The sequence below is a fragment of the Sinohyriopsis cumingii genome, chromosome 11 (assembly GCF_028554795.1).
Source record: "Sinohyriopsis cumingii isolate HCF-2022 chromosome 11, ASM2855479v2, whole genome shotgun sequence".
Lineage (NCBI taxonomy): Eukaryota > Metazoa > Mollusca > Bivalvia > Unionida > Unionidae > Sinohyriopsis > Sinohyriopsis cumingii.
In genome coordinates this window covers 111349203-111490042 of record NC_142971.1, presented here as the reverse complement: position 1 = coordinate 111490042, position 140840 = coordinate 111349203, and the positions used below count along the sequence as shown (strand labels likewise).

General features: G+C 38.5%; 1 protein-coding gene and 2 long non-coding RNA genes across 7 annotated transcripts; 1 reads left to right on the top strand and 2 right to left on the bottom strand.

Moving 5' to 3' along the window:
• The first annotated feature begins 11132 nt into the window (after nucleotides 1-11132).
• Nucleotides 11133-16991, top strand: LOC149789300 (uncharacterized). 3 transcript variants are annotated; one of them, XR_016424345.1, is made up of 4 exons: nucleotides 11151-11178; nucleotides 11501-11579; nucleotides 12058-12212; nucleotides 16677-16991. It is a non-coding gene; the product is annotated as an uncharacterized LOC149789300 (long non-coding RNA). The 3 variants fall into 3 exon arrangements; XR_016424347.1 differs by lacking the exon at nucleotides 11501-11579 and having other exon boundaries at nucleotides 11133-11178; XR_016424346.1 differs by lacking the exon at nucleotides 11151-11178 and having other exon boundaries at nucleotides 11230-11579.
• Nucleotides 16992-17904: 913 nt separating this feature from the next.
• On the bottom strand, nucleotides 17905-21379 carry LOC149789299 (uncharacterized). 2 transcript variants are annotated; one of them, XR_016424348.1, is made up of 4 exons: nucleotides 21115-21379; nucleotides 20143-20307; nucleotides 18661-19344; nucleotides 17905-18280 (listed from the first exon to the last, which is right to left on the bottom strand). It is a non-coding gene; the product is annotated as an uncharacterized LOC149789299 (long non-coding RNA). The 2 variants fall into 2 exon arrangements; XR_016424349.1 differs by having other exon boundaries at nucleotides 18661-18893.
• Nucleotides 21380-64620: 43241 nt separating this feature from the next.
• On the bottom strand, nucleotides 64621-139498 carry LOC149789298 (uncharacterized). 2 transcript variants are annotated; one of them, XM_089975502.1, is made up of 12 exons: nucleotides 139255-139498; nucleotides 133449-133603; nucleotides 132458-132590; nucleotides 131538-131686; nucleotides 128894-129027; nucleotides 127897-128019; nucleotides 107175-107399; nucleotides 105593-106240; nucleotides 103844-104006; nucleotides 103074-103251; nucleotides 101830-101933; nucleotides 64621-66706 (listed from the first exon to the last, which is right to left on the bottom strand). In XM_089975502.1, exons 1-12 carry the CDS (start codon nucleotides 139306-139308, stop codon nucleotides 66535-66537), a joined length of 2238 nt encoding a protein of 745 aa, XP_089831628.1. In that variant the 5' UTR covers nucleotides 139309-139498; the 3' UTR covers nucleotides 64621-66534. The 2 variants fall into 2 exon arrangements, with proteins under 2 accessions (XP_089831628.1, XP_089831629.1); XM_089975503.1 differs by having other exon boundaries at nucleotides 105983-106240; nucleotides 139255-139497.
• Between the last annotated feature and the right edge of the window lie 1342 nt (nucleotides 139499-140840).

The window sequence follows — 140840 nt, the reverse complement described above, 5'->3', positions numbered from 1 at the left end:
AGAGAAGCCAGGGCCACATAGGGAGTTTTAGGCTCCGGGCCCCTGGTTATATTGAAATTGGGAAATAAATCCAATGCTAAAACAAACCCATATAATTTATTATTTACAGAATATAAGAAAAACAATTAATTACACAACAAAATTATATTTAATATGTTCAAAATTATTTATTTGAAAGATGCTTTCTGACGCCCGGGCCATATGCTGCTCACCCCACCCCCAGTGAGCATGTCTTTTTATAATGTTCAAACATTTTTCACAGTATGTCAATTGATTTTTATTCAGGTTTGATCACCAATAATCAAGCTTTAGAAAACCTGCCTCCATCATACTCCACTTTCAGAAGATGTACCAAAATTCCCAAATAAGAAACAGTATCTTTTTTATATTCCACCGTAAACATCCCTGACACAGATTAATGCAAAGGGTATTTCTGAACAGAGGATACATCTTTGGTTGGTGTTAAATTTATAATTTAATATTGCAAAATAGGAACTTTTGCACTGGTCACAAATGTTCCTACAACTGACTATTTAAAAGCAGTGTTATTATTTTATGAACATTTGTTTGCATATTAAATTTTTAACAGGAAACACACAGCTAAAGCAATCAATTAAGCATGATATAAATGATTTTCATACCCTTCATGAAGTTAACTTTTTATACAACTCTGAGTCTGACAAAGTATTTCTGATAATTTGTAAAGCAAATAGACTCTAATTTTTTTACAAATGTTTAGGGACAGCAAAGGGGGTATATTTGCATCAACTTCATCTGTTTCAGTGTGTACACAAACATCAGAGTTCAGGAGGGAAGTTATGCCAACAATATCTGTAACTGTAACACAGGTTCTGTTTTTATACATTTCCAGTCCTTCAGTATAACCATCATGTCTTCCCATGCTTAGTTTAAATAATTTTGACTATGTACTGTATGCTTTCATTAATAAGTGACATGTTTCTTGACTAACAGGTGATTATCTTCATCGAATGACTTCTTTGACCACTATTCAGAAAAGGCAGTTGTTACTTCTGTTGATTCGGTTAACTTGTTGGTGCCACAAGCAACCGATCGTGGTTGTTGGAGGAACATCAAACAATCAAAACGCTTGATAGAGGAACATGGAAAATGCTTTGTTCCACTAGAACTCCTTGATCTTTTAATTAGGGCAGAAACTCAGTTCTAGTGAGTTTATACAATTTGAGCTGATACAGTTTACACCATTCTCTCATTAGAATTTTTCATTGTGAACACTCAGTGACATCATTGTCTTAGAACACTTAGCATTGTGAGATCACTCTAATAAAATGTACATCATTCTCTTAGAACACTTTGCATTGTGAGTGCACACTAATAAAATGTACATCATTCTCTTAGAACACTTTGCATTGTGAGTGCACTAATAAAATGTACATCATTCTCTTAGAACACTTTGCATTGTGAGTGCACACTAATAAAATGTACATCATTCTCTTAGAACACTTCGCATTGTGAGTGCACACTGATACAAATTACATCTTTCTCGTAGAGCACTTTCTATTGTGTATGTACACTGATAAAATAAACATCATTCTCAATGAACACTTTGCATTGTGAGTGTACACTGATAAAATGTACATCACTTAAAACACTTTCTATTGTGTGTGCACACTGATAAAATATCCATCATTCTCTAGAACACTTTACATTGTGCATCCACACTGATAAAATATACATCATTGTCTTAGAACACTTTGCATTGTGAATGCACACCGATGAAATGAACATCATTCTCTAAAACACTTTGCATTGTGAGTGTACACTGAAAAATGAACACCATTCTCAGAACACTTTGCATTATGCATGCACACTGATAAAATGTACATCATTGTCTTAGAACACTTTGATTTGTGAGTGCACACTGATAAAATGAACACAATTCTCTCATAACACTTTGCATTGTACATGCACACTGATAAAATGAACATCATTGTCTTAGATCACTTTGCATTGTGTAAACACTGATAAATGAACATCATTCTCTAGAACACTTTGCATTGTGTGTCCACTCTGATAAATGAACATCATTCTCTTAAAACACTTTCTATTGTGTAAACACTGATAAATGAACATCATTCTCTTAAAACACTTTCTATTGTTTAAACACTGATAAACAGGGATGGTCCTGGCTTTTAAAAAGCTGTCGCCAAAAAAATCGCCAACCTCAATATTTTGTCGCCAATTTTCAAAAAGTGTCGCCAGAACAAGTAGTGTACATTTTTTCAAGTGTTAATTTAGTCTATTAATGTAACAGGCAATGAAAATTACAAAAGATGGGTTAGTTAATACTCTAATTACAACAAGCATTAACAAAATGTCACAAAGTGTTACATGAAGATCCGTCGCGATTTTAGGGCTGCCCACTTGTTGAATGCAGTTTCAAAGTCTAATTTTTCACATCTGTACATGCTGATTCTCATTAAATTCTCAAGAGATGAGATGCAGAGTTTATTTCTGATGTCAGTTTTTATGAGGTTCATCTTACTGAATCCACATTCACAGTCTACAGTGCTGACAGGTGACACCAGTAGTCTCTCAGCAGCCCCCCCACCCCCCTTATGGCTAAGTTCACAAAGCTTGTAGTGATTTGCTTCCTAAATTCCAAGAATGATCACTGAATGCTGTATAAATTTTCTCGACAAACAAAATAGGATCTCCATTCCCACGAATGAAACTTACACGAGTCAACACCTGGCAATACTGGACCGTATATATAAGCATAAATTCACACCCAGTTTAGGTATTCTTTCACTCCTGTATTTTAAGAAATAAATAATTATTATTAATTATGCAAAACTGTTTTTTTTTTGCTATTTTTTGTTGCGGAGTTTAAGTCTCTGCAGCCGTAACACGGGATTGATGGCAAAAGGAAAAGATCAATGAGTAAAATGCTGCACTGGCGACATATATAATTGTGATTGAGATTTTTTCCATTTGCTTTGTATTTATACGCAGTAGTCGGTGCTTCAAAGGTTATCTGTTTTCTATGAAGGTTCAACAAAACTATTGTATTGGTATATGTAAAAAAAAAAAAAAAATAACAGAAGGATTAGCCATTCAATTAATTGTATCTGTTCTATTCGCGTCTTCAGAAGTCGGTCAGTTGTAGGTAGAGTTCAGTAGCATGATTGACTGTAACACAGCATACAGTACTCAGCCCAGATGTCAGCATAAGCAGATTATGATGTAACAATGTACTGTAAAGATGGGGTTGTCAATACGAACAAAGGATCGTTTGTGTAACAGATTGATTCCAATGCATTGCTTAGTCAAGATTGTGGCTTCCTTTCATTCTCCCTTTTAATTTATCCAGTCCAAATCCATGATTGTATGTACAAATTAAATAACCAAAAAGTCTGTCGCCAAAAAAATCGCCAGATGGGATATTTTTGTCGCCAATAAGGAAAAAAAATCGCAATTTGTGACATTGGCGAAGCCCAGGACGATCCCTGGATAAATGAACATCATTCTCTAGAACACTTTGCATTGTGCATCCACTCTGATAAAATGTACATCATTGTCTTAGAACACTTTGCATTGTGAGTGCACACTGATGAAATGAACATCATTCTCTAGAACAATGTGCATTGTGATTACACTGATGAAATGTACATCATTCTCAATGAACACTTTGCATTGTGATTACACTGATGAAATGTACATCATTCTCAATGAACACTTTGCATTGTGAGTGCACACTGATGAAATGAACATCATTCTCTAGAACATGTTGCATTGTGAGTGCACTCTGATGAAATGTACATCATTCTCAATGAACACTTTGCATTGTGAGTGCACTCTGATGAAATGTACATCATTCTTGCAGAGTACTTTGCATTATTTCACATTAGTCATATTCTTTTTTCGGTTAGTCAATCCTCATTCTGAAGACTAAGTTTCCATCTCACCGTATCAAAGTTCTTAGCCACTTCTATCATTTATTTATGTATCGTGTGCAGTGCATGCTCAGTCATTTAGCTGTTAAGAGCGTCATCATCAGCAAGATGCAGATCCTGCAGAACTTTGCCAGTGGACAGTTCACAATTTGTGACATGGTCTCTAGAGCACCGCATCTACAGGAAGAGTCAGTGGCCTGTCCCCATTAGACGAGGTTGACTGAACAATGAAATGGTTCAGCTTGGTCATGGAAGATTGAAGCCAGGAGGGCAAACAGATGGGTAAGCTATGAGGGAGTGGTTTACAAGATCTGTTGAAGACCAATCATCACTCCATGCTGAAATAGCTGTCATATCCTTTGGCAATGGACCTAACCAAATTGGACGTCTCGAAGCCAAGCGGACTGCTGGATCTGAGGTCGTGTCCATGAACAGTGGAAATTTCTTACTGGCATAAACTATTGCCAACAGATAATGGTTGCTTCTTGGTGACGGAGATTTAAAGTCTTATATTTAAAATCCTGAACATAACTTGAGTATAGACTTATAGGCTTTGTTTTCTCTCTCTCTCTCTCTCTCTCTCTCAATTGTCTTTGTAATTCATGATTGATACATTATTAGAACTAAAACTTGTAATTGAAATCACTTAGCCTGTACCATTCTGATAATTCCATTAAACATTATACATGCATACTTGCTCTTGTCATTCATCATCATCATCATCATCATCATCTCTCTCTTTCAGTTTGCTTTGTAATTCGTTATTGATACATTTTTAGAACTTAAATTATAACTGAAATCACTTAGCCCGTACCATTCTGATAATGTCATTAAACAATATACATGCATACTTGCTCTTATCATTCATCATCATCATCTCTCTCTCTCTCTTTCTTTCCTTTTCTCTCTCTCTCCCTCTCTCTCTCTATTATTTTTGTAATTCGTTATTGATACATTTTTAGAACTTAAATTATAATTGAAATCACTTAGCCCATACCATTCTGATAATGCTATTAAACAATATACATGCATACTTGCTCTTGTCATTTATCATCTCTCTCTCTCTCTCTATATACAGTGGAACCTGAATTGAAAGACCACCCCTTCTGTCGAAACATAATGGTTTCCCATGACAGGTGGTCTCTCATAACAGGTTATAACACTATATAATCACTAAATCTGTACATGGAGAACCTGGTCTTTCAAGACAGGTGGTCTCTCATAGCAGTGGTCTCCCAAGACAGGTTTTACTGTATATACATACATAGAAAATTCCGTAATGCAAAGTCCCATTAAAATCATTCAATTCAAATTATGTTTTTGTCCACCAGTGTATCATCGTTTAATTTCAATGAGCTTTATTTCAGCAAACTATAATCTCCCTCTTCTCTAAATCTGAAATAAGTGTTTAGTTCCAAATGTTAACCGTAATTTTGAAAAAATAACTGCATATAATGTATTGGATAATCGGAATACATCTGTGACTGTAAAGACTGATGTTATGCAGACAGAAAACAAGATGATAAAGAAAAATGTTAAAAATCGTACGTATAATTATGAAAATGCACCAACTACTATCTCTTTTTTTGTTTTAGAAAATTGACTGGCTGGCGGAATATATTTTCAACTTAAAATTGAAATTTCTCCTGAGGAATTTGAGTCTGTCTGTCTGTCTGTTTCTCTCTCAGTACTAAATTTCAAAAGATAGAATTTTAGAAAATGCCCTGTAAAGAGCAGTTAGTTTATGTATTATCATGTTTGATTTTTGTCTCTAAGTAAAGAAAATTTGTGTACTTGCAGTGAAACAAAATAACGAAACTATTTCCCTCTGTGATCTTCAATTTAAACTAACATATGTAACCACTTAGAGTGTATGCAGTTATTTTATTTCCCAAACATCATCATCATCATTTTTCTTCTTCTTCTTCTTCTTCTTCTTCTTATTCTTCTTATTATTGTTATTGGCAGCTACGACAAAGTCTTATAATGGCGTCCCAGGCAACGGTAATCCTATCTGCACCTTGGCACATTGAGCAGATGAGCTGCGGGTCTGCCCGTACAAAATAATTAGGCGGATTCCACCTGGAACTTAAGCAGACTCCAGGCAGAATCTGCCTAAAATGTTAAATATCTAGTTAATACAAAGGCGGACATGGAAAATTTGAGAAATCAAAGATAAATCCATCTAGAGTCCGTCTAACTCTAAGATGGACTTTTGTCAAATTCCTGCTATAAATACATCTTTAGGCATAATTTTGGACTTGGTTGATTTTCCACCCACCATCTAGGTGGAATTAGGAACTTAGTCACTGGCATCTATTACATGAAAGGAGGAATCTGGACGTTTATTTTCTAACCAACATCTAGGCAGAATGAAGAACTTAGTCATTTACATCAGTTAAATAAGGCATAATTAGGACTTGGCTTTTGTGTGTCTGTAAAGTTAAATGACTGAAAATATAGTGATATTTTGTGATTGTAATATCACTGACAGTTCAATAAAAATATCAATAAGATATAATAACATTTATTGTTTCTTGTACAATTTGAATGATTATCAGCAGCATTTATATTTCCTATTTCTGATGGCTGTAATTTCATTGTTTATTTTTGGCACAATTTATAACTTCTTTCCACAGCTTTCCTTGTTAAATTTCTTTTTCAAATTTGTTGATGTATTTTTGTTTAACTTCAATTGGATTTAACTGCCCTCAAACAAGTTTTCATCTAGTTTTTCGTTTGAAAACATAATTTCGCTTTTCTCCTGACCTGAATTTCCACGATATGGACCCATTTTTTTAAAATCGTCTCCGAAACCTTTTTTTAACGCTCTATCCGGTTCCATTCCACAACGAGCTTTCAAATAAGTACTTGTTCCGTTTATTGTTTAACAGAGGATCATTGTATAAAGCTTTCTGATTGGTCAAAAGTTCGTAATTGCCCAATGAATCGTCGCATAATAGAAACTGATGGAAAAGAGCATGTTTGCAAAACGTGGCGATTCGAAATTTCGAGCGGGACGAGAGATTGAATAACCATTTGAAAAATGTGCGGCAATGAGAATACCCTGAACGCAAATTTGATGGAAACATAATTGGTCAATCTGTATGAAAACTGAACGCCAGGACAAGCATTTTGATTTTTGTGCCATAAAGAGCTTTACAGTAACGGCTAACGTGCTAAAATAGGACAAGGAATTTAATCAGGAATCAGGATGATTTCGACGTTATACGACTCTAAACTGATTAACTTCAGAATTTAAGGAGGGACAGCGTGTATATCACTGGTGGGAATTGTTGCCAGATATCCATGTCTGTCAAAGATAGTATTATCTTTGCGGAATTTTCTTGGCTGAAAAGTAGAATCTACTTTCAATCTCGTGTGGCATTATTGTGTATATTATCAAAATATTCTTGGTGTGTTGGAATTCAGTGTAAAATAACAGTGGTGTGAAGCAGGGCTGCGTGCTGGCACCATCACTTTTTGGGATCTTCTTCTTCCTGTTCCTGTCCTACGCCTTCGACACGTTCACGGATGGCATATATCTACATACCAGGTCCGACGGGAGGCTGTTCAACCTGGCACGACTGCGCTCAAAGACCAAAGTGCGAGTTGTGCTTATCAGGGAGATGCTTTTTGCAGATGACGCAGCTCTTGTGGCCCACACAGAGAAAGCCCTCCAGAGATTGGGAGACCGTTTTGCTGTTGCCTGCATGCAGTTTGGTCTCACCATTAGCTTGGAAAAAACAAATGTCAGTGTGCAAGATACCACCATTGCCCCTTCCATCAAAATCACCGGTGCCACCCTGGAAGCAGTCAGCAACTTTACCTACCTAGGGTCAACCATCATCAACACTCGAGATTGATATGGAGCTGGACAGAAGGCTTGGAAAGGCAAATGCCATCATGTCTCGATTAACGAAGAGGGTGTGGGAAAACAATGCGCTGACAGAGCACACCAAGGTCCGAGTCTACCAGGCCTGCGTTCTCAGTACCCTTCAATATGGAAGTGAGACCTGGAGTACCTACAAGAGGCAAGAACGCCGGCTCAACTCCTTCCATATACGGTGCCTAAAACGCATCCTGAAAATCAGCTGGCAAGACCGTGTTCCACACAGTGAGATCCTGAAGCGTGCAAGTACCCCCAGCATGTACTCCCTGCTGATTAAACGCCGCCTTCGATGGCTGGGTCACGTCCGATGGAGGATGGAAGGCTGCCAAAGGACATCCCATATGGACAGCTGGCCACTGGCATGAGAAGAGTCGGACGCCCCTCACTCCGTTTCAAAGATGTGTGCAAAAGGGACATGAAGGCATGTAACATTTCACCCGATGGCTGGGAAGAGCTGGCCGAGGACTGAGGCACCTGGATACTGACGGTAAACAATGGCATATCAGTCGCTGATGCGAGGAGAGGCCAGTTGGCGGCAGAGAAGGAAGAATGCGGCAGCAACCATAGTAACGCAGACTTCCCAGTATGTCTGCACCAACTGCAATAGGGACTGTCACTCACGTATAGGCCTGCACAGCCACAGCAGACGATGCCAACAGAGACAGACAACACCCCAAGGGCGCTATTCGCATGGTCTTTCGAGACCGAGTCGCCAATGATGATGATGATCAAAATATTCTTGGTGTGTTGGAATTCAGTGTAAAATAAGAGTAATTATATCATGATAAATGTTTGTCGTGGCTGCTTATGGAACAAGGACTAATTCGAGAGACCACAACAGCATCATAGTTTGTGCAATCAAAAATCCAGTCTACAGTACAAGTGACATAAGACAGGCTCCTAGCTTTTCTTCTTCTCAATCAAATTGTCTCAAATGGATGCTTTTCTGTAATTTTGCATTATTTTCACGGCTGAAATTTTCAATGCAGATTAATATTTTATATATGTTTATGTGTTCACAGATGCCTTTGCATATGCTCCAGGCTTGATACTTTGATTTTTAAAACCACTTAATTATTTAGTGTCAGATACTTCATATCATGTTGTATATACTGTATATGTTGTACATCACAGATAGAAGACCTCAAGGTAGACTAGTTCTGTAACTAATTGAATTACCTTCTCTGAATAAAGTCATTATTATTATTATTTTTACTATTATTAACTCCCATTTATCTTGCCTTGGATGTCATATAATTACAACATCAAAATTGTTTTCATGCACACTTAAATATTACCTTGGTTATTAAAGTCCTGTTTAATTCATATCCATTATTTCTTTGAAACCTCCTGAAATGTCTGAAACACTAAAAAAAATCTTCAGTAATATACTATATAATGATCAGAATTTTAGTGATAATCTTACAAAAGTTTTAGTAATTGTTTTTGTGAAACTTCACAAATATTTCAAAGAAATTTGAGTGAGACCTCAAAATAATTTCAATGAAAGTTTTGGTCAAAATATGTGTGAAATCTCACCAAACTTTAAAGTGAAATGAAAAATACTTAAGTGATCCCATGTTGGATTAGATTTTGTATGCAAGAAAGAAAATGGCATTGCCCCTTAGGACAAGAAAAACTTAATCTTATTTGATATTGTCTGTCAAAATAAAATTTATGATCCATTTTAAATATTATTGTGAATATTTATCATTGATTCCCAATAATGTCTAAAAATCAGTGAGTTTAATAGAAATCGGAAGTATATTTTTTATGGTTTAGGCAGAAATTGCTTTTAAAAAAACCGTCTGAAATCCGCCTTGACATTTTCATTCATAGGGTTTCTGCAGGTATTTCCATCTGGCTATTGGACAATTCGGCCCAGCTTGGACCGAAAATAAGACAATTCGGCCCAATTTTTTATAATACAACTGACAATAGTTTTAACAAGTATTTATTTTTAACATATATTTTGACAATTCTTATATAATCTGTTTTTACCGTATAGTTCAAATTCCTTGCATTAGGTAACTTAATTATTCATTCTCATTTTAATTAGTTTGTAAAATAGAATAGGCTGAGAATAAAATTTGAAACAACCGGTGAACTAGATAAATATTTTCCGAAGTTATAATGGTTAGGAGCTTTCTGATATATTTAGGAAAACCGTCCCAAAGACAAATATTACTGTGGTGAAAGGACGTCTGATAAAAAGAAGTATAGTAGAGATGGACGTGATGCTTTGGAAGTTACGTAGACAATAATGAGATGCATCATATCTCCTGTGGAAGAAGGTCAATTTTGTTAGGTACTTGCCCACTTGGTCTCAAAACCTTAATTCTCAGGCAAAATACATACGTTACAAGAGATCTTCTCGTATTTGAACGTATTTGTTATGATTTACAACTAAAATGACAATGGGAAAATGGTTTTAAAATTGCATAATTAGGTATTTTGCAATAATTTCACATTAAATTAATTCAGAACATTATTGTGGTTTGCTATTATGAGTTACGAAATAGATAAATGTGCACAACGTAAGATGCATCTTTACCAAAATTTCTCGTATTTTAAATTTCATTTAAATTAATAATAATGAATATTCAAAACGCCAAGAACATTTTAAGTTGTCAAATTAATACCATTCTAATCATAACAGTTTCCGATTCAAAATATAAGCACGAAAGTTTACAATGTGTATGCCTTTTTAGTCACTCCAAAAATATAACGTATGTATCAGATACATACGACAAAAGAATGTTCATTAAATATGTAATCGTTTTCACTCAGCTTTCTTGGTTCCCTTTTGGTCATGAAAATATGGCATGAAATTATTACAAATATGTTTGATTAACCATATTAAACACGTACATTCGTCATTGTAGTTGTTTCTCCTGTATGTGACAGCTGAACATCATCATTATTCACATGATCATTGATCTGATATAATCATTATGACTTATTTTATATTTTATAAGAAGATAAAATAATAAATATTTATACTTAAAGGCACAATAGTGCAGCTGAGGGTGAATTTTCTTGCAAAAATGTTGGGACATTTATGTATAGCAGCTGATTAAGTACTATTTAAAAAGGCAATTCTGGGGTAATATCAAGTACGTAGGGGTTCTTGTTATGAAATACAAGCTCTTTGAAATTTTCGTACGTAGAGTAACGAATCTATCGTCTCCATGTTGAAATCCCGCTCGGCAGTGATCGGTAGATCCCGAATGAATAACACACATAATTCCCGTGACCGAAATTTCCATAATTATAGGCCACATTGTAAACACTGAAGATGATGTCGTAAAACACAACCACGCTACGAGACCGCCCAAAATGTCAACAACGGTGAGTACGATCTTCTTCTGATCTCGTTCTTTTCTTCTTATCCTTTTCTTTTATAATTTTAATTTTGACAGGAAACAATGAAATGTATGTAGAACTACTTTTATAGCTATATTTCAAAGTTTTGTGGTACGAGAATAATTTAAATCGACGTGTTCTGTACAGTATTGCAAAAACCCACAGGTACTCGCTCTATTTTTTGCTCAGTAGAATTCGTACTCCCTCACGTCCCCACCACTCAATTTTATAAATGAAAAGCATCAGGCATATTTAAAAATGCTCAGAATTGAGTAATTTCATTAATCAATTTATAAATTCTAACCAGATTGTCACCAGTGGACCCCTAACACCCATCTTTCTGACGTTTCAAACAAAGCGGAAAAGAATTTGTGTGCTTCTCCAAGGTAATACTTTACATACACAAAGTTTTAAATAAGCTTTTTTTTTTTTAATCTGTGACTAAGATATGGAATCCAGGTTCAAAACCCAGGGCCAGATCATAAAAAATTACTCACACACAAACGTACAGTCACTTGTCAGTTGAAGTTTGACCACAGCTTTATTCTTGCACATGTTTATTGGGTATTGTGCACTGAGTAAATAGACACATAGACTTTGCTTTGGCGCCAATTCCAGGAAAGTAGGGGCCCTTTTTAAATTCTGGATCCCCACCCCACCCAACACTTGACCTGATTCAGCCCAAAAAAACTTCCATCAAATCACAACCTCTCATGTATTAATTTCTGATCCAAAGTTAGCACTATATTCCTATAAGTTTGATAAGTAATCATAAATATATTAGTTGTCAAATTATGAAATACTTTTACATATTAAAATTCATTACATAAACTTAAATCAGCTCACTTTCAAGCTCATTTCTAGAGTGACATTTAAGAGGAAGAGGGAGAGGAAGGATGAGGTATGGAGCAAGAAGTTGAAAAACCAGATTGGGGAGAGGAGGAAGACATGCTGTGCAGCCTAAAAACTGAGCTGACCACGCTCTACACATAGTTCAGACAAGGCAGACAAGAATGAGGGTAATTGTTTATTTATATCTTGCAAAACAAGTATTGATAGATACTGAAAAATGTTTGGTACTAAGTAACTTGGAAAAGACTTCAATATCTATGTCAGTAGTGTTTTGTACAACTTAGAAAATGCATACTTGTATTAAAGGATTAGTTATTTTACCAACCAATGTATGTTTAAACTGCTTTACTTTTTGTTACTACTCAACACCCCACCCCTATATGATTTGATAAAGGATGATTTGATAAAGGAAGACCATGCACAGGTACCATAGAAAATACAGAGGCCACCTCATTTATGTAGCCACCTTATAAAATGATAAAAGCAGTATGGTGACAGTCTCATAGAGTACCCCATTGCATGATGAAATACATATAACTGATATGAAACTAAATACAAAATGTTTTAACATGGGTCATTTAAATGTACAAGGTATAGTGGAAAAAATAGAACAGATTAAGTTAATGTTGTCTTCCAAGGAAAATAATACGCATGTTTTAGGACTCACTGAAACCAAATTAAATGAATCTATTTCACTGTCAAGGCTACAATAAACCATTACGCAGGGACAGAGAGATGGGGTGTGTGTGTGTATTGTATACATTACAAGATGTAAATGCAGAAAGGCGACCTGACTTGGGATCACATGAAATTGAGAGTATTTGGGTGGAAATTTCTCAAAATAATGCAGAATCATTCCTAGTTGGTTTCATTTATAGGCAATTTGGAATGATAACTTTTTGAAACAAATAGAAAATGTTCTTGCACAGGAGAAAGAAACATATATACTCAGCAGTGTAAATAAGGACCTACTCAATACTCAAATAAGGAGTAACTGGACGGAATTTATTGAACCATTAGGCCTAGTCCAGCTGGTAAATGAGCCCACAGGTGTAACAGAAATATCAAGCACTCTTATTGATCACATTTATACCAACCTACCAAACAATATGGCTTATGTTAATGCACCAAATGTTGGTCTTAGTGACCACTATCCTACTTTTTTGACAACAAAGGTTAAATGCAACAGAAATAGGAAACATACACACAAAACTATCACTTACAGATCTTTCCAAAATTGAAGTAAATAACAATTTCAAGATGACCTATATAAAGTTCCATGGAATATTATCCAAAATTATGATGACATATGTGAAGCTCTAAGGGTGTGGACTGATTTATGGATGTAGTCTTTAAGCATGCACCACTAAAAGTACATTGAGTAAAGTATGAAATCCAACCTAACTGATTTACTACTGAAATCCTAGATACTATGAAGACACGAGACCAACTGAAGGCTATGGGGAACCATGCACAATATCAAGTATGGGGAAATAACAAGTATGATTGAAAAGGCTAAAAAAAACCTTTTTATCAATCAAGGCTTGAAAACACAAAGAACAACACAAACTCCATTTGGAAAGTCTTCAGTGAACTCATTGGGGTAACACACAAAGATCAGACAAATAAAATTCACTCACTTCTGGTAAATGACAAAAGTCACTGATGACACTGACATTGCAAATGTTTTGAGTGATTTTTTTCACTAATGTTACCACTAAGTTAAAAGAACCAGTGATAGAAAACAACTATAATGAACTGAAAAAATTCATCAGGAGGTATGTTTCTCTATCCCACAGGTATAAAAAAAACTGCTAAAAAATGTCCCAGTAAACATGATATTAAGAAAGCTACAGGACTTGATCAGATTGGTCCACCACTCATTAAAACTTCTGCCACAGCTATTTCAGATAGCATAACATTCATAATCAATTTAAATATTGCAACCTCATCTGTACACAAAATACGGAAAACTGCAAGTAATGCCTATGCACAAATCTGGTTCTAAGAATGATGCTGATAACTACCAGCCAATTTCAATACAACCAAAACTTGTCAAAATTGATTGAAAAACATGTCCATGACTCATTCATGTCATATTTAACAAAACAGTTGCTGTTACACCCTATTCAATCAGGCTTTATACAGAAACATTCATGTGAGACTGACTTGATTTCTCTAACTGATAAATGGCTTCAACCACTTGATCAAAGTTGAATAACAGGATCTCTATTCGTAGATTTCAGGAAAGTTTATGGGTTGGTGTACATGAAATTCTTTTGAAGAAACGGAAAATCAACCAGTGTGATGAAGGAACAATTAGATGGTTTGCTTCCTACTTAAGTGAGAAACACAACATGTTTATATAAATAATGTTCTGTCGGAACCTGGTACAATTAGATATGGAGTACCACAAGGTTCAATTTAGGTCCATTACTGTTGATACTATTTATTAGTGGCCTACCACTTTTTACTAAGGGACTCAATTTCATCTACAGATCTCTATGCAGATGACACAACATTGTCAGACATCCAAAACACAAAGCACAAATTAGAAATTTATTTACAGGATGCCCTAAACAAACTGGACAACTGTTGCACATGCAATGGCATAGTGGTAAATACTGGAAGAACTAAAATATTACTTATCTCAACATGGCACAAAAGAACAAATCTTGGTAGTGATGAACTATGTCTGACATGGAAGGATACAAAAGGGTTGTCATGATAGACTACTTGGTGTTTTGGTAGATAATAACCTATCATGGACTGAACATGTCAGTAAAAAAGTTCATTCAAGTTTATGGCTTTTCAGTACGATAAGGTGAAGAAAACTATTTTATAACAGTTACATACAACCCTATTTAGACTACTGTAACACAGTGTGGAGTAATTCAAATGATAAATAGCAAAGCTGGCACATCTTAAAACAAGTGCATTCAGGCTATATCAATCCAAAAAGAAAACAAGGAAAATTTTAGCTGATAAGTTAAATTTATTACCTATTAAAGACTGAATCCGGTTGAGAAAAGCCAAATTAATGTACATGATATCCAATAATAGTGCTCCTGAATATTTACAATCACTATTCCAGTATAGGCTACCTGGTAATACTCCACATCTGTGATCCATGTCTACCAAATAGTATAAAATTCCCAAACCAAATAAGGAATTATTCAAAAAATGTTTCCAGTACTCTGAAACTTTGCACTGGAATAGTATTCCAGTTGACATTAGAAATGCCAACTCTATTTTCTTCTTCCAAACCAATATATACAGCGGCTTCAGACATACACTTAAAATAAATAAATTCCTTTGTATGAGGGCCTAAAGGTAGATTAGCTAAAATCATTTCATATATAGGTATTAGTGATCTACACTAGTGGCATACAAACATTCAACACTATTAAGGTCAACTTGCTCTTTTTTCAATTTAATTAATAAACCAACTTAAGTAATACATTTATTAGTTTTATTTTTTTAAAATACAAAATGGTAACAAAAAGTCTATGCAATCTTACTTTGGAGTTCAGCAATTAGACCTGACTAGATTGCAGTTTTATTAAAACATTAGACATGTATAGAATTCATATAGCCATTTAAGTCTTGTGAAATAAATACTACACTTTACTATCATGATAAACATCAGGACTTAATATTCCTAAATTGTTTTATTTATCCAGAATTTAGACTGACATGAAGGCTTGCAAGAAACTTTTTTTTTTCTTCATATCTGATCTAACATTTTTGGGTAAGAATTTTAATTGCCCAGTCTGCTTGGCATTCAATGTTTCCACCTTTGAACTGGTGATTACTGCAAATGATTTCTGTATAACAAATTTACTCGATTCAATGGCAATTTTGAAACTTCTTTAATTCTTTCAATAACTTATATATATTCCTTGAGCGTGTTATTGCCAAAGCTTAACATTTTTACGTACAAAATGTATATCACAAAAGGTATGAATAACTTGACAGGTATGTTGGCTACATTACAGAAAACCTCTTTCTTTATACAGGATATGTGTAGCACATGCCTATAAATGTACAATTGAAACTTTGATAGTTACTCTTACAATACATTTACAATGAATTCCATTTCCAAGGTGGACTCTCAAAGATTGATAATTGATGTACATACTTGATTGTTGTAAATATTATTTCTTTGCAACCACTGTGAAAGAATTTTAAAATTGTAAGCCGTCCAAAAACAGACATGCATACATATGCAAATGATAAGGACTTTGTTTTAATTTACAATTGATACTCATCGAGTAGATTCTTTTCATTACCTGATTTCAATGTGGGTACCTCACTATACTAAACAAATCTAAGCTGCAATCAGCCATTCCTATTTCATCCCAATGCAGGAGTCTCCGACTTCTAGAAATGCTCCCTAAAAACTTTGAGCTATCCATCTTAACTTAAACTATCAGTTCTAGTTGTGATGGAACTCTCAGTGTTCTTGTCAAAATAAAAACCTTGTGCAGTTTTGATCCTAGTGTATTTTACAGTGGAATTTGCTGATCAAAGATGAATAACATTTGAATAAGTGCATGTTCCTATTATTTCTTAACATATATATGTTTACATTTTAGAAATAGCATATTACAATTGGAATAATTTTTCAGATTTTTCAAGATCTAATCCTTGATGAGGCTGTACTTGCCTTGTCCAGGATGTACATATGGAATGATCTTGTCCTCAGTGATAAAGTTGACTTGATGAGTGCCAACAGACATGCTACCTGTAGCCAGTTCATACTACGGCAACATGGAAGGCTCGGGTCTGGACAGAGACATGTAATTCCCTCTTGCGGTTTCTGGCAGATACATGACAAATATCCAGATGGACAATACACTGGCTTCATCCCCTCTAGGCTTGCATGAACTTAAACACTTTCTTGCATGTATGAGTTTGTATATAAATGAATACAATTGATTTTATTCATTGTTTTCTTATAAATGCACATAATATTGCATCAAACAATAATACTTTCAGATTTTTTTAAACACCAGTCTATTTCTGCCTATAAACAATGTGGGCACGAAGATCATAAATAATCAATATAAAAAGTTTTCAGCAACTGCAGATACAATATTATAAATTATTTTATTTTCAACTACTGATATTTCAGATATTATATAAAGTGTAACCTGCCTTAGCAGACACCTCCATATATCAGACACTGTTTCATATTTTACATAACTAAAATCGAGAGATCTCCTTCACCACACCAAAACTAGAGTTGATGGTGGTTCTTGAGGTGCCAGGTTTCTACAAATTCTACTGGGATTATCTTCCTTTAGTTCTCTTCTCCTCTGCATACCCTGCTTTCCCTCAAGTTGACAGATGAGGGCTTTCTATATAAGCTCAATGACGTGGGGATGTTTTCTTTTCCTTGCAAGGGTAGATGGACCATCTGCCGCTTTTTTTTGTTTTAACATCGATGCCTGTTTTAAAGAAAATTTTATTTTCTTAACATGTGTGACAAGCATCCCCATGCTAACCCATATTAACTTTTTACCCAATATTAGAGCCTCATGATCAGTTCCCAAGAAGGAGTTGTTGAGGGGTTGTTTTTGCTCTTATTTGTTCTATCCACAAAATAATATGTGAGACAGGATGCATTTTGCCCATTCCTTCAGAAAGCAACATGTTTTCATGAACAGGCATTAGCTAGTAATCATCATGATGACAGCTTCTACCCCAAACATCCTGAGGATATTCGATAAACCCCATATCTCCTTAATAAAGTGTCAGTCCCCTGGGAAAGTGCTATACATATCACTGGATCTAATTATATGACTTGCATTGCTCAAATCAAAATAAATATCCACTAGAATGATAACAATACTAATTACAAGATCTGTATGCATGAAAATATTAAGATTCCTTACCACAAATATAAATGTGTGCCGATTGTTGCAAAATAACTTGTATCTGATACAAAGTTTTCATGACTTTTACATGTGAATAATATTCCATTCGTCTTATCTCCAGGCAGGGATGATAATGTACAATCAATATATAAAATTATTTCTAATTTCCTGTAGTGAAACAAGCTTACACTATCTCCCCTTCTTTGTTTCTCATTACACCTCAGCCACTATGGATATTGTGATCCAAAGCAGCTAGCTCATTCCTAATCCTGTACACAGGAGGGATGTATGAAAATTTCTTGGCACTGTACATCATGATCTGCTGATGAAAAACTTCAAGCTCAGCAGTGCTTCTGCAATTATCAAAAACATGTATCTTGTAACATGTGTTATTAGTAATCTGCTAACAGATTAATACAATTATTAAATAATCATTACTGTTGGTAATTTTTGCATACATAAAATCTTTACTGAAGTGTTTATTGATAGAGTGTCATGGAATTATTTATACCTGATGTGCATGTATTATACCTGAAATTACCAAAGACTTGAGAAGGAGAGTCACTATACATGTATCATGTGCACACATCTTATGAATTCTAACTTATTCAGATCTTCAAATAGTAAATATATACAGTAAATTATTATTATGTTGAGAATAAAAACATTTAAAGTGGTCTTCACATTTTTCTTTTAAATACCATGCAATTGTTGCAATCCTGAAATGGCATACCTGAAATTTAAGTAATACTCCACTCTGTTTAGGAACCTTTGGTCCAAGAGCACCTGTGCCAAGGTTTTCAGCACTTTGGCTTCCTTCTTGGGATCAACTTCATCAAGCCAAGGCTTTGTCTGCTCTTCATTCTCCACGTAAGGTTCATGAAGACATTTATTAATGCCTTGGCCATGTGAGAGGATCTACTCATGTGTATTGGTGATGTGATGTAGGACACTCCTCAAGATACTCTGAAAGAATGCCACAATCAATACCTTTAGCACCTAAAGCTGGTCTCTTTTGTCATGGTGATCATAAAGCGAAAGCTACATTGTAGAACTGGCTAATAGTTAATGAAGCAGGATTTAAATTTTGCTCAGATCATTGTTCCTTCAATATTCCACATTACTTTGACATTTCAAATAAATTACTTTTAATAAACTACATACCTAGAAGATTTGGTGATGAATATATATGGATAAAATATACATTTAAAAAAATCAGAAGATAAGGATTATGTACTTTAATTTTGATTTCATACAAAAGTGTACAATAACAAATGTTTACATATATGTTTCAAATAAAAGGACTGAAAACTCACAAAAAATTGTCCATAGCTGCTAGCAGTCTTCATGAAAACCAAAACTGGTTCATGTCTTGGGACCATTGTAATAAAGCCATATTATTCATTTGTTTGGCAACCTTGAAAAGTAGGTAGATAAAATAAAGTTAAAAATGCAGGAAGAGCAATCATCAAAACAGAAACAGCTTTTCAATTCCAAAAGTTTTATAACAGTAATGAGTGAAAACCAACAAGTCATTTAATTCCCAAGAATAAAAAATGAAATTTAAAAAGAACTTACAGTATTGTAAATTAAATCCCAAATAAGTTATATCACCAGTCCTAATGAATAAAGTTCTAATGAACTGCCAGTGGTTTCCAAAAACAAACTTCAACTGTTATCTCAGTATTTTGTTTTTAAATTAAATATGTCTTATGTGCATTCATCATGAGCTATGTGGATAGATGGGAAGAGGGTGTTAGCGAGAACTGCATGTGGGACATAGATACATGTATAAATGGGAAACGGCATAAAGAAAGCATATGAAGCATGTAGACACAATTTCAATGTACAATCACTGGTCCTCTAAGTACTGAGTGGGGAAAAAAACTGGCTGTGATTATTGGGTTAGCCAGCACAGTATACTGGAACTTTTTTGCGTAACCAAAACAATGACAGTTCAAATTATGCCTTTTTCTATGCATCAAGTGGCACAGTTGAAATACCCAACCCCACTTCTGAGAAAGTGAAATTCAAGGGGTTTTTTTCGAACTGAAACTAAGAAAAGCATGAAGTGGGAACTCAACCTGCTGGTAGTTATAATAATGTCCTTTATCAGCATTGCATTTGTTACATCATTGTTTTCAGCAGAATGACAATTGTAAGACAACCCCCACCCACACACACAAAAAATCTTCAAGAAATTTGTCATTTTTACCTTCCTGATTCAATAGAAAATACTTCAGATACTGAAGGTGTCTTCATTCTCTCAGTATGTTGCAAAAGCACTTTGCCAGGTGTTGATGTCAAGCATGAAAATGTACTGGCCATCGGTTCTGTATGCTTGGGTTCAACTTTTTCTATATTCTTTGTAACTTTGCAACTAAAAATATTAATTAAATATTCATTTGTATTATAACTTATGTTTTAAATCTGTTTCTTTGTGCACTGTGTTAAACACTTAGAACTGAAATACTTCATTTAAGCAAGAATACATAATAGATCTATAAAAAAATCACATCAATAAAACTAACTTGACTGCAGCTCAAAACTTTAACTGATAGCAATCTGCCAGCCATATATTCTGGTAGCACTACAACATCCTTTCCTATCATGACTAGAGATCCTTTTGTAATTGTAGTCAATAGAGTGCTTTATAATATATTTACTAGTAGTTGAAAGATGTACAATAAAATCTTATTATTTGTTCCATCACGTTTACATGATACGGTTATTAAACTTTTATGCAAGTAATGTGCATGTCACATTAACCTAAGGTGTGTGTGTGTGTGTGTGTGAGAGAGAGAGGGATAGAGATGATATAAATAATGATAACGCTTGTAAATGTATCTAAGTTCCCTCGCCGAATTTAAAAAACCTGTCTCGCCAAGATAACTGACAGGTGTACAAAATGACCTTTATGAGCACGCTGTTATAAAAAATAACATATATTCCACCCCAACATACAATACAGTCACCGAGTGAAATATTGATCAGCCGATCACATCTATTTTGGGAATATTACAAAGCAAGTCCTTGTGCAAACATTGTATTAATAAAACAGTGTGCTTTCAAACATACAGTAGAAACAAGATATTGAAAAATGGAGAACACTTATACATAGACATCACAGGCACTTGATTCTGGGGAAACTAATGTGTATCACCATATAACAGAGACATTGGCCTACCTGTCCAACAACAACTTCGCCATTTCAGTGTCTGATGCCAGTCCTAACTCTTACATCAATGCTCTCCATCGAACAAACTGGTCCCCAAGACGAATCCTTGATAAGTCCCGTTCGGTTTCTCTGACGTTTCTTCTCGGAAAGCGACAAGCGCGGGCGACCTTTACGTTTTTTACTCTCACGTGTGTCCGCCATTTTTGTTTATAATGGATATTTAAATTACAACCACGTGACTCATAACCCGCCCACTGAACGAAGATGACGTATACATTTTGTGGTCACGTGAGGCTTCCGTAACAGTTCGTGACCTACAAGTTTCAATTAAAGCGGGCCCCCACAAAAATTCATTTTATCTCGTTTATTTATCAATTGCCCAATTTAATCTTCTCAAACTCAAGGTTCTTCTGAATTATTTCAGCTTATAAGTCGACACATTTCACTAGTTACATGATCTGTAACATTCACAAAATTACAAACACTCTGCACTATTGTGCCTTTAAGTGCTTTCACGAAAGTTTTAAACTAAAAAAAAAAATAAGTATCCCTCTCAAAGTAGGATTAGTGTTTTCAAGAGGAATGCATGGCCTCTACTCTCGTCGCTAATTTGTAACAATATATCATTTCTATTTTATAAAGCTATGTACAATCGAGTGTGTCATATATGAAGCAGTGTTACAATCTGAAGCCTAAAAAATCAAATATATTATTATAATATCTCATGTACGGTGTCGCTACTCTTAGAAAAATGTAAACGTATTCTGTAGAATATTATCTGTTAAGTATTATTATTTGATAAATCAATATAGATGGTTTGACCAGACGACTTAAACTGAGAATGTCGCTGTGCAGATGCATATATTTTTTTAGCATACAAAATAAATGCATTTAAGTATTTTAATTAGAAAGCGCAATATATGTTATTTTGTGTTCTCTCTCTCTCTCTCTCACACGCACACACACACACACACACACACACACATACACAGAGAGAGAGAGAGAGTATATACTTGCTGGTATAGAAAAATATTTGTATACAACTATCGCAAAGTTGGGCCGAATTGTCTTTTAAGTTGGGCCGAATTGTCTTATTTTCGGTCCAAGTTGGGCCGAATTGTCTTTGGCCGAATTGTCTGTAAGTCTTTCCATCTAATTATGCGGAAGTAAAGATTCCGCCCCGTAACAGTAATTTGCATATTTCGAGTTATAATCCACCCTGAATCTGCCTAAAAATGATAATAAGGGGAATCTAGGCTAAATAAGCGGAATAAACAGATTCTACAACTAGAAGGAATAAACAAATTCCGCCTAGTAATAGACGAACTAATTTGCATATTTCGGGCTGTATTCCACCCTGAACCCACCTAAAATTTATTAAAAGTGGAATCTAGGCTTTAAGTGAAACCCGCTTTAAAATTCCACCTGGAATCTGGTTAAAGTCGGGGCGGAAGTTTTCGTACAGGCGTGATTTCCTTTTATACAGAGGCAAGCCACCGCACCCAAGTTGTTAAAATTTGAACACTGATCCTTTGTGATCACACAAGGGGAGCACACAACTTGAATGTGCTGATAAATAAGCAATTTTCCAGTGTCGGTCACTGTTTGCACAAATACCTTTCACTCAAATACATCTGTAATGGCTTCCCTCTGGTACACAGAAATTGGTAATTTTTTGGACTAATAGTAGTTTGAGACCTTTCAGTAGCAAAGACGTTAAACAGTGAGTTTATCGCAGAAATATGGAAGAAGAAAACAACATGCCATTTAATATGCAACGGGGGTGGGGGTGGGCGAAATTAAACACATATTTCAAGATCAAGGTAGTAGACCGAGTGCTTCTAGCATTCCACCCCCTGGGGTTTCAAACCTTAGACTTTGGCACTACGTCAAGCGCGTCAAGTCAGGCTGAAATCCTTATCGCCCTCAAAATCTTAGGGGTAGGCATTAAACAAATAGATGGCCTGCAAAATGCAGGCTACAACAAATATGCTCTGTACCCTAAGGAATTTGACACACCTCTTTTAGAGATAAATCAAATGGAAATTAAAGGGAACAACGTCAGTATCTACAAAACTGCGCCCCTGACCAGAAAGTTAGTCAAAAACGATTGACGTTTTGATCTCAGGCCTCCCTCTGGAAATGGAAACAGTAGAACTGACGAACAAGATTGAGAGAAAACCCAAAACTAGTGAAATCCAAAATGGCTACAGTCTGGGGTTTTGGCAATGTAAAAACACGTGCAGCAGCAGGGAGGGCGAATCCTACAAAATATTTTTCCGAGATAACCCTTCCACTGAAACTATTCCCGATAGAGGGCTTATTTCGACGAAATAACCCTTCTATTCAGAATACAGGACAAAAAAAATGTCCTTGAGAAATGCTTCGCATTTCCAGAAATGCTTCGCATTTCCAGAAATGCTTCGTCGCCGCTGACATAGCGCGAGTTACTTCAGCAAATCCGACTCCGCCGACATAATTTTCCACGGTGAGGTATCATTGAAAAATCAGGTGTAGTTTGCGCCCTCCCTGCTGCTACGAGAAAACACTTTTATGTTAACGGAATTAAATCATTGATAAATAAATAATGGCAAATATCGGAGAAGCACTCACAACTAGATTGGCACGACAACGACTAGCCGCGATTAAAAAATTTATTCCTGTCCGTGATTCCGTTAAAGAAAAATTAAAAGCAAGACAAGAAGCGCGAGTTGAGTTTGCAACATCTGCGGAGGAATTATTTAAGCCTATTACAGCAGCTACTGGTGAAGTTAAAACTGCAATTGTAGGAAAACCTGATCCTGCTGACCCTACCAAAACAAAACGAGGGTTACTTCAAGCAATAGAAGAACTTAAACAGCAACAGGCAGATGAAGGTGCTGTAGTTGATCCAGGTGCCGCCGGAGTAGTGACAGTTGCTAAGGAAACATTTATTAATAAATTTACCGAAGATGGTATTACTGATATAAAAAATATTCCACTTACTAGCGTGGATGAGCTTAGGGAGTTTTCTGCTTGGATTGTCTTAAATTATCCTAACCGGCAAGAATTTCTAAAACCAGGAGCTGCCTCGGGTATAACCCTGAATGATTGGAGGGATTATGTTTACAAAGTAAACCGAGGTATTTCTCGAATATCTAGCACTGATGATACCTATAATTTTATAAAAACTGGCGTAATTGGGGTTAATAAGGAACTAAGAGACCAACAAATGAAGGCAAGGGAAAGGGAAAGGCAGGCAAAAATACAGGAAATGGAAATGAAAAAGCAGGAAAGGGAGGAAGAAAAGAAGAAAAAAATACAGGAAAAAGAAATGAAAAAACAGTCAAAACTGCAGGAGAAGAGACCACCAGCTCTAAAAATAGACCCCGCAATGACACTGCCTGATCCAGTGCCTGAATTTTCATCGCGTGAACAAATGGGGGCTAGTGCTCCCGATGATGATTTTACCACTCCTGTTTCGTCCATCCCCCCAAATATATCAGAAAAAAGAAAAAAATTAGAGGGGGAACTAGCCAATTTAAATGATATATTAAGAGAATTAAACGATGAAATAGAAGAACAAAAAACATTGAAGGGTACTTCTGCTAAAATGGTTTTATCAGATAAAATAGCTCAGAAAAATGATGTAATTTCTGATATTAAAAGGGTACAAAAGGAAATAAGGAAAATAGGAAAAGGTTACACTGGTCGCGGATATAACAACCACATCTGTCCTGATAATATCGTCAATGACGTATCACGGTTAGAAGTTCTCATCGGAGGAAGACGTGCCGGAAACAACTCTCCGGAAATTATAAATGAAGCCGCAAATATCTGTCAGAGACTATTTCAGCGTGGCATCATGGATATCGGCGTTTACCGGGGACTCATTGATGAACTCGCGGATGGTTACCACAGCGACTAATAAATTTAGTTAGAGAAACAATAATTAAATAAAATGATACTACACGATTCTTTTCGCAGACCAAGAAGTGTCAGAGTAGTAAACTCACGATTACCAGTATACGAGGTTGTTTACGGAGATGGAGTCGGTGATGTTGTTAGGGATTTAGTCACAAGAATCGCTCCGAAAGCTGGACCGTTAGTAAAACAATTCGCGATGAAAGCCGCTGATGTTGTCAAGGATAAAGCCATTGGCACTGTTGGTAGTCTTGCCGGGAAAGCATTTCAATCAATCAAGGATCGACTAGCACAGCTGATACAAAAAAAAACCCCAATTAAGAGGCCCGCGCCAGTAAAACTACCATCCACTGAAGCTATGCCGGCAAATGTTAGTAGCGTAGTAAATAAGGCCGTAAATCAGAAATTAGCTGAAATCGCAACAGCGGGAATTACCTCCAAAGCGTTGCAAGATAGTGTAACTGCTAATTTGATAGCTGGTAGTGGTTTCCGGTGACGATAACATTTTAATTAGACCATCACAAATAATAATAATGTTTGCACGAAAATCCAATGACGCGTTTGATATGTCCAAACCAGTACTTAAAGATGATTCTGTACGTGATTTTCAATATTATTCTTATGAAGCACGTAATCCTAACCAACGGGGAAGAATTGAACTACAGGTCCAGGATACAAGTAGATACTTCTTGCCCGCTGAGGCCTTCATCGAAGTTGAAGGTAGGCTTTTAAAGAATGATAACACTAACTACGGAATCGGCGACCGAGTTGGATTTGTTAACAACGGCATCATGGCGTTATTTAAATCCGCTATTTATATGATAGATGGAAAAGAAATTGAAACAATTCATGATAACGTCGATGTTGCCACAACAATTCTCGGGTTGGCGAGATACTCGGATGATTACACCAGATCAGCCGGACCATCAATGATGTTTGCAAAGGATGTAACCGACAGCCCCGAGAACAGGAATGTAACAATGAATGGTGCCGGTGACGCAGTTGCATCGATGAACGAAAATTTTAATTTGGGTTTTGCAACACGTAGATCGATGTTAAGTGGAGATGAAGAGTTCTCAGGTGTGATTCCATTGTCTCATATCTTTGGATTTTGCAGAGATGTTCAAAAGGTTATATTCGGTGCCAAACACACAGTTATACTTGTGCGAAAACCTGATGATAATGACGCTATCTGGCGAGATGCTGCTGTTGCCGCTGGTCAGGTAATACTAACTAAACTGTGGTTGTGGATGCCAGTGTTGTCTCCGTCAATCACCGAAGAACAACGACTGTTGTCTTTTATGGACACGGGTGGTAAATCACTGCTATCCTGGAAAACAACAACCACAGACGTTATTCAGGGTGATCACGGCGGGTTGTTTACATGGCATATATCATCGCAACAAGGAGTATCAGCACCACGACATATTTTCATTGCATTTCAATACCGTGCTAGAATAAGTGACCAGACAAGAACTCCAATGGTATTTGATACACTTGGAGTTTCTGAAGTTTCGTTGAGAATAAATGGGCATCAGGAGCCATCTGAGGATATATTAATAGATTTCGAACATCATCGTGTCGCACGCGCGTATCATCGTCTGATGTCATTTATGGGGCGCGACCTTAATGTAGACACTGGCCTGCAAATATCACAGCGAGACTTTATGAGTTTATATCCGATTTATTACTTTTCGCTGGAACATCTTGATCTGGTTAAACAATCTGTTGTCGACCTACATTTCCGAGCTCGTGTAGGTGTTCCCGCTGGTGGTTTTAGAGCTGTCGCTGTCATACTCTCCGATAAAGCCATGCTGCTTGAAGGTGTTGGCGGACGAATGAGAGTTATTGACGCTCCAGTAGAAAACATGTAACAATTAGATTAGTTTCTGAAATATAATGTCATACAGTCATGTTAATGTCACCTTGACTTCCGGTCAAACGAAGAAATTGCAATCAAAACACGCAAGCACGTGCGGGACATCAATAACACTAAAACGAGATCAACTTGGTAGTGGTCCAAACAAATTGTCATTGACGGCCACTCAGATTAAACATTTTAATAAGGCACTAACAGCAAAAACCGGTATCCGCCTTGATTTCTCTGCTGCAGCTATCAAGGACATGACTAAAACCGGTGGAATATTTCCCCTCATCCCAATACTAGCTGCTGCAATTCCAGGATTACTTGGCGCAGCGGCAAAAGCTGCAGCGTTAGGTGCAGTTGGAACTGCAGCTGGAATGGCACTAAAAAAGGCAACGGGAAAAGGATACAAGAAAAAAAAGGGGAGATCCACTCGCGGATCAGGGCTAAGACTACCAGGAACTCCACCATCATGGTATCCAAAAAAATTCTAACGCCGTTGAGCAATTTTGATTTACTCGATGCTGTTAAAAAATTGCGTATAAAACATTTCAGAGGAGTATTTATGCGAGATCAATTACCGACGCGGCCGAATAATCCAGAAACTGGCATTATCAATCTCGACAACAAAGATGGTCCGGGAACTCACTGGGTTGCTTACGCGATCGATCCACGTGGAATTATCTATTTCGATTCGTACGGTTTAGCACCGCCAGTTGAGTTTCTCAAGTATGTCCGCGGAGTGCCTCGCACTCTCAACAGCAGATTTTCTAAGAAATCCAAAGGATTTTCAATTCCAGTGTGGCAGTCGACGCTACCAACACAAACATTAATTGATCCGCCCATTTGTGGAAACGAGGTTTTAAATGTTCTTGATGCAATCTCAAGAAATCCAGCAACGTCTCCGCATCGAGTAGTGTATGAATATACCGCATCGAGAAATGCTAGGCATTTTCATGCTAGCATTTGAAAAACAGCAATAAGAATAATGGTGGATATTTACGGAAGACCTTTCACAAGAAAAGTCAAACCTGGCACAGATGCTGATCTCTCAAAATATGCGACCCGAGATGAAGTCGATAATCTTTTGAATATAGCTGGAGTTGACCCAGATGAAGTTGCTATTTTTCAGGACAAGCAGGGAAAACTAAGAACGAGCAACATTAGGTGGAATGATATAATTCGCAGAGTTCTTGGAGCTACCAAGGATAACTTCGCCGCATTTAGTGATGGCGGCCGGATCAAGGACTCGAATATATCAATCGCAAGCATCAAAGACAGTATTGATAAAGGTGTTGATAAATGTGTGAAAAAAGCCGGTGACACGATGACAGGCGAACTCAGCATGAATGGAAACAAAATAACCGTACTCAGAGATCCAGCCTCGAACGACGATGCAGCAAACAAACAATACGTCGACGCGCAGTACAAACTCGTTGTTGACCTAGTCAGCGATAAAGTAACAAAATCCGGCGACGTAATGACCGGCGGACTTGACATGAGCGGCAACAAAATAACCGCGTTAGCAAATCCCGAATCCGACCAGGATGCGTCAAACAAACAATACGTGGACATCGTCAACGGTAAACTAAATACGCTGCGTGCAGAGTATGATGTTCACGTGGGCGCGTTTACAAGACTTCGAAGAAACTTCTCAAAAACTGATGAGGCCGTGGATAAGTTCTTTGGGGATCCTCCAGTCGTCGACACGAAACTTTCTGAAATCATACCAAATCTTACTAATAACGCCAACGATATCAATAAGATTAATACCCGGTTAGGTGTAGTCAGAACGGAAAAAAGTTTTTCAGATCAAGTTCAGATAATAGAAAATAACATTAACACGATCAAACAAACACAGCAGAATATCGTATCGGGTATTCCTGAGATCGTTAACAAAACCAGTCTGATTAAAGTCCCCACTGGAGTTACTTCCGGGCATATCACCAACATCGTATTCACGGTATCATCGGGATTCGCAACATGGTCACGACAAAATAACAACACTATCAAATATACAGCAACAGCCACCGGTGTTTACAGGTTGTCTGTGTTTTCAGCCGCTAAATTTGAAATCTTCACAACATATCCTTGGAGACATTCCACCGATAAGTATTCCGGGGTTTGCACTGTAATACTAAACAGCGGAACCGAGGAAACATTTATGCTTGAAGCCGCCGACGATACTTTAACAGCAACATCTTACTGGTGGTGTTTGGAATTCGTCGCTGCAACGCCTCAATTGGTTACCGCGTAATTGAAAATCGGCAGCGATTTTTAAATAAATGTCAACGTTGAAATCCGAAGGATTTCCAGATGCTCAACAATATCGATATAATCAAGTCCGTGAGTGGCAATCTGAGTTAAAAACTGTCATCGAAGTAACCAGTCAAAAAGTAAAAAAATACCGCAGACGCATAACAGTGTTAGACGTTATGGTTTATTCAGTATCCGCCGTTGTTGCATCCGCGGGAGTAATACTATCAGCGGTCACTCCAGTGACTGCAGTAGTCGCTGCCACGATCTCTGTTTCCGCTGCTACAGCAACAGCAGGAGTTTTCGGCATCATAGCAAAAAAAATATCCTCGTGTGCTAACACAAAATTACACGATTACACGACAAAATTAAATACAGCCACGACCGCATATCAGAAATTATCATCGCTGATATCATCATCGTTAGACGCGCAATCCAGCGACGCTGCGTTGATATCAGATTCTGAATTCAAACTAATGTCAGATGTGTACAATGACTATTTGAAAACTAAACAAATAAATAATGTCACTGATGGCAACGCCACAGGAACTGCTTCAGCAAATAGTCACAAACACAACACCGGTAAGGACCACAATGATCTCAGTGTCCTCGACGACACCACAATTCAGCATTAATTTTCCAACTCCAATTGCCGTGAACGAAATCGCGTTGTCGAAGCTCAGTGCGTATCACAGCTGGCCTAATGTCAGAGCGGCATCATTTTCCGGTCAGCAGCCAAATAATTCGTTTGTGTTTTCGTGGAAAACCAAAGCCGACTCTGACGAATTCGACTGGGATACAATTACGCTACCCACTGGGAGTTATCAGATCGAAGAAATCAACAATGAGATACAACGCCAAATAAAACGAATCACCGGCAAGGAAGCCAAAATATCTATAGCCGCGCACGAACCAACGCTGTCTGCGGTCATTGAAATCTCAACACCGGGATACGCCGTGGATATTTATAGCAGCTCAATCCGAACAGTATTAGGATGGCCACAAAAACGACCCGAGGTCGAACCGGGTCCACCGCCACCATCGAAGTCGGATTTCGAGACCACGAAGGAAGAACTACACGACCTCGTGCGCGGCGAGTATTTATTATTTTCAGATCAATTACGATCAGGCCAAGCCCGGTTTTCAACATCAGATCAAGTTCCCTTGGATATAATAGGGGCAGCTTTTTTTGAGGGGTATGGAGGCCGGGATTACCGGCCAGAAGATATAGAAGCTCATTTTTTTAATCCGATCAAACAAGCACATAAACAACAGCTAGACCTGTTGCGGGGACATTTCCAAGATTATATCTCTGATATAACAAAACCTGGAACTGGAAACGCTAGCGTTTCTGCAAGCAGTTCTCGGAATGCTTTGCATTCTCGCACGAACATTATCACCACCATAGAAAAACTAAACAAACTCGTATCCACGATGGAATTTATGAATCAAAAAGTAATTCAACATCTACTGGATCTCAAGGGCGATTATGGAAACCGAAAAAGATCGAATTTTGCAACCCTATTTGGTATTCCCGTGAAGGATATTTCAGATTTTAAACTTCCTGGATATAACGTACACACACTAAGAAAATCAGTCTCTGATCTTATCGCGGAATCTTTCAAAGATATTCTTGCCGCGTATGCGAAAATAAAACCACAACCTGTTATTTTAAGACACGACAACAGTACAGCATCCGATGGCAGACACGTATCTCCGGGGATCGTAAATATCACAGATGTTATTGCGGTCAATCTTGTATGTGACGTCATCGATGGCAGTTACAGCGCATCAGATACTACGACGGCGACGCAGGGGTTTATCCTGTATACGTTTACACCAAAAGACCCCCCTGGTTTTCTGATTGTGCAAGAACCAATCAATGTGGTCTATCTGCGGTGTAATAATCCGTGGTTGTCAACGATAAATTTTAAACTCACCGACCAACGGGGGGGGTTGTTGGACCTGCGTGGCGAGACTGTCTCCGTGAACTTACTGGTGAAGTCCTGAAACTCTTCGAGTTTCCACGCTCACGCATTTAAAAAAAAACAGTTGTATATAATGTGTGAATACATTCACGCACGAGTTCATATTCATGATAAGCAAATTCTTCACGAGGCAATAAAAACCGCATTTCAAATACAGACATTCCCAGAACAGTATTTCCCCGTTAAAATAATCGTTGACGTGTACGGCGACGAAGACTTCTTGTTAACGTCGTCACAATTAACACAGCTACAGCAAAATCATATGATCACAGCTTGGTGTCAACGAGAACAGATTATGAACTATTCTCATTGTTGTATTGATGTTGAAACGCTTAAGCAAATCCTGGAAGTCTAAGGACTTCTCTGGAAATGCAAAGCATTTCTCATGTAAAACTCGAAGAGTTTCCACGCTCGGGCAAAAAAAATAATACACTTTTTTTTTACCGTGGAAATGTGCTTTACACTTAAGCGGGGGGGGGCTAGCGTTTCTCAGGTTCTACTTTCACTTTGTGCTGTGAGTCACACGCGGCGGTTTATACTTCCTTGTCGGCCTCGTAGTCACAAATACTAGTATTTTCGTCAGAAATGCAAGGCATTTCCGTGTCTAGATTCTTTATATAACCTTTTAACCGTCTCACTCTGGTGCTAATTAATTTTCGAGTCTCATACTCGCTTGACAATACAAGACGAATCTTCTCAACTGCACGGCACAGTGGAATAAATTCAGATACCTGATTTTCAGTTATCCCGGCAAGTGATCTGTAAATGCGATCTTGCAAACCCTTAATGAACCTATAACACGCGGGGAGATTGTTCTTCCCCGATTGTGATAGCTCATTCAAGGATTCAAAATCTGACATAATTGTTTCAGTGTCTAGTAAAATATTAAAACCTCGCTGTTGTAATTCTTTAATTTCAACAAGTATGGTATTTATATTTTCGTGATTCATATTATTATATATTTTCATATTTTTAAATGCATGAAAAATGCTTTGCATTTCTCGTCCAAGGGACTTCTCGTGCTAGCATCACCAAAAACAAAAATAAACAGATAGATGATGAGCGGTTATCACTTACTGGGTACTCTTCACCGGCCTACGGTTCTTTCATGAGTCCTTTGTTAGGATTTTTTTTTCTTGGTCTTATATTAGACCTTCGTGTTGTGATTTTTCCCTTAGGCACCTCATGTTACCGTTTATTTTTGGCCAACACTCTTTCTGAATGTTTCTATTGGTGGGCACCCAGGTGACGTAGAGCTTTATGCATCCATCTATCTGTTTATTTTTGGGGGTCACTCACCCCATGAGGAACTTCTAGATCGTCAAATAACGGTCTAGAAGCTCGGGAGGGACGATACAACACAGAACAACCTTTACCTCTGATTCGAGTATGACAGCAAGTAAAGGCACAATGAACATGTAATCTTATCCTAACTTATCCTAAGACCTTATCCCGACGACACAAACATGCAGGTGGGTCATTTTCTACGGTCAGCAGCAGAGCAAAACCATCCATTGAATCGACCATTGGATGGTGCACAAAAGACACCCGCCATTGGCGGATTTAATTTATGGTTTTGCTTGCGCTGCTGACTTTCGATCGACCCAAAGGTCTTAGGGAGCGATTTCGTATATAACCCAACTGTTACTTGCGAGTTGGAAATTCGCTCTAGCAGTGGGCGGGACTTGTTTAAAATATTTTAATTGTATGTTTTCTCGAGCGCGGTCATATAACAAGCACAGAAGAGCAAAACAGTCGGATATATTCAGTAAAACGAGGATATTGTTTGTAAAAAAATATATATTCTACGGTAAATAAATGATTACATGTTATGAACTCGATAAAATATTTTATCAAGGTGGCTTTCTCAGGGGAGCAAATCCTCTGACGACGACAACTCTGCAAAGCGTTACACACTCGTGGAGGAGTTATCGTCGTTTGTGTCAGCGATAAGAGTTATATAGCAGAATGAAATCTTCTGTTTGAGCTTCTTTGAAAATGCTGTTTTGCGGATCCCATCTGCGACATGCTGTACAGCAGGTGGACAAATACCGAAATGCTTACTCGCGGCGTATATCGACCGGAATACTATTTCGTCGCCGGTCTGTGTATTACGACCCCGGACAGGTCTTGCAACTTTTTTACTACGTCCTGTTTTACCCGACAGGCAGTTCTTGCTCTGAGTGACCACGCGAAGATTGTTTATAGAGTTATCAAGTATGTTACCGTTAATGTGATCAATGACAAAACCCTTAGGGATCACTCCAAAGAAACATTCGTAAATAAAACGATGACATAAATACCTCTTTGAGCGCGCGGCAGTAAATCTTAAATAACCAGAATTATCAACTGTACCAACTTGTTTCCTCAGCCTGTAGTTTCTCACTATGCCATCTCGGTTTGCCTCATAATTTGGAATAGTTGGATGTGCAACAAATTCTTGTTCGGGAACAAATTCTTGTTCGGGGACGAATTCTTGATTCATTATACTATAAGCAAATCATTTGTCTAATTCATAATTTGTCTGAAAACTTATTTATGTAATCACGCTCCGAGAACGTGTTCGAGGCTGGATTTTTTTTATCGTAATAACGTTTTAGTTCTCGATAGCGTTTCCCCCCACACGCTGAACATAATTGCGTTTTTCCTCGTACTCCAATGCCGCATCTGATACACGGTATCGGTCCTAGACTCCCACCGCGGACCTGTTGAGCATGTTGTCCACAGTATTCGTGTCTGCATGGTTTGCTACACGGCGCTGATGAATTTAGTTTAATCCACTTGCATGAGAAATGCTTTGCATGAGCGATGCTAGCATCGCCGGAGAAACTCTTTGAGTTTTCGTTCATTATATATAATATTTTTGTCTATTTAAATACTTGTCTTAATTATAATAATGAGTTTTGAAAGACTATCCAGAATAAAACCCGCAGGTTCTCGATTCGATCTTGACCGGTTAACCACTGATCGTCGACGAAGAGAGTTAAAGGAACTGCTTGGTGTTATCAAGAATGCCAAGGAAGAGTTTCGTCGTGATGGTGCCGCACATGTGTGGTCGACATATAAAATTATCCCCGAAACTCGAAGAGTTTCTCACGCGAGCGTTATCATTGATGCTACCATGAACGATACAATCGCGCGTAACATAATTGGGTATCTCGACGATAGAAGATATTTCATACAGATAAAATTTATTGTCAAAGTGGTCAACGAAAACGACGATGACACGTGGATTATCCGTGATAAAAATGATCCTATCCTTGACATTAAAAGGAAAACTATTTTGTTGAGCAATAATTCTAGACCAGGAATGTTGACGGGGGTTGATATACCGTATTACGCCAGATCGTATCCAGTAACTGCAGTCGTTTACGGAATATATCCGATAAAGAAACCAAGTGTAGATAAACTCACGCCAATGAAAACATCAGTAATGTTAAATTGTGTAGCTGAGCGAGTAATGGAACATTTTAAAAACGCAGCACGTGGAAATGGTCTAACTGAGATCAGAAAAAATAAAATAACAACATGGGCTAATCGAGTCAAAGATACAGGGGCCACAATTAAGGATGTTGCCGCGCTAGAAAAATTATTAAGATTTCCTATAACGGTATTATCGCTAACAGGCGAGGAATTGTATAAATCGAAATACAACCGTAGTGGAGCTTCAATAACAATTATTGATCATAACAGCCACGCCTGGACGGAATCAGTTAAAATATTTCCACGCGATCGTGTTATAAGGTATTATTCCGCGGGTATGTTTGATTGTATTTATCAAATGAGTAAAACCGATCCGGTATCGGTATGGTTGTTTAGAAGTTCTGAAGTTGGTGATTATGACCAGTTCGTGACCCCGAACGGAGAAATATATAGAACTGCGGAGTTACAAAATGAAATGAAAGCGCTCACAGAAAAATATTCAACTGAGCAAGTTGATCAATTACTAACTAATTGTTTTACTGTTCCAAGTGTTGCCGCACATATAGCACGACAAAAAAATAATTGGAAACCAACCATGAAGAGTTTTCTCGAGAATGTTCAGCAGAGTTGCATCGAATACGGACACGGCGGTTTATGGAATAGTGTATTTGTTAGTGATAATATGGTATCGGTGGATATGATTGCGTGCTATCCAGGAAGTTTTCTTGGCTATGGCGAATGCGCTGAATACTTTAAACGATTTGGACATCCCACAAATTTAATGACAAGAGTAGCTATTAACGGACCTTTACCTGATTTTGACCTGACTGGATTTGCTCGCGTGGAATCGTTCGAATTTGCAACACGGTTACATCCTATTAATTATGCTTGGTTTGGCAGACATTTCCACGAAAGGAAGTGGGTGCCGTTTCCGTTGTTGCGGTTTATGGTTGACAAAACAATACTAACATCTGTTGTTGTCAGTGAGGGGATTATTTGTTACTCAAAACAAACCTCAGTTTGGTTACCAACTCCAACTGATACTGCGTGTTATTCTGACTTAAAATTAAATTATCCTACAGCGTCTGAAGAAGAATTACGCACACTGGCGTATAAACATGATGAGCGCAACTGTAAAGATCTCGGCCGAAGATTGATAGGTAAATTTACTCAAGGTGGAGCATATGATCATAAACGACATCACAGTCGATTAATTATGGATGAAGAAGAATTAAATTTCATTATCGCTGATACTACTGCGAAAGATACATTTTGTAGCCGCGAGGATATAATAATATCATTGCCGGGGATGCCTGGAAAACGATTAGGAACAGTTGTTAGTTATATCGACGGTGATTCAGCTCAGTACACTCATTTGAGATCCTCTATGCTGGCTTATGTTTCTATAAATTTATTGTCGATGGTGAATAGAGTTCCCTTCGCGGTAAGGGTTGCAACAGATTCGTTTTATATTAACGAAGACGATTTAACAGCGTTAGATTTACCAACATCGGATGATCAATGGGGAACATGGCGAGTAAAAAAGGAAGAGTTGCACGCGTACTGTGAATCAGCTGATGTTGAAATTAAAGATGAATATCGTAAATCAACAACCTTGTCGTGGACAACTTTGTCGTTGCCTTCTGTGTACGATCCAATTGCTAGACACAGAACAGTTTATTTGAACGGACCTGGAGGCTGTGGTAAGACAACTCGTGCAATCGAACTATTCCGCGGTTCTGATTTGGTCGTGCTAACACCAACACACAGACTTGCCAGAGAAATGATACAACGCGGAGTAAAGGCCTGCACTTATCACGGCTTTTTCAAATACAGCGGCGGTACATGGACTCCTACGCGAATGGGAACGAAGTATATCCCGGAGAAAATCATCTGGGATGAAATAGACACTGTGCCGCTGGATACATTACAACGGTTCCTGACGTGGTTGTTAACGAAAAATACCGCAGTTGTGATGTGCGGCGATCATGGTCAACCACCACCATTTGTCGGCGAATCTCCCCACGAGTGGTTACGAGGGTTTGTTGATTATTACGAGGAAATGCGTGATGACATCAGAGCGCTTGATGACACATTAAAGGAGTTTAAAAAACTAATTAGGCTACAAACCAATAAAGTCCAATGTGAAATAATGCGTGAAATAATTCCAGAGACTTCATTTGATAACTTTTTAACGGCGTGGAAACCAGATGATTTAATTGTTGCAAGTAGAAAATCAGTCAGAGATACACTTCAGCGGCGACTATTTCAGTTACAGCGGCAGAAATTTCCAACGTTGGAAGTGCCGTTATGTTATAGACCAGATGATACACGATTGCAGAATATTGATGTTGATATTCCCGGAAAACCAGAGAAACAAAATTTAGTATTGAATGATATAGTAACAGTTAACGTCGATGCGGTCGAAGATGCATTAGCAATAAATAAATCACCGTGGACACTAGGATATGCTATGACGATTCATTCAGCACAAGGATTAACTATTTCTGATACAACTGTTTGGATCGTTGATGACCGCATCGAATGGTCAAATTTAGTTTATTTAGCCGTGTCCAGAGTAAGAAAGATGGCTCAGTTACGAAGAATTGTATTAGATACGTCAACGAAGTCAGCCGTTGTTGAGTTAACGCAAAAAGATCAAATAAGAAAAAAATTAGACAGTTACCGACAAAGTGACAAGAAAAATAATAGAGAGTTTAACCTGGATATCAACGCTGTGTTGTCGTTACGTGAGCGTCAGAATAATCACTGTGCGAGTTGTAATTGTTTATTGCTGTGGCAGTATTCGAAAAATAATCCAAGGCAATTCACCGTAGATAGAATAGATAGTAATCGCGGTCATACGCGTGAAAATGTGATGTTGACCTGTCTTGAGTGTAATCGACGCAGAGGTGCTGCTGCAGTTATTTAAGTGATCGAGGTGGTAATTGTGTATCCGCGGGGATCACCTGAAGTTGCTCGCGTGTGAACCCACGCTGAGGAGCAGTTGAATCTAATCTGTAGATTGCGTTTCTCCCAGTTGATCTGGTTATGCTAGATATCTTATGTGTTGTAACGCTCCATATAGGATCAGTTGCCCTTTTTTTTCCTCCTTCGAGTTCGCCGGGTTCGTATAAATACCTAACGGTGACATTACCCAGTAGTGGGGACGCTAGCGTCGTTGGCTGCGTTGAAACACGTTCACTGACGCGGGGTATATATTTTTTTGTGATTGCATTTACAGGTCTCATGTTTGTTGTTCTGGTAATTTCATTATTCAGTGCGGCTATCACGTTTGGCAGTCTTGCAACCCATTCACGAGATCTCGTATCGTAAATGAATTCCCTCGCGTACTGGTATCCGAATAATCTCTCAGCGAGTGTTCTATTAAATCGCTCAACAATTGCCTGATCCCGATGAATTTCAGTATGCCCTCGTCGTATAACAACGTTATGCTGCTTTGTCAGTGATGATACCGCGCCCTGAAATTCCTTGCCAGGATCAACTTGTAATAATCGTGGCCAGTTTAGAGGTCCTCGCTGATAAATTCGCGAAAACGCAGAGGCGACTTCGGACGCTGTTTTAGTCGCTAACGGTTCTGCTTCTTTGTATCTACTAGCAACATCAACTACTGTTAGCGCGTATTTGTATATTTTTCTGCGGACAGTATCATGAGGCAGGAATAGTATGTCAGCCTGATGAACTTCATTGGGGGTACTAACATCAAAATGTGCAAAATTGATTTGTCGAGGTGGTGGTAGGTAGATTTGCCATATTGCTTGTTTTGACAGCCATTTTTTGGCAACCTCGCGTGTTACTGATGCCGCGTTGGCGAGTTTATTAATTGCTGAGTTACCTCTCCAGTATCCGATTGGGGAATAATAAATCGCTTGCATTTTTATTTAATTATCCAGCGCCTAATGCTAATTTAGATTTCATCGCTGATCTTACTAACCAATTAGCGAGTGACTCCTTAAATGATTTATTTTTTATGGCGCTTAGTGCATGAATTAATTTCACATCCGCGATATGCCTGTCTTGTAGATCTTTACTTCGATAAGCAACATCATGCATGTGACACGCTGCGTCGATAGCGTTTATCGGATACTCTCCCGGTTTTGGTTTAGACTGTTCATCAAGTCTGATATCTAGTCGTGTCCCTGGACCGCAGTAATTGTATCCTGGGAGATGCTTTTCTCCGGGATATTTAGCCCAAGGGGTACCTGGAAGTCGTCCGAGGGTTGCTGCGATGTCACCTCCGCTGACTTTGTCAGGCTTTTTTTTTGAAATCTAAATTTTTTTGTGCCACATCGCGCACACTTACCAGAAAGTGCTTGTCTGTTATTTTTTGTTGTAATGGTTGTTAGATCATTCGTAGGGGTTTGTGCCTTACACTTCACACAATATAGATCCATAATTATTATTCCTTATATACAAATGGAGATCACTGATTTTTCTGCGACGCGAAGGAAAGAACCAGTCAAGCATAATTCCGTGCTACCAAATTCTATCAGAATGATCATCATAGGACCGTCAGGATCAGGTAAAACACAGCTGTTGCTGAACATGATAATGAAGTGGATGAAATGGGACAAACTATACTTGATAGCTCCGTCTGTGGATGATCAACGTTGTTATGATGTTATAAAAGATTTTAATGAGAGTGCAAAAGCGCTGAGTGAAGACGGCGAGGAAGTAGTTGAATTTATCACTGATATCGAAGAAGCTCCCAGCGTTGAGGACCTCGACGGGGAAATAAATAACCTAGTAGTGTATGATGATGTGATGCTGGACAAGCAAAAAAATCCTGCAAGAATATTTTCCCGGGGTCGTCATAAAAACACCGATGTCATTTATGTTACTCAACGTTACACACAAATACCAAAAGTAATCAGGGATAACTGTAATCTTCTTGCGGTGTTTAATGGAGTTGATGTTCACACGCTGAGAAATATTCATCAAACCTGGTGTAGCGGCGATATGGATATTAATAAGTTTAAGAATTTCTTTAGTCGCGCTCAAAGAAACCAGCACGGATTTGTGACAATAAATTTACACGACCCGCGTACACGATACCGCGTCGGCCTTGATACACTATTTGCGACATAAAAATGTTTTCTTAGGAATCGAAGATTTCCATGGGAATCTTCGTCTTCGTAGAGCAGCAGGGAGGGCGCAAACTACACCTGATTTTTCAATGATACCTCACCGTGGAAAATTATGTCGGCGGAGTCGGATTTGCTGAAGTAACTCGCGCTATGTCAGCGGCGACGAAGCATTTCTGGAAATGCGAAGCATTTCTGGAAATGCGAAGCATTTCTCAAGGACATTTTTTTTGTCCTGTATTCTGAATAGAAGGGTTATTTCGTCGAAATAAGCCCTCTATCGGGAATAGTTTCAGTGGAAGGGTTATCTCGGAAAAATATTTTGTAGGATTCGCCCTCCCTGCTGCTCGTGCCCAAATCGGCACTTTGGCCAAAGAAGATGCCCCTAAGATTCCAACATTTTTCTACGTAATGGGATTTAGGTTAAAAAGCTGGTACAGAGGGTGTGAAAACCATAGAAAGTGCCCCAAATGCCAACGAACATGGCACGACCCTAGGATGTGCACATACCAGCAGGTACCAATGACAAACACAACGACAATATATGCTAGTAAGGTAGTGGAAAACCAGCACAATAAAACCCCAACAGAAATAGACATCGACACACAAATATGGATGCTATTAACTGAAATAAGAAACGAGGAAAACAAAGGGCGAGACAGCCAAAACCACAACAAACAATGAGCTAATGTCACTCCCAGAATTAGACCTAACTGAAATAAAGAGAAACTCTCTAACCCCGGAGTGGGAGAAAATACTCAGCCCGAATAAAACAGGGAACATCAAAACCCCCTTCAAGGGGCCTCCGATTACTTTGACCAACAGGTTTTCCCTCTTACAAGATGAGGAAAACTCAGTAGTAGAGGACAATGACAAAATGGAAGGTGAGGAGTCAGATGTGAATTTGAACCATCTGACCTCTACTCCCGTGTCAAAAATAAGGATAAATAGAAAGAAAAGCCCACTCAAGGTCAAGCTCGTCACAGGAGAGGGGCAGTAGCGACACAGAACGAGAGAGCCCTGTAACTATATATGAAATTAAACAGGACAAGACGATAGGGACAACAACAACAAAAAACTGAGACAGGGAAATGACAATGAAGACAGCGACATAGACAATGACAATAGTGAAAACAACATTACAGAAAACGAAACGGAAACGCAATTAACGGAAAACGGAACGGAAATGGACACGGAAAACACCAAAGACCAAACGAGCATAGATAAGACAAAAGACAATACATAAGAAGAAACTACTCCAACATCTAAGAATGGGGGGGGGGGGGTCAGTACCCCCTCAAATAAACAATATAAATTATTAAGTAAATAAAAAAAAAACATTCATTTTGAAACTAAGTTAAAAATAACAATGTATAACCGAAATGCGGCAACCTGGAAGGAAGATTAAAAATAGAAGGAAAAAACTATGCAATGAAACCAACAATGATGTCTTGTTTATACAAGAAACAAAATGGTTTAAACAGCAAGTTAAAAGCATAATACGAGGATAAAATGAATAGAGTTTTGATTCTAAATGATTTTAAGGGAGAAGATGTTAGAGGTGGGGTAGCAACTTTCATTAAAAAAAATAAAAAGGGTGTGTATTGGAAAAGTGAAAATGTGGAGGATTATTTTAAAGGGAGATTGATTCACATTGTAATGGAAGAAGTTCATTTTTTAAATGTATATATGCCAGGTAATAAACACCACAAACAACAATTTTTGGAAAACTTATCTAAATACATGGAAACATTCACCATGGAAAATTTAATTTTAGGGGGAGATTTTAATTGGGTGGGGGAAAATATAGAGATGGAGAATTAATCACCAACGACATAAGGTTTAAACCAGAGTTCAAATTCTTTGTTTAAGAAAAACAACATAAAATGGTAGACATATATAGAAAATTTAATTTACTAAGGAGGGAATATACATATAATTACAAAATAAATAAAGGGAACAAATTGGATAATTTTTATTGTACTAATGCTGAAAAAAGATATATATAAAGAAGCAGGCATCAAGGACTTCAAAATTTAAGATCACAACTTAATATATCTAAAATAAACACAAACGGGGCAAAGGGAACTGGATATTAAACAACACAATTCTGGAGGAGAAGGATTTCACTGAAGAAATTAGTCTAGAAATTAAAAACTTTATAGAAAAGGGGAACACAAATATTCTAATTGAATGGGATAAACTAAATACTACTTTTTAAAAAAAGTCATTGCATACTCAAAAAATAGGAAGGAAAAGCAAAATATGGCAAAAGACACGATTATTAGACAGGAAAAGTAAATGCAATAGAAAGAGAAAGAATTTTTAACGATATACCAAACAAGATTTTAGATGAAGAAATCAAAGGGAAGAAAATAAGGGCTGGAAAATTCACTGCTATATACAGGGACTGTACAAAAGAGAGGAGTTAAGGCGGGAGTGGTCAAAAATATGTTGAAACTCTTAACAAATAATGAGGGAAAGGGGGCAACTGAGAGGAAGGAAATTTTAAAATACATCGAAGAGTTTTACATTCATTTGAAAAATTCACAACAAATTAATACCAATATAATAGAGGATTATTTACAAGGGATAGAGTGTGAGACGATATCATCTCAAGCGAAGAAATTCTAAATAGCGTAACAAGTCTGACCAAAGGAAAATGCCCAGGTATAGATGGTCTCACCGTGGATTTTTATATGAAATTCCGCGGCGAGTTGTCGCCCATTCTGGAAGGTTTATACAATACTATTCATTTGGGAAATAATACTATGACGGAAAGCATGAGGGAAGGGATCATAACACTTGAATATAAAGGGAAGGGAGATATGGAAGATCTATAAAAAAAATTGAGGCCCATCTCCCTCCTAAATACTGGTTATAAAATACTAAGTAAAATTTTAGCAGAAAGAATAACAAAGGGAATGAATAGAATTATAAACATAAGCCAAACAGGTGGGGCCAAGGGGAAGGATATACAAAATAACATTTTAAGTATAAAAACAATCAGAGTACACACAAGAATGTGGGCTAGAAGGTGTTATGGTACTTTTTGACCAGGAAAAAGTATTTGATTGGTTATAACACAACTATATGCAAAAAGTCTTGGAAAAATTTGGATTTGAAGAAAATTTTCAAAAATGGACTAAAATCCTGTACAACAAAATAACATCAAGAGTACAGGTAAATGGGGCGAACACGGGATAATTCGACATACAAAGGTAAGTGAGGCAAGAATGCCCACTATCAGTGCTATAGATTATTGCACTAACTTTATAAAAGACCCAAATTTCTTTAAACATCTGGAAAAAGAATGTGATAAATTTGGAAAAGCCTGAGGGTCTAAGATCAACCACGATAAAATAGAAATTCTAAAGATAAGGAACTGGTGGGACAACCACCCCGGGCTCCCCCTCTACACCTCATTAAAGAACGAGTTAAAGTACTGGGAGTCTACTTCGGGAGGAGAGACGAACAGGAAAATTGTAAAAATATGAAAAAGAAAATATAAGAAAATGTGAATATCTGGGCACTAACGCCACTATGTATAATGGAACGGGCCCAGGTGGCCAAAACATACATGAATTCTAACATAAATTATATTTTAAAATCTACAGAAATAGAAAATGCCACGTTAAACAAAACAGACAATAATGTTATTAATTTTATATGGGATTATACAACACACTACATAAGTAAAGACACTTTATATTGAGCGAGGGAAAGAGGTTGATTAGCACTACATAATCCCATTTTAATTAAACATGCTAATATTTTTAATAGGTTTAAAAGACTTAAATCTGAACCCAATCTACCGTGGAAAGGATATACAGATATTGGTACGGTTTTACCATGAGAAATAGGAGAGAGATATACCAAAATAATATTTAAAAATTAAAAACTTGAAATACCTAGAAAATTTAGGCTTATTAGGGAATTGTTAATTAAATACCGTGATAAAACAAAGTTATGGCGAAAAATAGGAGAAAGATACATGCCAATAAATTAGAGAAGAGACATGACACACACACACACACACACACACACACACACACACACACACACCCAAGAGCAAAATAGAACAAGAGAATTTAGGAATTAACTGGGAAAGGGCCTCGGGTCACTATAAAAATTCAAAGCCTTTGCTTCAAATACATGCATAATGCATGGTTGACAGGAGAGGTGGCAGTGAGACGGCACATGATCAGAGTATCGCCAAATTGTCCATTGTGGAAAAATGTCCCCTTCAGTAAGTACCACACTATGACATAATGTGATAAGAAAAAAGAAGATAGAATAAAATTAATTGGGGTAATATGTCAAAAGGGAATATATAAAAGAGAAAGTATTTTATTTTGAGACTGGAATTTCGATAAAACCATACTCTATAAAATTACGGATTATATTATAGGAATAATGAGGGCATGTAGGCAGATAATTGTAATAAGTAGATAACAATGAAACATTTTAATAAAGAAGTGGTACATGGATGGGAGGGAAAATATGGAGGGAAAGGGCGATGGGAGGGGGAGCTCTGGTTAACTACCCACTAGGGGTGTGATACCGCCAGTGAACAGGCCAGAGCGTCCAACTCATCCCTGGACCCGTACATGGAACCTACAAACCCCAGGATCCAATTGAAATTTGAAAATGAAAAATAAATATTAAAAAAATATATAATAATACGCCTATAACCCCCCAACCAAACTAATATTAAATAGGAACCTAAAACCATTTGATTAAAAACTACATTAAACTTAAAATTGTAAATCAGCAATATTTTTTGGGAAATTAAATAAAAATAAAAGTAAAATCTTTACCCAAGATATAAATATGATTTAGAAATAAAATTTTAAAATTTCTTTTTAAATAAATAAAAAAAAATTTAAACCTAAATTTACAAAGTCCTTGGTATAATATTATAATATATTCTAAATAGGAACCCATACTTATTAAATCTTCAATTAACACTTGAAAATTCAAAAGACTTCTATGATGTCATACTTTGGAAAATCAAAAAATACTATCTGAAATAAGGAACTATAGGGAATCCACAGGGAATCTATATGTGGAAAGTACAAGGCGATGACATTATGGGGCTACGTCACAGGGCGCTACGCGAAGTGGACAGGCCCATGAAAGAGTCCTGGAAAAAACACCCCATATAGAACATAAAAAGACCAAACACAAACACAAATACATACAGTAAAACCCCCACTGACTATCTTCCTCTTCTCTAACCATACAGCTCCCGCACTGTATGGCTAACCGACCTACATTCTTGTAGTGTCTTAAACAATTTGAAAATTTCTAAGAAATAGTTTAAATAATTAAAGGAGGCCAAACTCGAATCAGGAGAAATACAAGGAGAATAAAGAAGTTTGGACCTTGAATAGAGCACAGCCTACCTATATATTTAAAGAACATATTACGAGGAACGAGACAGATTAACACTCGAAAAAAACAATAGAATTTTTTCTTTCGTAAACTGATAGAGCATACCGTTCCAATCGCTAAAATTCTAAATTGAAAATAAATTAACGGATAAATAATATAAAATATATTATAATGGATTCTAAATCCAACGAATTAAAATAAGACAACTGGGGAAAAATCCTGACTTATACTTGCTGTTTCAAACATACAGAAAATATAGCATACACACAATATAGCACTAACACAAACAGCAAACTCTGAGACTCAGATCATTCTAGAAAAGGTCACAAAATTTTCAGAGAAGGGATTCCGAACAAGATGAATAAACCAGGCTCGGATTTCCCTAGATAACACTAGGGAAATATAAATACCCCATCAAAAATTAAAACTAATGTTTTTTTATAATAAAATTCTTTTTAAATAAAACATACAACATATATGAGGGGAAACATAAACATAAAATACGTTTTATACATTTTTGGAATGGCGGGGTGGGATCTGTCTGGTGCCCCCCCCCCCCCATACTAAGGGAGGCAACAAATGAAATCCAATAGATGTCGCTAGGACAAACAAAGCACCAATATAGCTGTTCGATCTGCCAAGGTGTAGATAGGGTTATCGGAACCTTGGCTAGCAAAGATATAGGCTTATCCACTGGGAACTTACTACCACGCTTACTTTTTGTGATGGTTAAAGGAAGAAAAGAAAAAAGCATGTTTAAACAACCATTTCCTCCTGGATTTCCATATTTGGAATTGTTAAGTATCAGCCGTTGTCTAATCCAGACTCCGTATGGTGTTACTGACACAAGTATGCATACAGAACCTCAGATTTAGGGATTAAGGTGACTTAATCATTATCTTGATAAGCTACGTTTAGGTACAAAACAGACAATCCGTTACCGTCCAGATGTTTGGAGAAACTATGTTGGAGAGAGAGAGAGAGAGAGAGAGATTTATTTTTGGATCGCAAGTACAGTTGTTATCATGTTGTTGTTTGTTTAAAATCTTTCTATTCATAGTTAATAGTATGCGACAATAAAGATGTTAGCAAATGAGAGTTAAATTTATATGCATCAAAAATATTGCTTACAAATGGCTACTCTGCATTGATTTCAACAAATATACAGTATTGAATTATCGCAAAATTATATAGACACCTACATATCAGAGTTAGAAAACCTAAATCAGACAAATACAACTAACATACATTCTTTCAAACAATTCTGTATGGATTAAATAAGTTTTATTTAACATTTTTTAATGCTATACATGATTTAGGAAGGCCAAACGATTACTAGCAAGTTAAAATCAAGATTTTTTTTTATAGCTAGAAACCACGTTCTTTATTATATCTTTCATCTCCATCACTGGGAAAATAAAATATGATTACTTCATTGTTCAAGTTAAGCCTTGTCATTGTTTTCCAGTAAGTTCGATTACTAGTATCGGTCTACTCGTCAATCGTGCAAATAATGCAAATGACTCGTGCAAGTAATGCATATGACTCGTGCAAGTAATGCATGTGACTCGTGCAAGTAATGCATGTGACTCGTGCAAGCAATGCATATGACTCGTGCAAGTAATGCATATGACTCGTGCAAGCAATGCATATGACTCGTGCAAGTAATGCATGTGACTCGTGCAAGTAATGCATGTGACTCGTGCAAGTAATGCATATGACTCGTGCAAGTAATGCATATGACTCGTGCAAGTAATGCATGTGACTCGTGCAAGCAATGCATATGACTCGTGCAAGTAATGCATGTGACTAGTGCAAGCAATGCATATGACTCGTGCAAGTAATGCATGTGACTAGTGCAAGTAATGCATATGACTCGTGCAAGTAATGCGTGTGACTCGTACAAGTAATGCATATGACTCGTGCAAGTAATGCATGTGACTCGTGCAAGTAATGCATGTAACTCGTGCATGTAATGCACGTGATTCGTGCAAGTAATGCATATGACTCGTCACACAGTGCCCGTGTGCTGTAGGACAACACATTTTCTTCCAATCGTCTCCTTTAATGATCTTTACGTGCTACATCAAGTGTGCACAACTTTACGGTCAAGTAAATTCTCTGTAAATAATATACCCTCATCTTTATCTTTCATTTGTATCTTGAATTTTCTTTACTTCTGTTACGCATATCCTATGTGGATTTGATTCTTTTTTTTATTAGTCATAGATATAATTGTTTTCTTCCAGTGATCGACACCACATTTGCCCGTTTTCTTTTATACAGTTAATATATTAAATTAATTAGATTTCTTTGCCAAGTACTATCGTTAATTAGGTGATCATCATTTTGGCCGCTTCATTCACTCTCATGAAACGATAGCCGGCTAATGATTTAATGAGATGATCCTTAAACAAGGTCCGCATGCTTACATGTATTTTTACCTTCATACATATCTTTCTGTCACCGAAGGAATTCTGTAGTACGGTGGGTCGCTGAATCGCGCGTGTGTGTGTGTGTGTGTGATTTGGATTTTTAACGTAGCTTTAAAAACATTTCAGTCATATCGCTACGATGTCTACAGTGTGACAGTAGAGCTCTGGGGCATCATGCCGCAGACATGTAGCATGATGTCCCACCCAGTCACATTATCCTGACACCAGGGCGACCACTCCTAACACTAACCTCTTAATGCTGAGCGCCAAGCGATGCAGCTGTTAGTACGATTTTTGTAAGTCTTTGGTATGACTCAGCCGGGGACCGAACCCACGACCTCCCGCATCCTCGATGAATCGTTATCTGGTGACTTTCACATATTTCTCTCCGCCCTACTTGACTTCCAATGACGTTGAAAGGTGATAATTTGAATTTAATATAACGTTCAAATTGTGCTTCTTAAAAGTTAGGGTATACAGCGCTTTATGTATTTTGTAATGGTTCAGCTCAATATGCAAGAGCTGTTTCAGTCGAGTTAGACGGTATTGGCTAATCAGCAGCAGAGGGGGCGAATCGGACATTTTGTCCAATCGTTATTTTGCTTAATTATTACTTTCTGCACTCAACGATCCTGTGTCGTCAGCGCCTGGTAAAAAAAAAACGACGACGTCGTTGGGGGATCGTCGCGTCGTCATTTGGTTTAATTAACACCTTCTGCGCGCTGATCCCCAGCGTCGTCAGCGTCCGGTAAGCACATCGACGACCGCGTCGATGTCATTGCCCCCTCTGCTGCTATGATCTTACAAACAGAGTGATCACTAACTCCTCCTCTTGCAGATCAATTAGGTTATTTGACTGATCGGTAAGTCTGAAATTAATTCTCGTTAAAAACCGATCATGGCATCGCATATAGACCGGATTAATCGGACTCTCAATGATCAAAAATCCCGGAGGGGCTGTTGGTGAAAACGAATAAAGGATATACCCCTGTTGAGCTTGATTTGATTGCTTGGTATCTACCTGGTAACTCCCTTCGATAACATCACACACTAGATTGATTGCTATCACCGATGCGATATTTACGTTGTATGGAGCAATATGCCTACCACCATCTCCGTTATCGTGTTTGAGGATAGTTGATGGGGGGGTGTCCGCGGGTGGATTCTCAGGCCATCCTAGTATGGTTCTTATTGAACTGTTATAAATATCAACCATATACCCCGGTGTGCTTATTTCAATCGTCGACGATAACGTCGGTTCATGAACCGTAATAGCGATTTTTGATTCCTTTCCTGTGATCGATTTTATCCTGCGTTGAAATTCTTTATTGATTTGCTCTATTTGGTATGACCCAGTTGGTATTGTAACCTCCTCCCAGTTTGGGGTCCCATCGGGTTTATTTGTCCGTGCAAAAACCAGCGAGTTATTAGGTTGTTGTCCGTTAAATGCGTCCGCTCGGATATTAGGCCAACTGTGATATACTCGCAATTTTGCCAGCGTTATTTCCTTTACTGGAACCGGTGATGGGAAGTTCACACTGAATTCGGGTTTCGTTGATGTTATCGATATCATACTTGTTTGTACCGGAGTGGTGTTCTCCGCGATCCGCTGAAGTAATTGAGACCCTTCGGGGTTCAGCGACATTATTATTATTCGTTGTTTTTAGTGTCTAATTTTAACAACCAGGTGGTTTCGGCTTCCAGTTGAAAATCCTCGATTTTTGACATCGCGGAGCTATATAACTGGACCATCGTGGAGAATTCAACATCGGATACGAACAAATTATCAATCGATAACGAGATTAACCCGGATAATTTCGAGTATGCGTCGGATACTATTTGATGTTTTACTGTATACTCGTTGAGTTTTTTCTGAAAACACGATGATATCTTCCTAGTGATTGCGTTGGCGACTCCAGCAATTGTTGTCATCGCGGAGATAGCGATTGGAACAGCGATCGGGGCTATCGTGGTTACCGTGGATAAAATAACACCGGTGCCAGCTACTATACCCGACACCGAGTACACGACCGCGTCGATGGCGGTTATTTTACGACGGTATTTTTTTATTTTTACACGGTATTGTTCGGAAAGCGTTTTCAAGTTCGCGGAAAATTCTTTTGCGGTATCGAATCGATATTGATGTGACGTCGGTGATACCTCTGATTCAACTTCCTTGGTGGTCATTTTTATTTTAAAAGAGCTAGTGTTTTTAATTACTTAGATTCGCTGCAAATTCCACATACCATGTAATGTTTGCCCGGGCTAGATTTCTATCAACGGCATAAATTGTAAACTGTTCAGTTGCGTTCCTGTCTATAATTGTTGATATTGTATTGTTAAACCCGGATGAACTCGACGATAATATATTAAACTGCATCATTGAAACCAGTGTCAATCGATAAATACCCTTAACAGTTGCGGTAATATTTACTGTATTCTGTGTAGGAGTCCAATCGAATGATCCATGCCGAATTGTGTATACTGTGTTGATGATGTTCTCATGAGGGATTTTTATTTTTTCGAATTGCTCTGCTACTCTCGGTAGTCCGTCTTTAATCGCTTCAACATCAGTTTTAATCGTTCCTATTTCCTGTATATGCGTGTCCACATCTTTTTTGTTCGCTGCAACCCTAGTAATGAGTGTATTTATTTCCTGTATATGCGTGTCTATACTTTTTTTGTTCGCTATAACATTAATTTTGAGTACTTCTATTTCCCCTTCATGCACGTCTATACTTTTTTTGCTCGCTATAGCATTAGTGTTAATTGTTTCTATTCTCTGTCTATGCGCGTCTACATTATTTATGATCGTTACAACATTAGTTTTGATTGTTTCTATTTCCCGTGTATTCTCGGTCATACTTTTTTTGTTCGCCGCAACATCAAGTTTGATTGTTTCTATTTCATATGTATGCACGTCTATACCTTTTTTGTTCGCTGCAACATCAGTTTTGATTAATCCTATTCCCCGCCAATACGCGTCTACATTTTTTTTGTTCGCTTCGACATCAGTTTTGATTGTTCCTATTTCCTGTGTATGCGCGTCCACACCCTTTTTGTTCGCTTCAATATCAGTTTTGATTGTTCCTATTTCCTGTGTATGCGTGTCCATATTATTTATGATCGTTGTAACATCAGTTTTGATTGTTTCTATTTTCCGTCCATGCGAGTCTACATTATTTATGATCGTTGCAACATTAGCGCCGATTATTTCTATTTCCCGTTCATGCGCGTCTACACTCCTTTTGTTTGTTGCAACATCAGTTTTGATTGTTTTTATTTCCTGTCCATACGCAGTGATATCATTTATAGTTATTGTAATCTCATCCGGCTTGGTATTTTTTTTACCAAAGAATTTATCAAAGTTGTCATCGATCCTGTTAACATTTTTTCGCAACGGGGGTAAATTGGCCGACATCTCCATAAGATCCGAAATAGCATTTTTTATTTTTACAAGATTTGGTTCGTCTGCCGTCGGGGGTCCCCGAAAAAATCTTTCGACAATGTCTCGCATTTCGCCGATGTGCGTTATTATCGACCTGAACTGTTCTCCCTGCAAGTTAAATTCACCACGTAAACCCTTTAACGAATCCGACATGGTTACATAATTGTTGCCAAGTGTACTTATTTTTCCATTTATCGTCAAGATGGATTCACCCGGTTTGAGTCGTCCGTCGCTGGTATACAGCGCGATAGTGTCCTCGGCGGCATCACGCTGTCGTATTAAAACGTCATTCAGTGACACATTACCGGATTTCAATTTACCCTGGCGGTCTTGAAATACAACTATTTCGCCCGGGTCAACACTTGTTAGATTCAACATATCAGCGATTTCATCCTCAATTAGTTTTTTTATGTCGGCGGCGGTCGTTTCCGCGGATTGTTTCAGCGCCGAAACCGGTCGCCCCCAGATATCAATCATTATTATTGTAAATGTTATTCTCTAAAATCCGTTGAGCTTCTACAACCCCACTAGTGTATTCGTTTACAACCACATGAGGTGGTTTCCGCGATGATGAAATCGCCGCGAGTACGTTCAATACCTCACGGCCACATATCGGTGGGTCACTTAATCGCTGTGTTGGCAGCGTGGAATAAAAAACCCGGGCTGAACACGCCCGGGCTGAACACGCCCGGACATACCGCATGAACTCTTTCGGCGGGGCTAACCCGTATGAATCAAAATAGACGATTGCACGCGGATCAATCGCGTACGCAACCCAATGAGTTCCCGCTCCGGAGGACCCATCGAGGTTAATTATGCCTGTTTCAGTATTCCTTGGGGCCGCCGGTAATTGATCCCTCATAAAAACACCTCTGAAGTTTTTTATCGCTAGCGCGTTTGCGGCGCCTATTAAATCAAAATTAGACATGGGAGTCATTGACTCCCGAGTCAATAAACGGTTCCTGGTAGTCTTAGACCCTTTCCCGAGTACCATGAATACGGGGTTCCCGGTAGTCTTAGACCCTTTCCGGCCACGGGTCGTTTTTTTTTGTAACCTTTCCCGGTTGCCTTCTTCAATGCCATCCCCGCCGCGGTACCAACGGCTCCTAACGCCGCCGCCTTAGCCACTGCTGGTGCGGCCGCGGCAATCAACGCTGGAATCGCAGCTAACAGTGGAAATATCCCACCGGTCCTTTCCATGTTTTTAATTGCTGCGGCTGAAAAATCTATTTGAACACCCTTTTTATTCTTCATCGCATCATTGAAATGTTTTATTTGACGCGCCGTCAACGATATCTTATGATTACCACCTGCCATCTGTGACGGCTTCAGCGTTATTGTGGTCCCGCATTGTTTAGCCGACTTTGATCGTAATTTCTTGACTTGACCATCAGTCAACTCTACACTGACGACACTATACGACATTTATTGTAAACGCGTTTGTGCTTTCAATTACATGTTTTCCACTGGTGCATCAATGATTCTCATTCGTCCACCAACACCTTCCAACAGCATTGATTTATCGCTGAGAATGACAGCAACCGCTCTGTAATTGGCACCAGCCGGGGCTATACGAGCTCGGAAGTGTATATCAACGACGGATTGTCTCGTTAAATCAAGATGTTCCAGCGAAAAATAATAAATCGGATACAGGTTTTTAAAATCAAGTTGTGATATTTGCAAACCAGTGTCGACGTTTTGATCACGACCCATATACGACAGCAATCGATGATACACACGTGCGATATGGTTGTCGCCGTAATTAAGCTGTATATCCTCGGATGGTTCCTGTTGTCCGTTTATTCTCAGCGAAACATCCCTGACTCCTAATTGATCAAATATCATATGACTGCGTTCTTGACTGCCCAATCGTTCCCTATTCTGTAGCGCTATAAAAATATGACGCGGGGCTGAAACACCCTGTTTTGACGCCAGGTGCCATGTAAACGTATCGGCGACGTTATCCTCTTTAGCATCAGTTGTTACCGCTAGCCAACTCAACAACGATTTCCCTCCCTGTTCCATAAATGCTAACAATCGTGCTTCCGTGGTAACTGATGGAGTCAACACCGGCATCCACAATGCCATTTTAGTTAAAACGACTTTACCGGCAGCGACGCCAGCAGCATGCCATATTGCATTGTTATCATCGCCCCTTCGCGTCAGCGCGATTGTATGCTTAGCCCCATAGATAACTTTTCTAACATTTCTGCAGAATCCAAATATGTGATGGAGTGGAATCGCGCATGAAAACTGCCGGCGTGGTCTTTGCAACATCCCTACTCTTGTTGCGAATCCTAGATTGTAATCATTGTTGATACTCTTTATAATATTGAAATTAGCGCCTGGTCTTGCTCTGCGGTCTGGATTGGCTGCTTCAGCCTGTGGGTCAACTGCGGTATTTCTTTCCGCCAGCACGTTAACGTACTGAAGATGGTCAGCGTTATCGGTGGAGTCCTTTGCGAACATTATAGATGGGCCCGCCGATCTTGTATAATCATCCGAGTATCTCGCCAACCCAATTATCGTTGTTGCAACATCAACCTCGCGTTCTATTGATTCAATTTCTCGCCCGTCAATAAGATATCTGGCGCTCTCAAATAACGCCATGATACCGTTGTTGACGAAGCCAACTCGAACACGATGGTCATCTGCGTATGGTGCATTATCGGCGGCATTTGTCACGAGTTCTCCCTCGATTTCGATAAACGCTTCACACGGCAAAAAATATTTACTGGTATCTTGGACTTGAAGTTCAATTCGCGATCGTAGGTCGGGTTGCGCTGCATAATAAGAATAAAATTGATAATCACGGACAGAATCATCCCTGCGCACTGGGGCGTCCATATCAAACGCGGGATCAGCGGTTCGCGCAAACATTTTATTATTTATCATGTTGACGTTTTCAATTGCGATTTTTTCGTCGTAAATTCTTTGAATTTAAACCACTTCCCGCTATCGCGTTCATGAGCGCGTTGGTTGCCGCATCGGCTGATGGCGAAGTCGCCAACGACGGAGTCGTCGCCGCCAACGACTCTAATTTTTCTTCCACGGCGTTATTTATTACTTTACTGACATTCGCAGGCATCACTGTCGTTGATGGCATCTGTTTTTTTCTTGAAAATCTCTTGGATTTCACCAACGACATTAGTTTGTCCCGCGCGGCTGAAAGCGCCTTTCCGGCAACATCTCCAATAGCACTAATACCCTTATCACGAATAACATCAATAGCCTTCATTCCTAATTGTTTGGCTAACGGCGCTACTTTTGGAGCCATTCTTGTAAATAACCCCGCAATGGTGCTACCGAGACCATCTCCATAGTACGCGCGGTAAACAGGCAATCGCGAGTTTACCACGTAGACGAGTACTGGTTTATCATGGTTGTAGTGTATGATCATCCTTATTAAAAACACCAGTTTTCCAATTAATCATCCACGAGTTCGTCTATGAGCGTTCGATATGCATTAATGTCCATAATACCGCCTGCAAATAACCGCTTGCAAATATCAGCGGCCTCATTGATTATTTCCGGAGAGTTATTTCCGGCTCGTTTTCCTCCGATTAGTACCTCTAGCCGTGATATATCACTGAGAACACTACCAGGACAGGTAACGCCGTAGGATTCTTTACCAACAGAGTATCCTTTTCCTTTTTTTGGTGTTATACTCTTAACTTCCTTGTGGAATGCGTCGTAATCGGATTTACTACGATGTGGTAATGCATCTTTATGTTTACTCGCTAAATACACTATTCTTGCCCAGTCCTTTAACGACTTTATATTTTTCTCGTAACCGCTATTGATATGCTTCTTATCTCGTATGCTCTTAGCAAAATTGTTGGCAGCAAAATTAATTAATTCTTCCCTGTTGCTGAAGCCTCTAATTTCATCTATTGTGCTCTTCTTGAGTACAATACGGGGTATATTCCCCTCTTTTTCTTCCGGTATTTCTTCTTCTGGTGTTTCTTCGGGTATTTCTTCTTCTGGTTCTTTCGCAGTAGCGCCTAGTTCTTCCTCGTCGGCCATTGTAACATAAGGTTCTTGTGGTTCGGTTATAGCGAGTGGTGGTGGCCTCCGTGTTGTAGCAGCCGCTATTTTCGCAGGGAGTGTTTCTAAAGACCTTTTTGTTTGTTCGGTCTCTGCCGCTATCTTTTCAAGCGCACCAAGAACGGGTACAGTTGCCGCCGTAACATCTTTGGTCGCTTTAGTTACCGGGGCAAACAGTTGTTCGCTTCCAACAGTAAAATCAGTTTGCATTTGTTGCCGCGTTTGAAGTTGTTCTCGGACCCTGTCTCGTAACGGTATGAACTTTTTAAGCGCTGCTAGTCGCTCTCTGGCTAGCCGAGTAGTAAGTGATTCGCCTACCATTATTGCAATTGCGAAGCAATTTCTAATTTCTCGCCGGAGTTTTCGTCTATAATCCTTCTAATGTTTTTGATTTTACTAGAAATCTCCCGGCGTCGTTCATAAACACGTCCGAGTTTTTTTCGTATTATTTCAACGGCAGTGAATAGTCCAATGAATGCATTTGCGTCATTGTGGTACAAGTTTTCATTAATCGTATGTTGCAATCGTTTTATAAAAAAGTACTCGCGGGCCAGGGTAAAACGCCCCCGTTTCGACTGTTCGTTAATAATCTCATAATCGGATAATATTTTTTCACTGTCGAGACCATCAGATAATTCAATTCCTTGATTTTTTAATTTTGAAATCTCAGTTAATATATTATTGATGTCTTCGATATTCATTATTCTTATAAAACATCTTGTTTTTAAATAAAAAAAATGAAACCCCGTGTATCAATTCCGAAGGTGTTCATACTTTGTTTTCTTCCGGAATGGACAATTTATTGTCAGCGCCGGTGGCCTTGTCAGCGCCTATGGCGCTGGTGACTTCGTATCTACATATGAAAATCGAATTCTATACCCGGTCTTTTTTGAGATTGCTGTTTGATATACTCGTTCTGCAACAAATCGTATTGAGGTGATACAAATGTCAAAATATTTTCCTGCTTCATTCATCGACTGAAATATTTTTTCCTCGTGAGTTGTTGTATCAAATGACCTTACGGGTTTTGCTTTCTTTGGGTATTTACCGGTTTGGCCTTTTTTACTATTTTCACTCTGAGAGACAGTTTGCAGGTTTGTAAGAGAATTATCAGTCTTATTACTATTAATATGATCAATCACAAGTCCATTCTCGATTAATCCGTGGAAACATTCATAGATGATTCTGTGACAGAGATATTTTTTCCCTCCAGCAGTAAACATCAAATACCCGTGATTATTTACGGTGCCAACTGGTTTCTTCAGTCTACGATTTCTAACAATGCCGTCGCGAGACGCCTCGTAATTGACGAGCACAGGATGCGGCTGAAATTCTTGGTCCATTTGTATAATAATACTACTTGTCTAATTTATTATTTGGTTTAATTATAAATCTTTCAACGTAGTCTTGAGGGGTTTTGATGACGAAGTCTGCGGTGGGGTCAATGACGGCGTTTTTAATTCGCTTGTCATAATAGCGTTTTAGTTCCCTGTATCGCTTTCCGCCACAATTAATACACAACTGCGATTTTCCTCTTACACCGACGTGGCAAACCAAGCACGGGAGGGGGCCAAGAGAACCATTACGAACGCTTTGTAAATGATATCCGCAGAATTCACCTCTACATGATTTATTGCACGGGGTTATTGACCCAATCATCAACCATTTACAGTGATTCATTATACTATATTCTTTCATTTAAATACTTGTTTTAATTATATGGATGAGTTCGAGAGATTGGCAGTAATTAAGCCCCGGAAAAATATTAAGTTCAATCTCGATAGAGTCCTCAAGGACACACCAAAAGCGTTAATAAACGATAGAACCCTGTTAAATAAAATACGCGATTGTATCGATGAATTCAAACGTGATGGTGCATCTCATAGTTGGTCAACATTTCGAATTGATGGTGTTGTTGATGCTACCATGAACGACAACCGCGCAGCAATGATAATATCACAACTTGACGGTAAAAAGTATTTCTTCAGAGTAAAATTCATTGTCCGGGTGAAATCAGGCGATTGGATCATACGTGATAAATTTGAACCAGTTCTCAGCGACAAGAAAACAGTCATTGTCAGCCGCGACTCCAAGCCGGGGTTGTTAACCGGAATTGACAAACCATACTATGAACGAGCGTATCCTGAAACAGCAGTTGTTTATGGAATATACCCGTTAAATAAGAAACCTGATATCGGAAAACTGAAACCGATGAAACAGTCAACGGGGATAAATTGTGTAGCAGAACGAATAATAGAGCATTTTACAAATGCGTGTCGAGGAAACAAATTGACTGATTTACGACGTAGCAAAATCAACCAGTGGGAACTAACCGTAAAAGAGCGTGGAGCGACCATCAGCGACATAGCGAGATTAGAAACATCGCTGAGATTTCCAATAACCGTTACGACGATAACCGGTGAAGTATTATACGAATCGAAGTATAAATCGAAGGGAGCCCCAATCAAAATTATCGATCATAACGAACACGCATGGACGCCCGCGATCACAATATTTCCACGGGATAGAACAGTAAAGTATATACCCGAAGAATTCCTAGGAGAAGAATTCTCCCGGGATGGTTTTCTCGCGGAGAGGAAACTATTTGATGCTATTGCCTACTTGTGTAAAAACGATCCTGTATCAGTGTGGTTACTTCGCAGCGCTGAAAACGATGCGGATACCTTTGATCAGTTTGTAAGGCCAAACGGTGAATTATATCGCACTGAAGCATTTCACAACAGGATGAAAAAAACCGCCATAGAATTTGAGGAGCATGATGAACAACTGCTAACAAATTGTTTTACGATTCCATCGGTTGCGGCTCATGTTGCAGCAAGGAAAAATGCGTGGAGACCAACGCGCAAGGAATTTCTGCCGGATGTACAATCCAGTTGTTTGGAATACTATCACGGTGGATTATGGAACACTGAATACAACCGCGACGCTATGATCTCGGTTGATATGGTTGCCTGTTATCCAGCGAGTTTTCTCGGGTATGGATCCGCCGCCGAGTACTTTAGACGATTTGGACACCCCAGTCATGAAATGACTCGTGTTGCTATTAATGGACCACTGCCTGATTTTGATTTAACCGGATTCGCTCGCATAGTATCATTTGAATTCGCGGCAGGACTCCATCGCTGTTGCTATATTTGGATCGGTAGACACATGTCTGAAAAGAAGTGGCTGCCAATAGCGCTGCTACGGTATATGATTGATTGTAGCATGCTAGTTTCGTTGATTGTCAGTGACGCAATTATATCATACCGGGCGCAGACTGAAGTCTGGTTACCAGAACCGGAGCGTCTAGATAGCATAATTGACGAGTCCAGAAAAAACATTGATGCCGACGAGGAATATATCATCGAATGGTCCAGGAGGATATTTAACCAACGAAACCGCGAGGCAAAAGATCTCGGTAGAAGAATAATTGGTAAGTTCACACAAGGTGGAAAAAACTGCGACTACAAACGATATTGCTCACGGCTGATTATAGATGACGCAGAATATGATTTCGTAATCAAGGACGCAGTGGCAAAAAATAGATACGTGAACTGCAAAACAGCTTTCTTGTCCAATGGAACGAGGTTGGGTACAGTTGTTACCTACAGCGATGGAGACAGCCCGGCGTATCCACATTTGAGGGCGTCTATGCTGGGTTATGCCGCTATCAATTTATTCTCGATGATAAATAGATTCCCCGATACCGCGGTTAGAGTAGCCGTTGATTCATTTTATATTGACGTAGCGTATAAGGGAAACGTAGCCGAGTTTACTAGTCCGGACGAGAGTTGGGGTACATGGAGAATTAAAAATGAAATACGACGCGATTATTCCCCGTCAGCAGATGTCACCGTTGAGAACGACTACTTACGCGGTGATAAATTATCAGAATGGTCTAATGCACCATCGTGTTCTGATCCAATTTGTAGACACAAGACGGTTTATTTAAGCGGCTGTGGCGGGTCAGGAAAGACGACTCGGGCAATTGAATTATTTCGAACGCGGGCAAGTATAATCGTGCTTACACCGACCCATAGACTAGCGCGAGAGATAAAACAACGAAATGTTGACGCCGTTACTTATCACAGCTTTTTTCGATACAGCGGCGGTGAGTGGACTCCTGATCGAATGGGTGAAAAATTTATTCCCGACATTATCATCTGGGATGAGATATGTACTGTTTCGTTAGATACTTTACAAATGTTTCTTGAGTGGTTGCTGCGCGCGAATACAGCGGTGATCATGTGTGGCGACCATGGCCAACCACCACCATTTGTCGGCGAGGGTCCACATGATTGGTTAAGGGGTTTTGTGGACTATTATGAAGAAACCGATACTGATTACCGAGCACTTGATGAACAACTGCGCGAGGTTAAAAAACTAATCAGATTACAGCCGGATAAAATTCAATGTGAAATAATCCGCGAGGTGATTCCGGAAACGCCGTTGAATGAATTCTGGGAAACATGGAGACCAAACGATTTGATTGTAGCGAGTAGAAAGATAGTCAGAGACACACTTCAGCGGAAGTTGTTTGCGTTGCATAAGGAAAAGTTTCCAACGCGTCCAGTGCCGTTATGTTATAGACCCGCGGACACACGGCAGCAGAACATTGAAGTTGAAATCCCGGGCCCGACAGCGTCAGGGACAAAAAAACAAATTCTCGTGCTGAATGATATCGTGCTCGTTGATATCAGCGTCGTCGAGGACGCGCTACGTGCTAATAAATCCCCGTGGACGCTAGGATACGCAACAACAATACATTCCTCGCAGGGACTAACCATCACGGACACAATTGTTTGGATGGTTGATAATCGCATCGAATGGTCGAATCTAGTCTATCTTGCAGTGTCCCGAGTACGAAGGATAAATCAGCTTCGAAGAATTGTTATTGACGGAGTCAGTGACGAAGCCAGTGACGGAGTCATCGATGCAAGCGTCATTGATAGAAAACTCTCGGGTTACCGCCAACAGGATAAAAAAAAACAGCGGCGTTTTGATATTGATGCCGAATTAATAATTGCGTTACGACAACAACAGAATAATCACTGCGCGAGTTGTAATTGTGTAATGCGCTGGCGTTATTCGGATAAAGACGCTCGCCAATTTACCGTGGACAGGATCGATAACAGTCTCGGTCATGTCAAAAACAATGTGAGGTTGACATGTCTTGAGTGCAATAGACGCAACGGCGCTAGTTAAGACCACGCGGGGGTAATTGAGTATCGTCAGGTATCACTTGTAGTTGCTCGCGTGTAAATCCGCGCTGAGGAGCAGTTGAATCCAGTCTGTAGATCGGTGGTCTACCAGTTGATCGTGTTATCGTTGATATGTTATGTGTGGTAACACTCCAAATAGGATCAGTAGCTCTTTTTTTACCGCCTTCAAGCTCTCCTGGTTCATATAGATATCTCACGGTGACATTGCCGAGAATCGGCTTGGAAACGCTATTTATTTTTGATTTTCCGGGTATATACTCGTATTTAATCGCGTCGCTGGGCTTCATGTTGATTGCTCGGGTAATCTCGTTATTTAACGCTGCAATTACACCTGGCAACCTTTTAACCCATTCACGAGATCGTTTTTCCTGAATGAATTCCTTCGCGTATTGATATCCAAATAACCGTTCAGCGAGAGTCCGATTGAATCGTTCAACAATTGCCTGATCACGATGTAGCGCAGTATGACCTCGTCGTACCGCGACGCTATGATGTTTCAGCGTTGATAAAACAGCGCCGCGAAATTCACTACCGGGATCAACTTGTAATAGATTTGGCCAGCGCAGAGGGCCTCTTCGATAAATTCTTTCAAACGCAGCGGCTACTTCAGTTGCCGACTTTGTTTTTAACGGCTCCGCTTGTTTGTATCGACTCGCAACATCAACTACGGTTAGCGCGTATTTGTAACCGTTGTCATGCGGCAAAAATAGTATATCAGCCTGATGAACTTCATTAGGTACGCTGACATCAAAGCGCGAGAAGTTGATTTGTTTAGGCGGTGGTAGATAGATTTGCCATATAGCCTGTTTGGATAACCAATTAGCCGCAGTGGTCTTTGTTACCTTTGCAGCGCTTGCAAGCTTACCAATTGCGGCCTTCCCCTTCCAGTATCCTCTCGGAGAATAATAGATGGATTCCATGTTGTTATTATAAACGCTATCGTTTTCAATTACCAGCGCCAGAAGCTCCGCTTCCAATCATTAATTTACCTTTCATAGCCGATTTTACCAACCATGAGGCCAATTTTTCTTTGACGGATTTATCAGGAATAGCATTTAATGCGTGAATTAATTTTACATCCGCGATATGACGCTGTTGCAGATCGCTACTTTTGTAAGCAACATCATGAGCTTGACACGCCTTATCGATAGCGTTTATTGGATACTCACCGGGTTTGGGCTGATTTTGATCATCGAGTCTAATATCTAATCGTGTTCCGGGGCCACAGTAGTTATATCCTGGGAGGTGTTTTTCTCCTGGATACTTTGCCCACGGTGTTCCGGGGAGTTTTGCCAATTTGGCTGCGATGTCACCTCCTCGCTTTTTTTTAAAACATCTCCGGGTCTAATAGAAATAAATCTAAATTTCTTTGTACCGCATTGTACACACTTGCCAGTAAGCGCCGATCTATTATTTCTTGTTGTAACGGTTGTCATATCATTTGTGCCAGTACGCACTCTACACTTTACACAATATAGATCCATAATTTATGTATAGAGATATGAATATAATTGATTTTTCGGCGACTAAAACAAGAGAACCAGTTAAGCATGTTGCAGCGTTACCAAACTCGATCCGGATGATTATCATCGGACCATCTGGATCCGGCAAGACGCAATTGTTACTCAATTTAATAATGAGATGGATGAAGTGGGATAAGTTGTATTTGGTTGCTCCTAGCGTAGATGATCAACGATGCTACGAGGTGTTGAAAGATTTCAACGAGAATGCATCAGCGATCGCTAAAAAAAATGTTATTGAGTTTATTACGGATATCAATGATGCACCGGGTATTGATGATATTGATGGCGACGTTAACAATCTAGTCGTGTACGATGATGTTATGTTAGACAATCAAAAAAACCCAGCTAGAATATTTTCCAGAGGCAGGCATAAAAACACTGACGTGATATATGTCACTCAACGATACACTCAGATTCCAAAAGTAATTAGAGACAACTGTAATATTCTTGCTGTGTTCAACGGCGTTGATACACACACGCTACGAAATATTTGGCAGACATGGTGTGGCGGTGACATGGACTTTAATACTTTTCGAAACTTTTTTAGTCATGCTCAGTCGACCCCACATGGATTTGTAACGATAAATTTACATGATCCTCGGACACGATATCGTATCGGACTTGACCAAATATTCGGTTAGTTGTAAATAATTTTCATTGTAAATAACCACTTAGCAGCAGGGGGGGCAATGACATCGACGCGGTCGTCGATGTGCTTACCGGACGCTGACGACGCTGGGGATCGACGCGCAGAAGGTGTTAATTAAACCAAATGACGACGCGACGATCCCCCAACGACGTCGTCGTTTTTTTTTTACCAGGCGCTGACGACACAGGATCGTTGAGTGCAGAAAGTAATAATTAAGCAAAATAACGATTGGACAAAATGTCCGATTCGCCCCCTCTGCTGCTTAATCTAAGTATTTTTGTATATTACATAATTCTTATTTTATTACTCAGTTAAGATAGGATTCATTTATGTTGCATCGCACTTTATGAACTAGTTTGTTATATGTATTAGATCTTAATTTTCTTTGATTTTATACCACAATGATATGCTTCTTATCGGTAAAACTAATATTTCGTGAGGTTTTAGAAGATATTCCGTATCTTTCTGTGAAAATATGTACATGATGGAGCTATAATGAATTCATCTTTTGTATGATAAGCCGAATACTTTGTCATGTAGCTAACTTTGAATATGGCTTACCAGTCTTCTCGACAACTATTGTTATATGTGGCTTCAGGATGAAAATGGCTTGTAGCTATAATTATGGTTCTAGATGTTCGTAAAGATAGATCGATGAAAGACGTTTTGACAAAGTACAATGCAAATTACGAGTATGCTGCAGACATTTCAAGTGGCCACGTGATGTGTGTAATGTTTGATACATACAGCGTATGTCACAGGTGTATATATATATATATATATATATATATATATATATATATATATATATATATATATATATATATATATATATATATATATATATATATATATATATATATATATATATATATACTGCATGTCTGTTGTTTAATCATTACACAAGGACCCGTCCAAAGTAAATTCAAAAGGAATTGTATAACCATGACAACGAGGTCGAGACTACGATGTTTGTTTTGCAATCCGTCAGCGACGTCACAAACCACTTGAAAGTAATTTCGGACTTTGGGAAATGGAAACCAGAGAGTAACTAGTAAGTGTTAAATTACTCTATGTAGTTTTCAGTTTTATGCAGTTTTCAAAGAGACCAGGCCGTACAAATAAAAACTGATAGAATAAATCTAGAGCGGAGTCTAAACAAGCAACCGTTTATGTTCGAACTAAATCCATTTTTCAGTCAGTAGAAATGGCAACCTCGCCAGGGGAGCATCATAGAGAAGTTGAGAGCCATTAGACTTTACTCCAATTAGCCTAAGTTGCGCACTCGATAAAAGGCGGGAAGGAAATTCTAGTTGGAATTCTAGGCTTGGATTTGCGAACAAGGGCTTCTCGAGGCAACATATCTTCGTCCGAATTCGTCTTTCTTTCATAAATAGGTGTTGCAAGATTGATACAGTATTAAGTACAGTTAATTTATTATAAATGGAATCTTCTACGTAAAACTGAACAATCAGCATATCATAACGTAGCGTATAGCGAATTACTAACATGCAAGATTAACGTATAGTTGATTGTCGGACTGGGATAGAAGTGGATTGTGTGATTTGCTACTATGCATCGTAATGCATAATTTAATTTACCAGAGAATTTTTAGAATTCTTACTTGCTTTATCAGATTTGAATATATAAATTGTGAATTATACGGAGTTAGTGATTGTTGGACCTGTGCAAATATAATTGGGTATTTATACATTTGTATGTGTCTTTTATAATGTGTAGGGTAGTAAATGCATATGATTGCTATAGATGGCGATAGTTTACTATATAGAGTTTACTATGGCGAGAAGTTAACAATTAGGGATGTGTATACATGTATTAGAAGTCGTTAATAATATATTATTATATCGCAATTATTATAGAACAAAGCGTGTATGGAATATTTAGATATGAGTGCGTGAGTTTACCTGTTATTCACCATTATCCTGATGAAAAGTCTGTGAGAGTGTGATGAATTTTACTGATTAGAGTAAGGAGACAAGAATATACGTCCCTTCTAATTCTACAGGAAGCTTTCCGGGTGGGAGTCGACATCTAAGGACCGCAGACGACGAAAGAGACGTGGAGAACGTGGTAGGCGTTTATAGTTATGTCAGCAGTTTCTGTGGGGGTGCAATGCCGGAAGGAGCACGTGATAGAGAGTACAAGAAGTGTCGGAAGAACGGACCAGGAAGTGCCAAGAGAGCACGTTTTCAAGGGTACCGAAAGTACCAAAGGCAAATAAGACAACTACGAATAGGTTATTGTTTATTTTTGTTCGGAAGAAATTGCAATTGAGAAGTTTGTCGATGAAATTAATGAATACATTTGCTATATTTTATTACATTGTTATACTTTTCACCTTGAGTTCTTTTATTCATATATACCTAGACCGTCGGCAGTGCTGACTGGAGCTCAAAGCTATTTAAATTTTAGTTGTACACCTTTCTCCGGTATTAGAAAAAATGTGTCAGACAATGACAAAGTGTCCGAAATTATTAGAAAAGGTTTAAAATATGTCAATTTTCGCAATGAGTATAAATCAAGATAAGTATATTTTCCTTTAAAAAATGTTTCTTCAACTTCATTCATTCATTCATTCATTCATTTCGAAGGTGCCTTATTGATAAGTTTAAACTTTTTTTTAAAAGACACTATCTTCATACTTTCAATTCAAAAGAATTGTTGACAAACGATAGGCAAATGCATATACGATTAAATTTATCTCCGCATTCAATATGCAGAATTCTCTCTAAAATGTTGAAACCATCTTCATATTTTCCAAAGAGACCGAAACCCTCCGCAAATATCAGCGCCCATCCTTTTATCTTTATTCCATTGATATATACATGTCTAAACTTGTAACCCTGTTTTTCAACAGAAAAATCGGGCCAACTTATGGAAAAATTTATTAAAGAACATTTTATTATAAAATACATTTTCTAAATATGAATTCACAGATTTGCCTTCCTAATTTCACATACAAATATACACAAAGAGATAAACCGATTGGCAGACAGGCAAACCTGATGTTATCTTAATAAAGGGGTTTTTGTACCAATATTAATGAGCTAGCGACATAATGTTTGAGCTATGGAAAACTTCAAGACTTAGTCTAATAGACTCCTATCGTACTCGTTTATTTACGCTCACAAATCCCCCATATATTATCCCATTCATCTGTATCACTTAACACGTATATATTACAACAGTCATTTTTTTATTCTACAAATTGTCAAGACCAGCATATTGCAAAATATATCAGATGTAACCGTTTATATTCAAATCTTCATTCCAAACAAGATTGCAATTCACAGAAGACAAAATATTAGTGTAGACCTTTTAAGAGCACGTATGAAAATGGTTTGCTTCAAGCAATTACTTTATATGCGGCATATCATTCGAAGTCCCCAAAACATTGAAGAATGTATCAAACCTAACACTTCATGCTGACAAATCATCCCTAAATGATAGCATTTTCACTGTCGAAAACTTTTGTTGACACTATAATTGCCATAATTAGCCAGTGGTCTCGAGTCGATGTCAAATACGCATCCTTTTCATCTCGTATGACTTTAGAAAGGCCCAACCCTACACCCATCCATCAGCAAGAGTACATAACTGACCCTACACACATCCGTCAGCAGGAGTACATAAATGACGCAAGTACTAAACAATAACGTCATATTTATCGGCTCTCCAATCATATTTTTAAAGAAGACTTTTCATCAATGAAAATTATGTATGCATGCAACCTTGTCATCACAGTCTGTTCCACGAATTAAGCTGTGTGTCTTACATTTCCAACACATTAGTTTGCTTGAATGTAAAACAATTTAAAGAAAGTTCGTTAAAAAAAAAAAAACTAGAGCGCCTGAGAGCTGTGATGAGCTAAAAATTTGAATGTAAGAAGTAACTAGGACGTTTTCTTTCATCAATTCATTTTGTATAAGTCGAGATAATTCTATGAATATGTAATAATATTTCATTATACACGTTTGCAGAAAATCGTATTTACATGCCCTGTAATGACACTAAAGGAATCGCGCATTCACTTTTGAGATCTTAAAATAACTGACTTTACACGTGTACAACTATTTTTAACTTCCGTTATTTCTGTCTTCCATGTCAGCGTACTCTTGAGATTGAGTAATAAATAGTTCCATAGGTTAATTGGGCTGGAAGGTTGGTAATCCATCAGGCTGGTTAGTTGGTAATCCATCGGGTTGATAGTCCATGTAGGTCACATTTTCAAATCCCGAAGGCGTTATTTCCGATTCGTCTCTTGGATGCACCCAGTAAGATGCCACGGTTTCTGTCTTCTTTATTTCCATGTTCTTCCTGCATAAAAATGAATACATGGCATAAATATTGACATAACGGGTTTCACAAGCAGCTTTTACGTGCAATTCGTGTTTTTAAAAAGCTAGTATTACCACTATAAAATCATAACTTACTTTTCCACTTACTTGAAGGCATGTAAACAGGCACACAACGAAGAAAACAAAACTAAACGATACACATTATACATTGTTATTGCTTGCAGGTTGATATATATATATATATATATATATATATATATATATATATATATATATATATATATATATATATATATATATATATATATATATATATATATATATATATATATATATATATATATTCAAAAGAATAAGTTCTTAACACGATCTCCAACACAGTGTACCCCAAGTTTTTGCTGTTCAGGATCATGTAGCGTGCATACAGAAATAGTTAATTTTATCAACGACCAAAATGTTGACATATTTTTCGTGACAGAAACATGGCTAAAAACATCAGGCGATGAGCCCAAGTGTGCGGATCTGACACCCACTGCTTACTCCATCAAGTCGTTCCCCCGTAATTCTCGCGGAGGTGGAATTGCTGTCATCACAAAGAACTCCATGATAAAACATCTTAACTATACCACAACATTCAATTTCGACCACACATCGTTTGAATTAGTCCGTACCATACTCACACTGGAGCAAAGGTCAGTCCATTTTTTCTGCCTATACCGCCCTCCTCCTACTAGAAAAAACAGGCTGGCTGACTCTCTCTTTTTGGAGCAGTTTCCGAATCTCCTGGACTATGGAAATTCGATAGGTGGCAACCTGATTATTCTTGGAGATTTCAACTTTCACTTTGACTGTCCCGGAAACTCAAATACATCAAAACTCATAGATTCCATTAATGTTTTCAACCTCAAACAGTCAGTTAACCAACCTACCCATAAACATGGTCACATTTTAGACTGGATTCTTCATAGACCTGATGATAACATTCTACGGTCCTCCCTGGTATCCCACGACCTTGCATCAAATCACCTCTGCATTATATGCCATCTTGACGTATCAGTCCCTAACCCTCCACCTTTATCTGCTACTAAGAGAAACCTCCGTATGATAAATAGAACCAAACTAATGCACGACATCCAAGCTAACCTAACAACTTGCTTCCCTCCTACCGCAGAACAACTCGATAACTGTCTGCGTTCATTACTTGACAAATGTGCTCCAGCTACCAAGTGCAGAGTATCAATTCAAAAGTTTTCTCCATGGTATAGCAGTGTTAGGGACCAACTTCGCACTGCTAAAAGAGACCACCGTAAAGCTGAGATGCTCTGGCTTTCCACCAGACTCACTATTCATAAGCAAATCTATGACGTCACTAAGAAGAATATCACAAATATAGTCCATTCAGCGAAATGAGCCCACTACACTACTAAGATCATAGAAAGTTCCAGCTGCAAAGAGCTCTCCGAGATTACTAACAAGCTAATGTTAAGGAACAAATTAACACCACTTCCAACTACCTTCTCTCCAGTCGACCTTTCGGACATGTTTGCAAATTTCTTCCGTGACAAAGTACAGACCATTAGAGATAAGCTTGACACTATAATTTGAATTGACTCGTCGTCACCATACAGTTGGGATACAGAATTTGAGCGCCAACCATTAGCAGCATCTGAACCTGTCTCTATGGATTTCGTACGTACAATCGTGAAGTAGAGTGCACCAAAGTCATGTGAACTTGATCCAATTCCAACATCACTGCTGCTTGAGTGCTTAGATCCAGTATTGCCTTCACTAACTGATGTTATTAATACCTTTCTCTCATCTGGGGAATTCCCATTATTTTTCAAGACTGCCTTTGTAAAGCCTCTGCTGAAGAAACCAACACTAGACCATAACGATTTAAAGAATTACCGCCCAGTTTCTAATCTCCCATTAATTTCAAAAATCTTAGAAAAGGTTGTTCTATCCCAGCTTGTATCTCATCTAAATTCAAATAGTCCTTTTAGCAATGTACAATCTGCATATCGCCCTTGCCACAGTACTGAAACTACTCTTCTAAAAGTAGTTAATGACATTCTCTCTGCGTTGGATAGCGGAAAGATTACAATCCTCACCCTCCTTGATTTGTCTGCAGCATTTGACACAATAGACCATGATATATTACTTCACCGTCTCCAGCATGTATTTGGCATTCATGATACAGTCTCACTGTGGTTCAAGTCCTACTTGGTCAACAGGACACACATTGTTATCTGCAAATGGAATACACTCCAGCCCAGTTGATCTATGTTGTGGTGTTCCACAGGGGTCTGTTTTTGGACCTGTTCTCTTCATTCTGTACACTCAGTCGCTCTCAGGTGTCATAGATCATCATCCAATGTCTCACCAATTGTACGCTGATGACACCCAAATATACAAATCTAGCCACCCAATTGAAGTTGATGCTACCATCCAAGGTGTAGAGAGGTGCATTTCTGATGTGAAATCATGGATGACTTGTAACCAGCTGCAGATGAATGATGGTAAAATTGAGGCCATTCTGATCACAACACAAAGACTTTCTCATTCACATCCTTTACTTCAAACAATAAATATCAGCAACACCAACATTAAATTCACACAATCAGTACGAAACCTAGGTGTTACTCTGGACAGTACTCCCACATTGCACCAACATGTCATGAACATATGCAAGGCTGCATATCTTGAGCTGAGACGCATCAGCTCAATTCGCAAATATCTTTCAGTTGATGTCACTAAAACACTTGTGTGCTCATTAGTACTTTCAAGACTGGACTATTGTAACTCAATTCTGTCTGGTTCATCTCAATATCTACTCCAGAAACTTCAAAAAGTTCAAAACACAGCTGCTCGGATCATACTTAGAGTACCACAATCTTATCACACCTCCCCTCTGCTCTGTACCCTACACTGGTTATCCATTCGATCCAGAATCAAACAAAACATTTGTTCTATGTGCTACATTTCACTGTCGGACTCTGGTCCAACATACCTATCTGACATCACCCATGTGTACACACTAGCAAGATACTTACGCTCCTCTTCTGACAATCGTATACTCGTTATTCCCACTATGAAAACAAAGTCCTATGGACAGCGTTCTTTTGCATACCAGGGCCCAGCAACGTGGAATGAATTGCCCACTGAACTTAGACACAAAGACACAGTGATCACATTCAAGAGGGCTCTCAAAACTCACTTATTTCGACTGCAAGAACAAACTTAAAGACCTAATAATGTTTCCTACCTGAAATATTCTCAGCATGCTTTTTATTTTTTAATGTTTTTCTAATTTCATGTTGTTTGTTTTTGTAATAATATTATTGTGTTTCTTATCTTATAGGTGTTGTCTAATGTTGTAAAGCGCTTAGATCTTCTAAAGAGGCCCCGAGTGGCCGAGTGGTCTAAAGCGCTTTCCGTCACGGATCACTGCCATCTCACCTCTGTCTGCGTGGGTTCGAGTCTCGGGCTCGACAAATGTGGATATGTGAGAAAGCTTGCCGGTAGGTTCTCGTGGGTCGGTGGTTCTTTCCGGGGTTTTCCCGGGTTCTTCCTCCACCATTAATACTGGCCGCCATGTATAGCCTATATCGTGCTGAAAAATGGCGTTAAACCCTAAAACAACAACAACAAAAAGAGCTTCTAAAGATCAGGCGCTATACAAAGTCCTCATTATTATTATTATTATTATTATATATATATATATATATATATATATATATATATATATATATATATATATATATATATATATATATATATATATATTGATATGCATCTTACTATTTCTTCATATATTATGTATCCACTTTTATAGTTACACATATGCCTTTCACCTAGTGCTAAATATGTGAATTGTCACGGTGTTTTATATGTGGAAGCATTATAGGCATGCGGTGTCTAATTGACAACAGAAGATATCGAAAATCCAAGGTCCGTGATGTTTTCTACTGACATGCTTGAATATATATCTTGATGATTCGAACTGAGTATGTCGAGGAGAGCAGACGTGTTTTGGGTGTGCTCTTAACCAAATGGGATGTACCGAGCAAACATCTAGGAAATCCACCGGATAAGTAAGCATTCTTTCCAGCTCTAACACATTTATTTTCCTTTTCCTTTTTTTCTTTTCACATTTTTCAAATTTATTTCATTTTTTCTTTTTGTGCTTAGAAGAGGATGTTTTCTTCTTTTGAATTTTGATTTTCATTTTTGACAATTTGCTATTTGCATTCTTACCTTGTCTAGGATTAGGAGAGAGTTAAATGCTTCTGTAGTTAGTTTATTCATATATTATTCATATATATAATAAATCATATACATTTACAGAAGAGTGAGATTCACTCACAGACAGTTCTGAGTGACGACAATTCACCACTCAGTGCAATGGCAGTAAATGAAGTAGACGCTACAGAGCGTGACCATGTGGCAATACGCCCAGCAGGCACCAAGCTTAGGACATACTTCAACACGATGATTGAAGGTGATGAAGGATGTCAAAAACTAGTAGCCTTTCACCTAGAATGCTGTCAGACTTTAGATTTTGGGCAGATTGAAAACTGCCCCAGGCAGGCGGAAATTTTGACGGCGTTGAAAGTTCAAGGTCTGCAAATTCAGGATATAGAGGGTCTACTGAATGGGGGTAAAAATAAATACATACTGTACCCTAAGAACAACACCCCTCTGATTAAAGAAAGGGAAATAGAGATCAAAGGGTTGAAAGTAAGAATTACTGACACAGAGCCCATAGTCAGAGAGGTCGAAGCCAAAACAATCGATGTATTCGTGTATGGCCTCCCTCTGTCAGTTGATACAAGGGAAATTATTGACAAACTACAAGAAAAACTAAGAGTAAATGTTAAAAGCAGTAAAATGGCAACAGTGTACGGGTTCCAAACTGTTAAAATTGGAGTGAGAATAATACAAGTACCAAAGCAAGAAGCCAGAACAATTCCAACTTATTTCTATGTGATGGACTTCTTGCTTAGAACTTGGTACAGAGGTTCAGATAGAGAGAGACCTTGTACTATATATAAGCAAATTGGTCATGGACCAAAGGAATGTACAAGTCAGCCGAGCAGCATAAGGTCCCAAACTTACGCTGGAAAACTGGCCTATAATGTACCAAATACAACAAATCAACCCTTGGAGACTGATGGTCAAGACGAAATCGTAAGACTTATACATAAAATAAGAAAAGAAAGTGGAGAAGGAATACCGGTCGCCCTACCGGACTTCGAGCAATCAGAAATAAAGGAGACAGGTATGAGATACAAAAGACCTCAGAATGGATACAATTCCTCACCCCATATAATGCAATAAAAGGGACGGCGCCAATAAGAGGGCAAACCAGCACTTACAACAGGTTTGAAGTACTAAGAGAAGAGGAAGGGGAATTGGAAACTGAGCAAGGGGCGACAGAGCTGAGCGGGCTGCTGCCCCTTACATAACACCATTACCCACAACAAGGAAAAAGAGAACATTAAGGAAATCCCTGTCGATGTCGTCACCAAGTGACGATATATCGACAAAAGAAACATCAACAATAAAAGAAGGTAATGAGAAAATCCCCCCCCCCCACCAAAAAAAAGAGAGAACAAAAATTAAAGGACATGACAGAAAACGGGAATGAACAAACAAAGGACGGAAAAAGTGACCCTGAAAATGAGGACGAAGACGAAAGCGGAAATGATGAAAATGATAATGACGATGATGATGACGAAGATGAAGAACTGGAATTAGAACTAATCAAATGCAAATTAAGGATGACGGAATCGGACAAAGAAATGGACATGGAAACCGAACAGGAAAATGAAACTGACTTTACAGAAAACAAAGCGACTGATGTATCGGAAGCCGATGGAGGGGGGGGCAGTGCCCCCAATTAACTAAACATTTTATCCTTAAACAACCACTAATAACAAAATAAACAAATAACTCATATACATAGTGTAATAATTAGAAGAAAGCGGCCACCTGGAGGAAACAAAAATGGAAGGAACAAACTCCCGAATTGCTTCAATCAACACTAATGGATTAGATAAAGATAAAGTCAATAAATTAATAAGCTTAACTGGGTATGATGTAATCCTTTCACAGGAGACTCATACTAATTTAACAAAGAATTTATAGCCATGATAGAAGAAGAAATGAAAGTAATTGTAATTTTAAATAATTTTAAGCAAGATTAGCAGGGGTAGCCACAGTTATTAAGAACAAAACTGGTTTCATTTGGGAAGAATAGAAGAAGGGGAAAATTTGAAGGGAAGGGCAATACATATACTTTTAAATAAATTACATATAATCAATATATATTGTCCAGCCACCAGATTCAAAAGACACGAATTCATTTAAGTAAACATATCAATGACTACACAATGGAACAGGGGCCCCGAGTGGCCGAGTGGTCTAAAGCGCTCACCGTTACGGATCACTGCATCTCACCTCTGTCTGCGTCGGTTCGAGTCTCGGATTCGGCTAGCAGCAGAGGGGGCGAACCCGACAACTTTTTAGACAAAATTTGATTGAGGCTTTAAAACGACAAATAGAGCCTTCCTTCGAAATCTCACTTTTCGAACAAAAAAAAAATAAAGTCTCCGTTTGGCAAATGGAGCCTTAGCGTTTTTTGCTCGAAAACGCTATATTTCGCCACAACATCTTGTTGGTGTTTTCCCGTGGTAATCATCGGGCGTCCCGCGTCGATGTCATCGCCCCCTCTGCTGCTATGATCTTACAAACAGAGTGATCACTAACTCCTCCTCTTGTAGGTCAATTAGGTTATTTGACTGATCGGTAATTCTAAAATTAATTCTCGTTAAAAACCGATCATGGCATCGCATATAGACCGGATTAATCGGACTCTCAATGATCAAAAATCCCGGAGGGGCTGTTGGTGAAAACGAATAAAGGATATACCCCTGTTGAGCTTGATTTGATTGCTTGGTATCCACCTGGTAACTCCCTTCGATAACATCGCACACTAGATTAATCGCTATCACCGATGCAATATTTACGTTGTATGGAGCAATATGCCTACCACCATCTCCGTTATCGTATCTGAGGATAGTTGATGGGGGGGCGTCCGCGGGTGGATTCTTAGGCCATCCTAGTATGGTTCTTATTGAACTGTTATAAATATCAACCATATACCCCGGTGTGCTTATTTCAATCGTCGACGATAACGTCGGTTCATGAACCGTAATAGCGATTTTTGATTCTTTTCCTGTGATCGATTTTATCCTGCGTTGAAATTCTTTATTGATTTGCTCTATTTGGTATGACCCAGTTGGTATTGTAACCTCCTCCCAGTTTGGGGTCCCATCGGGTTTATTTGTCCGTGCAAAAACCAGCGAGTTATTAGGTTGTTGTCCATTAAATGCGTCCGCTCGGATATTAGGCCAACTGTGATATATTCGCAATTTTGCCAGCGCTATTTCCTTCACTGGAACTGGTGATGGAAAGTTCACACTGAATTCGGGTTTCGTTGATGTCACTGATATCATACTTGTTTGTACCGGAGTGGTGTTCTCCGCGATCCGCTGAAGCAACTGAAACCCTTCGGGTTTCAGCGACATTATTATTATTCGTTGTCTTTAGTGTCTAATTTCAGCAACCAGGTGGTTTCGGCTTCCAGTTAAAAATCCTCGATTTTTGACATCGCGCAGCTATATAACTGGACCATCGCGGAGAATTCAACATCGGATACGAACAAATTATCAATCGATAATGAGATCAACCCGGATAATTTCGAGTACGCGTCGGATACTATTTGATGTTTTACTGTATACTCGTTGAGTTTTTTCTGAAAACACGATGATATCTTTTTAGTGATTGCGTTGGCGACTCCAGCAATTGTTGTCATCGCGGAGATAGCGATTGGAACAGCGATCGGGGATGTCGTGGTCACCGTGGATAAAATAACACCGGTGCCAGCTACTATACCCGACACCGAGTACACGACCGCGTCGATGGCGGTTATTTTACGACGGTATTTTTTTATTTTTGCACGGTATTGTTCGGAAAGCGTTTTTAAGTTCGCGGAGAATTCTTTTGCGGTATCGAATCGATATTGATGTGACGTCGGTGATACCTCTGATTCAATTACCTTGGTGGTCATTTTATTCTAAAAGAGCTAGTGTTTTTAATTACTTAGATTCGCTACAAATTCCACATACCATGTGATGTTTGCCCGGGCTAAATTTCCATCAACGGCATAAATTGTAAACTGTTCAGTTGCGTTCTTGTCTATAATTGTTGATATTGTATTGTTAAACCCGGATGAACTCGACGATAATATATTAAACTGCATCATTGAAACCAGTGTCAATCGATAAATGCCCTTAACAGTTGCGGTAGTATTTACTGTATTCTGTGTAGGAGTCCAATCGAATGATCCATGCCGAATTGTGTATACTGTGTTGATGATGTTCTCATGAGGAATTTTTATTTTTTCGAATTGCTCTGCTACTCTCGGTAGTCCATCTTTAATCGCTTCAACATCAGTTCCGATTATTTCTATTCTTCGCAAATTCGCGTCTATATTATTCTTGTTCGCTGCAACCCTAGTAATGAGTATATCTATTTCCCGTGTATGCGCGTCCACATCTTTTTTGTTCGCTGCAACCTTAGTAATGAGTGTATCTATTTCCCGTGTATGCGCGTCCACATCTTTTTTGTTCGCTGCAACCTTAGTAATGAGTGTATCTATTTCCCGTGTATGCGCGTCCACATCTTTTTTGTTCGCTGCAACATCAGTTTTGACTGTTTCTATTCTCCATTCATGCGCGTCTATATTATTCTTGTTCGCCACAATATCAGTTTTGATCGTTCCTATTCTCTGTTCATGCACGTCTATACTTTTTTTATTCGCTACAATATCAGTTTTGATCGTTTCTATTTCCCCTGTATGCGCGTCTATATTTCTTTTGTTCGCTGCAACATCAAGTTCGATTGTTTCTATTTCCCCTGTATGCGCGTCTATATTCCTTTTGTTCGATGCAACATCAGTTTTGATTGTTTTTATTTCCTGTCCATACACGTCTATATTTCTTTTGCTCGTTGCAACATCAGTTTTGATCGTTCCTATTTCCCCTCTATACACGTCTACACCCTTTTTGTTCGCTTCAATATCAGTTTTGATTGTTCCTATTTCCTGTGTATGCGCGTCTATATTCCTTTTGTTCGCTACAATATCAGTTTTGATTGTTTCTATTTTCCGTCCATGCGAGTCTACATTATTTATGATCGTTGCAACATTAGCGCTGATTATTTCTATTTCCCGTTCATGCACGTCTACACTCCTTTTGTTCGCTGCAACATCAGTTTTGATTGTTTTTATTTCCTGTCCATACGCAGTGATATCATTTATAGTTGTTGTAATCTCATCCAGCTTGGTATTTTTTTTTACCAAAGAATTTATCAAAGTTGTCATCGATCCTGTTAACATTTTTTCGTAACGTGTAAAATTGGCCCGACAGCGTTGTAAACTCCGAAATAGTATTTTTTATTGTTGCAAGATTCGGTTCGGTTACCCTCGGGGTCCCGAAAAAACTAGCGGTAGTGAGCTGTATATCGGTGATAGATTTTTTCACCTCGGTGGCAGATTTTTTCACCTGCGCGTCGAGTTCGGTCACCGATCTATCCAACCTTATAAAACCGTCTTTGACTAATGTTACCGCCGATATATGTTCACCCGGTTTGAGTCGTCCGTCGCTGGTATACAGCGCGATAGTGTCCTCGGCGGCGTCACGCTGTCGTGTTAAAACATCATTCAGCGACACATTACCGGATTTCAATTTACCCTGGCGGTCTTGAAATACAACTATTTCGCCTGGGTCAACACTGGTTAAATTCAACGTATCGGCGATTTCATCCTCGATTAGTTTTTTTATGTCATCGGTGGCGGGCGTTTCCGTGGATCCTTTCAGCGCCGAAACCGGTCGTCCCCAAATATCAATCATCGTTATTGTAAAAAAAAACGGCGTTTCTAATTAACCCGCCGGGCCTCTACGACCCCACTAGTGTATTCGTTTACAACCACATGAGGTGGTTTCCGCGATGATGAAATCGCCGCGAGTACGTTCAATACCTCACGGCCGCATATCGGTGGGTCACTTAACTGCTGGGTTGGCAGCGTGGAATAAAAAACCCGGGCTGAACACGCCCGGATATACCGCATAAACTCGTTCGGCGGGGCTAACCCGTATGAATCAAAATAGACGATCGCGCGCGGATCAATCGCGTACGCAACCCAATGAGTTCCCGCTCCGGAGGACCCATCGAGGTTAATTATGCCGGTTTCAATATTTCTTGGTGCCGCCGGTAATTGATCCCTCATAAAAACACCTCTGAAGTTTTTTATCGCTAGCGCGTTTGCGGCGTCTATTAAATCAAAATTAGACATGGGAGTCATAGACTCAGGAGTCATTGACTCCCGAGTTAATAAACGGTTCCCGGTAGTCTTAGACCCTTTCCCGAGTACCATGAATACGGGGTTCCCGGTAGTCTTAGACCCTTTCCGGCCACGGATCGTTTTTTTTTATAGCCTTTCCCGGTTGCCTTCTTCAATGCCATCCCCGCCGCGGTACCAACGGCTCCTAACGCCGCCGCCTTAGCAACTGCTGGTGCGGCCGCGGCAATCAACGCTGGAATCGCGGCTAACAGCGGAAATATCCCACCGGTCTTTTCCATGTTTTTAATTGCTGCGGCTGAAAAATCTATTTGAACACCCTTTTTATTCTTCATCGCATCATTGAAATGTTTTATTTGACGCGCCGTCAACGATATCTTATGATTACCACCTGCCATCTGTGACGGCTTCAGCGTTATTGTGGTCCCGCACTGTTTAGCCGACTTTGATCGTAATTTCTTGACTTGACCATCAGTCAACTCTACACTGACGACACTATACGACATTTTATTGTAAACGTGTTTGTGCTTTCAATTACATGTTTTCCACTGGCGCATCAACGATTCTCATTCGTCCACCAACACCTTCCAACAGCATTGATTTATCGCTGAGAATGACAGCAATAGCTCTATAATCAGCAATAACGCCGCGAGTTACATTAGCTCGGAAGTGTATATCAACGACGGATTGTCTCGTTAAATCAAGATGTTCCAGCGAAAAGTAATAGATCGGATATAGTTCTCTGAAATCATATTGTGATATTTGCAAACCAGTGTCGACGTTTTGATCACGACTCATATACGACAGCAACCGATGGTACACGCGTGCAATATGGTTTTGACCGTAATTAAGCTGTATATCCTCGGATGGTTCCTGCTGACCGTTTATTCTCAGCGAGACGTCAGTAACGCCTAATCGATCAAATATCATATGGCTGGATAATTGATTATCAACTCTCGTCATATCCTGCAACGCGACAAATATATGACGTGGAGCCGAAATGCCTTGTTGTGATGCCAGGTTCCATGTGAATATACCATTGATATTTGATTGCTTAGTATCTGTTGTTGTTGTTAGCCAACTTAGTAATGATTTTCCTCCCTGCTCCATAAAGGATAGCAATCGTGCCTCTGTGGTAATGGATGGAGTTATTACTGGCATCCACAATAATATTTTAGTTAAAACGACTTTACCAGGGTCATTATTTGGATTTGCAAGATCCGCTGGAATTCTCCAAATTGCATTTCTATCATCACCTTTTCGCACAAGCACCACGGTATGCTTTGCTCCGTAGATAACTTTTCGCACGTTTCTACAAAATCCAAATATATGATGCAGTGGAATCGCGCATGAGAAAGATCTACGCGGTCCTGTTAACATTGATATGCGTGTTGCAGCTCCGAGGTTGAAATTAGGATCGCTGTTTATAATCATATTCTCAACATCAGCGTCATTGTTATTAGCATTATTTCTTGGTTGTCTTACCACAAATTGCGAGTTTCCAGCAGTGTTTTTATTATCCTTTGCAAACATCATAGATGGACCCGCTGATCTTGTATAATCGTCGGAATATCTTGCTAGCCCGATTATTGTTGTAGCAACATCAACATCGCGTTCTATAGACTCGATCTCTCGCCCGTCAATGAGATATTTTGCGCTCTCAAATAGCGCCATTACGCCGTTATTGACTAAGCCAACTTTGGTACCATCTGGATACGGTGCTGGTACAGCAGGAGTATCGGCCTCTGTTACAAGTTCTCCTTCGATTTCAATAAACGCTTCACACGGTAAAAAATATTTACTGGTATCATGGACTTGAAGTTCAATTCGCGATCGTATGTTGGGTTGTACTGCATGATAGGAATAAAATTGATAATTACGGACAGAATCATCCTTGTGCACTGGTGCGTCCATATCAAACGCCGGGTCAGCTGTTCGTTTAAACATTTTATTTAATAATACGCTGCTGCATCTAAATCATCGTCGTGGTTTTAAACCACTTCCCGCTATTATGTTTGCGATGTCATCTTGATTATTGTTTACCAACGACGCTAGTTTTTCTTCCACGGCGTTATTTATTACTTTACTGACATTTGCAGGCATCACTGTCGTTGATGGCATCACCGGTGGTTTTTGTTTTTTTCTTGAAAACCCCCTAGATTTCACCAACGACATTAGTTTGTCCCGTGCGGCTGAAAGCGCCTTTCCGGCGACATCTCCAATGGCACTAATACCCTTATCACGAATAACATCAATAGCCTTCATTCCTAATTGTTTGGCTAACGGCGCTACTTTTGGAGCCATTCTTGTAAATAACCCCGCAATGGTGCTACCGAGACCGTCTCCATAGTACGCGCGGTAAACAGGCAATCGCGAGTTTACCACGTAGACGAGTACTGGTTTATCGTGGTTGTAGTGTATGATCATCCTTATTAAAAACACCAGTTTTCCAATTAATCATCCACGAGTTCGTCTATGAGCGTTCGATATGAATTAATGTCTATGATACCACCTGCAAATAACCGCTTGCAAATATCAGCGGCCTCATTGATTATTTCCGTAGAGTTATTTCCGGCTCGTTTTCCTCCGATTAGTACCTCTAGCCGTGATATATCACTGAGAACACTACCAGGACAGGTAACACTAGCGTTTTCAACTAGACCACTACCACTTGGATACCCCTCTCCGCTTGTTTTTTTAGAACCAGCTTTTTTTTGACGTTTTTCTCGGACTTCTCCTTTTTGTTGTTGTAGTATATCATAATCATCAATTCCCCTTCTAAATTCTTTATATCCCAATTCTTTTGTATCCAAGCGATCAACCCCTTTATTCGTTTTATACAACCAATTAACCCAGTCATTTCGTTTTATATTACTGTTTTTATACTCGTCTTTTAAAAAGTCTTTTCTTGAATGATAGCTTTGAGCGGCAAAATTACCAAAAATCCTATAATTGTCTAATTTCAGTAATTGAGGTCGTTTTATTTGTGTTATAGCATCTTCAGTGAGTTTATCTATAAAGGAGACCCCTTTTTGAGTGGAAATTTTTTGAAGTTCACCAACATCACCCTGTTCAGAATCATCAATATCAGCTAATCGTTCATACTCTCGTTGGGTTTTTATATCACTGGAAAGTTGTTTTATCCGTTGCTGTGTTTGTTCTGTCTCTGCTGCTATCTTTTCAAGCACAGGAAGAAGAGGCGCCTCTTTCCGTTCGCCCTCCTTAGGAATATCCCCGTATATTGCTCGTTCTGTTGCCGCTGTAACATCCTTAGTCGCTTTAGTTACCGGGGCAAAGAGTTGTTCGCTTCCAACAGTAAAATCGGTTTGTAGTTGCTGCCGCGTTTGAAGTTGTTCTCGGACCCTGTCTCGTAACGGTATGAACTTTTTAAGCGCCGCTAGCCGCTCTCTGGCTAGCCGAGTAGTAAGTGATTCGCCTACCATTATTGTAAATTGATCCGCAATTTTCTAATTTTCCGCCGAGTGTACCATCGGGAGCTCCACGGAGTTTTCGTCTATAATCCTTCTAATGTTTTTGATCTTACTAGAAATCTCCCGGCGTCGTTCATAAACACGTCCGAGTTTTTTTCGTATTATTTCAACGGCAGTGAATAGTCCAATGAATGCATTTGCGTCATTGTGGTACAAGTTTTCATTAATCGTATGTTGTAATCGTTTTATAAAAAAATACTCGCGGGCCAGGGTAAAACGCCCCCGTTTCGATTGTTCGTTAATAATCTCATAATCGGATAATATTTTTTCACTGTCGAGACCATCAGATAATTCAATTCCTTGATTTTTTAATTTTGAAATCTCGGCTAATATATTATTGATGTCTTCGATATTCATTATTCTTATAAAACAGCTTGTTTTTAAATAAAAAAAAATGAAAACCCCGTGTATCAATTCCGAAGGTGTTTAATAATTCGTTAGACGTGACCCCGTCAGCGCCATAGGCGCCGGTGACTTCGTCAGCGCCATAGGCGCCGGTGACTTCGTCACTCGCTGATATGAAAATCGAATTCTATGCCCGGTCTTTTTTGAGATCGCTGAATTCTGTATTCCTTCTGCAACAAATCGTATCGAGGCTCCACAAATGTCAAAATATTTTCCTGCCTCATTCATCGACTGAAATATTTTTTCCTCGTGAGTTGTTGTATCAAATGACTTTACGGGTTTTGCTTTCTTTGAGTATTTACCAGTTTCGCCTTTTTTGGTATTCTGACTTTGCGAGATAGCTTGCAAGTTTGTAAGAGAATTATCAGTCTTATTATTATTAATATGATCAATCACAAGCCCATTTTCGATTAATCCGCTGAATGCTTCAAATACAATCCTGTGAACATAATAGTTTTTTCCTCCTGCAGTAAATTGCAAGTATCCCTGATTACTTACGGTGCCAACTGGTTTCTTCAGTTTGCGGTTTCTAACAATGCCGTCGCGAGATGCCTCGTAATTGACGAGCACAGGATGCGGCTGAAATTCTTGGTCCATTTGTATAATAATACTATTTGTCTAATTTATTATTTGGTTTAATTATAAATCTTTCAACGTAGTCCTGGGGGGTTTTGATGACGAAGTCTGCGGTGGGGTCAATGACGGCGTTTTTAATTCGCTTGTCATAATAGCGTTTTAGTTCCCTGTATCGCTTTCCGCCACAATTGATACACAACTGCGATTTTCCTCTTACACCGACGTGACAAACCAAGCACGGGAGGGGGCCAAGAGAACCATTACGAACGCTTTGTAAATGATACCCGCAGAATTCACCTCTACATGATTTATTGCACGGGGTTGTCGACCCAATCATCAACCATTTGCAGTGATTCATTATACTATATTCTTTCATTTAAATACTTGTTTTAATTATATGGATGAGTTCGAGAGGTTAGCAGCAATTAAGCCCTGGAAAAATATTAAGTTCAATCTTGATAGAGTCCTCAAGGACGCACCAAAAGCGTTAATAAACGATAGAACCCTGTTGAGTAAAATACGCGATTGTATCGATGAATTCAAGCGTGATGGCGCATCTCATAGTTGGTCAACATTTCGAATTGATGGCGTTGTTGATGCTACCATGAACGACAACCGCGCAGCAACGATAATATCACAACTTGACGGTAAAAGGTATTTCTTCAGAGTAAAATTCATTGTCCGGGTGGAATCAGGTGATTGGATCATACGTGATAAATTTGAACCAGTTCTCAGCGACAAGAAAACAGTCATTGTCAGCCGCGACTCCAAGCCGGGGTTGTTAACCGGAATTGACAGACCATACTATGAACGAGCGTATCCTGAAACAGCAGTTGTTTATGGAATATACCCGTTAAATAAGAAACCTGATATCGGAAAACTGAAACCGATGAAACAGTCAACTGGGATAAATTGTGTAGCAGAACGAATAATAGAGCATTTTACAAATGCGTGTCAAGGAAACAAATTGACTGATTTACGACGTAGCAAAATCAACCAGTGGGAGGAGACAGTACGCGAGCGTGGAGCAACCATCAGCGACATAGCGAGATTAGAAACGTCGTTGAGATTTCCAATAACCGTTACAACAATAACCGGTGAAGTATTATACGAATCAAAGTACAAATCAAATGGAACCCCAATCAAAATTATTGATCATAACGAACACGCATGGACGCCCGCGATCACAGTGTTTCCACGGGATAGAACAGTAAGGTATATACCCGAAGAATTCCTGGGAGAACAATTCTCCAAGGACGGTTTTCTCGCGGAGAGGAAACTATTTGATGCTATTGCCTACTTGTGTAAAAACGACCCTGTATCAGTGTGGTTACTTCGCAGCGCTGAAAACGATGCGGATACCTTTGATCAGTTTGTAAGACCAAACGGCGAATTATATCGCACTGAAGCATTTCACAACAGGATGAAAAAAACCGCCATGGAATTTGAAGAGCATGATGAACAACTGCTAACAAATTGTTTTACGATTCCATCGGTTGTAGCTCATGTTGCAGCAAGGAAAAATGCGTGGAGACCAACACGCAAGGAATTTCTGCCGGATGTACAATCCAGTTGTTTGGAATACTATCACGGTGGACTATGGAACACTGAATACAGCCGCAACGCTATGATCTCGGTTGATATGGTTGCCTGTTATCCAGCGAGTTTTCTCGGGTATGGATCCGCCGCTAAGTACTTTAGACGATTTGGACACCCCAGACATGAAATGACTCGTGTTGCTATTAATGGACCACTGCCTGATTTTGATTTAACTGGATTCGCTCGCATAGTATCATTTGAGTTCGCGGGAGGACTTCATCGCTGTTGTTATATTTGGATCGGTAGACACATGGCTGAAAAGAAGTGGTTGCCAATAGCGCTGCTACGGTATATGATTGATTGTAGCATGCTAGTTTCGTTGATTGTCAGTGACGCGATTATATCATACCGGGCGCAGACTGAAGTCTGGTTACCAGAACCGGAGCGTCTAGATAGCATAATTGACGAGTCCAGAAAAAACATTGATGCCGACGAGGAATATATCATCGAATGGTCCAGGAGGGTATTTAACCAACGAAACCGCGAGGCAAAAGATCTCGGTAGAAGAATAATTGGTAAGTTCACACAAGGTGGAAAAAACCACGACTACAAACGATATTGCTCACGGCTGATTATAGATGACGCAGAATATGATTTCGTAATCAAGGACGCAGTGGCAAAAAATAGATACGTGAACTGCAAAACAGCTTTCTTGTCCAATGGAACAAGATTGGGTACAGTTGTTACCTACAGCGATGGAGACAGCCCGGCATATCCACATTTGAGGGCGTCTATGCTGGGTTACGCCGCTATCAATTTATTCTCGATGATAAATAGATTTCCCGACACCGCGGTTAGAGTAGCCGTTGATTCGTTTTATATAGACGTAGCGTATAAGGGAAACTTAGCCGAGTTTACTAATCCGGACGAGAGTTGGGGTACATGGAGAATTAAAAATGAAATACGACGCGATTATTCCCCGTCAGCAGATGTCACCGTTGAGAACAACTACTTACGCGGTGATAAATTGTCAGAATGGTCTAATGCACCATCGTGTTCTGATCCAATTTGTAGACACAAAACAGTTTATTTAAGCGGCTGTGGCGGGTCAGGAAAGACGACTCGGGCAATTGAATTATTTCGAACGCGGGCAAGTATAATCGTGCTTACACCGACTCATAGACTAGCGCGAGAAATAAAACAACGAAATGTTGACGCCGTTACTTATCACAGCTTTTTTCGATACAGCGGCGGTGAGTGGACTCCTGATCGAATGGGTGAAAAATTTATTCCTGGGGTTATCATTTGGGATGAGATATGTACTGTTTCGTTAGATGTTTTACAAATGTTTCTTGATTGGTTGCTGCTCGCGAATACAGCGGTGATCATGTGTGCCGACCATGGTCAACCACCACCATTTGTCGGCGAGGGCCCACATGATTGGTTAAAGGGTTTTGTGGACTATTATGAAGAAACCGATACTGATTACCGAGCACTTGATGAACAACTGCGCGGGGTTAAAAAATTAATCAGATTACAGCCGGATAGAATTCAGTGTGAAATAATTCGCGAGGTGATTCCGGAAACGCCGTTAAATGAATTCTGGGAAACATGGAGACCAAACGATTTGATTGTAGCGAGTAGAAAGATAGTCAGGGACACACTTCAGCGGAAGTTGTTTACGTTGCATAAGGAAAAGTTTCCAACGCGTCCAGTGCCGTTATGTTATAGACCCGCGGATACACGGCGGCAGAATATTGAAGTTGAGATTCCAGCCCCGACAGCGTCGGGGACAAAAAAACAAATTCTCGTGCTGAATGATATTGTGCTCGTTGATATCAGCGTCGTCGAGGACGCGCTACGTGCTGATAAATCCCCGTGGACGCTAGGATACGCAACGACAATACATTCCTCGCAGGGACTAACTATCACGGACACAATTGTTTGGATAGTTGATAATCGCATCGAATGGTCGAATCTAGTCTATCTTGCAGTGTCCAGAGTACGAAGGATAAATCAGCTTCGAAGAATTGTTATTGACGGAGTCACTGACGGAGTCACCATCGATGCAAGCGTCATTGATAGAAAACTCTCGGGTTACCGCCAACAGGATAAAAAAAAACAGCAGCGTTTTGATATTGATGCCGAATTAATAATTGCGTTACGACAACAACAGAATAATCACTGCGCGAGTTGCAATTGTATAATGAGTTGGCGTTATTCGGATAAAGACACTCGCCAATTTACCGTGGATAGGATCGATAACAGTCTCGGTCATGTCAAAAACAATGTGAGGTTGACCTGTCTTGAGTGCAATAGACGCAACGGCGCTAGTTAAGACCACGTGGTGGGAATTGAGTATCGTTAGGTATCACTTGTAGTTGCTCGCGTGTAAATCCGCGCTGAGGAGCAGTTGAATCCAGTCTATAGATCGGTGATCTACCAGTTGATCGTGTTATCGTTGATATGTTATGTGTGGTAACACTCCAAATAGGATCAGTAGCCCTTTTTTTACCGCCTTCAAGCTCTCCTGGTTCATACAGATATCTCACGGTGACATCGCCGAGAATCGGCTTGGAAACGCTATTTATTTTTGATTTTCCGGGTATATACTCGTATTTAATCGCGTCGCTGGGCTTCATGTTGATTGCTCGGGTAATCTCGTTATTTAACGCTGCAATTACACCTGGCAACCTTTTAACCCATTCACGAGATCGTTTTTCTTGGATGAATTCCTTCGCGTATTGATATCCAAATAACCGTTCAGCAAGAGTCCGATTGAATCGTTCAACAATTGCCTGATCACGATGTAGCGCAGTATGACCTCGTCGTATCGCGACGCTATGATGTTTCAGCGTTGATAAAACAGCGCCGCGAAATTCACTACCGGGATCAACTTGTAATAGATTTGGCCAGCGCAGAGGGCCTCTTCGATAAATTCTTTCAAACGCAGCGGCTACTTCAGTTGCCGACTTTGTTTTTAACGGCTCCGCTTGTTTGTATCGACTCGCAACATCAACTACGGTTAGCGCGTATTTGTAACCGTTGTCATGCGGCAGAAATAGTATATCAGCCTGATGAACTTCATTAGGTACGCTGACATCAAAGCGCGAGAAGTTGATTTGTTTAGGCGGTGGTAGATAGATTTGCCATATAGCCTGTTTGGATAACCAATTAGCCGCAGTGGTCTTTGTTACCTTTGCAGCGCTTGCAAGCTTACCAATTGCGGCCTTCCCCTTCCAGTATCCTCTCGGAGAATAATAGATGGATTCCATGTTGTTATTATAAACGCTAGCGTATTCAATTACCAGCGCGAGAAGCTCCGCTTCCAATCATTAATTTACCTTTCATAGCCGATTTTACCAACCATGAGGCCAATTTTTCCTTGAAGGATTTATCGGGAATAGCATTTAGCGCGTGAATTAATTTTACATCCGCGATATGACGCTGTTGCAGATCGCTACTTTTGTAAGCAACATCATGAGCATGACACGCCTTATCGATAGCGTTTATTGGATACTCACCGGGTTTGGGCTGATTTTGATCATCGAGTCTGATATCTAATCGCGTTCCGGGGCCACAGTAGCTATATCCTGGGAGGTGTTTTTCTCCTGGATACTTTGCCCACGGGGTTCCGGGGAGTTTTGATAACTTGGCTGCAATATCACCTCCTCGCTTTTTTTTAAAACATCTCCGGGTCTAATAGAAATAAATCTAAATTTCTTTGTACCGCATTGTACACACTTGCCAGTAAGGGCCGATCTGTTATTTCTTGTTGTAGCGGTTGTCATATCATTTGTGCCAGTACGTACTCTACACTTCACACAATATAGATCCATAATTTATGTATAGAGATATGAATATAATTGATTTTTCGGCGACTAAAACAAGAGAACCAGTTAAGCATGTTGCAGCGTTACCAAACTCGATCCGGATGATTATCATCGGACCATCTGGATCCGGCAAGACGCAATTGTTACTCAATTTAATAATGAGATGGATGAAGTGGGATAAGTTGTATTTAATCGCCCCTAGCGTAGATGATCAACGATGCTACGAGGTGTTGAAAGATTTCAACGAGAATGCATCAGCGATCGCTAAAAAAAATGTTATTGAGTTTATTACGGATATCAATGATGCACCGGGTATTGATGATATTGATGGCGACGTTAACAATCTAGTCGTGTACGATGATGTTATGTTAGACAATCAAAAAAACCCAGCTAGGATATTTTCCAGAGGCAGGCATAAAAACACTGACGTGATATATGTCACTCAACGATACACTCAGATTCCAAAAGTAATCAGAGACAACTGTAATATTCTTGCTGTATTCAACGGCGTTGATACACACACGCTACGAAATATTTGGCAGACATGGTGCGGCGGTGACATGGACTTTAATGTTTTTCGAAACTTTTTTAGTCATGCTCAGTCGACCCCACATGGATTTGTAACGATAAATTTACATGATCCTCGGACACGATATCGTATCGGACTTGACCAAATATTCGGTTAAATTGTAAATAACCACTTAGCAGCAGAGGGGGCGATGACATCGACGCGGGACGCCCGATGATTACCACGGGAAAACACCAACAAGATGTTGTGGCGAAATATAGCGTTTTCGAGCAAAAAACGCTAAGGCTCCATTTGCCAAACGGAGACTTTATGTTTTTTTTGTTCGAAAAGTGAGATTTCGAAGGAAGGCTCTATTTGTCGTTTTAAAGCCTCAATCAAATTTTGTCTAAAAAGTTGTCGGGTTCGCCCCCTCTGCTGCTCGGCTAATGTGGTTATGTGAGAAAGCTTGCCAGTAGCTTCTCGTGGGTCGGTGGTTCTTTCCGGGGATTTTCCGGGTTCTTCCTCCACCATTAATACTGGCCGCCATGTATGGCCTATCTTGTGCTGAAAAATGGCGTTAAGCCCTACAACAACAACAACAACACAATGGAACAATTAGTTATAGGAGCTGATTTAAACTGGGTGGGGGAGAGTGTAGATAGAACAGGAGGACTATCAACAAATGTCTACAGTTCAAGGGAAATAATGGAAAAACTTTTGAAAGACCACAATCAAGTGGATATATATAGAAGATTAAATTAATTAAATAAAGAATACACACATGAATACAAAAATAAGGGGGCTAGTAGAAGTAGATTGGATAAATTTTATGTTACTAAATATGAGGAAAAAACACAAAAAAGCAGAAATTATTGATTTCAAAATTTCAGATCACAAATTAGTAAATTTGTTTTTGTTGTTGTGGGGTTTAACGCCATTTTTCAGCACACGATAGGCTATGCATAGCGACCAGTATTAATGGTGGAGGAAGAACCCGTGAAAACCCCAGGAAGAACCACCGACCCACGAGAAGCTACTGGCAAGCTTTCAGTTAGCAAATTTAGAAATTAATTAAATAATAGGGAAAAATGGTGGAAAAGGGATCTGGAAACTAAATAATAGAATACTAGAAGAAGAGGGTTTTGTGGGAGAAGTTAAAAATGAATTAATCAAAATAAAGAATGAAAAAGTGGAAATTATACGTAATATATTATCAGATTGGGACGTACTAAAATATAAAATTAAAATAATAGCAATTTGTCATTCAAAGAAGCGTAGAAAAATACAACAAATGGAAAAAGAAGAATTAAAACGTAACAGATTAGAATAGGAAAACATATACGGATAGGTTGAAACAAATAGCAGAGGAAGAAAGAAAAGTATAGAGATAAGAGCAGGAATTTTTTTTTTAAGTTACAGAAAGGCAGAAGGTCTGTATAAAAGGGAGGGGAAAATAAGAGAATACTACACTAACTTATACATACGTCTCAAAACATAGATACACAGGTAATATTAGATTATTTAGAAGGGGTACCATATGAAAAGATATCGTCAGAACACAGAAACCTGTGTGACGATTTCATCACAAATGAAGAAATAATATACACCATTAAAGAACTAGCAAAAGATAAATCCCCAGGGAGAGATGGACTCACTGCGGATTTCTACCAAAAATTCCAAAGTGAGTTAGCGTCGATTCTTGAATGTTTATATAATAATATACTTTTAAAACAAGATACAATGTCTAAATCCATGAGGGAAGGGTTAATAACAATTATATACAAAGGGAAGGGCGACAGGGAAGAACTTAAAAATTGGAGGCCCATCTCCCTCCTAAGTACAGACTATAAAATATTAAGTAGAATTTTAGCAAATAGAGTTTAAAAAAAGGAATGAATGAAATAATACATATAAATCAAACTTGTTGGGGGGAAGGTAGAAACATTCAAAGTGATATTTTAAATATAAAAACTATAATTGATTTTATAAAAGAAACGGGTACGAAAAGTAATATGGTACTTTTTGACCAAGAAAAAGCTTTCGACAGATTGGAACATAACTACATACAAAAAGTATTAGAAAAATTTGGTTTTGGAACAAACTTCCTAAACTGGACCAAAATCCTGTATAACAAAAAAACTGCAAGTGTACAGGTCATTGGAGCTGTAACGGAAAAATTTGACATAGAAAGATCAGTGAGGCATGGTTGCCCACTGTCAGTGCTATTATATGTAATAGCAATATAAATTTTAAGTATTAAAATCAGAACCAACAAAGGAATAGAAGGTATCAAAATTCCAAATTTAAAAGAAGAGTTTAAAATGCTCCAACATGCTGATGATTGTACAAACTTTACTAAAGACTCCAATTCCTTTAAACACTTGGAAAAGGAATACGAATCTTTCGGAAAAGCGTAGGGGTAAAAAATCAATCATGACAAAACTGAGATACTAAAAATAGGGAACTGCAGGGGAAACCACCCGGGTTTACCACCACACTTAATTAAAGACAGGGTTAAAGCCCTAGGAATTTTTTGTGTGGAAAAAATGAAGAAAACAAAAACTGCAAAAATGTAAAAATGAAAATAAATGAAAATATCAAAATCTGGGCACTTATGCCATGATGCTAAATGGAGCGAACACAGGTTGCAAAAACGTATTTATAATGTAATATGAATTATCTTTTAAATTCTGTAGATTTAAGGAACAATGAACTTGACAAAATTAATAATGACATTATAAAATATATTTGGAATTTTAAAAAACATTATGTTAAAAAAATCTACACTATAGAGAGCCATGAATAGGGGAGGGCTGGCCCTTCCAAGCCCAATTTTAATTAAATGTTCCAATATTTTAAATAGATTTAAAAAGCTAAATAAGCAACCAAAAACTCATCGGGAAGCGTTATATATTTATTGGTTTGGGTTTACCATCAGGAATAGAAGTGATATATACAAAAATAATAAGTTAGTAAGAAAAACTGGAAGTACCAAGGAAATTTAGGAATATAAAAGAACGTTTATGTAAATATAGGGATGTTGATGAACTATGGGGAATTGAAACGAAGAAAAATTATAATTGGATAAGGGAAAATTTAACCTTAAGAATAAAAAATAAAGTAGAAGAAGAAAATATCTCCGTTAATTGGGATAGAGTTTGGAGACACTGGGCCAACATCGGCTCCCACAAGATTCAAAGTATAATATTAAAATTCTTACATAACGCATGGCTAACTGGAGAAGTCGCACGACAAAGAAGAATGAGTCAAACAATTCTTAAATGCCCCATGTGCAAAAAAGCAAATTTTACGAAATATCATGATATAACACAGTGCGAAGAAAGGAAAAATGAAAGAATTCGATTGATAATGGAAATCTATAAGAAGGAGAAATACCGAAGAAATCATATCCTATATTTAGACGGCAACTTCGAAAAAAATTTAATAAGGAAGATTACGGATTATATAACTAAAACAATGATGGCATGTGGCCAAGTCATAACATTTAAAAAATAATAAATTATAATAACTAAATTAAGGTTCATTTAAAGATTTTTGGGGCCTATGGACTGGGGATGAGGTGAAGGGGGGGGGGGCGGGAGGGGGCGCTACGAGGGGCATCCCTTATGGATGTCACCTTGAAACGGACCGGAGATCCCAATCTCGCTCCCTGACTCTGAGGCTCTCTGGGCCGTGAGGCAACAGGAATCTCTAGATGTGTTTTAAGATTATAATACATGTAACAATTCTAAAAATAAATTAAAAATTTAATTTAAACATAGACACTGTGTGTACCTTAAAAACTATCTTTTTAGATTAGGGAAAGTTTTAAATACTCTAAAAAATATAAACAGGGAGGGACAGGGATCCTTAATGGGGAAAGTACGAGATAAGGACGTCATGAGGCTATGCCACATGGCGCCACGCGAAGTGAACAGGCCTATGAAAGAGTTTTGGAAAACTACCCCAAATAGGAAAACTTACATGCATAACATAAAAGCAAAGACTCTCGTATAATTTTCTCTTCTATTTCTTTCCTTCAACTGTACAGCTCTCGCACTGTACAGTTAATCCTCTTTGTGTGGGAAACTTAAACCCTCTTGGAACTTTGGCAATAATCCAATAAATAATTTGAGGCGGCCTAACTCGAGTTGAGAGAAATACAAATGAATAAAGAAAGAATGTCTGGACCCCAACTCGAGCACAGCCGACCTCAATTAATAAATCAATTGTGCGAAGAACGACACAGATTAACACTCACATGAAACAATAGAGAATTTTTTTTTCTTTCTTCAATCAAACCAGTATTACACCGTTACTTCGACGAAATTCAAAATTAAAATGAATTAATATAAAAGTAAAGTTTTGATCAAATTATCATCTGGATCGCAAGACAACTGGGGACGATTTGACAATAACTGGCTATCCCTACACGAAAACTATATATACAGCACACATACAATATAGCATATACTCATATAGCACACACGGGATATAGGCGACCTTTAGCCATGGTCTATTTAGAATCTAGGGAAGGCGTTTCGAGTTAGGTGATAGAAACCCATTCGGAAGAACAATCCGATAGATAACACTAGGGATTTAAAAAAAATATCTCGTCCAAAATTTAATCTAAATAAATTTTTGATCTAAATGCTTTTTTAAAATAAAACAAACACCATCTCTGTGGGGGTAACACTTACACATAAAACACCTTTTATTTTTTGGGGATAAGTGGGGGGTGTATCTGTCTGGTGCCCCCACCCCTAAATGAAGATCTATATCAAAGTTATCAGGGACTTTCAAACCTTTTAATGTTCTGCTTGCCCGACAAGCTGACTAGAGCATTGAACTTGCCCATGGGAAAAAGAGCTTGCCCCAGAAATAGTCCCTGGGAAAATTGAGATTACCCCCAAAAAGTCAGGGAGAAAATGACTTCGAAATAGCTAATACTTTTAATTTAAAAAAATTTGAGAGAGAGAGAGAGAGAGAGAGAGAGAGAGAGATTTTAAACAACCAGTAACAGTGATACATTTATTCTAACTTTATTAATGTATTCATGCATAATATTATTCTGTATCTTTCCAATTAAAGTTTAAATGATTATGCAGATTTAATTATGCATCTAGGAGGAAAACAAAGTAAAGAAAAGTATATCAAAGAAAGTCACAAAAGTGTTAATGATTTCACTCTATCATGCTCTGTGTGTGTGTGTGTTTATGTCCACTCACACGTCTGCATCTACTTAATTACACACCTATAGAAAATAGATTTGCTATCCCACTTTTGCCTTTAGTAATTCTGGGATATTTTCTGCACGGCTGCAGAACATTAATTCATTGACCGAGATATTCATTAATCCACAAAGATTGAAACTTTCGTGCACTTTTAGCAGCATCGTATTGCTTTTTCTCTCTACGGGTTTATAGCTAGAAACTTCATCAAGTTACATTTTCTGACCTAAATAAGACAGCAGACTCATTTCATCAATTACATCAAAATATTGAAAGCTAGACTCTTTCTAATTATTAATTTCTACTCACAACTGAAAGGATTGTGAACACTGATTTTATCAATATATTTCATATTATCATCTAGTCACCTTGAAATCACCGACATGCATCAAAATATTTGACACGCCGACTTTGAGATTGAGGGATATCAAAATATTTGACAAGGCTACTTTGAGACTGAGGGACACATTTACTCATTTAATTGTTTAACACGCATCATTAACTTATCAGTCTCCTGTTATAATAATAATGGTAGTCTCTCGAGTCGAGGAAGACAAGTTGTGCGATCTCATTCAACGGTGGACGCGCATGTGGCTCCTGAGTCCAAATTCCGATGCACACAGGCGGTTGCAGGTGGGGTATGGGACACCGGTGGTTGGTGGTATTTGTGATGCAGTTCTGTGACGTCTCTCCCGAGTTGCAGCAAGACGCTGGCGACGGTCATCCTCAAAGGTGGAACAGGCTTTTCTGGTCAGCGCTCGCCAATGGCTTCTGTCTAAGGCAGCGAGCTCGAGCTGGCGGGGTTGGAGGTCTGTCCATTTGATGTTCATCTTGAGGTTGTCTTTGTACCTCTTATGAGGGCGGCCTTGGTTTCGGTTTCTCTGAGCTAGCTCGCCATAGAACAACTGCTTTGGGATTCTGTTTTGATCCACGCGGATGACATAGCCAGTCCAACGAAGCTGGGCCTGGACTAGTTTGGCTTCGATGGTTGTTGTTTTGGCTCTGTCAAGGACTTCCTGGTTGGTGATTCGGTCCTGCCACTTGATCCGCATAATGGATCTCAGGAAGCGCTGGTGGAATTGTTCCAGCTGACTGATATGTCTTCGGTAGAGTGTCCACGTTTCATAGCCATACAAGAGAGACGTGAGGACAACTGCATTGTACACTTTCATCTTTGTTGACAGACGTATGAGTGATCCAACTGCCACGAAGGCGAATCTGCAAATGTGTTGTGGAGAGCGCAGAGTATGACAAGGCACGGAAGACGTCATAGCCATCCAATGCAGCCGAAGTAGTCCCCAGCCGTGACGAATCTTCGTACCACTGAGTTCTAACTACCAAGGCCGAGAGAGTGAGGCTGTCTCTGTGCAAAGGCTGTTTCACTTTAATCTCCTTCACGCACAGGTTATGTTGTGCACTTATCATTCATCCTCATCATCACACTCATTGTTCCGTACCTGCACCTACCAAAGTCCTACGGCGATGGGCGACTGGCGACGCAACAGGTGGAGATGACCACTGGGAGTTGTAGTCAGAGACCTGCACGTAGGCGGCCCTTGGACAAGTGTTCGTTTTGCCTGAGCAGACCTTTTCGGACGGCGCTGCTCACCCTGAATAGGGAGAGGCCTAGAAAAGGTGGCCTAAAAAAAGCTTGCCCTAAAATATCTGGCCAGCATTCCGCGGCTGGCAAGATCATCCATATCCGCGATCGAAATAATTAAAGAAAAAAACTTATTATTGGAGCATGGAACATCCGTACTCTCATGGACAAAGAGAACGTAGCAAGACCACACAGGAGAACAGCTCTAGTTGCTAAGGAGCTTTCACGCTACAATATTGACATTGCAGCCTTGAGTGAAACCAGGTTCGCAGAGGAGGGTTCTCTTACTGAGCTAGCAAGCGGCTACACATTCTTCTGGAAAGGAAAAGCCCAAAATGAGAAGAGGATCCATGGAGTCGGCCTGCTATCAAATCATGTCTTCTGAAGCAGCTTCCGGAAATGCCTGTTGGTATCAATGAGAGGCTAATGAAATTGCGAATACCTATCAGTCACAAACGCCATGCAACAATCATCAGTGCCTACGCCCCTACCCTACCGAGTCCAGCAGAAGCCATCGAGCAGTTCTATACCGACCTCAGCTCTGTACTTAGCTCAGTTTCAGCTGACGACAAGATCATACTACTTGGGGACTTCAACGCCCGTGTTGGCTGTGATTATGGTCGATGGAAACGTGTGCTTGGCAAACACGGTGTCGGCAGAATGAACAACAACGGCCTGCTCATACTCAGCAAATGCGCAGAATTTAATTTCCTAATCACAAACTCAATGTTCAGAATGGCGAACAAACACAAGAACACCTGGATGCACCCCAGATCTCGCCAATGGCACTTAATCGACTATGTAATAGTCCGCCAGCGTGATGCCAAGGATGTCCTCATCACCAAGGCCATGCGAGGAGCAGAATGCTGGACAGACCACAGACTTGTCCGAACTACCCTACAGCTGCACATTGCCCCTCATCACCTAAGACGTCATAAACTTGTGCGCACAGCCTTCAACATTGTCAAACTTCAGCAGCCTTCCAGCAAGCTCAATTTCCAGAAGAGACTAGATGACAAGCTGTCAACAAACGGACCGATATGTGGAAATGCCTCCGAAAAATGGAATAAGTTCAGAGACACGATAACAGCAACAGCTATGGTGACCCTGGGCTTAAAGAAGCGATTCCATCAAGACTGGTTCGACAAGAACAACGATGCCATTGAAGATGTGCTTGCCAGAAAGAACAAAGCATTCATGGAGTGGCAGAATGACACAAACTTCATCAACAAAAAAGACCGCTTCAAATTCTATCAAGCTGAGGCTCAGAGGGAAATCCGCAAGATGCATGACCATTGGTGGGAAAAGAAAGCTGATGAAGTGCAAAGCTATGCTGACACTAACAAAGAGTTCTATAACGCCATCAGGTCAATCTTCAGCCACGCAAAGTCCAGCTCTGCGCCCTTGCTCGCTGCAGATGGCATTACACTAATAAAGGACAAGAATGGCATTAAGGAAAGATGGAAAGAACACTTTAGTCAGCTCCTAAACATGCCCTCATCGGTCAGCCAATCTGTTCTTGACCAAATACCCCAGCAGCCAACGCACGACCAACTGGATATTCCACCAACGATGGAGGAGTTGAGGAGGGCCATTAAACAAATTAACTGTGGCAGGGCACCTGGAAAGGATGGTATCCCAGCGGAGGTGTACAAGGCTCTCAGTGAACAGACTCGGGAGGCATTCCACGATGTGCTAATCAGCATCTGGACGGAAGAAGAGATGCCAAACGACCTCAGGGACGCATCAATCATGACCGTCTATAAAAATAAAGGCACACGTGTGGACTGCAGTAACTACAGAGGCATCTCCCTGCTGTCCATAGCTGGCAAAATACTTGCTCGCATCATCCTCAACAGGCTTATTGCGGCAGTGTCAGAAGATAACCTCCCCGAGTCTCAGTGTGGTTTTCGCCCAGACCGCAGCACCGTTGACATGATCTTCGCAGTGAGACAAGTCCAAGAGAAGTGCCTTGAGCAGAACATGAATCTGTATGCTGTCTTCGTGGACTTGACAAAGGCTTTTGATACAGTCAACAGAGACGCACTGTGGGTAGTACTCAAGAAACTTGGTTGTCCTCAGAAGTTTACCAACCTCATTCGGCTCCTCCACGTTGACATGACTGGAGAGATTCTCTCAGACGGTGAACCCTCTGAGAAATTCCCAATATCTAATGGTGTCAAACAAGGCTGTGTACTTGCTCCGATACTCTTCAACCTCTTCTTCGCACAGGTACTGTTCCATGCCATCCGTGACCTTGACATTGGCATCTACATTAGGTATCGCCTGGATGAATCAGTGTTTGATCTCCGTCGCCTAGCTGCAAAAACAAAGACGCTAGAAAGACTCATCATTGAAGCACTCTTATGTGTTTATTACCACATAAACAACAGATCACAAACATCACGTGTGGGTGTTAAATTTCCGGTCCATCGGTCATGCTTTGAACGAAATCCTGGTGGTCAATCGTTAGGGACGAGTGCCGTTTATTTAGAAACATATGTCGATGAAAGTTTCACAAATTATATTAGCAACAATGAACGCCTTACTCATTCATACATCAAAATAATCTTTATACTCGTCCAGCTAAAAAAATGTCCAAGGCTTGGTTAGGGACCCGAATGTCAGCTAATCCCGGATACATGTAAATTTAACGATTAAAATGAAACTTATAAATTCGAATAGCAATTTTAATTCCTTAATTGTTAAATCTGGCTTCAGTTAGTAATGAAACATTAAGAAAACCTAACTCAGTGTTTTGAACGTGCCCGTGGACAGGTTAATTGAAAACTTGTTGAATCTGTTGTTTTCCCCCGGGAGCAAAGTAAAGGTGATTTGCAAATCCATGTGTGTGTGTGTGTGTGTGTGTGTGTGTGTGTGTAAGAAGGAGAACACGTTGAAATTAACATACGCTAAACTGTGCAAACAAGACCGTCTTGTGTAAGACAGGTAATATATGGTGAAAAACATTATCACTTTTACCAAAAGAAGACGATTGAAATTTTAAAAAATCTTTGCATACATGTCGAACGATGATCACGTTCTTGACACATGGTAAACTAGAGTTGTCATACATCCTTCTTTTCATGGAAATGTCCTCCATTTTGGTACTTAAATCTAAATATATAAATGAGACAGAAGTACCTACTCTCCGGAGTGTCCTTTATTTTGAAAGTTCAAATACGGTAACCCTGTTACAGCATTTTATCTAAGGAAAAGTAGTAAAATTAAAATATAGATTGGAAACGAAAGTTATGAGAAAAATGGCAAAAGGTATGAACAAAGCTTTTTCTTTGTGTATCATTGTTCAAATTAGCTTGTTGAACTCGACCCCGTGGCTTACTTTGTGGTATCTAATCCGAATACATCCATTTACTGAACAAAGAGAAGTAAGTTAAGAAGTTGAAATTGAGCTGAAGTGTGTTGCCAATTTGAATTTTGTTTCTGTTGCTGCAGTCTTCTACTTTGATTAAACTTGATTAGGAGACGATAACTGCTTAACCATTCTTTCAATAGATATGTACAAAGTATGATAAAGTTATCTCCCTTATACAGTTTACATGAAGCATATTTGCCTTGGAGCTTTCTCTCTTTTGTGGATTGTCTCAGAAAGGACAAGTGAAAGTTGCTCATACCACTCTTGGTTATCAGTTTGAAATTGTTTTCAGACACACACATTCCACTCATCCTATGTATTCCTTTACAAGTTGGTTAGATAATGATGCTTCAGTTTTTGTTGTTGATGCTGTTTTTTCTTGTGTTTTGCACAGTAATGTGCGCAATATAACATCATAGTTTGGGGAACAGCGCTAATAAAAAAAACCACGAAATGTTCTTGCGCCGAACACTTGGCGACCACATCAAGTTTAAGGATTACGCCTGACAGGGCCACCATAATGGCGGTAATGAAATTCTTGACAGCACTTGATGACTTTTACCCAAACATGTCCACCGTTTACCAGGGCCAGGTTATTCGCAATTGGGCAATATTGGGGGACCAGTTCCCAAAGTCACCGAAATCGTCAATACATGTTGCAAAAGTCGATGCGTTGAACGTGGAAAAATTAGTGTGTGATTCTTTATTTGAACACTTCCATTTAATTTTTACACTATTTGTTACTGCAAATGACGAAATAAGTATTTTCTTGTAAGTAAAAGACCATGCTCATTCGTTTTTATTAATTATAATTACTATTATTAAATATGTAATCAAATAATAGTAACTCATTTCCATATTTATATGTATTTCATTCTCTCTCTCTCTCTCTCTCTCTCTCTCTCTCTCTCTCTCTCTCTCTCTCAGGACGAAAAGAATCATTAGTTTGACAAAATACACAATCTGAAGAATTTTTTGTATGAGATGCACTTTTGCAAATGTGTTCGCTGTCTTAACATTATAATAAATTTTGGAACCTCTTTGTAGCGATGTAGTATTGCTGGCGTTAATTGCATTGGCACAGACCGTAGAAAACTATGCAAAAACGCAAAACGACGGTTTTCGTCTTGATAAATATATATATATATATATATATATATATATATATATATATATATATATATATATATATATATATATATATATATATATATATATATATATATAAGAAATCAACTTATTTGAGTAGAAAATATTTCAATCGTTAAGTGGAAACAATTGTTCTGTCACTAGTGATAATACAGTGTTTCACATTTCACTCGTGAAATAGTACCATCAAAAACAAAGACGTTTTCTTTTTAGGTTTTTTTTTTTTTTTTAACTGATATCTCTCAAAAATGTGCCTGTGAGAAATTTGTTGATAATCTGATAGAAAAATGTATGTTATATTGTTTTTTTATATATTACTTTGGAACATCTTTCTACGAATAAAAAAATTTATCCTCGAAGAATTTGTGCAGAAACGTATCTGGACAGACTTAGACGCATGCAGGCAAGCAACCTTGATCGTCCAGGAGCGCTTAGTAGGTGATCGTGTCTACATACAATATATTTATTATTCCAGCCCCTCCCCGACCCCTCCCCCCCCCCCAACCGCATCTGCTACATAAGAAACTTTATTGCATTTGCCTTTCATTTAACTTTGGTTCAGTTTATAAAATTTCAGTGAATCTGCGTTCGTTTTGGCTCATTTCCGCTCGTTTTCCATGACCTGGCCTGTTTTACTTCAACCACAGCGCTTTCTGCCCATAAAACACACGCACACGCACACGCACACACACACACATTTCCTACTTATCTTGGCGAGTAAATCGAAATTACATTTAAGTGATCAAGAGATTTTCTAAAAGTGACCTGGTCAGCATTGTTTAGTATTATATCAATGTGTCTCAAACGATTTGATAAAAAGTATTCAAACCACCTCTTAGCAATGTAGCTGGGGATTTTGTTTTAAAAACAAGCAGTATACGGGGTCCGACTTGGGACGAGGACTGGAAAAACCTCAGCTTAAAGATTCTTTCAACTTGTTTGGCTTGAAAGTGGAATGCAAAAATACTCTTTCAAAATGATTTCATTTTAAGCAGATATAAAATGGGCCATCGCACTTCTAGAAACACCCCCACACACCCCCACACACAATTGTCCATCCGGTGAAAACAAATGTTTTGTAAGTTGCTATTGTAAGCGGGATTGCTTGGAAATGTATTGCCCTATTTTCGTACCATGTGTAATATGTTTATGCACACGGACAGGACATGAGTAACCGCTCAGCCTGGGCAGGCCATCAATGCTTCAAATAATAGAGGAACAATACTACTGAATCTCGACCATGATCCACCAAAAGTACAAAGGCCAGTATTACTCATTGTATTGAATAATTCTGGCTCTCAGAAGGCTCCACTTCATTTCAGACAGTCGCGCAAGGAAAGATGATCTAGGTCATTTGTCATTTGAAAATAAGGCACTGTAAATAAGTGTTGCAAATTGTTTAACAGCAAGTCTAGATGACTCGAAGACGCGCTGGTTAAAAAAATAATGTCAAATGATATATTAAGATTTGGGTTGTGTGTTTTTATATATAGTTTAAAAAAATCAAAGAAAACAATGATCATGTCCTATTTGAGATCTTATATTTAATCTTAGCACGTACACTAAGATCTACACTTTTTCGACTTAATGAACTTTTCAAGAATCGAGTGCGGATATTTACCCTAACTGACAGCTAATGTTACCCCATGCTTTGCGAACGACAGGAAATTGAGCTGAACCAAATCGCAGATACGTTTTACAACGATTCTTAGCCATATAGAAAAAGGTCCATTTCGCTATACATTTGACAACGATACTTAGCCATATATGAAAAGGTCAATTTAGCCATACATTTTACGATTCTGATCCAGATAGGAAAAGGTCCATTTCACGGAACGAAAGCCCGTGTCTTTGCTAAACTTGTATAATACACCCAGCTTTATGTGATGTCTTTATCTTATCATCTGACTTGTTCAAAGAAGAACAGTGCATTGACATACACTAGAGGTAACTGGAAGATCAATTTGCTGTGCATTTTTGCAACCTGCAGAAAACATTCCTAACATGTTATCAGAAATTATAGTCACCTTCAAAGAAACAGAAGAGTTTCAGGCGTAGAGAGGGAATAGTTTGAACTGTAATGCAAGAAGCTGCAAGTGTCGAGATTCTTTCGATAGCCAAGCGTCATCGATCCACTTCGTTCCACATAACCAATATTGTGATTATGTGCCGTAAATCGCTACATGCATACATACATACATACATACATACATACATACATACATACATGCATACATACTTTTAAGAAGATGCAAGCGTAGAGAGTGCGCGGTTTGAACTTTAAGAAGATTACAACAGAAGGCATACTTGACATATTAGATACTACTTGTGTATAGAGCGTGAACTTTGAACTGTTTTGGGGGGAAATGCAACTGTAGAGAGAGGGCATTGTTTGCATATTAAGAAACCGCCATTGCAGAGTGAGTGGCTGGAACATTACAAAGCAGCCATTGTAAAGTGTGTGGTTGGACAATCAAGAAGCTGTCGTTACAGAGTGCGTAGTTGGAACATCAAGAAGCTGTCATTACAGAGTGCGTGGTTCGAACGTTAAGAAGCTGCCATTGCAGAGTGCGTGGTTGGAACAGTAAGACGCTGTCATTGCAGAGTGCATGGTTGGAACAGTAAGACGCTGTCCTTGCAGAGTGCGTGGTTGGAACATTATAAAGCAGCCATTGCAGAGTACATGGTTGGAACATCAAGAAGCTGCCATTGCAGAGTGCGTGGTTGGAACAGTAAGACGCTACCATTGCAGAGTGCGTGGTTGGAACAGTAAGACGCTGTCATTGCAGAGTGCATAGTTGGAACATCAAGAAGCTGCCACTACAGAGTGAGTGGTTAGAACATTACGAAGCTGCCACTACAGAGTAAGTGGTTGGAACATTAAGAAGCTACAGCTATAGGGAATACATTGTTTGAATTTAAAGATGCTAAAGAATAGAGAGGGCGTATTTTGAACTTCATTGCAAGATAAAGTAATCTCAAGAAACGTTACCAAAATCATAGCTTACCTCCTTCTTCTTTGTCTGCATACAACTATTGGGACGAACACGATGACAACAAGGACTAATCCTAGAATTACAGCCACGTACCAGTAGGATGTGATCCAGTGTTCCTGAAGAAAAGAGGAATTGAACATTTAAATACAAGCACACTGAATGATGTGTTTGTGATGTAAAGGAACTTACTATCTTGCTTTTTATTGTAACTTCCATTAATCGAAATGCAGATATAAAGTGAAGAAATTTACGTTCTAGATACATTCAATTGCATTTGAAGATAATGGAATTCATTCCATCATCATTACTTGTCGCTAGGGTGCGCTAATGCAGTGCAGATTTTCAAACTGGTTCTCTGTCTCAGCAGGATATCCTTATCATTACAATCATCCCCTTTCTTAAAAGAACACTCATCGTTACTCTGATTTGTTCTGACATGTCTGTCTATACACCCAACATATCAGCTAACACTAATTATATATCTATTAAGACGAAGTGTTATGTATATTTAATTTATATTTTGTGCTTGACTTTTGTCCGTAATTGAAGGTAGAATTTTGGCCTACTTAATTTTTAACTAAAGTTTGAGTGCAAGAACTGGGATGTTCCCTAGGAACATGTATTGTGTCTGAAGTTAAGAGAAACTAATATATATTAGGGTCACGAAAACGAAGTCTTGATTCTCGTTTCATATAAATCTTTAGAAACCTATGACCAGTTTTCGTTGTGTTTAGATGCATTTTGAGAGGAATCGTTTATTTAAATAACTGAATGGAATTACAAAGTGCTCGTTGACTTTTTCGAATGAAACACTATTTGGTGATTATTGCCAATTCGTTCGAAGACATTATAGATTATATCATTGTGATACATGAAAACTATTGGTACATCACCACATTCAAGACAACTGGTTCGTCGACACATTTAAGTCTATTACTACATCACTACATTCAAGAGTATTTGAATTCCTTCAGAACATTCTAAACTTTTGGACTCAGGATAGAACATTTGGGATTTTTTGGGATTTAATTCACAATACTACAAGTTTCTTTTGAACTTTCACTTTGTATTATAGGAAAGTAACTTATTTTTGAATTTTACAAAACTTGTTGGTTTCGCTTTTCTGTTACCTAGTTTAAGACCATAGAGTCGTAAAAGAGGAAATAACATAATCTGGGTATGAGAAAATTATACTCACCCCTCCTTTCTAATTATCAATAATTTGAAACTTATACACAAAAAATGAAGTTACCAACCTTCTCCGTTGATTCTGCTGCAAGCTGGTCCGATCGAGCTTCCTTTGTCTTTAGGTTATCAGGGTAAAGTATTTTTATTGCATCAAGTCTTTCTGGTGTTAACATGTTTTCTAGCTCCTCATACGACAATGCGGTGTCACGTACACACACTGTAACTGTTACATTTGTTTCAACGTCGCTGAAGAATAAATTAAAACTTTAGACTGTGTAATAGTTTAGAACGGATCTTCGTTAAATATTAAGTTGATTTTCATGCACAATATGTTGCGATGAAACTTTTTAAATGCATCATGTTCAATGTTTGTAAATTACCATGTTATGTCGAAAGATCACATATCGCGAACAAGTTGGAGCATGAAATTTAATTGTCCATCTTACTGTATGTTTCCCAAAAATTACATCTACTGGAAAGCTTACATATTTGGAATTTAGTCGGCATCTTTTAATGTAGTTTCTGGAAACATGTACATCGAAGATTACCTCTTATCAATAGCTTTTGACATGTCCTCTGTTTACCATTCAAATCAAAACTAGGATTTCTGTCTCTTTCTCTTTGTAAGAAATGCTGGTATTAAAATGCAACTTTAGTGTTTGAATTATCAATATACTAGTATTTACGTATACCGGATAAATGAAGGGCTCGGATTGAAATTCTGAAGATATACTTTGACAATATAAGCTCATGACATATATAGTAACCAAAGAATCAAGTTGGGAAGGTAAATTGCATACTTATAAAACTGACAACCGAGCAATTATTATCTTGTTACCTATGTCTTCCTCCGATGTTCTCCATTGTTATTCTCATCTTGATTTCCTTTGGATCAGCAATACCACGATCTACAAGAATATTAGTGAGGATGTTCTCAAGTCTACCACTAAAAGTCTCGTCCACTTTCCTGGGTATTATAAAGTTGAACAGGTGACTTTCATCTGAAAAAATATTACGGTATCTACATTAAACCCGTACCAGTAAGATACTGTCGATTATCATGTGTGAACGTATTCCATAGCAGTTAAACAAGGATGAATTTCTATCGTATAAAGTAAGAAAGATACTTGTATAGATTATTATTAATAATTAAAAAAACAGGATCTTCGTCATGATTTAATTGAAATTTAATGTTATGTCATTGTCGATAGAATGCGATGTAATCTTGTTGAAATCTAAATCAGAACTCCCAATCATGAAATTATCGTAATGGTACATTCGATAAATCTCTGCAACATTTAAATAAACACATGACAAAAGAGATAACTCACACAGCACTTTTCATACAGCGACTCCTAGACGAAATCAGATGCAAACGTTTGATATAAAAAATGCAAAAAAAAAAAAGATTAAATGTGTTATTTTAAGGACTTTTGGCAAGTACTGATAATACATGTGACTCAAAGAACCTCGATAAATCTGCTCAAAACATTTAGGATTGGTAACAACAGTAGAATCGGGCAATCAAAATATTTAGTCTAAACATATCGAATAGAGCACCAGTTCGATTAGTCTTCACTTAACAAACAGAGCTTGAATGGCACCAGTTCCAGTCTACACTTAACAAATAGATCTTGATTAACACCAGTCCCGTAAGTCTACACTTACCAAATATAGCTTGAATGGCATCAGTTCCAGTCTACACTTACCAAATAGAGCTTGAATGGCACCAGTTCCGTTAGTCTACACTTACCAAATAGATCTTGATTAACACCATCCCGTAAGTCTACACTTACCAAATAGAGCTTGAATGGCACCAGTTCCAGTCTACACTTACCAAAAAGAGCTTGAATGGTACCAGTTCCGGTCTAAACTTACCAAACAGAGCTTGAATGGCACCAGTTCTGTAAGTTTACACTTACCAAACAGAGCTTGAATCGCACCAGTTCCGTTAGTAAATACATGTTTATTTATTTCTGACACATACAAGTTTAGAAACACACGATCTGAACTATTCATTTAAATAAAACTTAAATGAATATAACTGTATTCATATCGTGAGATGACAATAATACATAGTGTCATTATTCGCACAGAGGTGGAATAAATTTCACCAATGATCAAAATCATATTACTTCACATAATTTATGGGTCTACTTTAACTGGAATCGTAGGAAACAACGCAATTCTGAAAAGGGCAAGGGCGATATTTATGAACAACTTCGTTGCATATACCAACATTTACAAAGCTATTGTTTTAATCGTCTTTATGTTCTGGATTACTTTGATATAGAAGAAACAAATGCCAACACACAGCCGAGTAAAAATATAACTTCGCAGACAGGAATATTAGCACAATAAATATTTCAACCTTTTTTCATGCATATATGGGAAATTTGGGAAAAGTGAAAGTCATGCATACATTGCACTATAGATTTACAAACTGGTATAACTAACACGGATAATATACTAGTCTTGTTTTCAAGTACAATTTTGGTATTTGAATTTTTTTTTACTTTATTGATCTTAAAAGTTATCATTTCTTTCATTAATATGTAGGGATGGTTAAAAAGTCATTCAAACTCACCGATCTCACCAAAGCATGTGGTATTGATCTCGCATGGATTAGGGTCACATTCATTTAAGATTGTCTCACAGCGCTTGCCAGTAAAAATAGGTGGGCAAACACACTCAAAGGCGGCAATGCTATCTACACAGGTGGCACCATGCAAGCAGGTATATGGAACACATTCATCTATTTCTATCTCGCAATCCCTTCCAGTATAACCAGCAAGACAACTGCAGAGATATGAACCTTCAGTGTTGGTGCAGGAACCATTATTCATGCATGGATAATTCAAGCACTCATTGATATCCCTTTCGCAGAGATAACCTTCGTAACTTTGTGGACATGAGCAGATGAAATAACCAATTAGAGATGTACATTTGCCCTTATTTTTGCACGGATTATGCTCACACTGATCTATGACTGTTTCACAGTTTTTGCCCGTCGTTCCGTTGACGCAGATGCACTCAAAGTCATTGATTAAGTCCACACACGTCGAATTATGAAGACATGTGGCATTGGCGCAATCGTCTACATTGGTTTCGCAGTATGAACCATATAGGCCATCTGGACATACACACTGATAACTCTTAAATCCTTCTACACATGTTCCGTTAAATTGACATGGGTTGCTCGAGCATTCTAGCACGTCTTCCCTACACTGTGAACCTTCAAAGAAAAAAATGTAGACGAGAATACCTGATGCAAATGTTTAAGGGTAGAAGAATTATTTCTCTCTATATTTCCATATAACTGAAGAATAACCTTGCCAAAAAAAGTAATTTATCGTGATACGCATAATCATTTTCTGCCTAGTGTGTGCGCGCACTCTTGCAAATATTCGTTCATTCGATACTGTACTGATCTAACTGTTATTCCCAGCCATTTGTTTCTCATTGCGACTGAGACTTCGAAGTGATGATTGCAGTCTTAACACAGGCTTCAAAGTAATCATTTCTCTTTTTCATTTTGTTAGTTTAATAATAATAATAATAATAATGAGGACTTTGTATAGCGCCTAATCTTTAGAAGCTCTAAGCGTTTTACAACATTAGACAACACCTATAAGATAAAAAAAACCATATAATTATATGATTTTAAAAAAGAAGACCATGAAATTAGAAAATATTAAAAAAACATGCTGAGAATATTTAAGGTAGGAAATACTACCGGTTTAGATTTTTATGGAAAGAATGTTTGCGTTTGAATGTGTCCTCCTCAGTGTAAAAGTTTACCAATACATTCCACGTTGTAGCAGAGTTCTCTTTTATTCTCTCTCACAGGATCATTGACGTAGGTATCCTAGTTTTAATATAATCTTTACTCCATCCATTTTACCGAATACATGATACTCTACATAGAACCCTGAACTGCCAATTGATATGTCCGTCTGTCTTTCTGCTTGTCTTTAAAACTTCCACCCAATGTACAAGTATACATGCGCGTGAAGAATGGGTAATTCTGTGAATATGATTACATATATGATCTGCTGGTGTCTCTTTTGTGATTTTATAATATAGTGGAGTGGAATTTGTTTACGTGCTTGAGTTAGTGTATGCATGAGTTCGTGTATGTGTGTGCGTGCGTAGGTGCGTATGCGTACCAGTCCACCCTTCAGGACAAATACATAAATACGACCCCCCTTCGTTGAGACACGTTCCTCCATTTTGACATGGATCACTGTAACAGGCGCTGTAGTTTTGACACAGTCTTCCAAACCAACCATTTTGGCATTGACACTCGAAGTGCCCCACCCGATCAATGCATGTTGCACCATTGGCACAGGGTAAAAGTACACATTCGTCGATTTCTTCTTCGCATTTGTCACCTTCAATAATAATAATAATAATAATAATAATAATAATAATAATACTTTAGTAGTCTCAAAAATCAGATACCTAAACAGTATTCAACTACAATTTGAAAAACATGGCGGAAAAACTATCCAGGTAATGCTCATCGCTGCTAAGAAAAGGTGATGCCAAAAGTCCATCAAAGATTGAAGCCCACATAACTGCCAACATATTCCAAACAGAACTGTTAAAGTTAAACCATCAGAACCTTCATGGATCACCAAAACAGTTGAACAATACACAACTGTTAGAGTGCCTGTCTAAAATTCAAACAATATAATCTATCATTTCTTTAGACTAAATTTCGATCCCATCGGAACAAACCAATCTCTTTGATTCGAGGAGACAAACAGTTACATGCCCAAAAATTAGCACAAAAGCTGAAATCATGCACTACGTTATTCAAAGATTGGTGGTCAACCATTAAGTTGTTTTTCAGCCCTCAGCGTACACATTCTAACTGTTCGATAAGATAATCACCGGTGAAGCTGAAAAGCTGAATTATTTATCAATTTTTATAGCGCAAAACTGTACATGGTGAAACAAATGTTAACCTTCTAGATATACCTTTGTATACGGTTGTAAGCTTAACTAGCAGAGGTCGAGATATAAAACGTTCTCAAAAGGATCCCTCTTGGATCGGCTTCTTGTCCCGATGGTATCAATAACGGTATTCTAAACGAGCTGATTAATGAATTCTCACATCCATTTTTTTCCCTCACTTTTAAATCGATCTCTTAGAAAAGGATAATTTCTCGACTTTTAGAGAGAAGCAAACATTCGTCCAATTTTAAATAAAGGCGACAGTTCCATCGTATCTAATGACAGACCAATATCGCTTCTCAGAACTAGTCCTGTTTTATTCCAGTCCTGTTTTATTCCAGGTAACTCTACAGTTAATCAAGCTCGTCCGAGTTATGCCTGTAATGCTGGAAGCCATACTTAGGTCGTTGCTATGTACATTTCTAGTAGAAAACCAAAGAAAAGAAGATCTTGAAAGTTCTATAACTCTAAATTAATTGATCAACACCAGCAATAATACATCACCCACTAGATGGATAGATGGATGGATGGATGAGCAGGCGGACGGACGGACGGACGGACGGTCAGATAGATAGATAGATAGATGGAGTATTACAAATGCGTCGCTATAATGTATTATATACTTTTCCTCTAATTTTAACCCATCCCTGGAAATTTTAAGTTAAATGTGTAATGCAAAAATTGTGAAATCACTGTGAGTAATTTATGTCAGGAGCATTTATTCCTGTGCAAGAACTGTGAGCTAAGACGATTTCCTAGGGCGGCGAGGAGCCCAACAATACGAACACGAGCGGTTCCTTGAATTTTCCTCAGTAATGGCGAGTAAGTTGTTTTGTTCTGTGCGAAAACTAAATCTTTTTTTAAAAACATATGATGATATATTAAAACATTGTGTAGACACATACTGATACAATGATACTGAGGCAGCAAAACACTTCATATTTTCATTGATACAAAAAGACGAGAGAATTTTCAAGCAGACAGGAACTGATAAACCTGTAAATAATATGAACGATATATTGAATATATCCTGCTATTGATAACTAACATTGGTAACCTAGCAGATACAATTAATTATAAACCTATTGCTATGATGAAAAGAATTTCTAAAATATTTGAATATTTCAGACTACAACTATGTGACGTCACAGTCTGATCATCAGTTTGTGTCAGGAAACAACAAACACTCTACAGACTTCCACCTCTATGCTTTTTAAAGAAACTGTCAACTGTTGTTTTAAACATGTTGGCCTGTGTTAGCAAGTTTTTAGACGCTAGTACGGCATTTCATAGGGTCAATCATTGAGCACTTTTTAAAAAGTTCCTCGACAATTAAATACCCATCTACAAAGTTCATATTCTAGTTAATTGGTATAGCAAGCGTTTATACTATGTGTGCTGGGGAAAGGCTATGTATGCGTTGGGGAAGTGTCATGTGGGACTACATTTGCCACAAAATTCTTTCTTTCTAATAATTGTACTTTTGTTGATGATACGTTATTGATAATTCCTTCACTCACAGGTTAAAGAAATTATCAAACATATGCGAGCAATACTCATTTTAGAATTATATATATATATATATATATATATATATATATATATATATATATATATATATATATATATATATATATATATATATATATATATACAGCCCTCTCCTTCTTCTGTACATATTAATGGTCATTCTTTTGCAAATGTCAACAGTTATACGTATTTGTGTCATATTTTAAAATCCACTCGCTCACATGATGCAGATAGAATGGGACGACATTACAGATTTTTGTATTCTCAAACAATCATACTTTTACGTAAATTTATAACTGTTCTTTGAATATCAAAATTAGATTACTCAAAACTTATTGTTTTGAGTAATCTAATTTTTCACAAGAACATTATTTATTGGTTATATAAATAGTCTTTGTTTGCTATTAATCCTTCCAAGCACAGTGTCTCAAGCACGTTTGTAAATATTGTAATGTATTTCCTTTTAAAGATCATAAGAATATCCAATAGTAAGAATTGTATCTTAAACTCTGTATGCAACCATGATCTTCTTGGATTCAAAATTTGGGAAACAACTTACTCCTTAAATGTGTTACATAATTTCGTTCTTAAGATTGCGGTATTTGGTATTTCTCGAAAGAAACATAAAAAATTCCTCTTACGCACAACAACATTATTTATGTTGTGGCATAAGATATCAACATTAATACGGACTCTGCCAGTATACCCCACACCCTCTCCTGGCATGCTCGTGGGTTTAGAATAGGCCGGATGCCTCCGTATGTCATACTAAGAGACTAATCGAGACAGGAACTGTACTGACAAAGTGATAGGCGTGTTGGACTCGCGACCGAAAGGGTGCGGGGTCGAATAATGCTATCAGTTGAGTCTTGGTAATCTACCGTGGTGTGTCCGTGGGCATGGTACTTTATACCAGTTTCCTTGGTACTAAATAAACTACACTTGTTGTAGTGCCGTAAAATACTAAACCATACTAAACTGTCGAATATAATAATTTTGCGTACACTGTCACGAAACTGTATTAAAAAAGTATCTTTATATAATATATAAACGAAAGTATACATAATTTTCGCTGCCGCGCACAGTGTTAAGCGGTGTGTGTGTGCTTTTTTGTGTCTTAGCTATTTCAAAATACTGCGCTCGGGTCACTCACAGCTGCACTCGCAAAGTGTCGGAGGTAAGAAGCGAGTTTACCTCGAGCTCTGTTTGACCACACCCAGGATGTATGTATTATAGCCCAAATATTTTCAGCACTGTTACAATAATAATTAGTCTTTTCAGGAAGCTTTCCACTTTAAGGAAGCAGTTTTCGGCTGAAGAGGTGTATGTGTGTGTGTGTGTGTGTGTGTGTGTGTGTGTGTGTCCCCGGATTAAGCGGGCTCATGTGGGATCCGTCGGCTCGGATCACACAAGGTAGTTCCTGCATTATTTGATGGGAACTTTGGAATGTACAACCGACGGGATACCACGAGATAAATACCATTTTATATTCCATTTTGAACCTAAAATGTAGTGTTACAATAAGAAGGAAATAAAATCAATCATATATCAACCATACTTGTTCATGAATCGTACATTACTCATAAGTGTTCGTAAGTTCCATACATTGGTCATATCTGGTGATAGATCCATATATCAATCGTGGTTGTCGATAATTTCATACCTTGATCATATTTGCCGACGAATCCTTATTTCGATCATGTCTCTTCGTAAGTTTCATACACTGATCATGTCTGTTGACATACGATGGACGTTTCTGATTATTTGTTGAATGTTCATGTTTCATATTGCATCTTTTAACGACCGATATCGTTTTCTTATAGCACTTTTGCTGAAATTTGTTCGCATGAGTATGGTGTGAGATTCATTCTTTATTCATTTGCATTTTAAATAAGCATTTCATTCACGTATTTGTGCTAAGTGTTTTTGTTATATCCAGTCCAACTCGATTTCATCCTATGACAAATATATTGCAAAACAATTTACTCGTGTATGCATGGGAGGATGCTCCATAGTTGACATACCAACCAATGTCCAACAAAATTCAGTATCCAATATAAAGTAATTTCTTACTTCAAATGGCTTTATTAGTCAACAAAAGCCAAATTAAGTAATAAATTTATATTTTATGAATATGTCAATTCAGTAAATTGTCGCAAAAATAGATGTTTATAAAATTGCAACGAGAAATACATTTTTTCTTCATATTTTCAGAAGCAGCAGGGGGGGCGAATCGGACATTTTGTCCAGTCGTCATTTGGCTTAATTAATACTTTCTGCACTCAGCGGATCCGGTGTCGTCAGCGCCCGGTAAAAAAAAACGACGTCGTCGTCGGGGGGTCGTCCAATCGTCATTTGGTTTAATTAATACTTTCTGCGCGCCGATCCCAGCGTCGTCAGCGTCCGGTAAAAAAGCGCGACGACCTCGTCGATGTCATCGCCCCCCCCCCCCCCCTGCTGCTAAGAAGTTATTTACAATGATCTTACAAACAGAGTGATCACTAACTCCTCCTCTTGTAGATCAATTAGGTTATTTGACTGATCGGTAAGTCTAAAATTAATTCTCGTTAAAAACCGATTATGGCATCGCATATAGACCGGATTAATCGGGCTCTCAACGATTAAGAATCCGGGAGGGGCTGTTGGTGAAAATGAATAAAGGATATACCCCTGTTGAGCTTGATTTGATTGCTTGGTATCTACCTGGTAACTCCCTTCGGTAACATCACACACTAGATTGATTGCTATCACCGATGCGATATTTACGTTGTATGGAGCAATATGCCTACCACCATCTCCGTTATCGTGTCTGAGGATAGTTGATGGACCGAGAAAATCATTAAGAGACTTTCTTAGTTCTGGCGCGTTGTATCCTGTAAACTTAAAATCAGGTAAATCGGCTTCTGTGATATTATACTCGGTTAGGAATTTTTGTTTATTATCATCGCTGCTAGCGGATATTATTTTAACGATTCGTTCATTGATATATTCCATGTCTGATATAAGTTGATTTAACACCTCAACGTGTTTTTGTGCTTTTGTTTTCCGTAGCTGTTCTAGTTGTGATTGGTAATTACGATTAATCTCGATAAAAAAAACTATCGATATCATTTAAATTAACTGTGACTATGGTGAACGATTCAGGAGTTTCCTCATACTGAAAATACCATTGCATGGTATTCCTGTCTTGAAATATAAACCTGCTGGGTAATAACGCGTTTTTTATAATAGACAAATCATCTCGATAACTGAGATTAATTTCATGATACGATTGCGCATTTGTGTGCAAGTCCGCGGGGATTTCATGAGGTGGATTCTTGGGCCAACCTAGTATGGTTCTTATTGAACTGTTATAAATATCAACCATATACCCCGGTGTGCTTATTTCAATCGTCGACGATAACGTCGGTTCATGAACCGTAATAGCGATTTTTGATTCTTTTCCTGTGATCGATTTTATTCTGCGTTGAAATTCTTTATTGATTTGTTCTACTTGGTATGACCCAGTTGGTATTGTAACCTCCTTCCAGTCTGGGGTCCCATTGGGTTTATTTGTCCATGCAAAAACCAGCGAGTTATTAGGTTGTTGTCCGTTAAATGCTTCCGCTCGGATATTAGGCCAACTGTGATATACTCGCAATTTTGCCAGCGCTATTTCCTTCACTGGAATCGGAGAAGGGAAGTTTACACTGAATTCTGGCTTCGTTGATGTTATCGATATCATACTTGTTTGTACCGGAGTGGTGTTCTCCGCGATCCGTTGAAGTAATTGAAACCCTCCGGGGTTCAGCGACATTATTATTATTCGCTGTTTCTAGTGTTTAATTTCAACACCGAATATTAACAACCTGCTTGTTTTCAGGAGAATGTTTTAAGCCCATTGAAGTGGTTTCAGCGACGTGGTTTCCAGCTTCCAGTTGAAAATCCTCGATTTTTGACATCGCGGAGTCATACAACTGGACCATCGTGGAGAATTCAACATCGGATATAAACGAATTATCTATCGCCAACGAGATCAACCCGGATAATTTCGAGTACGCGTCGGATACTATTTGATGTTTTACTGTATACTCGTTGAGTTTTTTCTGAGAACACGATGATATCTTTCTAGTGATTGCGTTGGCGACTCCAGCAATTGTTGTCGCCGCGGAGATAGCGATTGGAACAGCGATCGGGGCCATCATGGTCACCGTGGATAAAATGACACCGGTACCGGCTACTATACCTGACACCGAGTACACGACCGCGTCGATGGCGGTTATTTTTCGACGGTATTTTTTTATTTTTACACGGTATTGTTCGGAAAGCGTTTTCAAATTCGCGGAGAATTCTTTTACGGTATTGAATCGATATTGATGTGACGTCGGTGATACCTCTGATTCAATTACCTTGGTGGTCATTTTTATTTTAAAAGAGCTAGTGTTTTTAATTACTTAGATCCGCTACAAATTCCACATACCATGTGATGTTTGCCCTGGTTAAATTTCTATCAACGGCTCTAATTGTAAACGGTTCAGTTGCGTCCTTGTCTATAATTGTTGATATTGTATTGTTAAACCCGAATGAACTCGACGATGATATATTAAACTGCATCATTGAAACCAGTGTCAATCGATAAATGCCCTTAACAGTTGCGGTAATATTTACTATATTCTGTGTAGGAGTCCAGATAAATGATCCATGCCGAATCGTGTATACTGTGTTGATGGTGTTCTCATGAGGGATTTTTATTTTTTCAAATTGCACTATTATTCTCGGTAGTCTGTCTTTGATATCTATAATATCAGCTCTGATTGTTCCTATTCTCTGTGTATGCGCGTCTATATTCCCCTTAATCGCTGCAATATCAGTTTTGATTGTTTCTATTATCCGTCCATTCACGTCTATACTAGTCCTGATCGATGCAACACTAGCGCCAATTATTTCTATTTCCCGTTCATGCACGTCTGCATTATTTATGATCGTTGCAACACTAGCGCCGATTGTTTCTATTTCCCGTTTATGCGCGACTACATTCACTTTGTTCGCTGCAACATCAGTTTTGATTGTTCTTATTTCCTGTCCATACGCAGTGATATCATTTATAGTTGTTGTAATTTCATCCAGCTTGGTATTTTTTTTACCAAAGAATTTATCAAAGTTGTCATCGATCCTGTTAACATTTTTTCGTAACGTGTAAAATTGGCCCGACAGCGTTGTAAACTCCGAAATAGTACTTTTTATCCTTTCAAGATTTGGTTCGGTTACCGTCGGGGTCCCAAAAAAACTAGCAGTAGTGAGTTGTATACCGGTGACAGACTTTTGTATCCCCTCGAACTGATTTGCTTGCGCGTTAAATTTATCATAGAAATTTTTTAACGAATTCGACATGGATATATAATTGTAGCCCAGTGTATTTATTTTTCCATTTATCGTCAAGATGGATTCACCTGATTTAAGTCGTCCGTCGCCGGAATACAGCGCTATACTGTTTTCAGCGACATCGCTCTTCCGTGTTAAAACGTCATCCAGCGACACATTACTGGATTTTAATTTACCCTGGCGGTCTTGAAATACAACTATTTCGCCCGGGTCAACACTGGTTAGATTTAACGTATCAGCGATTTCATCCTCGATTAGTTTTTTTATGTCATCGGTGGCGAACGTTATGGATTCTTTCAGCGCCGAAACCGGTCGTCCCCAGATATCAATCATTATTATTGTAAAAAAAACAGTGTTTTTAATTAACCCGCCGGGCCTCTACGACCCCACTAGTGTATTCGTTTACAACCACATGAGGTGGTTTCCGCGATGATGAAATCGACGCGAGTACGTTCAATACCTCACGGCCGCATATCGGTGGGTCACTTAATTGCTGTGTTGGCAGCGTGGAATAAAAAACCGGGGCTGAACACGCCCGGATATACCGCATGAACTCGTTTGGCGGGGCTAACCCGTATGAATCAAAATAGACGATCGCACGCGGATCAATTGCGTATGCAACCCAATGAGTTCCCGCTCCGGAGGATTTATCGAGGTTAATTATACCGGTTTCAATATTCCTTGGTTTCGTTGGTAATTGATCCCTCATAAAAACACCTCTGAAGTTTTTTTATCGCTAACGCGTTTGCGGCATCTATTAAATCAAAATTAGACATAGGAGTCATTGACTCTTGCGTTAATAAACGGTTCCCGGTAGTCTTAGACCCTTCCCCAAGTACCATGAATACGGGGTTCCCGGTAGTCTTAGACCCTTTCCGGCTACGGGTCGTCCTCGTTTCTTTTTTTTATAGCCTTTCCCGGTTGCCTTCTTCAATGCCATTCCCGCCGCGGTACCAACGGCTCCTAACGCCGCCGCCTTCGCCACTGCTGGGGCCGCCGCGGCAATCAACGCTGGAATCGCAGCTAACACCGGAAATATCCCACCGGTCTTTTCCATGTTTTTAATCGCTGCGGCCGAAAAATCTATTTGAACACCCTTTTTATTCTTCATTGCATCATTGAAATGTTTTATTTGACGCGCCGTCAACGATATCTTATGATTACCACCTGCCATCTGTGACGGCTTTAACGTTATTGTGGTTCCACATTGTTTAGCCGACTTTGATCGTAATTTCTTGACTTGACCATCGGTCAACTCTACACCGACAACACTATACGACATTTTTATTGTAAACGCGTTTATGTTTTCAATTACATGTTTTCCACTGGTGCATCAACGATTCTCATTCGTCCACCAACACCTTCCAACAGCATTGATTTATCGCTGAGAATGACAGCAACCGCTCTATAATTAACACCATCCGGGGCTATACGAGCTCGGAAGTGTATATCAACGACGGACTGTCTCGCTAAATCAAGATGTTCCAGCGAAAAGTAATAAATCGGATACAGGTTTTTAAAATCAAGTTGTGATATTTGCAAACCGGTGTCAACGTTTTGATCACGACCCATGTATGACAGCAATCGATGGTACACACGTGCGACATGGTTGTTGTCGTAATTAAGCTGTATATCCTCGGATGGTTCCTGTTGTCCGTTTATTCTCAGCGAAACCTCCCTGACTCCTAATCGATCAAATATCATATGGCTGCGTTCTTGATTACCCAATCGATCCTTATTCTGTAGCGCTATAAATATATGACGCGGGGCTGAAACGCCTTGTTTTGATGCCAGGTGCCATGTAAATGTATCAGCGACATTATCCTCTTTAGCATCAGTTGTTACCGCTGGCCAACTCAACAACGATTTTCCCCCCTGTTCCATAAATGATAACAATCGTGCTTCCGTGGTAACTGATGGAGTCAACACCGGCATCCACAATGCTATTTTAGTTAAAATGACTTTACCGTTATCGACGCCAGCAGCACGCCATATTGCATTGTTATCATCGCCCCTTCGCGCTAGCGCAATTGTATGCTTAGCCCCATAGATAACTTTTCTGACATTTCTGCAGAATCCAAATATGTGATGGAGTGGAATCGCGCATGAAAACTGTCGGCGTTGTCCTTGCAACATCCCTAATCGTGTTGCAAAGCCTAGATTAAAATTATTGTTATCACTTTTTATAACAGTGAAATCAGCGCCTGGTTTTGCTCTGCGGTCTGGATTGGCTGCTTCAGCCTGTGGGTCAACTGCGGTATTTTCTTTCATCAGCACGTTAATGTACTGAAAGTGATCAGCGTTATTAGTGGTATCCTTCGCGAACATCATAGATGGGCCCGCCGATCTTGTATAATCATCTGAGTATCTTGCTAGCCCAATTATCGTCGTTGCAACATCAACCTCGCGTTCTATTGATTCAATTTCTCGCCCGTCAATAAGATATCTGGCACTCTCAAATAACGCCATGATACCGTTGTTGACAAAACCAACTCGAACACGACCGTCATTTGCGTATGGTGCATTATCGGCAGCATTTGTTACAAGTTCCCCTTCGATTTCGATAAACGCTTCACACGGCAAAAAGTATTTACTGGTATCTTGGACTTGAAGTTCAATTCGCGATCGTAGGTCGGCTTGTGGTGGTTGATAGGAATAAAATTGATAATCACGGACAGAATCATCCCTGCGCACTGGGGCGTCCATATCAAACGCGGGATCAGCGGTTCGCGCAAACATTTTATTATTATCATGTGAGTGTTTTCAATTGCAATTCATCAACGTCGTTTTCGTCGTAAATTCTTTGAATTATAACCACTCCTCGCTATCGCGTTCATGAGCGCGTTGGTTGTTGCATCAGTGGACGGCGAAGCCAATGGCGAAGCCATCGACGGCGGCGGGGTCGTTGCCGAAGCCATCGACGCTAGTTTTTTTTCCACCGCGTTATTTATTACCCTGCTGACATTTGCAGGCATCACTGTTGTAGAACGCAGCGGCGTTTGTTTTTTTCTTCTCACCAACGACATTAGTTTGTCCTTTGCTGCAGAAAAAGCCTTTCCGGCAACATCTCCAATAGCGCTGATTCCCTTATCACGAATAACATCAATGTCCTTCATAGATAATTGTTTAGCTAACGGCGCCACTTTTGGAGCCATTCTTGTAAATAACCCCGCAATGGTGCTACCGAGACCGTCTCCGTACCACGCGCGGTATACAGGCAATCGTGAGTTTACCACGTAGACGCTGACTGGTTTATCATGGTTGTAGTGTATAATCATCTTTATTATAAAAACACCAGTGTTTTCCAATTAGTGATTGGTCAATCGCTGTAATGACCGTGGTCATCAAAACCGTTCACGAGTTCGTCTATGAGCGTTCGATATACATTAATGTCCATGATACCACCGGGAAATAACCGCCTGCAAATATCAGCGGCCTCATTGATTATTTCCGGAGAGTTATTTCCGGCTCGTTTTCCTCCGATTAATACCTCCAGCCGTGATATATCACTGAGAACATTACCAGGACAAGTAACGCTAGCGTTGAAACTCTTAGTTCCATTTGAATATCCACTAGCGGTAAATTTCCTAGTGGGATTAATCTCATTCACTCGGCTTTTTACGTTTTGATGAAAATTCTGATACGTGTCATCCGATGGTATTCTAACTAGATGGTGTTTTGCTAAGAATACTATTCTTGTCCAATGTTCCAATTTCGTTATTCTATCGTCATAACCACTATTGATGTGTCTATCTCGTATTGTTTTTTTTAAATTCTTAGCAGTAAAATCAACTAAAACTTTTCCATCTCGATAATTTCTAATTTCATCTATTGTACTTTTTTTAAGTATTCTTGAGGGTATGTTTCCTTTCAAGGTAATTATTGATTCTTCTTGTTCTTCTTGTTCTTGTAATTCTTCTTCTGGCTCTTTTGCAGTAGCACCTTCTAATTCTTCTTCGTCGGCGATTGTAACATAAGGTTCTTGTGGATCGGGGGGCGGTGCAATAGGTCGTGGTTGGCGCTGTTGTAGTTCTTTTAATACTCGTTCTTTTCGTTGTTGTTGCCGTGAGGTGGTTACTATATCCACGGGAAGTGTTTCTAAAGACTTTTTTGTTTGTTCGGTCTCTGCTGCTATCTTTTCACGCACACCGAGAACGGGTACAGTTGCCGCCGTAACATCTTTGGTCGCTTTAGTTACCGGGGCAAATAACTGTTCGCTTCCAACAGCAAAATCAGTTTGCATTTGTTGCCGCGTTTGAAGTTTCTCTCTCACTCTGTCTCGTAACGGTATAAACTTTTTAAGCGCTGCTAGTCTTTCACGTGCTAATCTCGTTGTAAGTGATTCACCTACCATTTATTATAAATAAAATTCTTCTAATTTTATAATACAAAACCCCAACACGTCATTGCAATTAAATACTGAGTTATTTAATAATGTACTACCAGGTCAAAGTATCCATCAACGACAAAGTCAAACTATACGACGCAATCCGGGAAATCACGGGGAGGGTTTTAAACTAGTGGTTACTGAACACGGTGATGATAACACCACAGCAATATCAGCAACTACGTGAAAACAGCGGTGTCGCAGTAATTATCTGCGACCATTCAGTACGCACATAGTTGTATAGGAAAATCCAGATTGATAAGAATTCTTGGAGGAGAAAATCCTATGTAGAAATATACCTGCACACGTATATGACTTCGCTGATGGCAAAAAAAATGTTGTTTTAACGTTTTATTTTTTTTTTACTTGTACACACAGTAACTTCAATGAGTATAATCGGTGATTTCAATTGAGAGTTCTCTCCTCCACAGCGTCTTCGTCTAGAATCTTCCTAATGTTTTTAATTTTATTAGAGATTTCTCGACGCCGTTCAAAAGCCTGTCCGAGTTTTTGTCGTATTTTTTCAACGGTAGTAAACAATCCAATAAATGCATTTACGTCATTGCCATACAGGTTTTCATTGATCGTATATTGTAATCGCTTTATAAAAGAATACTCACGTGGCAAGGTATATCGACCTTTCTTTGATTGCTCGTTAATAATTTCATAATCGGACAATATTTTTTGGTTATCAAGCTTATCAGATAATACAATTCCTTGATTTTTTAATTTTGAAATTTCAGTTAAAATGTTATTGATGTCTTCGATATTCATATTCTTATAAACATCTTTATTTCTAATATAAAAAAATGAACTCTAGGCACGTTAACATCTTTACTGCCTAGAGAAATATGTACGTGATTATGGACTCGTATAACATGAAGTTGCCACCGCATCTTCGTGTTAACAGAGAGTATTATGATTGGACGGCACATACATAAAAGACCCGTTTGGCAACCCCGCTGGCGCCCTATGACGTCAGAGAGGCCCATCGGTTACTTAATTAAGGACATTCACATCTTGGAACCCCTTGGGTGCCTTCGCATCCATCTGAGCCCAAGGGAACCCCGAAACATACATCTCCGGGAGGGAGGCCTAGGGTGACAAACGTCATCGTAGACCGCCCAGAAGATATGCTTGGGGGGACATCACTACATGTACTTAATTAAGGATGGATATATTTACAATGAAATGATGGGACGGCACAAGACAGCACAAACATAAAACGGCGGGGCGGAACTCTACGGCCGATTCGACCAATCAAAAGCAACCCAATTAAATTAACCCGGTTGCATGATTGTGAATAAAAGACAACCACACGCCCGGGTCAAGTGCGTGGGTTAGTTTTGATTGATGGAATCGGCTTTCGAAAGCCCCAGGCTTATAACGAGTCGTCTTATATATAAGGTGACTAATACAACCGCGTCAGTCACAAGGTGTGTGTTAATTTGAATTCCCTTGAATCGTTAAATCCTTGAATATTTATTAATGGTGTTTCACAGCATTTAAATGAAACCAAATATTTGAATAAAACATTAAAAAAAGAATACAGCTGTTAGATAACAGCGTGTATTTCATTAGTTTTCATCGTAAAATGACTAATTAATCGTAACATTAATTGGACTTCAAGGGACGTAACTCTTGTCATGCGACGCTATCACAAAACGAGTTATCTCCCTTTGATGTTATATATGAAAATCGAATTCTGTGACCCGTCTTTTTTGAGATCGCTGTTTGATATACTCGTTCTGCTACTTTTCGTACTGAGGCTCTACAAATATCGAAATATTTTCCTGCCTCATTCATCGACTGAAATATTTTTTCCTCGTGCGTTGATGTATCAAACGATTTGACCCCCCTTGCTTGCTTTGAAAACTTACCAGTTTGGCCTTTTTTATTATTTTCACTCTGAGAGATGGATTGCAGATTACACAGTCTGTTATTTTGAGAACATCCATCAATGTGATCAATAACAAGACCGTCGTTGATCAATCCGTTAAACGCTTCATAGATTATTCTATGAACGTAATAGCTTTTTTTCCCGGCACCAAACATCAAATACCCCTGATTATTTACGGTACCAACCGGCTTCTTCAGTCTGCGGTTTCTAACAACGCCGTCGCGAGATGCCTCGTAATTAACGAGCACAGGATGCGGCTGAAATTATTGGTTCATTTGTATAATAATACTACTTGTCTAATTCATTATTTGGTTTAATTATAAACCTTTCAATGTAGTCCTGAGGAGTTTTGATGATTTTGTCCTTGACGGAGTCAATGACGGCGTTTTTTATTCGCTTGTCATAATAGCGTTTTAGTTCCCTGTATCGTTTGCCGCCACAATTGATACATAATTGTGATTTACCACGCACCCCAACGTGGCAAACCAAGCACGGGATGGGGCTATTTGAACCATTACGAACGCTTTGTAAATGATACCCGCAGAATTCACCTCTACATGATTTATTGCACGGGGTTGTCGACCCAATCATCAACCATTTGCAGTGATTCATTATACTATATTCTTTTATTTAAATACTTGTTTTAATTATATGGAGGAGTTCGAGAGATTAGCAGCAATTAAGCCCTGGAAAAATATTAAGTTCAATCTCGATAGAGCCCTCAAGGACGCACCAAAAGCGTTAATAAACGATAGAACCCTGTTGAATAAAATACGCGATTGTATCAATGAATTCAAGCGTGATGGTGCATCTCATAGTTGGTCAACATTTCGAATTGATGGTGTTGTTGATGCTACCATGAACGACAACCGCGCAGCAACGATAATATCACAACTTGACGGTAAAAAGTATTTCTTCAGAGTAAAATTCATTGTCCGGGTGGAATCAGGTAATTGGATCATACGTGATAAATTTGAACCAGTTCTCAGCGACAAGAAAACAGTTATTGTTAGCCGCGACTCCAAGCCAGGGCTGTTAACCGGAATTGACAGACCATACTATGAACGAGCGTATCCTGAAACAGCAGTTGTCTATGGAATATACCCGTTAAATAAGAAACCTGATATTGGAAAACTAGCGCCGATGAAACAGTCAACGGGGATAAATTGTGTAGCAGAACGAGTAATAGAGCATTTTACAAATGCGTGTCGAGGAAATAAACTGACCGATTTACGACGTAGCAAAATAAACCAATGGGAGGAGACAGTGCGCGAGCGAGGAGCAACCATCAGCGACATAGCAAGATTAGAAACGTCGTTGAGATTTCCAATAACCGTTACAACAATAACCGGTGAAGTATTATACGAATCAAAGTATAAATCAAAGGGAGCCCCAATCAAAATTATTGATCATAACGAACACGCGTGGACGCCCGCGGTCACAATATTTCCACGGGATAGAACAGTAAAGTATATCCCGGGGGAATTCCTGGGAGAGGATGGTTTTCTCGCGGAGAGGAAACTATTTGATGCTATTGCCTGCTTGTGTAAAAACGACCCTGTGTCAGTGTGGTTACTTCGCAGCGCTGAAAACGATGCGGATACCTTTGATCAGTTTGTAAGACCAAACGGTGAATTATATCGCACTGAAGCGTTTCACAACAAGATGAAAAAAACCGCCATGGAATTTGAAGAGCATGATGAACAACTGCTAACAAATTGTTTTACGATTCCATCGGTTGCGGCTCATGTTGCAGCAAGGAAAAATGCGTGGAGACCAACGCGCAAGGAATTTCTACCGGATGTACAATCCAGTTGTTTGGAATACTATCACGGTGGACTATGGAACACTGAATACAACCACGACGCTATGATTTCCGTTGATATGGTTGCCTGTTATCCAGCGAGTTTTCTCGGGTATGGATCCGCCGCTGAGTACTTTAAACGATTTGGACACCCCAGACATGAAATGACTCGTGTTGCTATTAATGGACCACTGCCTGATTTTGATTTAACCGGATTCGCTCGCATAGTATCATTTGAATTCTCAGCAGGACTTCATCGCTGTTGTTATATTTGGATCGGTAGACACATGGCTAAAAAGAGATGGCTTCCAATAGCGCTGCTACGGTTTATGATTGATTGTAGCATGCTTGTATCGTTGATTGTCAGCGACGCAATAATATCATATCGGGCGCAGACTGAAGTCTGGTTACCAGAACCAGAGCGTCTAGATAGCATAATTGACGAATCCAGAAAACACATTGATGCCGACGAGGAATATATCATCGAATGGTCCAAAAAGATATTCAACCAACGAAACCGCGAGGCAAAAGATCTCGGTAGAAGAATAATTGGTAAGTTCACACAAGGTGGAAAAAACTGCGACTACAAACGATATTGCTCACGGCTGATTATAGATGACGCAGAATATGATTTCGTAATCAAGGACGCAGTGGCAAAAAATAGATACGTGAACTGCAAAACAGCTTTCTTGTCCAATGGAACAAGGTTGGGCACAGTTGTTACCTACAGCGATGGAGACAGCCCGGCATATCCACATTTGAGGGCGTCTATGCTGGGTTACGCCGCTATCAATTTATTCTCGATGATAAATAGATTTCCCGACACCGCGGTTAGAGTTGCGATTGATTCATTTTACATAGACGTAAAGTATAAGGGAAACATAGCCGAGTTTACTAGTCCGGACGAGAGTTGGGGTATATGGAGAATTAAAAATGAAATACGACGCGATTATTCCCCGTCAGCAGATGTCACCGTTGAAAATAATTACTTACTGATAATCTATCAGAATGGTCTAATGCACCACCGTGTTCTGATCCAATTTGTAGATATAAAACAGTTTATTTAAGCGGCTGTGGCGGGTCAGGAAAGACGACTCGGGCAATTGAATTATTTCGAACGCGGGCAAGTATAATCGTGCTTACACCGACCCATAGACTAGCGCGAGAGATAAAACAACGAAATGTTGACGCCGTTACTTATCACAGCTTTTTTCGATACAGCGGCGGTGAGTGGACTCCTGATCGAATGGGGGAAAAATTTATTCCTGAGGTTATCATCTGGGATGAGATATGTACTGTTTCGTTAGATGTTTTACAAATGTTTCTTGAGTGGTTGCTGCGCGCGAATACAGCGGTGATAATGTGCGGAGATCATGGCCAACCACCACCATTTGTCGGCGAGGGTCCACATGATTGGTTAAAGGGTTTTGTGGACTATTATGAAGAAACCGATACTGATTACCGAGCACTTGATGAACAACTGCGCGAGGTTAAAAAATTAATCAGATTACAGCCGGATAGAGTTCAATGTGAAATAATCCGCGAGGTGATTCCGGAAACGCCGTTAAATGAATTCTGGGAAACATGGAGACCAAACGATTTGATTGTAGCGAGTAGAAAGATAGTCAGAGACACACTTCAGCGGAAGTTGTTTGCGTTGCATAAGGAAAAGTTTCCAACGCGTCCAGTGCCGTTGTGTTATAGACCCGCTGACACACGGCGGCAGAACATTGAAGTTGAAATCCCGGGCCCGACAGTGTCAGGGACAAAAAAACAAGTTCTCGTGCTGAATGATATCGTGCTCGTTGATATCAGCGTCGTCGAGGACGCGCTACATGCTGATAAATCCCCGTGGACGCTAGGATACGCAACGACAATACATTCCTCGCAGGGATTAACCATCACGGATACAATTGTTTGGATGGTTGATAATCGCATCGAATGGTCAAATCTAGTCTATCTTGCAGTGTCCCGAGTACGGAGGATAAATCAGCTTCGAAGAATTGTTATTGACGAAGCCAGTGACAACGATGACATCATCGATGCAAGCGTCATTGATAGAAAACTCTCGGGTTACCGCCAACAGGATAAAAAAAAAACAGCAGCGTTTTGATATTGATGCTGAATTAATAATTGCGTTACGACAACAACAGAATAATCACTGCACGAGTTGCAATTGTGTAATGCGCTGGCGTTATTCGGATAAAGACGCTCGCCAATTTACCGTGGACAGGATCGATAACAGTCTCGGTCATGTCAAAAACAATGTGAGGTTGACCTGTCTTGAGTGCAATAGACGCAACGGCGCTAGTTAAGACCACGCGGGGGCAATTGAGTATCGTCAGGTATCACTTGTAGTTGCTCGCGTGTAAACCCCCGCTGTGGGGCAGTTGAATCCAGTCTATAGATCGGTGGTCTACCAGTTGATCGTGTTATCGTTGATATGTTATGTGTGGTAACACTCCAAATAGGATCAGTAGGTCTTTTTTTACCGCCTTCAAGCTCTCCTGGTTCATACAGATATCTAACAGTGACATCGCCGAGAATCGGCTTGGAAACGCTATCTATTTTTGATCTTCCGGGTATATACTTTTTTTTAATCGCGTCGCTGGGCTTCATGTTGATTGCTCGGGTAATCTCGTTATTTAACGCTGCAATTACGCCTGGCAACCTTTTAACCCATTCACGAGATCGTTTTTCTTGGATGAATTCCTTCGCGTATTGATACCCAAATAACCGTTCAGCAAGAGTCCGATTGAATCGTTCAACAATTGCCTGATCACGATGTAGCGCAGTATGACCTCGTCGTATCGCGACGCTATGATGTTTCAGCGTTGATAAAACAGCGCCGCGAAATTCATTGCCAGGATCAACTTGTAATAGATTTGGCCAGCGCAGAGGACCCCTTCGGTAAATCCGCTCAAACGCATTGGCTACTTCAGTTGCTGACTTTGTTTTTAACGGCTCCGCTTGTTTGTATCGACTCGCAACATCAACTACAGTTAGCGCGTATTTGTAACCGTTGTCATGCGGCAGAAATAGTATATCAGCTTGATGAACTTCATTGGGTACGGTAACATCAAAGTGCGAGAAGTTGATTTGTTTAGGCGGTGGTAGATAAATTTGCCATATAGCCTGTTTGGATAACCAATTAGCCGCAACGGCCTTTGTTACCTTTGCAGCGCTTGCGAGTTTACCAATTGCGGCCTTCCCCTTCCAGTATCCTCTCGGAGAATAATAGATGGATTCCATGTTGTTATTATAAACGCTAGCGTTTTCAATTACCAGCGCGAGAAGCTCCGTTTCCAATCATTAATTTACCTTTCATAGCCGATTTTACCAACCATGAAGCCAATTTTTCTTTGAATGATTTATCAGGAATAGCATTTAACGCGTGAATTAATTTTACGTCCGCGATATGACGCTGTTGCAGATCGCTACTTTTGTAGTAAGCAACATCATGAGCATGACACGCCTTATCGATAGCGTTTATTGGATACTCACCGGGTTTGGGCTGATTTTGATCATCGAGTCTGATATCTAATCGTGTTCCGGGGCCACAGTAGCTATATCCTGGGAGGTGCTTTTCTCCTGGATACTTTGCCCACGGTGTTCCGGGCAGTTTTGATAACTTGGCTGCAATATCACCTCCTCGCTTTTTTTTAAAGCATCCCCGGGTCTAATAGAAATAAATCTAAATTTCTTTGTACCGCATCGTGCACACTTACCAGTAAGTGCCGATCTGTTATTTCTTGTTGTAACGGTTGTCATATCATTTGTGCCAGTACGCACTCTACACTTCACACAATATAAATCCATAATTTATGTATAGAGATATGAATATAATTGATTTTTCGGCGACTAAAACAAGAGAACCAGTTAAGCATGTTGCAGCGTTACCAAACTCGATCCGGATGATTATCATCGGACCATCTGGATCCAGCAAGACGCAATTGTTACTCAATTTAATAATGAGATGGATGAAGTGGGATAAGTTGTATTTAATCGCCCCTAGCGTGGATGATCAACGATGCTACGAGGTGTTGAAAGATTTTAACGAGAATGCATCAGCGATCGCTGAAAAAAATGTTATTGAGTTTATTACAGATATCAATGATGCACCAGGTATTGATGATATTGATGGCGACGTTAACAATCTAGTCGTGTACGATGATGTTATGTTAGACAATCAAAAAAACCCAGCTAGGATATTTTCCAGAGGGAGGCATAAAAACACCGACGTGATATATGTCACTCAACGATACACTCAGATTCCAAAAGTAATCAGAGACAACTGTAATATTCTTGCTGTATTCAACGGCGTTGATACACACACGCTACGAAATATTTGGCAGACATGGTGCGGCGGTGACATGGACTTTAATGGTTTTCGAAACTTTTTTAGTCATGCTCAGTCGACCCCACATGGATTTGTAACGATAAATTTACATGATCCTCGGACACGATATCGTATCGGACTTGACCAAATATTCGGTTAGTTGTAAATAATTTTCATTGTAAATAACTTCTTAGCAGCGGGGGGGGGGGGGGGCGATGACATCGACGCGGTCGTCGCGCTTTTTTACCGGACGCTGACGACGCTGGGATCGGCGCGCAGAAAGTATTAATTAAACCAAATGACGATTGGACGACCCCCCGACGACGACGTCGTTTTTTTGTACCGGGCGCTGACGACACCGGATCCGCTGAGTGCAGAAAGTATTAATTAAGCCAAATGACGATTGGACAAAATGTCCGATTCGCCCCCCCCCCCCCCCGCTGCTTTAGAATTCTAACATTCAAGAATACAGTTAAGCCCATCCTTTAGTCGATTACTTGCCTGATAGTTTCATTATACAAACTAGAGTATCTAATATGACTCAGCAGATGATGTTTAGTCTCATTACATCGACAAAATGACGTCAGCAACTCAGAAAATCATTATACCTGTAAAGCCATTAGGACAAAGACATTCATATCCAAGATGTCTATCAATACACGTAGCCCCATGTTGACATGTATGTCCCACACAGTCGTCATGGTTCCGGTCACAATTACTTCCCACCCAGCCTGAAAGAAGATCACGGAAAGTCAAAAGTATGTTGCCAGAAGCAACAACAATCCACAGTGATAGAGTTCGATCTGTTGATACGAGGATAAAGAGAGAAATAGATGGGAAATGTTAAAGAACTCAGTCACATACTGAAATACTCAAAGTAAAATAGTACTTTATTGGTACTTTTATGATGTTTTTATTAGAATTATTCGCACTTGTTAAGCAAAAGTAAATTTTCTCATGGGTTAAGACTTAAAAGAAACCAAAGACCGTATCAGTCAGGAAGAACTGGCAGATGTATTTACTCACTTGTTTCACTCTGACATCCATTCACTTATTTACTTGACTCACTCAGACTTCCGTTCACTCATTTATTTACTTGACTCACTCAGACTTCCGTTCACCAATGTACTTACTTGATTAACTCAGACTTCCGTTAACTCATTTACTGTTTCTTTTCATGGTAGTTTGTTTCTTTTCTGTTTATTTTTTGTCCATGCCTACTTCCTTATTTACATACTTATATACAATGATTATTTTAGCGCAACTGATTAACTTCTTATCCATACTTATTTCCTCCGTTTCTTACCTTAGAAACTGATTTGTTCAATCCAGATTGCAGGCCTAATGACAAAGCCTATTTTTCCGATACTTACGCTTTCTTTATTTATTTAATTGCTTATCTATTTGCCGTGCTTACTTGGTTCATTCTTTAAAGATTGCTTGCTTAACGTTTACTTATTTGCCATGCTTACGTTCGTACGTATTTCCTGTTTTCCTACTTGCTTATTTACTAACTTATTTACGCACTTATCTTCATACCCTTTTACATTCATATATCCGTTCACTTACTCACATACATACATTCATACATACATACATACATACCATTCATGCATAGTTTTGTCCCATCAAGACTGCATGTATAATGGCCCAGGCTGTTGTCACGTGACTTGCAGTATACATCACACCTTGAACCATAAAAGTCCGGATCACAATAAACCCTGACGTCCACTTCAAGCCTATGGGGAAAAAGTGTACGAAAAGTATGTGCTTATGAACAATATGATTTTTTATTTGAGTAATAAAAACTATGCCTCATAAGTAAATTTTGCCATTCTTAAAATTGTTTTACTTCAAATTAAGTGAATCGCGAGACTTGATTTTTCAACTGGTTCTGATTCTTAATTACCAATCTTTCCGTCTTTAATTCTTCAGTTAACCGTCTTTGTGTGATACGCTCTCAAATTGTGTTGATACACGCAAATATCACAACCTGATAATTACTACATCGATTGTTTTATTTCAATACTTGTATTTTGTATGTTCTGCATATTGCTTTTAAACCCTACGTTAAAGAAATGTTTACACGAGAACCAGTCTTTTCCAATATGAGAGTTGATCTAAAAGTATCTAACAGAACGTTTTAGAAACAAGATGCATATAAAAAATAAATAATTAAAAAGTATTTTACAAACATCGAGCGGCAGCACATTCCAAGTTTAAAAGACATTTCTCGCATTAAGATAAATTAAGTTATGGTTGAGTAAATTATTCAAAAATCTCGTTCATCCATTTTCTACCCTAACTTTGAATAAAATCATGCGACCAACACACACATCACTATGTCAATTTCAAGTTATATTATTTATGATGCTAAAAAATGGTGTTTGAAGCAAATCAGAACTTAGCGAGAATCCAGCAAATACATGAAGATGGCAATGAATTAATCTCCTGGCCCCGAAGTCACTAAATTTTACTAGCATAAAATTGAATTCGGAATCGTAATTGAAATATTCCAAATTATCCTTACAGTTACTAATTATCAGTGAACTGTGGCATGCGTTTGAAGAAATAAAGAAATCCTGTTCCTATCCTGGATACGAATGACATTATCGGACACTAAGATTTCTAAAATGCGATTATGAGATAAATGAATGTGGTCAACTCTGTAGAACACATTTGTCCTCTTTCTACTTGTAATAAAATTAATGATAATAAGGAAAAAGGTCTGTATTTATTTTTAGTGAAAAACGAGCTTGATAGAAGGAATTTGATCTCTATAGAAAACGAAAAGAACACCTCGCTCTTATATTGCTTTCAACGTTACTGAGCACATTTACAACACTTGCTTAGAGCAGATCGGCTGAAAATTTCAATTATTAACAAAATCCAACAATTGTTTCTTAATGATTATGTTGTTCCAAAAGCTGATCTACTGTATATACAAGTTAATGCATAACAAGACAACCAAGTAGGCCTGAGATAGCTCACGTGGCTGAAATCTTCCTAATAATCAAATACAAATTCTGTAGGAATTTCTTCCAAATACGTTTGATTTTACATGTTATGAAAAAATTTGTTTCAAAGATTTTAATATTCTCTGTATCATCATCCATATTTAATGACACAACAACATAATTTCTCTCATTTATGCTGAAATATTAGTTTATGCAGTGTTATTTTAAGATAACGTTATTCGAATGCCTTTGTTGCCAGTAACAGCGCCCATATCTGATGGCAGATTTGCATCACTGGTACAAAACCACGCTATAATGTTTTGTCAGATTCGATCAAATAATATTGAACATTATTTTAAAATGAATTTCCAATGTTTATTTTTTTATATTTTATTTTTAGTAATGGTGGTCATATTTGACGATGAAATTTATGGCAACTATACTTTGTTGGCATGAATGGTACGAACGAGAAAACCCATCTCTTTGAAGGATTAGGTCTGCTGAATTTATCTAAACCCTCTTCAACTATATTGTACAGAGAAGAAAAAAAATGTTCAAATAACTTTCATTTCTTAACAATGGCAGTCTCGTTTGATACTGGATTGCCAGAATTTATGTAAACTGGAAATACCTTGATATAATAGAATGCTCTTTGCAGATAGGATCTTCATGTAAAGCCGGCTATGTTTATTAGCGAATTCGTATCTTTTGTACGATATTAAAGGCCATTAAGATAAAGACACTCTCTGTCAAATCTTAATGGGTTTTTTTTGGAAAGAAATCGTTTAGGGCATTTCTATTTGTATTTACGACAACATTAACCGATGGTGTTAATCACTGTTTTTTTAATTTTCAAACATGAGAGCATTTCATGGCAAACTGCATTATGTCCAATTTTGTTAAATTATGTTTGACTGATTTTGAGAAGCTGTTTAAAGTTTCGTCTAATTTTGGAAACGGCTGTCAAATTGAATAATGGATCCTTGTCAATATATATATATATATATATATATATATATATATATATATATATATATATATATATATATATATATATATATATATATATCCTTGTCAATTGTGTATTAAATAACATGTGAGAATAAAACTCCCGCGATTTCCTGTATGTTAAAACCTTTCTGGATCACAAGGAAAATATGATGAGGCATCTAAATACAATGTCGGCACCAGCGACTTTACATTTCATCTTAGTATTCAAGCCCTTTCTTGTTGTTCCTGCACACAGCTAACTTGTATTATCCCCATAATCTGCCCATTCCCGACATTCTTACCTCACTCTGCGCCGTAAAACTAGACGACTTGGTCTGGCAAGTTGCACGCTTGGTGCCGGTGTCATTTCGATGAAATTGGTAATAAAATCTACAAAGTCATTATCGTTGTCGTCATAGTCTTCTATGTGGACCTTAAGTTTCATAGAGAACTGCAATAAAAAAAAAGAACGATGATAGACACAACAAACCAATCTATTCATAGGCAATTTTACAACTTAAGCCGCATCTCACTTTGGCCATCCCGATTTTCGTGACGATTTTTATACTACAGCGGCCTTTGGTGAAATTTGAACCTCGAACGTATGCTCATTTTATTTGATGAGCAATGGCGACATCTTAATGACTTAGTTATGAAACCATTCATGTGGAAAGACATACGATGCGTGAACTAACAAAATATGACCTCTCAAATTATTCATGAACAAAATTACAAACAGCTTTAAAGATAAAACCTTTAAAATGTAAATCCTTGCATGCATGACAATCCTGAAAATTTATAATTTTAAAATTTGAAATTAACATTGCTATTGGCTGTTAGCCAATAACGCAATTACGTTACGAAAGTTAAGCCCTCTGCAATTGGTTGAACACAAGGCCACGTGCTCAAAAATCAAGAGCGAATGCTTTATTATTTACAGATTCAATGTGTATGTATGTATGTATGTATGTATGTATGTATGATTCACAGAGTAATCGTTCACGTACATGTCTATATTTTGCTACAACAACTGTCATGCCTTCAATTTGGTTTTTTTTTTTGTGTTTTTTCTTTACTGTATAGTTTTGGGCCCTCCTCTTATGTACCCTTTAAAATGCACCAATCGAAATAATTATTCTTATTCCATTGCTTTGATACCTGACATGAGATTTATCTGTAAGGAATTGAATTCGATTGAATGGAATGGAATGTATCAACATACCGGCCAGGCGTCAAAGTTAAACTCCAGTGGATTTAACAGTCTGCCGACTCTGTCCCCAAACACAATTGTATCCGCCTCCTCAATCGCCCCCGAATCCATTCTACCGTACGGACAATAATTAACGTTGTTAGGCCTGTAAATCATATCAACAGCAGTGTTTCTTAGTAGCAGTAGACTGTCACTGAAGTTTCTCATTTTTGTTCAAAATACGTGTTTACAATACACAATAATACTGTCAATCAGAAATGTGTTTAGCATCCATATATTTTCGTGAATTTTGCGAGTAAACCAATTTAGCCAGAACATACTCATAAAAGTAAATGCCACAATAACGATTACTGTTTCGCAATAATAAATGTATATGATATAATAATGATTAACATTATGTAATTAACATTATATTGCACAGTTGCTGAATCTACATTACTCGCAAAAAATATTGCTGATAAAATACGTGTAATATAGTCTACACTCGTACACCAATCGTTCGCAATTTAAGTACAATAGTTAGCAAATGAAACCAACAAGTTATTTTATTCTGTATAATCATAAATTACAATTACTACTACCGCTACTAGTACTAAAGAAACTTTCAACGAGGTCTGACAATAACTGGTGTGAGTTAGGCAATAATAATAATAATAATAATAATAATAATAATAATAATAATAAGTATTAAAAAACTGATCTTGACAAATTAGGTGAAATTTTTTATAACCGTAACTGTTTTCCAAAAGCGTAATTGTTAGGTGTAGAGAAAGTTGTAATTTAAAGAGACACATAATACTGAATGACATCATCGACATTCATATGAACATTGTAACACCATGTGATATATATATATATATATATATATATATATATATATATATATATATATATATATATATATATATATATATATATATATATAAGGGAACTGTTAAGATAGTTCAAACAGATGTAAATATATATTACAATAAACAAGCAACATAAGAAATAACTAATTCACCCGTAGCTATTATCCAGGCAGATGGTAAAGACGTGGTCACATGATCCAATGCAGAATATGGCACGTCCGTCACAGCAATGTCCATTATCCCCCTCACCCCTAGGATTGTCAAAACGTATAAATCGTATTGACACCTTCCCTCCGCAATAGACTACCTATAATGACAGTGAAAACAAATACAACCAAACTATTTATCGAACGGCAACCTTTGAAAGGGTCTTACTGTTTTGTCTGTCTGTCTGTCTTTGTGTATTTCTGTTTTCCCTCTCTAGTGTGTGTATGTATGCATGTATGTATGTATGCATGTATGCATGTATGTATGGATGGATGCATGGATGGATGCATGGATGGATGCATGCATGCATGCATGTATGTATGTATGTATGTATGTATGTATGTATGTATGTATGTATGTACATTTAATTGGTAGGCAGATCGATCAGGAGGGATATATTAAAGTACTGGATAGATGAATGTTGCTTGATGGATGCGTTGCATAATCATAAAGTAAAATAAGCCATTGTTTTCAAATACATACTTACCGGTAGTCAAGAGTGAACTTTGAGACTGAGGTTTTGTACTTCTCAAAGTTTATAAGAGGCTAAGTGTCCTTCTTATAGGTGTTAAGTGACTCTGTCCGGTATGGACCCATTCATATCATGAGCTTCTATACGGACGTTTGATGGTGCGCGTGTGGTATACATATTTGCATTGGTGTTGACAGACAGACATACAAATAGACAGATAGATAGATAATGTTTCAAGATGATAAGTATTGAACAGTGATATATATGACCAAGTGTGTTGTAGACGACTGCCTTTTTGATGAAATTCATTACTATCTGTAGCTTATCTTTATTATATTCCCAGTGAAGCATCTCCTAAAATATAATTATATATTAAGTGTAGCCACACTGTGAAAAGAATAATGATGATTTAGGCGAAAACATGTGTCAATTTATCAAGATGATGACGACGTGGTTGTGATCGATTTTGTTATTGTTGTTTTTGTAACATATTCTGCTTTCTCGGTGTTAAAAATGGCGCGTTTCCTAAAATAAAATTATTTTTGCAAAACATCTTGGGTGAGCTCTTCAAAAACTTCAGCTGTATCGTGCACGGCCATGGTGAAAGAATCGTGATTTTGACTTTGTTTTCTTTCTAAATAAAAATAACTTGTGAACGAGGCGGACGTATTTCTTCAAAGATTGAAGCTGATTCGCAAGAAATATATCACATCCCAAGATCTCGGCACACTGATACTATTGGCTAGATCATCGGATTAAATTATTTAATTACGTGTGGTGTTGTTACCTTTGCATCTTAATATTCAGTATTTTGTAATGTTACAAAGCCTAGTGCAAGCATCAGAACAACAACAACGACAACGACATAACCAGTACTCGTGCTGAATCACATTTCCTGGGAAATTCTTTTTGGTACTGTGAATAGTTAACATGGATTGTATGTAACATTTAGATGAATTCAAAATCTGACATGTTTGTGTTTTATTTTAAACGGTCTCAGATATTTTCAGAGACATTAGTACTGACTTCAAACTCTTCATTAAAAGTTTCAAATTAAAAGTTCCCATTATATTCAGAAGATCTGCAAAGTAAAGATACATGACTTTTTCATTTGGTATTTTATTGATACAAGCAAATTTGATATTTCGAGTGTTTTTAATTTGGACACTCGCTTTTAGTAAGCACCCTTTGTCTAGATCTGAGAGTCTATTTATAATTGCAGTCTTTAATGAAATCACGCAATACAACATGCTCGCTATATGACCCATCATCGCTGTGTTAATGTTATTGTGGAGAGTAGGAATATCCGTACTTGATTTGCTCTAATTGTAATTTCCCAACGCTTCTTGAGCTCATTGGACAATTAAGCCTCTTGAATTTTATATCGCCTCTACGGTTTAGTTTTGTGCCAAAAAGAAAATCCAAATCCAAATGAAAACATTTCAGGTTTTTACTTGCACTTTGGAGATAAAAATAGACACTGGTTCTGAGAGGGAGCGGCTGGATGGGTGGGGAGGAAGGAATGGAACTTATGCAGTTTATTTGTTTTTCTTAGTTCGATTCTGGAGACAGAGGTCGTTCGGTTTATTGAACATGACCGGCTGTATCTTTTTTATTCTTTATTTTAATGAAAATTTCGGTTTTAGTCAGAAAGGAGGTAGGGGACTTGCCGAATTCTAAGAATCTTCCTTGGATCCGTCAACAAGAATATGATAAACTGTTATAATTATATCCACGAATCAGTCTACTCAACTTTCAGCGGCGTACATGTGGCAAGCAATTGGTCGGAAAATGAATCATCAAAATCATAGGTTTCTTAAGAGTCCTTTTTATAGGTTAAGCACAAACTGTCATATTCTAAGTGGAATGTGATTAGAGTTTTTTTTATGTTGTTTCATCTAGACGTGGATTTTTTTTAGTTAAAGGAAAATCATCCTTTACTACGTATATTTCATTAAAAGGGATGAGTGACTCAAATTTTGAATGGAGCATACATGCAAAACAATCACAAATGCCTTAAGAATGAAAGAGAAAAAAAGCAATGTATGTCTACATCAGTTCGATAAAAAGAAGTCAATCACCATAGCATCTACAATCGTTTGAATTAAAATTATCAAAGCTCTCTACGAATACATGCCAATTTAAATTAGTATAGGTGAAATAGGGTCCAAGACATTGGGTGTGTAACAAACACATAGCTGAAAATACAAATATCACTCACACTTGAAGGAGATTCTGTTTTTGAGGTGCATCCACATGACAATTTTGAGCGTATAGGTAACAAAGGGCCAACCACTTTGATGGTGTATTTAACGAACGAACACACAATGAACGAATGAGCAAAACGTTATATCTCCTTCAATCTTCGATGGCGATGGGACAATAAAAATGTTTACGTTATGCTTCTTAATTATTTAATTACGCAGATTGGTTTTCATGCAGAAATAGGCCAGATGAGACGTCTGCGGTTATCTTAATGCAAATGTTGTACTCATGTTGTCGCAGTTTTGTTTGCCTTGAAGACAGGTGCAAGAATATGCAAGGAAGCTACAGTGACTGATGTACCTGCATACTTGATATTTCCTACTTCAGCTAAATTTGAGAACCCTATACATGATTTAAAGATATGGACTTATAGTCTACAGTAATGTAAAAAAGACAACTTTCAAATAATGAATTTATGCACATTGTTTCTGATAAACAAGCAGCGTAAGACATACCATCGCCGACAGCAAATGAAGAGAACGAACCTATTTTGGGATGAATTTCATTAAAATGAACTAGTATTAGTATGGTACACTTTATTTGCAAATTTACATGTTCCGTATGACAATAACATTTAATGTATACATAATGGTGTGCTCATTAAACGTGTACTGTTTCACTCAAATGGAGCAACTGAAGAACACAAATTTGTTAAGCAGCAAGCCACTTTAACAATCTTGTCAATAGTTGAAACACCCTCTCCATGTTTCATGGCTTGCGACTTAAAATGGCGGATCTATGCGTACACATTTTCTGCTACGTCACGTGAAAACAACGGATAGCCTGTTCAGCGATTGCAAGCCATAAGTCGTAACATCAGAAAGTAGAGGATTTTATGGTCCCAGCGTGATACGTTTACACATCATAAGGTAGTACCCTACTACTAAATTCAATATCATTTAAGATACATAAAAGCAGGCGGTATTACAAAACTAAATTGAAAGATATAGTTCTACTTAGATACAAAACAATGTATACTTTCTACTCGCGCTGAAAATAGAGCGGGGAAAAAAAGTAAATTTTGAAACCCGATGATTATATAGGCCGAAAATTATCCGGTTTCTGAACCGGAGTTTGTTTGTGGATTTTGGGCCATTGATCTGAATCACAACGGACAGATGAACCTTTGCAAAATGTACAGCAAGTTTGAGGCTTGGAGAAATGATATAATTTTCTCTCCCGTCTTCACATGTATGGGCGAAATATACCATCGAAAACCGAAATTTCTACACCTAAGTATCCCGTGAAACAAAACTCTCTCATAGAAACAGATGTGTTTAAATGCAATAGAAAGTTACCCCACCCCAAATGCGTTTCCTTCTCCAGTTTCAGGCGAAAATGAAAAGAACCCATCGAGATGTAAATATACACAAAAATGTTTTATGAATGTTGTCAGGGCCAGTTTATACGGCATGTCAGTACAAATATATATTATTCAAAGTAACTTTGTTACGTATTCATGCCTATACACTATATGGAAAATCATATCTGACTCCTTCTCGGAAAATGGCTAAGTCTAGCACTTTCGCAATTTAAAAATAAGACCCCATTGATTGTACAAACCTGCATTTGATTAATTATCGGTGCGCACTATTATTTGGCATGTATTGCTATTATTAATGTATACTCTGTTATCATCTGGAATGTCTTACTGTTGTTAATGTCTCTTTTCTTATCATTTAGAATTTCTTCCTATTATTCATGTCTCCGTTTTATCATTTGGAATGTCTTACTGTTATTCATAGTTCTTTTCTTATCATTTGGAATGTCTTACTGTTATTCATAGTTCCTTTCTATGTATGTTGTTGTTGTTGTAGGGTTTAACGCCATTTTTCAGCGTGCGATACATGGCGGCCAGTATTAATGGTGGAGGAAGAACCCAGGAAAACCCCGGAAAGAACCACCGACTCACGAGAAACTACTGGCAAGTTTTCTCACATACCTACCATAGCCGAATCCGAGACTCGAACCCACGCAGACAGAAGTGAGATGGCAGTGATCCGTAACGGAGAGCGCTTTAGACCACTCGGCCACTCGGGGCCCCGGATGTATGTATGTATATGTGTGTGTGTGTGTGTGTGTGTGTGTGTGTGTGTGTGTGTGTGTGTGTGTGTGTGTGTGTGTGTATTTGCTTGGATATTCGAAAGTAAATGTTCATGTTGTTTAAATTTTATGTATATTAAAGCGATAGGAAATCAAGTTAAATCCATTTATATGCACGATTACTTTTTTTTATATTCCTAGTATGACCTATAAAAGTAAACTACGAGCTGATGTGACATTTTCATATTCACAAAAACGTGTTGATTGATTGAAGTCGAACTTCACACCCAGGTTGCTGACTCACTGTTCACATGCTAAATGCATTTCACAATGACTCTGCTTCAATAATAATGAGATTTTTACTCACCCCGATCCTAAATATGGATGTAAATATGCAAAATTAAAAAAATTAAATCCTTGCAAAATATGTAAAATTTGATCATTTTTTTTAGTTAACCTCAAAAAGGCGCTAACGAGATTGCTTGATTGATATATGTATTCCATGATATACAGAGTAAAATAATGGGTGCTCTGTGTGTTTCACAAAATTAAATGTTGACAGAATACCAGCATATTTCCAAAAGGTGGGAAAAAAATAAATATAAATTCATTCTAATCAAACCGAACGACAAAAGATGCACATTTATCTAAGGCTAATTAAATATATAAGGTCTTTGCTGTTGAATAAGTGTGAATAAAATTTGTTGAGGCTTTTTTGGTACATGAAATATGTTTAGTATGTTCTTCATAAACCCGTGTAACGCAACGTAGGATTTGAAAATAATATATTAAGACATGCCATTAATACATTGAACATCACGAATATGTGTTTGAGCTTCAACATTTGTCGGCTAAAATATGCACTTTCAATTTCCTAAATTCTGCAAAGAAAGCAAGTTTATATCAAATTTATTCAATCCACCTTTCCTTCTTTTGAGAGAGAGAGAGAGAGAGAGAGAGAGAGTTCTTACTGAAAATTGCAAAAGAATCATCACGAAGTGTATGAAATTATTCTGTGCAATCATTCTTCACCAGATACTGTTTAATCTGCAGCTATGTATTCTGCTTGTTTCCTCCTATTCACTCTTCCAAACTCTATTCTCAACAAGCTTTCCACTTGATCTTGTTTTAAAACTGCGAGGCAAATAAATAATAGTTGGTAACAGCGCCTGATTTACAATGCCAATTGTGTCACCTCATTCTCGTTGTGGTACGACCCCGTTTGCTGAATCATAGCAGCTGCTTGTGGAGTTAATTGCTTTCGTACTTTAGTCGGATAACCCTCATTAATTGGATTCTTTCGTTATTTCCTGCAACTTAAGACGTATTTCTATAGATTATACCGTTTAAAGGACCACATAGTTCCACTATTATTATTATTATTATTATCATCATCATTAATTTCTAGCAATTTTTGCATCCAAGTTTATCAGAAGGACTGCAGCAACGTACAATACATGTTTCATTTTTATAGAACAAAACTTACACACACACACACACACACACACACACACACACACTTTATTTCTTTACCCTGGCGATCTCACTTTAGAGAATGACCTTTGATTGTGAAGAGATCGACAATATGCATCTGATATGAGAGGCTGTTTTGTCTGGGTTTTTTTTATTCTATCGTCATGGGGCTTTCTCAGTCGAAGGCAGAAGTTATTCCTAGAAAAATATGTAATTATTACTATAATCTTTTCTATCATTTTTATACATTAAGTTAACCAGAAAGACTACAGCAACGTCACTTGTAATAATGGCCGTGAATTGTCAACTTATTGATTTTGCATCGTATTAGAAACGCTATTTTAAAAGATATGAACGTAAACATTTCTCAGTAGATTGCAGATATTCCTTGGAAAATACAGGTATCTATTTAAATTTTTGGTGCCAAACATTAATAAAAGTTTAAAAAGAAGGAAAACGATGGTTACAAATAGTCGATGAAAGTAAAGTTGTCCGAAATATTTCGGTAAGAGAGACTTGAGAAAGTTTTGGCATGACTCGGCCGGTGTTCGAACCTGCGACCTCCTGCATTCGAGGCGGACGCTCTAACCACTAGACCGCCGTAGCGGTCATTTAGTAACGTAAAATAAAAACTGAAATTAATGGATGGAATAACAAAGCTCGGAGCAAAGATATAGAATAGAAAAACACGAGTCCCCCTATGTAAAATATAACAGTTTAATCAATTACATAAACACAATGAAATTGAACATGCACTTGAATGATACACTTTGAAATAGGATGACACAATTTATGCGAAATGCAAATGTCCGCTCTGTTATACCGATAAAACAAATTTTATCATAGGATCGAGTGAATGATCGAACTTAAATTGCCAGCATGTAAGCATAACCTGGCTGCTTCCGATCCTTTTCAAATCACTGTTGGCGACATGTCAGCGATGCCATATTTCTTTTCCTTCTCTCTCTCCATCCCCCTCTCTCAGACATTAACCGTAACCTTTTTGTAGTCTGCAGCAATTCCCCCTTTATTTTTAGCTATTTTTCCCTTTTGTGCCCTTTCGAGACTAGCTCCTATATGCAGC

Excerpts from the sequence above, each read along its gene's own strand:
- LOC149789298 (XM_089975502.1), bottom strand. The coding sequence starts at position 139,308 with ATGATTGCACAGAATAATTTCATACACTTCGTGATGATTCTTTTGCAA. Across the intron at positions 106,241-107,174 it reads TTGTCCTGAAGGGTGGACTG|GTTCACAGTGTAGGGAAGAC; the intron begins GTACGCATACGC and ends TTTTCTTTGAAG. Across the intron at positions 103,252-103,843 it reads AACATCGGAGGAAGACATAG|CGACGTTGAAACAAATGTAA; the intron begins GTAACAAGATAA and ends TTTATTCTTCAG.